Genomic DNA, 144179 nt, shown 5'->3' on the forward strand with positions numbered 1-144179 from the left:
TCCATGATTGCAAAGGTGTGCGGGCTACCGCGTCACTCACGCAGGGGGACTGCTTGCAAGGCAAAGAACAGCTGGTCTTCTCACAGATGTGGGCCAGAGACCCAGGAGAATTTGGTAACCCATATTGTCATATGTGCAACACAGGAAGTGAAAGAGGGACAAATGATTTATAATAACCACAGCTGGAAGATCACACAAGCCAATGGGAGGGTGGGATGGAGAGAGAGTAGATTTTGTCAGTTCTCTGAGCGGCAGGAAACAGATGCCTCATCCATGAGGCTGCCCTGGATGAAGAGGGGTGAAGCCATCAATAGAGTCTTTGTCAACAGCCCCTTCACTCAAAGAGACGCACTGATTTGTGAGCCTGTCCATAGGCCAGAGTCCTGAAGCAAACTCCAGCCGCTCTCTCCTGGTGCCTTCCTGGACCCAGGACCAGGACCAGGACCAGCCTGTGCCCTGTGTCTCAGCAGGAAACCTGCATATGCCCTGATAGCATTCGCGTGTGACCAGTTGTTACGTTTTCTATTTATATTTTCTGGGCTTTTTCCTTCCTGACATGCACTGCTCAGTTCCTTCCTATCTTCTGTTTGAAGTCATACATCCTCTTCCTATTCTACTGAAACTTTAAATTTAGTTAAACAGTATTTTTCTCAACAATATAATTGCACAATACAACCTCCTTCCTCTGAATCAAAGAAAGTAACACATTAGTGGCCTGTTAATGGCCCCTTGCTTTGGAGATTCATTAAAATGATAATCATTACTGTCCAGTTTGTTTTCTTTTTTAAATCACATAGGATTTTTTCTTTAAATGGGCCCTATTTTTTTTTTTACAGAAATATAGAATCATGGCAAGAATGAGCATACTTCACAGATCTCCTTATGCCTCCAGGCCCTCCGCCGCACAGCATTCCCAACGTCAACATCCCTGCAGTTACTGTAATCAATCAATCTATATTAGCACATCTGCTATTCTCACCCAAAGTCCATACTCTTTTATTATTTTTGATTTTTAGAGAAAAAGCCATGATATGTAGCTATCTTCCATCACCTTCCTCATTGCTATGCCAAAAAAAAAAAAAAAAAACCCTACAAGAGCAGATTGGGCTGAGGGACACACTTTGGCTCACCATTTGAGGGTACCATCATGGCAGTGAGGATGAGGCAGTGGAGGGAAGGTGGCTGCTTGTGCTGCGTCCTCAGTCAGGAAACAGAAGGAGATGGATTCTAGAGCTCTATTTGCTGTCCTCTTTTTATTCAGTCTAGGGTTCCAATGGCTGGGATGGTGCTACCCACCTCCAGGATGGGTCTTCCCTCTTGGTTAAGCCTCTCTGGAAATGCCTTTACAGATACAAAGATCTGTCTTTTAGGTGATTCCAAACCCAATCAATGACCAGCTTGACCTTTTCTTCAAACAGATCATCATGTAGCCCAGGCTGTCATTAAACTTCCGACCTCTTGCCATCACCTCTCCAATGCTGGGATGTGCATGTTCATGCCTGACTCGTGTGCACTCAAGCACTTTACCTTCTACAGGTTTAGACAAGTGAGTGTATCCATCACTATACAACGTACAGAAAAGCTTCGGTTCCTCAAAATCCTCTGAGCCCTTCCTGTCCATTCCAGACAAACATGGGATTGTTTGTTTTAATCAAATTCTGTTAGCATCAAGCGTGAATGAGCCAGAAGACTCCGCCATGGATGGCATTCTATAGAAGTCAAGACGATGGAGGAAGGAGAAGAAAGGAGAGGAGAGGAAAGGGAAAGAGACGGGATGGGAGAAGGGCAGGAGGAAAGAGGGAGATATTAGGAAAGCGAAAATGAAGAAGAAAAGGTAAAGATATGGGAGAAGGAAAAAAGAGGGGAAAGGGGGGCAGGGAACAAAAGGGAAGAAAAGGAGAAAGGACAGGATGAAGTCTCATGTGTAAAAGGAAGTTTGCTTGCTGATACAATCAGGCACTTCCCTGATGGCTATTGTGGAGGAGCAAAGGTGTGACTTCTAGACATTTGAACATCTCCAAAGCCAAGGAAGCTCTCCAGGAACACAGGAAGAGCTAAACCTCCACAGGAGAAAACTCCCAGGCCCAACCTGTGCTTCTAGGCCAGGTATCCCTCTGCTATGTGCAAAGCAGCTCCAGAATCATCCAGCTTAATATCCAGTTAAACAAAGAGGGGAAAGCCTTGTCTCACTGACTGTATCTTCTCTCAACTTCTTGTTCCTACGGCTTAATGTTACAGAGGCCAATGGTAGGGAGATTTGATGGCTGTCCTCTATAGAGAGCTGCCTGTTCTTGTTCATACTCAGAACCCAGGAACCTGCCCTTATGGCCATCATGCAAGACGTCTCTGGCACCAAGAAGATCTAATGCAGGCTCCTGAGGGCTATTGGAATAAAGCACCCATCAAAATTCATCTGTTAACTGCACATTTCATGAAAAGAAAACCCAAGGAGACAAGATATATTGATATATTCTTTCACAATAATAAGGACAATTTCAACTTTTCACTTCAGATACCAACAGCATCTCATATCTTTAGGATCTGAACATCACACACTTATGACTAAGGTTATTCAGTGCTTAAAAACTGTTTTTGCTCCCTTTCAAAATTTGCAGAAGAGTATCTGAATCCATAGCTCCTACTTAAAGCATGGCTGAGATATAGCAGTCATCTGCTGGACACTAGCTTGAACATTCATCACATTCAGCATGACCTGGCAAGCTCAGCATCATGCAGGAACTGAGGCTATAAAGTGCACAAGGCACCAACAGTGTCTTGGGGGAAACAACCAATAAAATCCGTTATCAGAATGAATTTTTATTTGCTTAATATTTTCTTCCTCATGTGGTGCTATTTTCAAATAAATTCACCCTTTCAATTAAATGAATGCTTTTTTAAAAAACTGCTCACGGAGGAAGGTGATGAAATTAAGATATCACTGCATGAGGTTTTCCTCAGTCAGTGACCATTGCATCTCTCTTTCTCATCTCTATTGTGAGCATCTCAAAGAACAAGGGAGATTTCAGCTGTCCCTGGGTACACATCCCAGGGCTTTCTGGGTTCTCAAAGGCAGAAAGATCTTGCAATCATGTAAATCAGACATAAAAGAGGAAATCTTGGGGCTGGAGAGATGGCTCAGAGGTTAAGAGAACTGGCTGTTTTTCCAAAGGTCCTGAGTTCAATTCCCAGCAACCACATGGTGGCTCACAACCATCTATAAAGAGATCTAGTGTCCTCTTCTGGACTGCTGGCTCACATGCAGGCGGAGTACTGTATAATAATAAATCTAAAAAAATAAATAAATAAATAAAAATAAAAAACCAAGAGGCGATCTTGGGGCTAAAGAAATCACAGGAAATAGAACAAGGGTGAACAGGGATATGAAAAGAAAAAAGCAAATATGTAGGCTAGTTGCTATTCTCCCTTTCCCCTATTTGTGTGTATTCAGTGGAGACCTAGTTTCCCAATGAAATATTACATTAGGAGATAGTTTTTGCTCTCAGTCGCGTCCTTGGGGACCAGTGGGAAAAGATGGAGATGAACAGCAGCCTTGGGCTCATGATGCTAAATGGCAATTTACCTACTGCACATTTACTGCTAATTTTGCTAGTCATGGTGACGTAAAAATAAGCAAGGTATAAAGTGAATGTAATCTAAATCCATCTGCGGCAAGATACAGACATCTTAAGTGTCTCCTCCTTTCCCCCTGGGTCAGAATATGCGCATTCACTTTGCTCTGTGGGGGTGATGGTTGGGCCCCACTGGACACATTGCATGACCCTCCATCAGAGCAATGGGAAAGGGTGCTGCCTGCAGTGAATGTGGAGCTCCATCTTTCTAGGCTATTCCATTGAGAATACACCTGGTTAGCTTCCTTCTCACATCCACATATATTAGTGTCTGCTTTCTAGAAGACCAAGATCTGTAACTGAGAACATGAATCATTGGGTTTCGGTGAGAATTCGTCGCTTGAAGATTATAATGTGAAGTCTTTCCTATTGCAGACAAGTGCATGGTTCTTTCTATATTTTAAATAATAAACACAATCTCAGCTGAGAAACATGGCAGGCACTGCAGTCTCTTAGGAGTTTTCTTATCCACCCCCCCCAACCCCCAGTGAATGCTCTGTCCTAACCCTAAGAAGATAACCAACATGGCTGCCTCTCGGTTCAAAACACACCATCCTTTGCCAAATCTAAGGGGTGATTCTTTCATAGATGCATATATATCCTCCTGAAAAAATTGTTTTGTATATAAAATGAAATAGGATCTTATTCTACTCTTCTCACTCGCATAACTATTTAAATGTCATTAAAATGCCAGTTTTTCTTTGCTGACTTGCAATATCACTTATGGTATATATTTAAGCACAACACCTAAGAAATATATTTTTCACAATTTTGTTATATGTGTGAGTGTTGCCCTGCAGAGGCCAGGACAGGACATCAGATCCCATGGAACTCAAATTAAAGACAGTTGTGAGCTGACAGGTGGGTTCTGGGAATAGAACCTGGGTCTTCTAGAACAGCAGATCGTGCTCTTAGCTGCTCAGCTATCTCTCCATCGCCTATAAATGTGGGTTTAGACTCCATTTTGTTCCATTGTTCTAGTCTTAAATTTTCTGCATCCATATTGCACAAACTCAGTTATGGTTTCTATTACATACTAATATCTGGTAGAGCCCACCTTCCCCTTGGCTATCCTTGGCCCTACTGCTTCTGTGCAAATTTAAGCCTTACACAAGCTCACAAATGACACTGAGCTTTCTTTGACTACAATGTCAATTTGGAGAGAATAGCTTCTAGTCCACAATATAGTATATTTATTCACTTATTTGGTATATTTTTATATTTTCAGTAAAATTTTAAAAGCTTAAAAAATTCTAGAAGCTTTATGTCATTCCTTTTCACTTTAAATTTTTCTTTAAATAAATTTTTATAGTAAAATACTTAATAAACATGGAAAAGTGGCAACAGAATGCAGAAATCCTCAAGCACTTAGGAAACCTTTTCCTCTTCATAAGGTGAATTTATTTTTTATTTTTTTTTTAATTAATTTATTCATATTACATCTTGATTGTTAGCCCTTCCCCTGTTTCCTCCCATTCCTCCCTCCCTCCCACTTCCCCCCTTCTCCCCTCCCCTATGTCTGTGATTGAGGGAGACTTCTTCCCCCTATGTATGCTCTAAGATTATTGAGTCTCTTCTTGGTAACTTGCTATCCTTCTTCTGAGTGCCACCATGCCTCCCCATCCAGGGGACATGGTCAGAAAAGGGGCACCAGAGTTCACGTGAGAATCAGATCTCACTCTCCACTCAACAGTGGAGAATATCATGTTCGTCGGCTAGGTCTTGGTAGGGGTTCGAAGTTTACTGCCTATTTCTCCTTGGCTGGTGCCTTAGTTTGAGGAGGACCCCAGGACCCAGATCTGCCTGTCATAAAGTTCTTCTTGTAGGTTTCCAGGACCCTGTGGGTCCTGTTATTTCCCCATTCTTCCATGCTACTCTCGCCTAAAGTCTCAATAGGATGTCCTCTCCTCTGACCCACTTTCTTGGTAAGTAAGGTTTTTCATGGGACGTATCCCTTGGACTAGTGTTTTGATATAAGTGAGTATATACCGTTTGTCTCTTTTTGCTTCTGGGTGAACTCACTCATTATGATAATTTCTAGGTCAATCCATTTGTCCACAAATTTCGGGAATTCCTCGTTTTTAATAGCTGAGTAATACTCCATAGTGTAAATGAACCATAGTTTCTTAGTCCATTCTTCTACTGAGGGACACTTAGGCTGTTTCCATGTTCTGGCTATTGTGCTATGAACATGGTTGAGCATATGTCCCTGTTGTGTGTTCGAGCATTTTCTGGGTATATTCCAAGGAGTGGGATAGCTGGGTCTTGAGGAAGCCCTATTCCCATTTTTCTGAGAAAACGCCAGATAGCTTTCCAAAGTGGTTGTACTAGTTTGCATTCCCACCAGCAGTGAAGGAGTGTTCCTCTCTCTCCACATCCTCGCCAACATGTGGTGTCATTTGAGTTTTTGATCTTAGCCATTCTGATGGGTGTAAGATGGAATCTCAGTGTCGTTTTGATTTGCATTTCTCTGATGCCTAACGAGGATGAGCATTTCTTTAAGTGTTTCTCAGCCATTTGATATTCCTCTGTTGAGAATTCTCTGTTTAGTTCTAAGCCCCATTTTGCAATTGGGTTGTTTGGTTTTGTGGTGTTTAATTTCTTGAGTTCTTTATATATTTTGGATATTAAACCTTTGTCAGATGAAGGGTTGGTGAAGATCTTTTCCCAGTCAGTAGGCTGTCGCTTTGTTCTCTTGACAGTGTCTGCTGCCTTACAGAAGCTTCTCAGCCTCATAAGGTCCCATTTATTAATTGTTGACATTAAGGCCTGGGCTGTGGGTGTACTGTTCAGGAAGTTGTTTCCTGCGCCTATGTGTCCCAGGCTCTTCCCCACTTTTTCCTCTAACTGAGTTAATGTCTCTGGTTTTAAGTTGAGGTCTTTAATCCACTTGGACTTGAGTTTTGTGCATGGTGACAAATAAGGGTCTAATTGCATTTTTCTACATGTAGACATCCAGTTAGACCAGCACCATTTGTTGAAGATGCTATCATTTTTCCATTGAATAGATTTGGCTTCTTTGTCAAAAATCAAGTGAGCAAATGTGTGTGGGTTCATCTCCGGGTCTTCAATTCGATTCCATTGATCCACCAGCCTATTACTTTGCCAGTACCATGCTGTTTTAATTACTGTTGCTCTGTAGTACAGCTTGAGATCAGGTATGGAGATTCCTCCGGAGGATCTTTTATTGTATAGGATTGTTTTTGCTATTCTGGGTTTTTTATTTCTCCATATGAATTTGAGAATTAATCTTTCAATATCTTCAAAATATTTTGTAGGTATTTTGATAGGGATTGCATTGAATTTGTAAATTGCTTTTGGTAAGATGGCCATTTTTACTATGTTAATTCTCCCGATCCATGAACAAGGTAAATCCCTCCATCTTCTGATGTCATTTTCAATCTCTTTCTTCAAAGGTTTGAAGTTTTTTTCAAATAAGTCCTTCACTTGCTTGGTTAAAGTTATTCCTAGATATTTTATATTGTTTGTGGCTATCGTGAAGGGAGTAGTTTTCCTAATTTCTTCCTCTGCCTGTTTGTCATTTGTATACAGAAAGGCTACTGACTTTTTCGAGTTTATTTTGTATCCTGCCAATTTGCTGAAGGTGTTTATCAGCTGCAGGAGTTCTCTGGTGGAATTTTGGGGATCGCTTATGTACACTATCATATCATCTGCAAATAGGGATAATTTGACTTCTTCCTTTCCCATTTGGATCCCCGTGATCTCCTTTTGATGTCTTATTGCTCTGGCTAGAACTTCAAGAACTATATTGAAGAGATATGGGGACAGAGGGCAGCCTTGTCTGGTTCCCGATTTTAGAGGGATTTCCTTGAGTATCTCTCCATTTAATTTAATGTTGGCTGTTGGTTTGCTGTAAATAGCCTTTATTATGTTTAGATAAGTGCCTTGTATTCCCGATCTCTCCAGAACTTTAAACATAAATGGGTGTTGGATTTTGTCAAATGCTTTTTCTGCATCAAGAGAGATGATCATGTGGTTTTTCTCTTTCAGTTTGTTTATATGATGGATTACATTGATGGATTTCCGTATGTTAAACCATCCCTGCATGCCTGGAATGAATCCTACCTGGTCATGGTGGATAATGTCTTTGATATGCTGTTGTAATCGCTTTGCGAGTATTTTGTTGAGTATTTTTGCATCAATGTTCATAAGAGAAATTGGTCTGAAATTCTCTTTTTTTGTTGGGTCTTTGTGAGGTTTAGGTATCAATGTAATTGTGGCCTCATAGAAGGAATTTGGTAATGTTCCGTCCATTTCTATCTTTCGGAATAGCTTGACTAGTATCGGTATTAACTCCTCTTTGAAGGACTGGTAGAATTCTGCGCTGAAGCCATCTGGCCCTGGGCTTTTTTTGGTTGGAAGACTATCAATGGTTGCTTCTATTTCTATAGGCGAAATAGGGCTATTTAATTTGTTTATCTGGTCTTGGTTCAATTTTGGCAAATGGAATCGGTCGAGAAATTTGTCCATTTCCCTTAAATTTTCGAATTTTGTGGCATAAATGCCTTTAAAGTAGGTTCTTACGATTCTTTGTATTTCTTCAGTATCTGTTGTTATGTCTCCCTTTTCATTTCTGATTTTGTTAATTTGGATAGTGTTTCTCTGTCTTTTCGTTAGGTTGGCTAACGGTTTGTCTATCTTGTTAATTTTCTCAAAGAACCAGCTCTTGGTTTTGTTGATTCTTTGGATTGTTCTCTTTGTTTCTAATTTATTGATTTCAGCCCTGAGTTTGATTATTTCTAGGCGTCTACTCCTCTTGGGTGTTTCTGCTTCTTTTTTTTCGAGAGCTTCCAGATGTGTTGTTAAGTTGTTTATGTGGGATGATTCCATTTTCTTTTTAAAGGCACTTAGTGCTATGAATTTTCCTCTTAGCACTGCTTTCAGTGTGTCCCACAAATTTGAATATGTTGTTCCATCATTTTCATTGAGTTTCAGGAAGTCTTTAATTTCTTCCCTTATTTCTTCCATGACCCATGTGTCATTAAGTAGAAAGTTGTTTAGTTTCCACGTGTTAGTATGCTTTTTGTTATTTCTGTTGTTGTTGAAGTCCAGCCTTAGACCATGGTGATCTGATAAGATACAAGGTATTATTTCAATCTTCTTGTATCTGTTGAGGTTTGCTTCGTGACCAACTATGTGATCAATTTTAGAGAATGTTCCATGGGGTGCTGAGAAAAAGGTATACTCCTTTGCGTTTGGGTGGAAAGTTCTGTAGATATCTGTTAGATCCATTTGATTCATGACATTGGTTAATGAGGTTATTTCCTGGCTTAGTTTTTGAATCAAAGACCTATCCTTGAGTGAAAGTGGGGTATTGAAGTCGCCCACTATTAATGTGTGGGTATCAATAAGTGGGGCAAGCTTTGTTAATAACTCTTTTACAAATGTGGGAGCCCTTGTATTTGGAGCATAGATGTTCAAAATCGTGATGTCTTCTTGGTTGACTTTACCTTTGACGAGTACGAAGTGTCCATCCTCATCCCTTTTGATTAATTTTGGTTGAAAGTCTATTTTATTAGATATTAGAATGGCTACCCCAGCTTGTTTCTTGTGACCATTTGCTTGGAATATTTTCCCCCAACCCTTTACTCTGAGGCAATGTCTGTCCTTGTGGTTGAGATGTGTTTCTTGAATGCAGAAGAATGTTGGGTCGTGTTTATGCAACCACTCCATTAGTCTGTGTCTTTTTATTGGAGAATTGAGACCATTGACATTGAGAGATATTAATGACCAGTGATTGGTAAGTCCCTTCATTTTTGGTATTTGTAAGAGTCAAGATTTTGTGAGGTTGTGATTTTGCAATGGTATAGTTACCCATTTCCTATGTAGTTTTGGTTGTAGACCAGTTGGGGTAGAGTTTTCCTTCTAGTAACTTCTGTAAAGTCGGATTTGTGGCTAGGTACTGTTTGAATTTGTTTTTGTCATGGAATATCTTGTTTTCACCATCAATGGTTATTGATAATTTTGCTGGATATAGTAGTCTTGCCTGGTATCTGTGTTCTCTTAGGGTTTGCAGAACCCCTGTCCAGGCCCTTCTGGCTTTCATGGTCTCTGCTGAGAAGTCAGGAGTAATTCTGATAGGTTTGCCTTCATACGTTACTCGGCCTTTTTCTCTTGCCGCTTTTAATATTTTTTCCTTGTTCTGTATATTTTGCGTTGTTATTATTATGTGACGGGAAGATTTTCTTTTCAAGTCTATTCTGTTTGGTGTTCTGTAGGCCTCTTGTATGCTCGTATGCATCTCCTTCTTCAAATTGGGGAAATTTTCTTCTATTATTCGATTAAAGATATTTTCTGGACTGTGGAGTCGGTTGCCTTCTCTTTCCTCTATCCCTATTATTCTCAAGTTTCGTCTTTTCATGTTATCTTTTATTTCATGAATGCTTTGTGTCAGGAGCTTTTCAGATTTAGCATTTTCCTGGATGGTTGATTCCAGTTCTGCGATTGTATCTTCAAGTCCCGATATTCGTTCTTCCATCTCTTGCAATCTGTTAGATAATGCCACCTCTGAGATCTTTGTTTTCTTCTTTGATGCCTCTTGATCACGTTTTTCTTCTGTGTGTTCCTGTATCATAGCTTCCATTTTTATCTTCATGTCTTGGACTGTTTTAATGATTTCCTTCATCTGGTTATTTATATTTTTCTGAAATTCTTCAAATGCCTCTTTATATGATTCTTTTAACTCTTCAGCCCTCTTGTTTGCCTCCTCCTGCAATTGTTTACAGATTTTAATTGATTCTTCCTTTATCATTGTCTTTACTAGGGCTTTGAGGTCCTTTTCTTGACTATCCATTGCTGTTAGGTTCTCCAGGTTGTTTTCATTGGGAATGCTGGGATCTGGAGATGCCAAACTGTTTTGGTTTTTGTTAGCATTCTTTCGTTGTCCTCTTGTCATTTTGATGTCTCTGATGTTGGAAGATATTTTGTAGTGACCTTCGCTGGTTGAGAGTGGTTAATTGATGACTGATTATAGGTCAGGTGCTCTTGCCTGTGGGGATCAAGGAGTATTTCCGTGGAACAGGTAGTTGATCTGGTTTCCCTTCTGGTGATTTTCCTCTGCACCGTGGGCTCCCGGCTGAGTCATCCAAAGTAGATTTCTCTTTGGATTTTACTGCTGTGATTCAGATCAGCAGTTTTGGGACCTAGATTAAGGTCCACACACAGACGTTCTGGTTGTGTAGGTTGATCTCTGCTGCCTGTCCTTCCTGTGGCTTTGTAGTCAAGATCCCAGGTAAATCAGATCTTCTGGAGGTGTAGCTGTCTTTTAGGTCTGTCTCTATACCCTGTAGAGGTGTTCACCTTCTCCCAGAACTCTATGCCTGGAGGGACCAAGGTCGCTCCTGGTCCGCAATTAGATACTGCAAGCAAGACCCACGTTTTTTCTCTTGATATTGTGAGATTGCCTGCCTTGTTTGGGCCAAGAGCCCCTGATAAGCTCTCTATTCCAGGGAGTGCAGGACCAGTGCCTTGTGACTGGGTGGGTAGGCACAATAGCAGGAAAGCTGTGCAGAGCTCTGGAGAAAGCCCGCGGGTCGGAACCAGGTCTTCCCGCCGGGCTCTGATGCTCCACTAATGCTCTGGGTCAGCAATTAGACACTGCAAACACGACCCACCCAAGTCTCGACTCCCGATAATGTGAGAGTGCCTGCCTTGGTCGGGCCAAGGGCCCCGGATCGGCTCTCTAGTTCAGGGAGTGCAGGGCCAGTGCCTTGTTACTGGCTGGGTAGGCACAATCGCGGTGCAGAGCTCTGGAGGAAACCCGCGGGTTGGAACCAGGTCTTCCCGCCGGGCTCTGACGCTCAGCTAACGCTCTAGGCAAGACCCACGTCTCCTGATATGTCTGTGGAAGCAGTTCCAAGCTGACTTCTCACTGAGCTGTTTGCAGGCTCAATCCACTATGATTGGTGTTAGGTTGGGCCCTGGATAGCCAGCGAGCTGCAGTCCCTCCACCTGTTGGGACCCTCCGCCTGCGTTTCCACTCGCCCCAGGCGGGTGATCTCTGCAGTTTGGGGTGGTGTGGAAGGAGGAATCCTAGGGCAGATTTCCCCTCTTCATTGAGACTCCTGGCTAGAGTCTCTGGAAAATCCCTCCCCAAACAGCGAGTCGGTGCTTTCTATGCAGCTGTAGTTTGCATGTGGATTCCGTTCTAGAGTTTGGGGAGTGCGTTTTGCACCTCCGGGATGTTTGTCCCCGGGGAGGGGGGTGGGCCCCCTGTTTGGACTGCAGTCTTTGGGGCCCCACTCACCTACAGTTCTCAAAGTCCAGCAATCTGTTTCTCTATTTATGTCCCTGGTCTTCTCGGAGTAGATCAGATACGCGGCTTATTGGTCGGCGCCATCTTGGAATCCCCTAAGGTGAATTTATATACTTCTCATTGTTTCATATTTAATAATATTCGAACTTATTTACATTGTAAATATTTAATGTATATAGCATGCTGTTTTGACATACAAATGCATAGTAAAATAATTACTGCATTTCAACAAATGAGCATATGTCACCTTCTGTAGTGACATTTTGTATACATAGCAAGAATATCTAAAAATACTGCACAAATTTCTGTATGTGAAGAAGTCTTATTAATTACTGTCTCCACTGTACACATAGATTTTGCTAATTTTACCTAGCTACAGATTTTTATACTTTGATCATTTGTGCCAACTTCCTCCTCCCCACCACATCTAGAAACTACCATTTTACTCACACCACTTATTCAATATTTTACTGCCTTATTTTTCCTTTTCCATTTGCACATATGTGTGTATGGTGTTACATGTACATGTGTGCACGTATGTATATGTATGTATATGCGTGTGTGGGGTTGTGTGCAGACAAGTACATATCAAAGCCTGAGGTTGATGTTGGGCAATCCAGAGCACGCCATTATGGCCAGTGTTGGCAGGTGCCTGGCTGTGGGAATCCCACCTCTGCTCTGCAAAGCTGGAACTGCAGTCAGGACTCACACTCAGCAGGCACTTCAGTGCTTGCAGGGTTTAAACCCCAGCAAGAAGAACTTTAACCCCTGAGACACCGCATTACCCAAAACATCTAGGTGCCTTTTAAGGTGTTTTAACATTCTACTTTTAAGTTGCTTTTTAAAAACATTTTCTACAATGTTTATATTTAGACAATTTTAGGAATACAGCAATATGTATATTTATATTAATTTTATCCTCTAAATTTTTGTTACCAAGACATAAAAAGACAATATACATTGAGTGTTGACAGTAATGCTGATAAACTTATCAAATCTAATAAAATGAATGTGGATTCTTTTACATATACAATCAAATCACTTGTAAATAATGGCAGTTTTGTGTCATCTTTTAGAATTACCAACAAATAAAAGTGATTCCCCACACTTCCAGCAGTCTTGAAGCCAAGCAAAGAGAGCTCTGAGCCTCAGCCTTTACTCTGACTCATAAAACAACAACAACAAAAAGGGAAATGTGCGTGCATGCATGTCTGCATATGTATGGCCATACACATGTGCGGATCTATGTGCAGATGGCGGCCTGAGGTTGCTGTTGAGAATCAACCTCAGTCAAACTCTTTTTTGATTCTGTGATTTTGTAACATTACATTTTTATCCCCTGGCTACAAAGTATTGTCTATAAAGCAACGCTTTTAGCAGCTAAAGAGGCAGCCACAAAGAGGCCCTGAGTTCTCAAGGGCTTATCATCAAGATCTATATTATTTGAAAAGGTCAGAGGAGTGACAAGAAGAAGGATAGCAGGTGGCAGACAGAGAGACAAAGAAGCCTGCCTCAGAGGAAAAGAAAAGCAGCTCTTGATGTCATAGATCGCCTAAATCCCCGTTACTATTAGCTCAGCCAAACCCACAGTTCAGCCAGCCCAGTCAGTAAACTGTTTCCTATTCAAGGACGATGACCTCAGTTTGATGCCTCAAACTCACACTGGCTCGCCACGCCAGCGTTGAGCCTGTGCAGATAGGAGGATCCTGGAGCTCTCGGGCCAGACGTTCTAGCCCATTTGTAAGCTCCAGGCCACTGAGAGACCCAGTCTCAAAGAAAAATGAATGGGGTGCATGTGCACGTGCGCACACACACACACACACACACACACACACACACTCATATACATACACACATACATATATACACACATACATGCACACACAGACACACAGACACACACACACACACACACACACACACACTCATATACATACACACATACATATATACACACATACATGCACACACAGACACACACACACACACACACACACACACACACACACTTCACGCTTCATTTATTTAACTTACCTTCTGAAGAGGCAGACCCATCAGGCTAGGCAGCCGTCTTTCTGAGATTAGCTCTAGATAGCACTGCTCCTTCATGCTACTCTGTATCCATTAGATTTTAAACGGCATGAACAATTTACAATAATTTTTCTGCATGGTGCCCACAATGTCCCAGTGTTTGGAATTTATTGCCGAGAAAGTGATTCCAAAAATCAATTAAGCTACTCCAAAGAGTGAGCTGCAGGGGCTGGAGTGTACAGATCCAAGTCTAAGAACCGGAGGTTTGGGAGGGACCTATCTCAGAAATCACTCTGTGGCTCCTTCATTCTACTGAGAAAGTCAGGGATGTGCACTCAAAGGGAGGCAGAGCCTCATGCAGGATGAGGCATCTGACGGCTTCCACCTCTTGGATATCTTACCGCTCAAATATTTGTTCCTATGTGTTTCATTTACTCAGCCCTGGCAGTTCAAGCAGCTGTGGGTGTTTCCAAGACTCTCCCCATGTGCCAATGAGGTACACATGTACATGAATTATCTCTAGCAGACATGGCGAGGCGTTGCACATGGAAGTGGGTCTTCCTCCCACGGAAGACGGCAAAAAGCATTGTATGCATGTTAGGAGCATCAGTGTCAGTGGGATATTTGAGCTGGATCATGGGCCAGGAAGAAATGGAAAGGCCAGAGCACCAGGTTTACAAAGAGAGAGAGAGACAATCAGGGTACAGATGCAGGAAACAACATGTCAGTTGTGGGGGAGAGGCTAGGAGGATGTGGTCTGCGGTTGGGTGGATCTGGGTCTGAATTCTTTGACCCCTCTCAACCTTACCATGAACAGTTCTCCCATGAGCGTGTGTGCAAGCCTTGGTCCTCAGCTGGGCGTACTCCTTTGGGAGACCATGGAAACTTTGGGAGACCAATCCAAGCCTTTGTAGGTTCTATCTTGGCCCCAGTTCTTTCTCCCCCATCTTGGTTTCTCATCCACCTCTAAGTAAGTAGCACGGGGTAAGTAGCCTCTAGCACAGGATCCTATTGTTGTAATGCTCTCCCTCACCACCAGCCAGGAGCCGACAGAGCCAGGAACCCTGAACTGAGACATCTGAAACTGTGAGCCAAAGCCAAGTTTTTTTCTCCTTGAAGTTGTTCCCTCAGGTTCCCTGGGTTACGTGGTTACTCTATGAACAGGCATGAGGACATGGCTCCTGGACAGCTATGATAATTACCCTAATAACATGTGGTAAAGGTTGTCTACTGCCATCTCAGAAGCCCAGAAGTAGGTGGATGGAACTGACCAGTTTGAATAGGACCAGTGTTTCTGTGACAGGCAGGTTGGTCTTTAGTGTAGTGACAGGGAGAAAGTTTGAAGCGAGGCTATCGTCTGCTCAGATCTGTGTTTCAGGAAATAACTTCCATACAATAAAAGGAGACATGCAGAGGCTGGAGGGGATCTGTCTTCTACTAATCACAGTGAGGTGTGGGTGCGTGGGAGTGCCCCTCCCTTCACAGTCCATTTCCTCCCCAACCTCCTTGACGCTCATTCACTGGATGACCGAATGAGTGATACTCTTTCCTACAGACAGACAGGAGCCTATTTCATAGCCTTTTAGGAAAACGGAGTCAGGAGGGTCCGACGCTGTCCTCTGCCCCTGAGATTCGTACAAGGGACTTTTCTCTTCTGGGTGCAGAAAATGGGTGTCGCACAAACTGGTTTAAATATTTACTACTCATGCCTTAAATTATATCAGCCAGACAGAAACAGAAAATTAGGGGCCCGGGAGCAGGGAGGAGACTAAGACCAATAAGGAAAGCCAACAACAAACTAACACATCTGTTACTAGTCTAGCTAAAACAATAAAAATAAAATAAAATAAAAGTTCCACTGGATCCCAGTAGGTGGCAGCATCTGGCACCATTTTAAGGAAAACAGCTTTAACCACTTTCATGAGGCCAGGTGCTAGGCTAGGAGTGGAACTTACTGCTTTATTTAAGCCTTGGAATCCCATACCCCATACAGTGGGTATGAGCATCCTGGTTTAAAGGATCAGACCCAAAGCTGCTGAATCCCGACGTCACCAGCTGGCACAGGAAGGCTGACTCTGGCTCCCTTGCAAGGTGGCTGAGGGCATTTCTGGGAGAGCCATACTTCCTACAAGCCTCTCTGGGGCTCTTTGTAGGTGAGAGGGTGTCACAGAGGCTGGTTCCTTCTGGGCCCACATCATGTGCTGTCTGCCTTCCTTCCTGGCCTTCAACCTTCAGCTGGACCTGCCCAGTCCTCCCCACCCCCGCAGACTCATGAAAGACAGCGTCCACTCAGCTCCCTGTCCAGTCCAGCACCGGTTGTTCAACAGAAGATGTTTACTGAAGGGATGGAACTGGACCTCAGTCACTGAGTTGTCACCTAGGCTGTGAGAAGTGTAAGTTCAGTCCTCAGTAGCACACACACACACACACAAAAAAAAAAAAAAAAGAAAGAAAGAAAGAAAGAAAGAAAGAAAGAAAAAACCCGTTTATTGAGCACCTAATCACGCCAGGATTTATACCCCGAACACAGCTTCCGGCCCCCACAGGCTTCATACCCAAACATGGTATCCTCTTGTGTTGGCTCCTAGGTGTTCCCAAATGACTTCCTCAAGGCCACCTGCCTTGGCCTAGCCTTGAAGCTTCCTTTCGCACGCCAGCAGGGGTGTCCTGACTGCTCTCACAGCATGAGAAGGTGTCAGCCAGTGTATGCTGAAGCCACAAACCCCGGCTTCAGCATGCTTTTTCCAAGCAAGGGCACGGTAGAGCTCTACCCACGGAAATGGTGCTTGCAATTCTTAAGGTCAACATGGACAGACTTTCAGAAGACGGATCTGGAGGCAGACATCATGGTTTAAGGTCATACCAGTTGGGGGATCTCTTTATCTGTCATTGCCCTGTCATTTGTTGGTGACATGGGCCGTACAGCTCTGTGATCCTGGTGACTGAGCCCTGACTGGCTTGAAGTGCATAAGAACAAAACATAGATAAACATGAGAATCATGTTTACTAATGTTTATTAATAACTAAACATGTAACTCAGCGAGGCATGTATAGCCAGTATGCCCATTGTATAGGTGGGGAAACTGAGGCCCGAGAATTCTCCAGTATCATAAAAGCAAAAAGTGGTGGAACTAATATAATAAAAATCCTCTGATTCCAGAGAGAGCTCTCAAACTTGTGGTACTATCCACTCAATCTCCACCCCCCAATTTTTTTTATTTAATTAATTTATTCAGATTACATCTCAATTGTTATTCCATCCCTTGTATCCTCCCGTTCCTCTCTCCCCTGCCCCACTTCTACCCTATTTCCCTCCCCTATGTCTGTGACTGAGGGGGGCCTCCTCCTCCACTATATTGTTATAGGCTATCAAGTCTCATCTTGGTAGCCTGCTTATTCTTTCTCTGAGTGCCCCAGGCCTCCCCACCACAGGGAAGTGGTCAAATCCACTCCCAAATTCTAACACCCAAAATGAATTCCATCTGACACTGTTTATAGAAATAAGCAGTCTTCTGTTACACACACATCCATACAAGAAATACACCACACAAACATGTGTGTGAATATATATACATGTACGTTCACAAAAACACATGTGTATACACACACACACACATACGTGTGCACACACATGCATGCACGCACGCACACGCACATGCACTACGGGGGCTTTGTACTGGAGGAGAACAATCCCCAGCAGCGAGATCTGCTCCAACATCTGGAGACAGAAGCCAGAAATAAGCTGGACTTGGCTGCTGCCCTTGGCTTACTGTATTTTTCTCTCTCACACAAAATACATGCATGTGTGCGATGAGTTCGCATGCAAACAGAGACAAGACCATGGTACTTTCCTATGACAACTGAGTATGAGCTTTCCTCATGCTGTCACAGGAAACTATAAATTGCCCTTTGAGCCCACCTTTCACCAAGGGTGCCATATTCGGAGGCTCCGTACACGGCAAGGACTCTGGTTCACCTGCACCAGTTCTTCATCCCCAAGACTATGAATCAAGAGAGAATGCCATTAGGTGAGAAGGCATTTATTTGAACCGCAGTGTGAGAGGTTCCACTCCACATGGTAGAGAGAGCACGGCAGACCATGGCACATCAAGGCAGACAGGAAACAGAATGGTACAGTGCAGGGAGGGGTCAAGGAAATACAGAGCCGCCATGTCTCCAACTAAACTCCACGCACCAATGGGTTATACTTAAAATCTGAATCCACCATTGGATGAAACTATTAGCTAGGTCAGAGCCTTTGTGCCTTAACTCTCTCTCTCTCTCTCTCCCTCTCCCTCTCCCTCTCCCTCTCCCTCTCTCTCTCTCTCTCTCTCTCTCTCTCTCTCTCTCTCTCTCTCTCTCTCTCCTGACTAACATGCAGTAAGCACTCAATATATGTCAGTTCACATGAGAGAAGGTATGAACTCTCCCCCAGGACCGAAAAGACAGGTGGGGTCTTTATTCCCAAAGATGTCTGCTCCCCAAACCCCTGTCCCCTCTCTTGGCTCTCCTGAATGTCTACTTCTATGCTGCCTCCCTGCTCTGTCACCTGGAGGGAGACATAGGCATTGTACACCCAAAGCCAAGGCCATCGTGTGCAAAATAAGGTGGTAAGAGGAACACGGCGGTGCAGAGGAGCCAGTGACGCTTGTCAAACAGGCTGTGGCGATCTTAGAAAGCAGCAGGCACTTAGGAGAATGGGCGGAAGAGTTTAATTTGACCAAAGTATGAGGGATTCATGCCCCGTGTCACGGGCTTGGAGAAAAGAACACACTGGAGAATGGCAACATACGATCCTCTTAGCCAGCTTTAGTTTCACTGTGCAAGGAGAGGGGAAGACAGGAGAGAAACTCTTTGAAATGTCATTTTTAAGCCACCCTGCAGAGTATTAGGGACCAATATGACATTCACAAACAGTGCATTAGTGGATTCTGCCCCCCTCATCTCCCCATCACCCTGCCCTGACAACTTGTATTTTTCCCTCTCCAATTTTCCCTCTCCTTCCTACTTTTATATCACATATGTTCTTCTGTCCATTTAACACTCTTCTTGCCTCCTTTTGGTCTCCAAAAATTAAAAAACAGAATTACAATATGACCCAGGTAAAACACTCCTGGCAGATACCAAAGGACTCTGTGTCCTACCTAGCAACACCTGCATACCGCGTTCCTTACTGCTCTTTTCACAACAGGAGGGAAGCAGAAGCAGCCTGGTTGTCCATCATCAGGTGCGGACAGTGAAAATGTGGAATATAACAGAATGGAATTACATTCAGCTGTAAGCAAAAGCTAAATTATGGAACTGGCAGGAAAATCGATAGATCCGGAAAGTATTGTATCAAGTGTGGTGACCAAAACACAGAAAGACAGAAAACAAACAAACAAAAAACCAAAACCAAAACCAAACCAAACCAAAACAACTCATGTTCTCTCTCACATGCAGTTCCTACCTTGTAGTGTGGTGGAAGTGTGTGTGTGTGTGTGTGTGTGTGTGTGTATTACAAGTGCAAGTATGTGGCATGAGTGCAAGTGTGTGTGTGTGTGTAAATGTGGGCAAAACCTAAAAATTTAGGTAGAAGAGACTTCAGTGAATGGTATAAGAATGAGAGGTGTCTTAGCCTAATAATACCCTAATGGACGGAATTAGCCTGCATTTGAGATAATACAAGTCTTTACTGTATATTACACTTCTCTGCTTAAAAACTGAGATAGTGGGTGAGGGCTGAGGATATGGCTCAGTGGATAAGCGGGCTTGCTGAGCAAAAGGACCTGAGTTCAAATCCCCAGCACTCACATAAAAAGTCAGGTGTGGCTGCCAATGCACCTGTAACCCCAGAGTTTCAGGGGTGCAGGAGGTGGGGTATGGAGCACTCCTGGGGTTTGCTGGCTACCAATATATAGCTCTAGGTCCAGTGAGAGATCCTTTCTCAAAGAAACAAAACAGAGAGTAATAGAGCTATCTGATGTCCTCCCTCGGTGTGCATGTGCATGCATACTTACCCTCACATGTGTACATAGAGCACAAACACCTATACCATGCACACAAAAACAAATAAGTAAAATAAAATGTGGACGAGAAAGGGCTGTGAGGTACGTTCAGTTTTATGCTTCTCAGACTTGGCCTTGATATTTCTATTGGCTGGATTCTTTGGCGTGGCTTGTCTCATGGGCTCACCCCTGTTTCCCAGGGTCCAGCTTAGTGGATAAAGGGGCCTAATGACCCCTGAGGTAATGTGGGTGAGTGAGTTTATGTCCACACCAGGGGTCCAGCCTGCACACCACAGGAGCTCCTCTCCCACATCTTAGGCTAGTCCCTCTAAGCATCCAGTAGGAGTCTATTTACAATGCAAAAATGTGTGTTTCCAGAGCCTGCACATTTATTATGAAAGGTCATTATGTGCTCAGAAACATCTCTCTTGCCTGATTTGAATTGTGTGTCCGTAAACATCTGTCATGCCTGATTTGAATTGCTTTGGGCTGACTGGAACAATTCCAGCCCAGCCATTTCTTCCACTGTGGAAAGACTCTCCCTCAGATCCTCCTCATCACAAAACCAAGAATTGGCTTCCAGAATTGACATCCACTTTCCCTGATGGAAACACACAGCTCCTCAAGAGGAAGAAGAAATATTCTTCCAGCAACAACTCAATAATGCAAACCCATGCACTCTATATGTTCTTATTCATTGATCATGGACAATTCATGAAGCTACACACTGAGCTAGCTGGGGTCAGGACAGAACAAAATAAACTCTATTTTTTGTTACATTTATTCAAATAGAAAATAAGTCTCAAAGTAAAAATTGCTCTTGTAAGAATTGATTTTTTTTTATTTTAAAAGCTGTTACATATATTGACCATGTTCAATCACCACCTGCCCCGTTCTTTTCTTGCCTTCCCTTTCTCACCCATCTCATTAATACCCTTTGTTCCCATAGATAATACAAAATTGATCCCTCCCCAAAGCCACATGCTGTAAAGAAAATCATCAAGGCATGTAGATCATCACATATAATAAACATCCCTCAATAGAGCTCAACTGCCTCTTCCAGCATATCTATGGGAAAGAAATGTATTGATCACAGCCTGCATTTATAAGTCACTTAGCAAACAGGTGCCTGATAGGTTATTCACTGAGAGGAAGTAATGCTATTGTCACTGTGACATAGAGCTGTGGACCCTGATCACCCAGAAACCCGCACAACCAGATCATCCAACCAGCTGCCTCCCAGGATTCAGTTTTAATAAAACAAAAATGGGGCTGGAGAGATGGATTCTAGGTTAAGAGCACCAGCTGCTCTTGCAGAGGACCTGGGTTTGGTTCCCCACACCTACACAGTAGCTCACACCCATCAATGACTCTAGTACCAAGGACTGCTCCCCCATGCTCTGACCTCTCTGGGCACAGGCATGCATACAGTACACATACCACGCAGGTAAGACCCTCAGACACATAAATAAAGAGCAAATAAACAATATAGTCTCCCTTTCTTCTAGGTCTGTTTCATTTTGACCTCTTTCAAAGAGGAAGTATAACATCATTATTACCAATGAGCATACAATCATTATCATGCTGAAATCAGAACAAGATTGTAGTTCTAAATGTCCTTCTCTAGGCTCTATGGCATCTGATGTATAGGCCAGGCCGCTACCTGTTTCCTGAGAAAATGCTTCCCGTTTTAGAGACAAGCCGATTGCCCTAAGCAAAAGAAAAGGCATTAAGCTTTAAATAAATATTTTATAAACTCCCATTTTATTTTAGAGTTTACACATAGCACAGGCATCTTGTGCCTGGGCTTTTACATTCGTTGCGGGTGGTTTTGTCTCACCCCTTTTCTCCTTAGGGGATAGATGCTATCTTTTAGTTCTAAATGTCCTTTTCTAGGCTCTGTGGTGCCTGATGTATAGGCCAGGCCTCTGCCTGTTTCCCAAGAAAATGTATCCCGTTTTAGAGACAAGCTGGTTGCCCTGAGCAAAAGAAAAGGTATTAAGCTTACCCTAGGCATCTTTTACCTGGGTTATTATTTTTGTTGCTGGTGGTTTTGTCTCACCCTTTCTCTCCTTAGGGGATGGACACTTCCACCTTTTAAGCATATACAAGTTGTAGCCTTTGAGTTTTGGGGACCTAACTAGGCTGACGTGTACTTTGTTACCTGTAAGTCCTCTGTGTCTTTTTGCATCTGGTGTGACTGCCATGTTTCCCCCGTGAAAGTGACTCACATTTTCAGGGATAAGCTGGCTGCCAGATCAGTGACACCTCAACTCAGCATACAAAGGCTTTTTGGCTTGGGAGGCATGAAGCTTGCATGTCTGTCTCCATGCTAAAACGTGGTCCTTACATTGACCAACAGAACATATCTCTTAGGCCAATTAGCCTTTGGCATCAGTTCTCTGTGCAAGCTCCACTTTTAAGGCCTTTTAGCTGGCCTTTTTAATTTAATTTTATTTTATTTTTGTGTGTTGTTTTTTTTTAAGCTGTCCTTTTAAAGAGTCATTTTACCTTATATAAACATAAGACTGATGTGTATCTACCCTTTAGATCAGGGTAAGGACATATAATCCATTATTAAGAAAAAAGAATACACATAGTAAATTTAAGGAAAAGTTGTCAGTTTAAATCCTAGGCTGTCTCTGCAAGTAACTTATCAGCAGGGTGGCATGCCCTGTGGAGACCAGGTTGGTCTGCTACTCATGAGTTCCTCCTGTCTTTGCCGCCATTGTGCTGGGATTAAAGGTGTGTGCCGCCACTGCCCTGCTCAAATATTTCATCTCAACTCCAGTCAAAATCTTCAGAAATCTCAAGCAAAATTCAAGGAAGGAAACAAGAAAAGTCTTAAGCCTTGGGTTGGTTGTGCCAATTTAGGCTTCAGTTAGTGAAGCCCTGTCTACCATTCCTTCGGAATTTAGTTATTGCTATCTCTTTCTGGTGGATCCTTCCCAGAAAGAGCTGACAAACACCTTGAAGCTATGGGGCTCTGAATTCCAGCCGCTATCAACTCTATGGAGAAGGGTTTAGTTCCTTCTTCCCTTCTTGTGGCCAGTAACTTAGCCTCACATCTCTCGGCTTTCTGCCTTTCTCCCTGAACTTTTTTAGAGAGTATGGTGACGTGTGACTATCACTAAGCCCACTGAAAACAATTTCATAAATGCAAAAGAAAAAAAAAAAGCCAAAAAAGATCCAGGAGCCTTCTGCCATGGTGTGTTGGAAAGGGACCATAGCAGTTTTTATTTTATTATTATTTTTTAAGATGGTTAGCTCCATTTTCCAGGCCAGTTTATAAGACTGCCAGCCTCCTAGTTCTGCCTCTTCAAGTGGCCACGTGTCTGCAGCCATCTCTGCTCTGTATGAGTTGAGCCTGCAGGCAGCCAGGAGCAGCGTCTGTGAAATGGGCTGGCTCATGTGCACTGTCTGGGACCTATACCCTGCCCCCTCACCTATGACAAAATATGATTTTTAAGGGTATGGATACCTGAATTTAGTTGGGCACCAATTTGTTGCAATTTACCAGTATAGCCTAATAATGTTTATTATTAGGCCTATTATTATTATTATTACGGCAGTATTTTCTAACCCAAAAGCAGTCAGTTAAGACACAGAAGCCTGTTATATTTCAAAATAGCCTTAGTTACCCTGAGGCAGGACAGATATTAATACCTTAAACTACTTCCCATAGTGGGGCAGATATGGAATACATGTCCCAATCCCATGCCATCTGGTTCTAGTAATTTCTATCAAGCTACCTCCCATCCATAATCCCCATATACTTGCAAATGTTCTTCATCTGGGCCAAGTGTCCATCCACGCCAGCCATGTGCTTCTTCTCCTCTACCTAACCCATGATGGCACTTGCTCTCCTCCTCTCCTCTGGTCTCTCTTCCTCCCAAGATTCTGTCTTCCCAAGCCTGGGAACCTTAGCCACACCTATCCCATTTTGCCCTGCCCAGGTGTGGTGGTCTTCTATTGGTCAAATAGGTTAGGCTCTTAAGCAAGGTGGGTCAGTAATTAGCATCAAAATACATCAGACCAACCTCCAACAAACATGTCTTTTCTACACATCTAGTACATGGTTGTCATATAGATGGGTCGTGGCCATGAGCAGTCACAAAACTCCCCAACCTCCTGAAGCCAGACTAGGAGATTTCTTCACCTAACCTCACCTGCAGTTCAGCTGTCTTTTCTATTTCATTCCAGTGCTGTGTCATACGTGACAAATGATATGTCCCAGCTGAAACACCTGCCAACATCGCTTCACAAATTACCTTCTGTTCTCCCCACATCCAATAAATGAAAACTCAACCAACCACCATCAAATGCCATCCTTCACTTTCTAATCTTTTTTTTCCCCCTAATTTTCTTGGACCTCGCGATTTTTACTCCAAATGGTTTTAATAGGCCCTTTCACAAGCACGTGTAAGAGCAGGTGGGGAGCTGGAATCACGTGGATCATGAGGAGACACAGATAGGATGCATGCTGAGGAAGAGTTCTGAGTCTGGATTGTGTGCATCTGCAGCATGTTTATGCTCTTACCTCTTCAAGCAACATCACACAGGGCAACAGTGCAGTTATGCATGTACCCTGGAATTAGGCCAAGAGGGTTTAGTGTTGCTCCTGCAGGTACTTACTCCCTCAACTCTTGAAATCTCAGTCACTGATTCAACAGATCTTTGCCGAGTGCTTACCAACTGCCATGTGCTAAAGTGTGAAAATTACAATGACTAAGACAAGCATTAGAGCTTAATTTGTAACCTTTACATGGCCACCCCATTCCAGTGAATGAGGGAAAGACTGGAGAGGACATCTTAACCCCGGAAGCTGCCAGGATGAAGTAGCACAAGTGTGGTGCTATCGGCAAAGACTGGAGAGTGGACAGGGGTGCCAATGGGGAAGGTAGGTCTTGGGCTCAATTATTTAATTTTATTGAAGTACATGTCTCTTTTCTCCATGTGAGCAATGACAGCAGCACCCAGGGGAGAACCACAGGGCCGTTAGATGCCGAATGACACTGCACCAGGTACCTGGCACAGAGAGAATGTAACGGTGGTGGCCACGTGTCCCGATCACCAGCCACATGGGAAGCAGGGGGCAGGGTACCTATTCTCACAGCCCTGGCCGCTGTCTTTGTAGCACCTTCCACTGTTGTCATGGTAATTCATTTATCTGATCCTTTGAATGATTTTCTCCGGGTTTGCTTTGATGTTTCAAAAGGACAGAGACTGACTCTTAATTTTGCTCAGTATCGTATTCTCCATAATAAGTATTGTTGTGAAAGGAACGAAGGGCACGGACACAGCCAGGTGTGGTAGTGCACACCTTTAATCCCAGCACTTGCGAGGCACAATCAGGTCAGAGTTCCAGGCCAGCCTGGTCCTCAAAGTGAGTTCCAGGACAGCCAGGAATGTTACACAGAGAAACCTTGTCTTGGGGGAAAAAAAACGATACTTGCTTCCCAGGGATCTCATTCTTTCCTGTCACCATGTATCCAGGACAGGTGGACAGAGACAGATAGGCTGTCCTTAGGTGGATATTGACTCTGCTGTGACAAACCACACAATTTCACTGCTAGGAAGCAAATCGAAAAAACACTCAGGAAGTTCTTTAGAAATAAATTACAGGTATAACATAGCTACACTTAGGATGCAGTGCATGAGGGGACTATTTGCTCCCCCTTCTTCTGTCTGGTCCTAGTCTTCCAATAGTACTATTCCTGAGAACCTGGGTTTCCAAGCCATGCTTTCTTCTTACCTTCCAGTGTGTGTGTGTATGCATGTATGTGTGTGTGTGAGTGTGTGTGTGTATGTCACTTACATTCAGATGTGTAAGTTCAGGCACACATGTGCCGTCATGCCATGATGTACATCCTTACATCTGACATCCTCACACTTGGCTGTAAAGAGTTTACCCACTCAGAGCTCTCCCCCTCCCCCCCCCCCGCCCTCGACCCAAACTTACTCATTTTTAATTTCTGAAACTAGAGAAGAGAGACAGGGAGATGGAGAGAAACAAAATTCACATTTTGCTTAAATCGCTTGAACTGCTGATGTCCACTGTCTCCCTCAGAGAGCATGGATGTGAGCATCCTTCTGGCAGCAAAACCATGCAACTCAGGGTATATGCTCTTGCTGGATTTTTTTTTCTGTAGTGGCTGTCTGCTGCTTCTGCAGCATTGTATTGACCACTTAGTATTTACTGTGCCATGTGCAGTGCCTTCGGTCTGAACAAGGCTATAAACACTTCAAAAGCTGAAGCCAGCAAGGCATCTTGTAACTGTATTTGTCAAGTTTATGTAGTTAATTGGATGCTTATCTCTGAGAAACAATAAAATCACTGAGGAAGGAAAAGGGAAACGGGAAGAGAGCTCATGCTGGGACACCTCCTTTTTCAGTAATGGCACTAACTCAACAAATTAAAGCTGGAAAATGCCTTGGCCCACTGGAGTTCTACATAGTGATTGTTTTCCACCACGCTATGCTGCTGGTTATCAGTTCCACCTCAGCACCTGTGAACCCAGATTCTGGTTCATGGAGAAAGACATTGCCCTCCTGCGTAGCTGTCGATTTTTTAAAAAATTAATTTACTTATCTTTATATCCCAATCATATGTCCCTCCCTCTTCTCCTCCCAGTCCCTCCCTCCCTCCCTCCCACCTATTCTTCAGAAAAGGGTTGCCTCATACACACCCACACACTACAGCTCATTAACTCTGAGTTTGTCCTCTTCTCTTGTGGCCTGGAGAGGTAGTCCCGCCCACCGCTCCCCTTACTAGGGAAGCCACACGAAGCCTGAGCTGCCCATCTGTTACATCTGTGTAGGGGGCCTAGGTCCAGCCCATGCAAGGTCCTTGATTGGTGCTTCAGTCTCAAGGCCCTCTGGGTCCTGGTTGGTTGGATCTGTTGGTCTTCCTGTGGAGCTTCTGTCACCTCCAGGTCCTTCTAGCCACCTCCTCCCATCCTCTCTACCTCCCCCCCACCCCCCACCCCCACCACTTTTCCACAAGACTCCCTAAGCATCTCCCAATCACATCACTTTCCCTCCTTGCTGACACCTGGCTGACCCAGATGCAACTGTTTGCTGGAATGACAGGGATGAATAAACAGCAAAGGGCAGGTGACGATGGAGATATTGCAGGGAACAGACCTTGGCAGAGCAATCAGAGTGGCGGAGCGCCATCACTTCCCTGCTGCTAACTAGCTAGGCCAGCCTCTGCCACAGCCTCTGAGAGCCTCGGGAAGAGGCAGAAGTCAACCTCCTGACTAGCTCGCTCCCCCAAGCTTAAATCTCAAGCATTTGGCTAGCAGGAGAAACAAATGTACCAAGTAACCTGACAAACGCTCCACCTGGCACTGAAGAAGAAAGTAAATACAAGTTTCCCCATCATCCAAGGCAGGACTTTTGCCAGGAGGACCTTGACTGAGCAACCTTGGGGCTCTGCCAAGGCCCTGACTGTATCTCCTTATGGGGCTTCCATTTCCTCCATGGTCCCAGACACCTTGACCCCAGCCAACATAAACAATAGTAAAAAGAACCAGAGTAGGGGAACCAACTTACCTTAAATTCCAGTAGCAGAGAAAAGACGTAAAGGTCCAAACCGTTTCCATGACGAGACCTACAGCATCTGCAATCCTCTGAGGGAGACTCCAATTTGGGACACACACACACACACACACACACACACACACACACACACACACACACACGGGTTCTCAAGAGCAAATGAGCCAATAGGGTCGGTTGTTGGCTCACAGTAGTGGAGAACAGATAGACACAATATGTAAGCCGGAAAGGCAGGAGACCCCGTAGCTAGCTGCCCAACAGAGACGACCAAGGCTGCAGCCCCATCGAGGCTGAGAGTCTGGAAGCTTTCTGGAAAGTTGCTGCTGTGGGTCTGTGTGCAGAGACTGAGGAATGTGGAATCAGCTGCAGAGGCACAAGGGTGGTAGCTTAAAACACGCCAGCTGGGGATGAATCACCTTGCACATGTGGGCTTCTGCCTTCTTAGGCTCTCTGTTCCAGCCCAGTAAGGCACACAGTCAGAATATTGACCTATGACCTACTGTTTCTGGAAATATCCCACGGACATACCTAGAAATGCACTTTACCAATTCTCTAGGCAAGTCCAGTCAAGCTGACAACCAAGACAAACCATCACAGCGGACAAGAAAGGATAGAAAAGTTCTTTATTCTGAGTGTCTTTCTCTTTACTGTTTCACTTCATTCATGTATTACTATTTATTTATTATGCAGCACAGACTGATGTCTAATTCCCTCCTGACTCTGCCTCTTGTGTACTGAGATGACACATGCACTACTTCCCCTGGCTTCTTTTTATTCATTCGTTACCCTTACCTTGACTATATCAAGTATGTGTGTATATGGTCTTGGATTACTGAAACCATTGTGTTGTAACATATCATACAAGCATGAAATGTGCCAATGACTTCACAATGCATGGTATTTGAATGGTAGCTAATGTTGAGTTAAGAGGTTATTGGATAACTTTTTATTTCTATGTGCTTTTAAACCCTAGTGATTCAACATTTTCTTATTGTATAACATTTTTAAAAATAAGGCTGGGTATAGTGGCTCTGGATGGTGGTGGAGAGATGAGGAAAAGGCTCACTACAAGTTCAAGGTCAGGCTAGCCTATGTGGCAAGCTTTAGGGGAGCCAGGGCTTTACGATGAGACCCTGCCTCAGAAAACAAAGTGGCTATAATACAAAGAAAACCAATGTATTTGAGGGAGTGTTCACATACACAGGTATCTTGCTTCTTCTACGAAGAATATACGTTTTTAGGTATATGGATGTGCTTGTTTTTAGCAAGGTATACAGGAAATAATGCAGGAAACATAAAATGAGTCATTAGAAAAATAGAATACCAAATACAGAGAGAATGCTGTGGATGCTCCCTGACAGCAAATCAAAGTGGACCTATTGGCAAGTCCAAGATAGTACATAGCCAAATATCCCAAGAATTCGCCACATAGATTTGATAACTCTTGTCGACAAATAAATCAACTCAAAATGATCCCACTAAGTTTGCAATCTAGAAGGCATGCATTGCAGTAATGCTAATGGTTAAGATCGATGAATCATAAAGGCAGGATGGGGCCAGCCATGCGATATGAAGGCACACACTGCTCCTGAGGAGGACAGCAAGGTAAGAGTCCAGTGAGGGAAAGGTACTGAGAACCCCATGACAGTGCAAGAAGAATCCATTACAACAAGGGCTCCGCTCCAAGGCCTGTGACTTGGGGCTGCATTTCAATGAACTATCTAAGCAGGCTCTGTGCAAGCAAAAGCCCATCAAAAATGCCTCCCTTTCTTCTTCCGTTAGTCTGAGGGGGCATTTCGCTATGGTAGTCTTGATTGGATAAATTATGCTGAGACTAGAGGAGGATGTCAAAAAATATGGCCATAGAAGTAGGAAAGTAATTTTATAATAGAAATAAGGCTTAATATAGTTTGCAGGCCTATATGTATGCTGCATGTACACATTCTCATGTGGGCGTCACATTCATATGTGGAGGTCAGGGGTTAAGTGTTGTGTATCTTCCTTGGTTGTTCATTACCTACATATTGAGGCAGGGTTGCTCACTTGTAGCCAGACTTTGCCTATGTAGCCAGTCTAGCCAGCCAGCTTGCTGGAGAATCATATCTCTACTCTCAAGTGCTAGGGTTACAGGTGGGCTGCCATGCCTGCATGGCATCTGAGCGGATGTTGGATATTTGAACTAACTTTATTCACTGGGCCATCTCGTTAGCCAAAGGCTCAACTTTGATTTCAAGTTTATGTAAGTTATAGTAGTTCTGGTTGTTTGGGGGCAATTAAGTAATTGTATTTACAATACACATTTGAGCATTTAAAAAAAACAATTCTCAGAGAAATAAAAGGAAAGAGAAAAGACAAGAGACAAGAAAAAATAAAAGCCAGGCTGGTTAGCCCATGCTAACATTTACGAGGCCAGGCTGGTTAGCCCATGCTAACATTTGCAAGGCCAGCTGGTTAGCCCATGCTAACATTTGGGAGGCCAGGCTGGTTAGCCCATGCTAACATTTGGGAGGCCAGGTTGGTTAGCCCATGCTAACATTTACGAGGCCAGGCTGGTTAGCCCATGCTAACATTTGGGAGGCCAGGCTGGTTAGCCCATGCTAACATTTGGGAGGCCAGGCTGGTTAGCCCATGCTAACATTTGGGAGGCCAGGTTGGTTAGCCCATGCTAACATTTGGGAGGCCAGGCTGGTTAGCCCATGCTAACATTTACGAGGCCAGGCTGGTTAGCCCATGCTAACATTTACGAGGCCAGGCTGGTTAGCCCATGCTAACATTTACAAGGCCAGGCTGGTTAGCCCATGCTAACATTTGCAAGGCCAGGCTGGTTAGCCCATGCTAACATTTGGGAGGCCAGGTTGGTTAGCCCATGCTAACATTACGAGGCCAGGCTGGTTAGCCCATGCTAACATTCGGGAGGCAGAAGCAGAGGATGGCAAGTTGAAGACAAGACTGAAATGGAGAGAGAAAGAGGAGGGGGGAGGAGAAAATAAAACAAATTTAGTTGCTTCTTTTCTTTATAATTGACTCGGAAAGCCAGTAAGGAGAGCATGAGTGGGAAAAATGGCTGAGGAAGGGCAGGGAAGGGGCAGGCTCACACGATTGAGGAAATAGGAGGCAGGTAGAGGGGAGCTGGCAGTCAGCCTACTGCTCTGGGGATGGGAAGTACAAATACTCAAAGAACAGAGGTAGAAGAATGTGCTCCCCAGGTTAGAATTGGGAAGTCAGAGTGAATTCACATTCAACAAGTATAAACACAAATACCATCAACACACACACACACACACACACACACACACACACACACACACACACGTACAGCTATAACCCCGTAACAATGAATTCTCTTTCAATAACCAAGCAACCTTTATCCCAGATTCTGATTGGGAATTAGTATGTTGTTAGAAAGTCTAGGAGCCAGTGGGGAGAGATTGAAAACATCCCTAGTTGATAATCGGACATGGTTCTCAAGAGAAAAATCGGGAGAAATTGTGCTTGAGGGGCTACTAGCTCATAAGACCGCTTTATCTTAAAACCTAGGAAATAAAGCACCTTTTGTTACCACACCAGCAAATCCAGACTACAGGTGGCCATTTAAAATTCTATTTTATTTTATTGGAGTTTCATATATCTCTTTCTCCCTTCTCCACCCCAATCCTTCCAACACCAGATAAGAGAGAAAGAAGGTTAGTGGGGAGAGGGGAGTTCTCTTTAGATAATTCTTACTGGTTAGGGTCGTTGGGTTCCTTGGGGCAAGTCCAATCTTCATTTCAGGATATCTCCAATTTCTTCCAGTCAAACTGCATCAACAGCAACCAGGAGTGGTAGTGGGGAAGGAGCATCAGCAGCCTTCTTCTTTCTTGAAGTGCCCCACCCCCGCAACATACACAGCTCTCTCTGGGCTCTGGTATTTATTCCCTTCTTCAGAGTCCTCAAAATTAAACTATTTGCAGCTGGCAAAGAGCCCCTCTCAGAGCCTGCACAAGGCAAATTTGCTGCCATATTTGCTGACGATCTGAATCAGCCCATGTCCCATATCTGGGATTAAAACAAAAACATGTTGACATAACTGTTTTTAAAGGCACCAAAACTTCCACTACAGCATACCGAGTAATATAATTTTAAAACTTCTTTTAGATATACTAAGGTCTAGCTAAAGTCTTAAAACTTCCCAGAACCTCAGTGACCCTGTCTTCTTTCAAGTCTGTTGTCGTCGTAAAAGATGCTCACAGTGATCCAGTTAAATGACCTGACAGCTTCAAAGCTGTCATTCTGGGAAGTGAGTTATCCCAGGGGTGGGGGAAGCTATTGTTTGTGGAATCCACTTTCTGCACTGGTTTTAAGAGTACATAGTGTAACTTTAGAAGGAGTAAATATTTACTCTAAGAGCCTTTAAAGTCCTCCACTCCACCCACTGAGCTAGTAAAGGCAAGTCTAAGTAGAGTCCAAAGACACTATTAGTTGGGTAAATGGTCAAAATTTATAGTTAGAAAGTAAAAGCATGCTGTATAGCTATTTCCTCCAGAACGCCTTCCCTTCCTGGTGGGAGGCATGTTTGTATTGGGGGGAAAAAAGATTTTCATTTATTTGTGTGGATTGAACTCAGGGCCTTAATGCAAGCTACACAGGTGTTTTACCTCTGAATGAGTATAGAGAACCTTTGTAGGTAATCGCTAATACAATGTAAATATTATGCAAATTAATGAAATAAGAGTATTGCTATTGAAAAAGGAAAATGCGCACGTTCCGTTCATACACCATTTCTCCTCCCTGCCTCCCTTTTGCCCTCTACACAAGCCTGTCCCCCAGGAGTCCCCTTGTCCCTTTCATCTCAGGCACCCTGCTGTCTTCCTCACACTGCTGCTTAAAGACACACACACCATGTAAGATGTAGGAAGTAAATGAAACCCCAAGTTTCCTCTCCAAAGTGTAAGTACCAATTGCTGGGGAGAAAAGGTTCTCCCTGCAGCTGATGCAGCTTTTATGAGCCCGTACGTGGGGTGTGCTTCCCAATGATGCTTTCTGTTGGATCACTCATAGTCCTCTAAGGAACCCTGAGAACTCCACAGTCGGCTGAGCCAGACATGGGGGGATTGTTTCTCTAGGATGCCCTCAGAGCCCCATCTGTGAAGAATGGACATTCACTTTCATCTCCCCAGGGAAAGTCACACAATGGGGCATAAGTGTCAGGCAGAGAGATCTGAACTTCCCAACTATTTTAGCCAATAGTATATAATACAGCCACATGTGTAGACAGTCCCCAGCTCACTTGAAGGGTAGTGTTCATGCGACTGAGTAAGCAAAAGCAAAAAAAAAATCTTAATAGTCACCGGCACTGAAAATCTGGTCCTTCCAAAAATGTATCTCCTACTGTCTGGCTGGGCTCCCTAAAACTCTGACGACTGTGACCTGAGGTACGGGCACTTGCAACAATGCCGTACGCTTTCTGCACAGGGCAGCATTTGGAGCCGCTGATGTGCTAGGTTGAAATTATTTGCCATGTAAGTTTTCAGACTCAACAGACACACAGAGAGAAGACATACCTGATTCAGAGCGAACAGTCACCGAGGGGGACTTGGAAGCTACCTTTTAATTGCTGATCTGAGCAGCACTCCCTTCCAGGTTTATGTAACCCTTCAACAGATGAGACAAGTATGGCTGCATGGTCCAAACATTGGTGATTTTTATTAAGAATAACTTTGGTTCTAAGAATTCCACCCTCGATTCTGTAATACTTTCCATTAAAAAAACAATTATACAAGAGCAAATACAAAAAATATTAAATTATGAAAACAAATCCATTAAGGCTCCCTTTATATATATTATGTACACTCAAACAGGTTGAGATTCTTGGAGTAGAAGAATAAAGTCAGCTGTTATAGCTTAGAAAGCAATACTATTTTACTAGCAGGAGACTACAAAACACAGAACTGTTGTAAGAAAACTACAGAGTGGAAAAAATGGAGCCTTTTTCTTTTCCCCTCCCTATAAGTGGCTCAAAGCACAACACTGCTTTCAGATGGTGACACGTCCTAGGGGTTTGGACTAGACAGTGTTAAGTGCAAAGAAAGAGTGGCAGCATTCTAAAATGTAGGCTCCTGAGATGAGCTGAGCTGAGCAGAATCCTAAAAGCCCCACTCCCTGGATGCTCTGAGACCTAGCACAAGCTGTCCGTCACTTTGCGCTATTTACAAGTCTTCTTTTGGCCAGACCCTGTAGCACTAACCACCAAGGAAGACCCCAGGTCTGAGTGCAGTCAGGAAGGAAGTGTGTTTGTAGTTAACGTTTCCCCATGGCGCATGAGTCCCTTAGTCTTAGGAACATATCAGCCCTCCTACAGGAGCCCATGATGGCCCTCCAGGATCCTGTCAAGCGGCAGACATCTTAAGAGCTAACTTCCAGTTAGATAATAATGGACCTGAATCCTCCGTTAACTTACCGCCTGGCATCATTGCTCCATACACCCAGAGAAAGAATAACTTTTCCCTCCAACAATCAGCGAATGAACTTTCTTTTCCCAAATGGAAGGAAAATGACCAAGTAGTCACCATTCATCCCAATCTTCAAAGGCAAACAATTTTATCTTCAGCATCTCATATTTTATTTAGTTAACACTTGCTGATGAGACCAAGAATCCATTTCCGCTGTGATCACCTCTCATGATTTTCTATCTAGCAGTGAATTATCATCCATTTACTTCTTATTCAAACTTGGATGGAACATGGGCCAGTTAACTACCAGATTGAAGTGTTCCCAGAGAAAGCTAGCGTCTAGTGTGCTAATCAAGGACTCCAAAGCGCCACATCCAGCATCCTATGCATCATCAAAGGCAATAGAAGTCTTCAGTGTAGAAATTACTAGTTAAATCATCTCTATGGAGAAATACTAAATACCAAAACACAAAACAACTCCCATGCCTGCAGTATAAAATATATTTTGCATGAGAACTTTCATATTATTTGTAACTTAGATGTCTCTTTGAACAGCATGCTAGCTAGCAAGAGGACACTGAGCAGCCCTCCCCCAGTGCCTCAGCTTTTCCTGAGAGATGCAACATAGTAGTCAAGACCATCCCTACCAACAGCATCATGCTGAGAGAGAGCTCCAAAATAGTCATTCTTCATAAGAAACAAAAGAGCAAAGAAACTCATGACCAGTCACCAAAATCTAAGACACTCAAAATGCAAAAAGTATCAAGTCTTCCGCTAATGTCTCCTAGAAACGATCTCTATTTGCATCCCATCCAGTATCTGAAGGCCTCACCACCCAGTCCTAATGGGCACCTCTACACTGCTCTCAGGAGAACTCAAAAGATCTGGTCACTCCACATGGGCCACAGAAGTTAAGTTACACTCTCTAGTTTCATCTCCCAAAGAACTGAGAAATAACTTCATCTAAAAGAAATAGTTGAGCAAGAAATGACAAACTGAAACTGAACAGAAAGCCTATAATTAACCAAACAATAAAGGAATCGACAGGGTGTACCTTCTTGCAAGTGGAAAGGTGGCATGTAGCATACTGTCACACCAAGAACCTAAAGAGATGACAGTAAGTTCATGATGGCTGTTGACATGTTAAAACTTATCGTATTTCTGAACTTCCATGCCAACCAAGGTAATAGGTAAGACTAAACATAAGTGTTAACATCCTCCATCCTTAATTTGTAAGGTGGGCGGAAACATACATTAAACCAGAAAATCCTGGGTTCTCAAAATGAAATACAAATACTGGAGGTAACAGATGAAATGCATTTTGATGCACTCAAAATGATCTAACAGCTAACCAAAGTAAGGATTCCACACAACTTCTTTAGTTTTTAAAGAAACAAGGCTCTGTGTCCCACTAACCCTGGAATGGAAGAAAAACTGAGTAGTGCAACCCTTAAGCGTTTCCCAGTGCCTACTCCCTAGCTCTTCGCTCGCTCTGCGGTTTTTGTCTAAAGTCTCTACGCGCAGGTCCGTGATAACGTGTGTGCTGGTCGGTGTCGTCTTTCATGTGGTGAACAGGAATTGCAACCACCAGAGATGACTCATCTACCACAATGGCAAATCAAACCCAGTTCTTTTTGATAGTCAGAATTCTCGGCTGTCAGGATTCTCTTCCTCAGGACTTTGGCCCAAGATGAGTGCTGCAGAGGCACCTGGACAGGGCTCCTACAGAGATGGTGGGGACACGCCAGGTCTCGGGCAGCCTGGGCCTAGGACTCCTGGCCCTGGACCACCTCCTGGCCTGTTCTCCTGAGATTGCCTTTCACCTTCACAAATTCTGGCGCATTTTCTTGTTCTTCTTGCAATTTCTGCTTCTCGAGTTCAAGCTAAATGAAACAAGAAACTTATTTATGTACTGGGAGACTTTTCAAAAGAATCTCAACTTTCAAAAAAAGTTTTTTGGTGTGTGTACATGTGTGTGTGTGTGTGTGTGTGTGCATGTGTATTCACATGAGCATGTGTGTACACAACCATGTGAAAGGCTGAGGTCGGCCAGGTCTTCTTCAATCTCTAGCCACCATATTCTTTTGAGGCAGTTCTCTCATTGAACTCTGGGCTGGTCAAGGTGACTAGTTTATCCAGCTTGTTTACTTTAGGATCCCTTGTCTCCTTACAAGTCCTGGAATTCCAGGCTGGCTGCCACCCCACACCCACCCCACATTTACACGGATTCTGGGGTCCTGTTGCTGGCAAATGCTTTCGCCACTGAACGTTCTTCCCAGCCCCTCTGATTTGCTGTGGCCTCTAGTGGAGAGTGTCTGCCTTGAATGGGATTTATGCTTTCCATTGCATTGGCTTCCTGGTTTTTTTTCCCCCTCAGGATACACCCGTGCACATCTGGCCTATTGGAGTTCTGCTTGCCCGGCATCCGGCATCCTCACTTCTCAGAGCTAGGACCACTTTCCCCTACCTGCTCCAACTTCTGCTGTCGCTTTAAAAGTTCTATTTCCAGATCAGATTTCTTCTTCTGGGCTTCCTCCTCCTTCTGCTTCATCACTTGGTCTCGTTTTCTCTTCTCCATCACCTTCTGCAGTTCTGGTTTATTCTGAGGGGCAAGACCCCTGAAGGGGCGGGAGAAGAGATTGGAAAAAAATCGTTAGCTGAATGAAAGTATCTTTCAGGAAAAGAAATGTAACTGAAGGTATCAGCTGCAGAATAGATGCACAAGGAGTTAGCCAGACTGGACTCTACCTAGCACTAAGTCAAGCGGTTCTTCAACAGCACTCAGACACTCACCAGCACGAGCGAGAAGCAGAAGCATCTTCCGAAGAGTTCATAAAGTCCACGAACTCAGTAAAAACCTGTAAGGCCAGGAGCAGTCGAGCGGGCAGCAGCAGCATGCTTACACAGTGTGTGTGGGGTGGGGTAAGCTCATCCTGAAGCACAGAGGCAGTGGCACACACTCCCTCCTGGCTGCCAGCCAGCTATGACAGGGTATCACTGGTATGTGCTTTGTGATATATATAAAAGATCAGACTTCAGGGAATGCTACATTCCTGAAGGAGAAACCAGGTGACCATTTTTTTCAAATGGGGAAAACCAAAGCTCAAACAGGCCCTCCCCTGATGAAATGCTTGGGGCAGTGCAACAGTAAGACACCTATCAACATGCTCTGCGGCACGGATTCTAAATTCCATGCCTGCTCTGATTCACGTTGTCTCTCTTTGTTAGGATGTATCCAGCCCCAGCTTTCTCTAAGACTCTAGATGAGCCTGCCTGCCTCTTCCTTATGCTTTCCTGATTTGCACCACTGACCCATAAACAATCTCTATTTGATATTAAATGCATTAAGTATATTTCAAATAAAAATTAGAGAACAGAGCAGGGAAAAGCACTCCACATCAGAGGCAGAGCAGGTGTGTGCTTAGCTGTATACACACTCATGCTATGCACTCGTGCACGGGCGCGCGCGAACACACACACACACACACCACTGCACACTGATCAGCTCAACCACATGGCACACTCAACCCAAGGTACACAGGGGGCCTCTGCTCTCCCACTGCTGCCAGCCTGGCCTGGCTGCTGCTGTCTGCTGATCTGTCCCTTTTGTTTGATGAACACATTTTAAAGAATGATTTTTAAAAATGTTGCTCTGGTTACAAAATAAAACAAAATATGGAACTCATATAGATTTTAATTATTCTGATTAAAGATTTGATTTCCTTGACACCTTGTGTGCAGTTTTGTACCTGTTTATTCTCCATAATTGTGAAATAAACCCTAACAACATAAAAGTGATCTCCCTTCATTAGAACTTACAGCAATTTTCTTCCAACCAAGTCCTCCTATTAAAGATAGGGAAGAGATATGTGTATTGTTTTAACAGTGTTTCCTTTATTATTAAAGGTGGAATAGACTAAGTCCTCATATTCTAAACACAGCCCCACAAGACACTACGAACCCAAACCAACTCATATTTCACAATTAAACACACACACACACACACACACACACACACACACACACACATACACACACACACTTGATTTTGACACCTCTCCTATCTAGATTTTTTAAAATCACAATGAATTTTTTCTTTCCCTGTTTTCATTAGCAGCAGGCTTGTTAGAAGAAAATTACTGTAAGTTCTAATGAAAGAAAGGAGATTGTTTTTATGAATTTATGGTTTATTTGACAATTATCAAGAATGAACAGATACAAAACTACACAGGGTATCAAGAAAATTAAATCTTTAATCAGCATAATTAAAGCCCATATGAGTTCAAAATATCACTAACCAAGCGGGAGTGAAGGCACACTGTCATCTGAACACTCAGAAGGCCAAGGCAGGAAACTAGCTTGGGCTACATAGTAAAATGCCATCTCAAAATTTCCAAAAGTATCACTAAGGAATAATGAATTAAGACTTTCTCAGTTTTATGAATATTATAAGATCTCAATGTGAAACTACAGACAAAATTAAATTTTAGGATTAAGAATTTAGTTGTATGAATAATTTAAAGTTCAGACATCTTCTCTCTTTATTTCACTGGCAAAATTAACTTCAACTATTAATAAATTTTTCTAGGTTATATCAAAGCTGCCAAGCACACTCTTGATGTATGACTTGCTAAGCTGATATCCACTGCAACACATGGATAGGCTTAACTACGTTAAGTATTCATTTTCTGCCCAAAGATTTTACATAATGGAGATGGTAAGATTAAATATTTAGCAATAGAAAATATTGCTTATTTAAAAATTTACCTCAGTAGATCATTTAACTTTGTGACAATGAGTAAGTAAAGCACATTCTGTATGCTTGCTAACTCCCAGGAGAACGGGCTGCAGACGTGATGTCAAAGACAGAAACGGGTCTCTCTGAAGTTCATAAGTAAGCCCTCATCCCCTGACTGGAACGCTGGGTTCATGAGCTCTGACAACTACATTAGCAAGTATCTCCAACCCCTTGATGGCTGACCAGTGAGCAATCCCAGTGCCTAATAGCAAGCAACTCCCACATGGCCACCTATGACAGTGAGCAGAGCTAATTATGTATAGGGTGTGTGTGTGTGTGTGTGTGTGTGTGTGTGTGTGTAAGGGTATGCACAAGTGTGTGTGTGCATGTCTGTGTCTGCATATGGATATGTGCATGTGAGTTCAGGTGCCCAAGGAGGACGGAGGTGTAAGATCTCCTGGAGCTGGAGTTACAGATGATTGTGAGCTGCCTGTTATGAGAACTGGGATCCAAACTTGGATCCTCTGGAAAGAGCAGCAAGCACTCTTAACGGCCACATCTCCAGCTGAAGTATGGCAAATTTTAAAAATTAGGATTAGTATTTTATGTCAAAAGGTCATGAAATATATCAATACTCATAAAATTAAAAGTTGAATGCACATCCCAAGTTCCCTCCCCTTTAAGCAAACAGCAGAAACACCATGTACACCGTCTTCTTGTGGGAGGTATTGTAGTTTGAATCTGAAATCCCCTGTCCACCCCCAGAATTGCGTTAAATCCTGTGCTTATTTCATTTCTGTTATGATGTTGAGATTAAACATCTTCAAATGTTGATGATGAAGATACTGAGCAAGGTTTGCATCAATGGATGCAAGGAAGATTAAGTGATACACACTTGCAACGTTTTAGCCACCTGCTGAGCCAACTCCCCAGCCCCACAGGTGACTCTTCAGGCAGCGCAAGCTGTACTCAGGCACCACAGTGTGGAAACATGGGCTGTGCCTTTAGAGAGAAATGGTGTGAGTCCTGGTTCACTGCTTAATTTCAACTGCCTTAGAGCTTGGCCAAGCTGCCTCTCTTGGGATTTGTTCCTTCATCTATATAGTGAAGGAAAAGAATGCCTTTCCTATAAAAATTAAATAACAGTATCCATTAAAGTAAGTGCATATGAGTGATAAGATGGGCCCCACCAATCCACATTGCTGATTCCTTGAAAGATTCTGATGAAGGAAGGAAGGAAGGAAGGAAGCAAGGAAGGAAGGAAGGAAGGGGCAGTTTTCAAGCAAAACAAAAACAAACAAAATCATTAATGTATTTCGCTTCTGATGGTTTTGTTGGCTTTTCAATGTAAAAATCCTACATTGTTTGGCAATACATATATATAAGGTGTAAACTTATTTATTACCTTTTATTTATCTTCTATTTTATATATTCTTCAGAGACCATGGATTTTTTTATTTCTAAATTTTAGTGCCAAATAACAAGAAACTTTATATTTGTAACACATATTTTCAGGTCATAGTTAACCAGTTTTGATTACTGGTTCATAATGTAATGGAAGCCTGTTTTGAAAATATTTTACCTTATCTCGTGAATCTAGTCTCTGTGCGTGTTCTTGCAATCACCCCGTGTTAACTAGAGGAACTCTGAATACCTGGCTAAGGGTGAGGGCCTGTCTCAAGATCACAGCAGGTTTTTGGAATAAAAACAGATGAAAATAAAAGATGTACAGCTGTTTATAAAGACAGTATTATAAATTAGAAACAGAAGTGAGCAAATGAGGAGTCAGGTGATGAGCACAAGTCACACAAGGGAGCCATGACCCTTGCACGGCTACAGGTTTTAATCCCCCAAGTGAGCGGTGTTTAATTTGGTCTGAACATCCTGCTTTAGGGTCAGTTGTTGTAGGTCTTTTCATTAAGGCTTAGCAAAGAGTATTGGGGGATGAGCAGCCTACAATTTCTCAAATCTGAAAATAAAAGCAATCCTAAGTAAAGCTTACTAAATCTTATTTTTCCTCAAGACAGGGTTTCTCTGTGTGACAGCCCTGGCTGTCCTGGAACTCATTCAGTAGATCAGGCTGGCCTCACAGAGGTCCACCGGCCTCGGCCTCTGCCTGCACCCCCGACCCCCGCCCAAGTGTGGGATTAAAGGCGTGCACTACCACTGCTGGCAAGCCTACTAAAGCAATCCTGTATCTTTACCTGTCCCAATGTACAGGTCTGTTCTAGCATCACTTAGAAAACAGAGGACCTAGAGAAATGACCTGGGAAGGGAAACTGCTGTGTAGGCATAAGTACTTGAGTATGATTTCCCCAGAACTCACAATTAAAAAACAAACACCGCTAGGCAGCAGTGGTGGCACACACCTTTAATCCCAACCCTTGAAAAGTAGAGGCAGGTTCACATCTGTGGTCTCTTAGAGGCTGCAAAATATCTGTCCAGGCCCTTCCAGCTTTTAGAGTCTCTGTTGAGAAGTCAAGTGTAAGTCTTTGTAAGCTACTTGGCCTTTTTCCCTTGCAGCTTTTAATACATCTTTGTTCTGTAAATTTAGTGTTTTGATTTTTGTGTGGCAGGAACATTTTCTTTTCTGGTCCAACCTAATGAGTGCTCTGCATGCTTCTTGTATAGAGGCTCCTGGGAGTCTATGGGGGGGACCTAGCTGAGACTACTATCAGGGGGGAGTATAGAGCCTGAAGTCAACCCCTCCAGTAGCCAGGTGGGACTTCCAGTGGAGAAAGCGGGACACCGACCCACCCATAAAACGTTTGACCCAAAATTTGTCTGTCTTTTTTTTTAATGTTATTTATTATGTATACAGTATGCATCCGATCACATGATAGATGGCTGTGAGCCACCATGTGGTTGCTGGGAATTGAACTCAGGACCTCTGCAAGATCCGTCAGTGCTCTTAACCCCTGAGCCATCTCTCCAGCCCAAGAAGTGTAGAGATAAAGATGGAGCAGAGATTGAGGGAATGGGGAACCAATGGCTGGCCTAACTGAGACCTACCCCATGGGAGAGAGCCAACCCCTGTCGCTATCAATGATACTCTGCTGTGCTTGCAGACAGGAGCCTACCATAGCTGTCTTCTGAGAGGCTTCATCCAGCGGCTGATGGAAACAGATGCAGTGACCCACAGCCAAACAACAGGCTGAAGTAGGGGAGTTCTATAGAAGAGTGGGAGGAAGGACTGAGGGAACTGGAGGAGTCAAGGACACCACAGGAAGAGCTACAGAGTAAACTAACCTGGGCCCATGAGGCTCACAGAGACTGAGCCAATCAACCAAAAAGCACACACAAGCTATACCTAGAACCCCCATGGCTGTACCTAGAACCCCTATACATATGTAACAGATGTGCAGGTTGGTCATCATGTGGGTCCCCTAACAATGGGAGTAGAGGCTGTTTCTGACTCTGTTACCTGCTTTTGGGTCCCTTTCCCCTAGCTAGGCTGCCTTGTCTGGCCTCAGTGGGAGGGGATGTGTTGCTGTAACTTGAGGTGCCAGGGTGGGGTGGTACCCGTTGGGGGGGTCTCCCCTTCTCAGAGAGGAAAAGAAGGAACAGGGTGGAGAGGGAAGCATGAGGGTGGGACTGGACGGAGAGGAGGGAGGAGGCTGGAATCAGGCTGTAAATATACATATATATATATATATATATATATATATATATATATATATATATAGAGAGAGAGAGAGAGAGAGAGAGAGAGAGAGAGAGAAAAGTAGAGCAGACAGACCTCTCTAAGTTTGAGGCCAGCCTAGTCTACAGAGAGTTCCAGGACAACCAGGGTTTCACATAGAAACCTTGTGTTGAAACAGCACCTCCTCCTTCACCCTGCCAGAAAAAACCCCCTGGTCGCAGCAGCAAACTGCAGTACTGGGAGGTGGAGACAGAGGGATCCTGGAGCTTGTTGGCCACCCAGTCTCGCCAATCAGAAAGCTCCAGATTCAGTGAGACACTCTGTCCAAAATTAAGTAAGGTGGAAAACTGACTGAGGGAAAATGACCTCATCCCTACACCTGTCTCCACACACACACTATTCTTAACTTGCAATGAATAAGTAAGTAAGCAACAAACATCAGCAGGCCCAGCCCCAGAATCCAGAGGAATTTGGGGCAGAGATAGGAACAGACAGACTGCAAAAGAAGAAACAGGGTACTTTGCATCCCTCTAAAAATTCATCTGAAAGAAATTTAAAACACTTAAAAACTACATGAACAATACATAAAAGAAACCTATAAGCCAGGCATGGTGGCGCACACCTTTAATCCCAGCACTCGGGAGGCAGAAGCAGGTGGATCTTGTGAGTTCGAGGCCAGCCTGGTCTACAAAGCAAGTCCAGGACAGCCAAGGCTTCACAGAGAAACCCTGTCCCGAAAAACAAAACAACAACAAAAAAGAAACCAATAAAGACACTAGGAAGAACAGTATTGTCAAGTAAGTCTAATGAAGTTCTAGAAAGTTCTCTTTGCAAGTAGGAAACACTAGCACAGGCAGGACTTAAATCAGATTCCTACACCTCCCAAAATGTCAGAGATTTAAAATCAAGAACTAGTCTTTCTCTTCTGCGCAGGACACTCTCTTCTACCCTTAAACTCAGCCTCTTCCACCCAAGCTGTAAAATATGCATGGACTCAGCAAGTGAAGACACCTGCTGCCAAGCTCTGTGACCTGAGTTCAAGCCCGCATGGCGGAAGGAGAGCGCTAATTCCTCCAAGTTGTCCTCCACACGCATGAGCACAAGCACAGACAAAAACAAATACAAGTGTTCTTTAAAGTATGCATGCATTTGGAAAGGGACAGTGCGAAGCCCTGCCAGTGTCAGCCACATCTGCAGGAGCTTTATGGAGACACGGCCTGGCTCTAGGATGCTTGCTAAAAGGATGCCATCAATATGGCAGACAAGCAAAAATCCCTTGAAGTCTTTGTAAACTCAAAATGAAACCTGGTTACATTAAAAATTCCTGAAGGAAAACGATGCTCAAGAAACTGCATACCTTTTTTGATTCATAAGAAGTTCTCTGTGGAGGTCTTGATGATTTCGGGACGTTTTGACAGGATTAATTAGCTTCTGGGGCCTAATTAGTTCAGGGTTGTCATCTTCTATGTAGTCTGGCTCAGCCATGATGTTTCTTGGAACAAGAAAGGTGTCTTTGGGGTCAGTATCCTCAAGTGGGCCTTCTGAAACACAAAGAGAAGGCACATTTATTTGCAGCCTTTCCTGTCAACGGTTCTTTCACTGATGCTCTGGCCCCAAGAGCTATGCCTGGCCTGTCACACGAAGACATGCTGTCCTCGGGTGTCTACTTCAGGGACATCACTGACTGATCCTCCCAAGGATTAGAAAGCAACGGGGCAAAATACAAGCCGCCCAGCCTGACTGCGGTGGTGCCAATCACACCCTGATTGCCGCCACACAGGATACTTCCTGCGCCACCTCTCAAAGGCAAGCTCATGAGACTCTTGGGTATCAGCCCTTTCCTCAACCTCAGCAAATGAATCCACACTACCAGTGGGAAGCCCCAGGCTGCACGGAGACAAAACTTCTAGCACTCACATGAATAGCAGGTGGCCTGCTTTCCTCCCATCAACTCATCTAGACTCAGGCTAGAATGGAGAGAGGTCGGCGGGGGGGGGGGGGGGGGGGCAGGGGGGGGGGAAGAGGAGGCAGGGGATAGGGAGGGGGTTAGGTGACCTTGCTGCAAGACTCCTTTATTTTTGGTGGTGGAGAATAAAAAAACATATTTCTGGAATATAGCAAAGCAACATGCTGACATACTTGGGCAGAGTCACTTAACCCTTCTGGCCTCAGACTTTCTTCCCCCCCCCCCAACCCCCCCTATTCTTCTATGGATCCAGTGTTTGCACTTTCCTTCCTCCCCTTCTTCTTCTATGGCTCTGGTGTTTGCACCTTCCCCCCCCCCCACACACACACACCCTCTTTTTCTATGGCTCCAGTGTTTGCACCCCACTCCAAGTGCGCGGCATCTATCTCCTTTCTTAGACAGCTGTAACTAACTAGGGTTGTGTGAGACGTGCAGTGGATGCCTGTGACTGCGAGTACCATTGCATGACAGAAGGAAAATCCCACTGGGGCTGGAGCAAGAGGACCAGGACTGACTGCACAGCAGAAGCCAGACAGGGGCCAGTGCCAGTGAGTGACTGCCATGCATGCCAAGATGCATTCCTTGGGGCTGACCCCGTCCCTGCTCCCTGCCCTCAGAACAAGCCAGGTGAATATTTCATAATAATTAACAGGGGATTTGTACTTGCCTGTCCCAGGTTCAGTGATTTTGATTTTCAAACTCAAAATCAGATAAGGGCCTGACTACAGCGGAGCAGTCCAACCCTACCTACCTCTGGTTACTTCCTCACTGACAGATGATAAACTGGGGAATGTGTCAGAGGGAGAGCCACACCTATACCCAGCAGTGTACTGCCACCATGCTGGTGTACACACCACAAGACACATCTGGACACAGGGTAACCATAGGGTTCTGTCCATTCTCTGAAAGGGCGGGGACCACCTCTCCTCCAGTTCTAATCCCCAGCCCCTCCCAGGTACACGGAAGATGTTGAGTTGATGTTGGCGATATGAAATCTGCACTCAGAAAGGCGAGAAGAGCTCCTCCGTGAACAAGCTCTTAGCCCAACACCAGCTTCTACCTTTGCTTCTGTCCATGCAGGCCCCTCAGCACAGGCGGTCATGGGGAAGGGTGGGGCTAAGCAGAGGCGGAGGGACGTGAGAAAGCACACCATCTATCCACAGACTCCAGCCTTAGACTCTGAAGAAGAGCAAACACGTATGCAGTGACAAGCAAAGCAGGAGTGTGAGTTTCAGAGTTGTCAGCGATGTCTCCCTGAACCCCTGAACTGTCACCAACAGTGCTGGACACTAAACATCTGAAAACAAATCTAGGCAAAGTGACAGCCCCAACCACATGTGCCTGAGGAATGGCATGTGCAGACGTAGGGCCACATCTCACTCCACAGCAACCCTGGGAATAAAAGACTCAGAATCTTCAACAATCAGAGAAACAAAATTGAAATACCATTCAGGCGCTTACATTGCTAGTGTCATACAGCTAAAGACAAATTGCAGGTGCACTAGTCTCAAAAGCTAGGTCTGCCAAACTCCAAAGCCTAACTTTTTTTTTTTTTTACAGCAAGTACTGGAAAAACTTTAGCAAATAAACATATGAAACATCCAAAGAATAAGCCAACTAAAATAGGAAAAAAAATAGCTGTACCTGCATCATTTTCAATATCTGAGGTAACATTGCATTTACTACTAAGGCTCAAAGCTACCAAAGGAGGAGAACATTCGGGAGAACCCATGCATTCCCTGCACGCTGGTAATGTTGATATTTTAGCTGAGCACTCCTGCAACCTTAACAAAAAAGTACAAACCTTGCACATAGTGTGTGAGGGAGCCCATCACAGCCAGCCTGATGCGCACCGCTGCTCCTGGCCAAACGTGCCCTTTGCTAGAAGTCTCAAATGCACAAGGCACCGCTCTTCAGGGCTGACTAAGTGAGCCAGAGCAGATGCCTTCTAGTTAATCAGTAGACAAAGCAGGTCGTCTGCTTCCATAAAAGGACCTCTTCTCTATCCCCAGCCATGACACCCAGTCAACGCAGGAGTGACTCCAAAGGTCAAAGTTACACAGGGAGGAAGGCTGGGAGCAGACTAGGGGCAAGAGGAAAGAATGGGATAGCTGTCCGCCCCAGGTAAGAGGAGACTCGGGCCAGTGAGTCTCGGGTGCACAAGTGAGTGCGCAGCATAAGTGTTTGGGACTTCTCTTTAAGATTCTAGTTCTTGGAAGCCCCTCCTCCCACACAGTAACAGTGGGGTGAAATGTACCTAAGTGGGGGTCTCCTACTAGACAGGCAAGACCCTGGGGCCGTGGGGGTGGAGCCCCGTGAGTTCTGACCTAACCACAGAGTATACGTTATCTTTCATTTTCTCTGTTTTGGAGTAGGGAAGTGGGTTCAGGAGCCCCACAATCCCATGCACAGACTCAGAGCCTTCTGTGGCCCACTCTTTAGCCACCTTGGATTTTGTCCTATGAGGATTTCTTAAAAGAAGTAACCAGGTCAGGGGTTAGCTACCAGTAGAGGGAGCCCCTGAGCTATGTGACTTCCTTGGCCTTTTGGGGCAGGTGGGGTTGGTTCTTCACTGAGCATCAAGCAAGCAAGAAGGCTGGGGGTAAAGATGTGATAGAAAGGTCCAGACATAAAGGGGTTATTCTCCTTGCATGAAGTATCTCTCCTTGAAATTTACACATGATATTCTCATCATTTAGATGCTAGTGACCAAGCAATAGGACCATAAAGTAAGTTGTTGCTGCTGCTGTTTTGTTTTTTTATCAAATACCAAGTTAAGGGAAGGAAAAATCAATGCTGGCTCAATTAAGGAGAAATACAGCTGGGTTGAGGTCTTACACGAGGCTTAATTTTCTTGACTTCGGTTCTCCTGTGGGTGCTGGGGATCACACTCAGGACCACTTGCTTGACAATAAGCATTTTTAACTATTGAGCGCTTTCCCCAGCCCAGGGTTCCATAGCTCTAAGAACACCATGCTACACACACAAGACCCTTATGGCAAGTGTTAAAGTGCTGCCTATCACACTATCGAGGTAATACACTGCATTCTGCTGGCTCCAGACAGATTCGTTCTCAGTTAAATAACAATTCCCACTAAGAACTTTCTCCATTGAGAGCAAATGCTTACTGTGGCTGAGCTTGAAGCTCTTGCCATTTGGGTTTCAACTTTGCACAGATAAAATAGAAAGACAAACCCTCTAAGGTTGAAAAATTAGAATGCAGAAGTTATGCCAATTTTCATCAGCCTAAATAAAAATCCAATTCTCTCTGGAAGCATTAAGACTTGAATCCTATTTTGAAGTGTTACCTGCTTTGTGGCAACGCATGTACCAGATGCATGAACACACAGCAGGGTATGCCAGGTCCAATCAATGCCAAACAACTGAACTTTTGTACTGCAACAACTACTCTCAGAAAGCTAAAAGTATGGTAAGGCATTCTTTGCGAGAATCTATTCCCCAAACTGCTCTAGAAGACTCTGGCAAGTGCTAGCAACTCTGAGAAACCCAAGATGCTTAAGACTGTAGAGTGGCCAGCCTGAAAACCAGAAGGTGCCTCTTGGATCCAAGCAGTCTCCTCCCTCTGCTCCCAGATTCCCAAACAGACAGGAAAATGAGTTAGCGTAAGACTCGCTCCCCAGTGGCACTGGCCCCATCTGCCAATATCTTGAACAGCCTGACCTTGAGGTGAACCTAAAAACTTAGCCTTGAACCAGGAGCCATCATCTGATACCCAAAGGCACTTGACAAATACGTGGAGGATCCTCTGTGGACACAAACCTGGTATGAGAAAGCTTGGGAAGGGTGCTCCTCAGAGATTATCTGTGTAAACAACAGCAGTGTTACTTTTTCATATTCTGCCAAGCTCTACAAGTGTTCGAGGAGACCCTAGCATTCCCAAGTGGCCCACTGTAAATGATGATGAAATCTTGACCAATTTGCTCCCAGTATGTTGCTGTCTAAAGGCCACACAATGACGTTCTTGGGAAAATGTCCAAACTCGTTTTCTCATCGGTTTTTTTTTTCATTCCCCACCCCACCCCCACCCCACCCCACTCCACACCAAGTGTATTTTTAAACAAGGCACATACTTTATATTTAGAAGACGGGAAAAGAGGAAAGCACAATGAAGGAAAGAAAGAAACACCCAGATCAGAGTGCAGACCAATAGCCCGATGACCTGGACCAGCGACAGAGCCAACCAGGTACTGATGGTACCAAAACACCTGAGCATACAGCTCTATGCATACAGCAAACAACTCGTTGTTTGATATCAGGATGATGTTATCTTAGGAGTGGGTGGTGAAGAGAAGACATGAAGCAGGGAAGGGGGATTCTGAGCTATGATGGACCATGTGCTAACTGGCTACACAAGGTATTCCCTCTGAAGGCTCATCAAATGGCACTTTCTGGTGCATGCCCTTCTCTGTGGGCATAATAAACATGCCTCAATAAATACAGCTTATATAACACTACTGTTGAGACTATCAACTAAAAATCACTTTGTTGTTACAATGCTGTTATAATTTGGCCTTCATCTCACTAGACATGTAGGCATAGTAATCCTATATCTAACCTTAAAAGCATAACATGGAGGCATGTTAAGACCACAGTGTACCTTGGGATGCTTTTATTCTGCCTCCAGCCCAACGCCTGTCTAACCACTTTCCATAAGGTTCCATTGAATGTTACACAAAACATGCAAAATAAGTCCATCCATGTACACAAACAGTGGTAAAGAACTGGCTTGAGGGCCAGTGAGTCCTGGACATGCCCTTGCTTAGGTCACTCAGCAGTTATACGATTCTGTTTAAACGGCTTGCCCTGCATCTCAACTTACTTAACTGGAAAACAGAGCTAACAATCCACAGCTGTGGACTCTTCTAAGCATGAGATACTGTGGAACCCCTCTACTATCCAACAGTGCCCACCCATGCCTCAACACACCAGTTCAACAATCCACCTCTCCATTAATGAGGGTGCTAGCAAAACAGATGATGACCATATCCTAGAAGTTTGATGTAGAAACAGAAAGTTAATATGGATGAGCCCAATCTGTTCATTATTCCAATCTTGACACAGAAGGGCGAAAGAGAGGGGACAGAAAGGTAGAAAGAAGAGAAAGAAAATCCCTGATAGGCCAGGCACTGGGTGGATCCCAAGGCCTGGAAAACCCTGAGAACCCTTCCATCTCCTTGCTTCTGCCTGGTCTCTAACACTAAGTGGCCTTCTCTCTCAGGCTTTTTGGTAACCCACTGAGCATGAATACATGTCCTGAGCATAAGCCAGTGACAGAAATATAAAAGGTCTTACTTTTAGAAAAACAAGGATAGTATGCCCAGTCTAGTTTGCAATTTATCTAATCTCCCACATATCTTGTGGAATACAAATTAACTGCCAGTTGGTGGGACTCCAAAGAGAAACAAGTGGAGATCCTCACAGAGCATTGTTTGTGTAATGCTCAATGCAACCCTACACAAAGGGCATAAGCAGATAGGCAATGAGCTGTCAGCAACTGTAATAGTCTACATGCCTACATTCCATGCGGCTGACATCACACAGAAAGTTTACTAGGCCTGTGTGTTTAAGATTGAGTTTTGGTGTTATTGTGGATTTATACTACCATTTAACCACAAGCCATTCAAGTATATACAGTGGCTTCACGAAGGAAAAGGGTGGAAGCAGAGACTCAGAACAGCAGTGGGTCAGTGTGGTGTCCCAAATCCCACTGCGGCTTCATCAGAAGAAAGTGATGCTGCCAGTTAGTAAGTGAAAGTTTGCTTTCCATGAACACTAGCAGGGAACACAACTGGATCCCCTCTGCCACTCAACACCCATCATTGCCAAAAGCAGGCTCCGTCTTAAGTTGGCCAACTATATGCGCAAAGCCAACGTAAAAGATAGCAATTACTGAGCAAGCCAGTTTAGAGAGGAAGTTGGACACTCAGACAACTTTAGAAAAGTCTGAAGACAAAATATAAAGAGACAAGGAAAATAAAAAGATACCAGCGTTTGGCTGGGGTGTGACTCAGAGGTAGGGAGAAGCCTTTGGTACAATGGGCAAGATCACAAGAAAATAAATACATAAAAACTACCCACATGCCAGGCTATGAGAGAATCTTTAGGATGTGACTCAGATGTTTCAATTGCAGAGCTTAGAGTGCACTGATAAGACTGTAATATACTCTAACTCTTTGCAGTGCACATGACAGTGGAGAATGGTGTTTTTGCCCTGGCGAACAGTAGCACACAGCACAGTGTGATGAAGACAAGAAGCCAGAGCCATATACCCACAGCCTTCCTAGTGGCATCTAAGGCTCAAAAGCACAGACAGGGTTATCAACCATAGAAATTCATCAGGGATTAGGCCAGCACATGGCTGAGTTTGAGGACTCAGAGAATTATCACCCAGGGAAGAGCCTTAGCAAGCATCCTGTACTGGCTGGTATTGTGTCAACTTGACACAAGCTAGAGTCATCAGAGAGGAAACAGCCTCAACTGAGGAAGTGCTTCCATGAGATTCAGCTGTGAGGCAATTTCTCAACTTGTGATCTATGGGAGAGGGTTCAGCCCACTGTGGGTGGTGCCATCCCTAAGCTTGTGGTTCCGGGTTCTATATGAAAGCAGGCTGAGGAAGCCATGAGAAGCAAGCCAGTAAGCAAGAGCACCCCTCCATGGCCTCTGCATTGGCTCCTGCCTCCAGGGTCCTGCCTCGTTTGAGTTCCTGTCCTGACTTCCTTCAATAATGTATAGACCCTTTCCTCTCCAACTTGCTTTGGGTCATGGTGTTTTGTCATAGCAATAGAAACCCTGACGAAAGCACATCCTCCTTCCCAATTGTCCTCTGGGGGCTGGTTGTGCCCCTTGGCCAATGAAAGATCCTATGTTCATAGCCCTTAAGGTCCATCCATGAGGAGTATGATCCATGAAGCAGCCAAAAAAAAAAAAACCCATCTAAGACAACAAATGTGGTTCTTCCACCGCTCAGTAACATTGCACAAGTTCCAGCTCCTTCCTGTCATATCAAGAAACATTCTCAGAGAAACATCCTCAGAATTCACTGGCCTCTGCCTTCCCTTGGAGGGAGCGTCTTCTCAGCCCGCGCTCCATTTGAAGCTATAGACCATCTGCTGCACTTGGAAGCTAGTCTACTTGGGGTCTACACCAAAGCTTTTTCTTGCTTCATGGCCCTCAATGACAATGGTGTCCAAGAACAGGTCCAGAGCCTTACACCCTACCCCCGACAATTGCATCTGAGGACACTGCAAACCTTCCCTTCACTCTGCAATATGAGCCACTTCTAAAGGACTAGAGGACCACTGCCATCTTTCCCAGCTTGACTCTAAAATTCCAACTGTGGGCTTCAGCACCCACCTCAGGCCCAACTGTGCAGCCTCATTTCGCTCTTTATTTACAGCCGTACTGGACGCTGCCTAGATTCAGGAGTGCCAGGCCAGCCCAGACCTCAACCTACGAGCTCTCACTGCTGCAGCAATCATGCAGGCAAACCCAGGCTAAAGCTGCTGTCCACTGTACAACGTCCACAGCAGCCTCCCACTGGTTGAAGCCACCCTGTGTTTGTCTAACTTCCTTACTGCACACTTGTCTTGGACAGGGTCCGCTCAGAGCCTCCATGGAGAGCCAATCCATCCTGGATACTTTTCCATCAATGTATTTGAAACCATCCTCTTACCGCCAGAAGCCTGGCTCCCTCTTCATCTCTCATCCCAAATCTTGCAATCAGCTCTTCTCTGGGCTCCATCTCTCCTGACCACACTTCCTCCCAATATGCCAACTAAATTACTCAGATCAAAAAGTCCACAAGCAAAGAATGCATCACTGTCACCTCAGGAGAAAGTGCACAGCTGCCTGGTGTAGGCATAGGTTATTGTGTAATTCAAATGCAGATTTCTATATCCCCCATAGCTGGTTGTAAGCCTTGTAAGAATCTCCTGTCTCAGTGTTGTATAAACTCTTTTACTTCCCAATTGTCCTCCTATATGCCAATAAAGCAGCTTACAGCCAATGGCTGAGCAAGGGAGACCATAGGGCTGGACTTCCTGCCAGGTAGGGGAGGAGGAGTAAGAAAAGGAAGTAGGGGACTCATCCATGGGGCAGAGGTCCAGGAAACACCAGGAAAGATCGGCTGGACCAAAGAAAGAAGTAAAGTGAAAGTAACTTGTTTTCTTCCCACATATAATTCCACCCTTCAGTACAATGAAAACTGCATACATACCGCAAAGACCTAGCTCAGAGCTTTCCTCCTCTCCATAAATGACATAGGGGATATCCTACGGGATTCCTCCCTCTCATCTGAACTGCTGTGGAAGGTTTAAGCTGGTGCTCCCTTGCTTCCAGGGATCTAACACTTAGACATTCCTTTGGCCTGGAGGCTAGTTTCCCACACCATCTCTCGCACATGCCGGCAAGGACAGACTCTAATACCCCAGCAGGAAGAGACCTGGGCACTTCCATCATCACTCCTGCCCACTTTAAGCACAATGTCTCTTGCCTAAGCCACACAAAGCATAAGCAGCCACACTGTGACACTGTCTATTAGACATCTGGGGCTAACAACTACTTGTGTCCTTGGTTGAGTCCTAGTAGGCCTGCTACACCTCTGGTCTTACTCCACGTGGCTTTCCACAGGCCCACACAGCACCCCAAGGGCCATTATAACAATGTGCTGACTGGATGAGGCACACACTGAGGGGCCAGAATATGCGATGGCGTCACTAACCTCACTCGGTTTCATCTTCAATAGTTCTTCTGGTGTCTCTTCTTTATGTGCCCTTAGGACATTGCAAATACTTCTCTTAGGATCCTACAATTATTCTGAACTTTTCTTATCCTTCCTATTAATCCAGAAAAGGAGAGGCCTGACTCTTCCACATCCCTTGTCCTCAGAAATATCAGTCGCACGTTGTTCAACTCAATGTGACCAGGTACCATTCATGCTAGGCCTAGGAGGTGGGCCTTGGGTTAACAAAAGAAGCTGAGAACCAAGGAGGCCAGGTAAACACAAGCTTTGAGCAAATCCCTTCTCTAATTGAGCTCATGTGCGTAGCACATGTTCTAGAAGAATTCTATTTGCTGTACATCTCTACAGGGAAGCCAATCTTCATTCTCCCAAGTAATAGCTTCTGCTTTGTCTTAAGACAGCTCAATAACGTCCTCGCTAAAGGTCCATGGATAGCACTGGGCTGAAGAACAGATCAGCAGAAAAGGCACATGCTACCAAGCCTGAGGATCTCAGTTCAGTCCCCGAGAGCCATATGAGGGAAGGACAGAACCAGCCTCCTCACCCCGTCTTCTGAAAGCTTAAGGTGTGCTGAAACATCCATCAGCGTGTGCAAGCCACCAACAAGGTTCTGTCCATCAAAAGGGAAATCAGATTTGTGTCAGGTGCGAAATAAATATTAAAACATCAGTTCATATAAATGTTCCCCTGAAATAACTAGTTTTAATATGCAGCACATTAAACAAACCTCCGAGCCTTTCAGTTGCTAGTTAATGATCTAGTTAATAATTGATTACCCTATACTCACTGGCCTTAAAAATTGCTTCAGACTGATAAATTAGACCCATCACATCCCATCTGAGAGATGGCCAGCGTGCACTTTAGACTGAAGAAGTTTCCTTTTCTCCTGCATAAAGAACTTTGAAGAAGTCTGAAGTTCAAGGGCCCTCAATTCCACTGGTCTAATAGCGTCACCCAGTGGTAAAGGCACTGGGTGCATCCAGAGCAGCTGGCACTTTCCGAAAGAAAGCACCCACACCTACTCCATTACTACACGGAAAAGAAATTGTTTTCATTTTGAATTGCAATAAGGAAGCTGGCAAGTAAATTCTAAAACATAAATAGAAAAGAGCCATTCTTTGTCCAAGGTTACTCAGAAGCATTAGTGAACCACCCAGGAGGAAGGGTACCTCTGAGCTTGCCCTCTCTGGGAGAGGCTCAGCCATGAGGCCCTGTGAGCAGGAGCACTGCAGGCAGACCTGAGACTAGCCCATAACCCCAGGCCCAGAGAAGTGAACACAGCCATGCTGGATCTCATGATGCATTACGGGGAGAAAGCATGATTCTAGCACGCCCTTTGTCCTGAGTGCATTTGTGTGCAGGCAAGCTTAGCATGGACCTGCAGTGTCTGAACCCCAGAGCAACAGCTGCAGTAGCACAGGAGACCAGATGTGCCAGCAATCTGCATTTCCATCAAATGTGCTGTGTGCCTCCCAACCTTTGAGGGATCGTAAATGGAATTCTTATACAGATGGGGAAACTGAGGCAGCTTGGGGGAATCGCCTACCAAGTTAGCGAGACACAGCTCACTGCACTAACAGCCCTCTCTCTCTGTAACTAGGGCTTGGAAGCCTGCTCTGTGCTCTGCTGTAAATGAGGAGGGCAAGGCATCTCGGGAATCAGGTCATCTCCCAGTTTGCTAGCTCTCAGTTGTGAAGTTACTGATGTCCACTAGTGCTGGCATCCCCACTGGTGCAGGTGCAGGTGAGTGCTCCCAGCAGCACCTTTGAGGACTACACAGAGAGATTTACACCTAAGTGCACATTATTAAATCCCAGTCCACGCCATCAGCAATTTCCCTACCAAATGCACAGATAAGGTAACACTGCTGCCTGCTATGGTGGGTGCAGTGACCACGGGGCCAGCCCAGAAGCACTGTCCACAAGCCTCAAGGTCTACTGCATTTAAAGTTATGCAAATTGTAACCAATTTATTTTGATTCTTCTGGTTTCTGCATTATTCTCTCATCTGAACATTAATGTGATGCTTAAATATTTATACCACGCCGCTCTGTATTCACAGAAGTCAAGCTGGGAGGAAAAGGGAATCACAATTCATCCCGATTGAAGGGGCTTTCCCTGGCACTTCTGCCACACACCCCAGTCATTCCCTTCAGGAAGCTCCACAGGGAATGGACCGAGAAGGGGGCAGACTGGGGCCTGGTCATTCCTGAGCAGAAGGAAGCTACACAGACCAGAAGAAACTTCCTGCTGGGCCTGATTTCAAAGCATCAAACACGCCTGTTTTTAAAAGCTTAATATTAATGCAGAGCATTCATGACTGGCCTCAGCCCACCAAAGGGATTCAAACAAGAGGCTTGACCTTCAAATGACCTAATGGCTAAACCTCTGCAGTTTCTGTTCTGCTTCCCTGTCCTGCCCTTACAGAAGAAACAGAGGCCCAAGGAGCTAAAGCCCAAGGCCAGCCTTGAGCTCACACTTCAGTTTATTGTGGTACCTCACTCACTTCCAATTGCTGTCTCAAATTTTCCAAAGCTAATCTCCTGATTTGAAGTTATTTTAATGCCGTAACTAATACCACCATTATCATGATCGATAATCAGATGGCATGTTTGAAAATCTATTTAAATTAGAAATACACTTTAATAATAGCATGACAGTTTTATATACTTCTAGAAGCCTGTCCAATTTTTTTTAAAGATTTATTTATTTATTATGCATACAATGCTCTGCCTGCATGTATGCTAACCCGCCAGAAGAGGACATAAGATCTCATTACAGATGGTTGTGAGCCACCATGTAGGTGCTAAGAATTGAACTCAGGACTTTTGGAAAAGCAGCCAGTGCTTTTAACCTCTGAGCCATCTCTCCAGCCCATGCCTGCTCAATTTTAAGACTGTACAAAGTCAGTAGAATCTCCCCATCTTTTTTCCCCTTGAGGTAAAGCAACTACAGTGTTCAAAATCAGTCATCTCTCAGACCCCATCACTTGAGAAACCCACCTCTGCCTTATATCTGGTCCTACTGAAACCTGGTTTTTCCAAAGCCTCAGCATTCAGGATAAAATGTACATAATACACTCTGAAAGGAAGAAAAAAGACAGTCAGCCCACTGACACCCAGAGAAGGAAGAGCGAGCTTCAGAGACACCAGACACCATCAGAACATGGGGAAGGTGCAAAACGGGATGCCAGCCACGCTTGCATCTCCTCACTGACACCGGTGGCTGCTGAGTAAACTCTCAGCCTCTGCTTCCTCCCTAAACAACATGAAGATGCTCTTGTCCATCAGATCCAGCCCAAATGGAGCCCCGATCCCAAGTGGCTCCAGCAGATCCTGCATCCCAGCAGGAGGCCAGCCCTGCCCTTCCAAAGCAAGCTAGGCTCTTCTGGCCTGATGACAACTCAATGAGGCCACTCCTCCAGAAGTCCATATGTGTTGCTGGGGGCTTTGGCTAACAGTGTTCCACACGCTTTCAGTTCAGTAAGCTATGGGTAAGATGGATGAAAGGTCCAGAACCTTATCTCAAGCTTGCTACCTTTGTCCTTCCTCATAAAACAACAGTCTTTTATTCTACTGTGTTCAACTTTTCATTTCGAAAGTCTGCATTTCAACCACGCTGTGAACTTACAGAAGAATGCCTTCTACCTTCAAACCACTCAACATTCAAAGGCTCATTTTTCACAATTATCAAGAACAAACTTGCATGCCAGCGACAATAGTTGCAATTATGTGTTTTTCTGGATGTCTTAAAGTGTTTCACAGTCATGAAAATATACAGCAACTGTACCTGATTTCTGTTTCCACAGTGAGAAATTAGTGTGGAGAGGGACACATCTTCGCCTACATCTTTAGAAGATGCTTGTCTCTAACTAAGCCCCTAGGAAGAGCTATTTGCACAGCTCAGATACATCTAATTAAAGTCTGTTTTCCCACTTACCTCTCCTCGGGCTGCCTCATGGGGTTTTCTGTGAACAATAAATTGCCACTTTGTTATGGAGGACACTAAAAGAAAGGTAGGAAGACTAAACCAGAGCCAGCAGTGAGGCCACAACTAGAGAGCTTGCCCAACCACTTATTACCGTGTTCCTCTCCTGAGCATGCGCCATACACTAGAAGTAGGCCCTAAAGACCTGGAAGTGAACAAGACATGGTTCCCGGTGTATAGTAGCTCAGATAGACACACATAAGAAATCTGACATGAAACACCAATGTGAGCCCCATGGGTGGGAAATATAGGGAGGCTTAGAGACAAGATCTTAAAACAATGGCTCCTATCAGCTCCAGAAGATTTCCCTTGTAGACTCTACCAGTGAGATGCCCTGGGGTGCCAATAATATGCCTACAGGGAGCTGAGGCCAATGAGCTTCTTTTTAGCCCACACTAAACTGCTAGCCATAAGTCAAAGCTCCTACAGAGTTCGTAGGTGTCCTGGGTTCTCCTCGATGTCCAACCCTGCCTCTACCGCCCTCTATAGAAACAGAAGGAAGGGAGGAAATGCAGCGAAAGCCACATGCACTGGCTCTTCACCTGCAGGGAAGCGTTCCCAGAAGACCCTGAGTTTTCTTTTTCTTGGTGTCTAGAACAGTGTTCTAGGACCAACTTAACTACAGAGGAAGCCAGGGGACATGCGAAGCCAGCACACCAGCTGTGGAAAGGAGATAGCAGTAGCTGTCAGGTAGAGAATTAGCCCAGCCTCACCCACATACAGTTATGGATTGTGTTCCCCCCAAATTAGGAATAGCTAGGTCTACAATCTACCTGTCAGTGACCACGCCTGAAGTTGAGTTCTTTGGAAGGTAAGGCGTAAAGGAAGTCATGAGCCATATAACAGGATTAGCATCCTTATAAGGAATGAAGAGGGTTGTGATGGCTCAGTGGTTAAGAGCACGTATGAACTGTTCTTGCCAAGGATCTGATTCACTTCTCACCACACAGGCAGGTCATTCATGACCACTCATAACACCAGCCCAAAGGGGATAGGATTCCTCTGGCTTAGGTGGACACTTGTACTCTCATATAGACCCTCACACAGACACATAAAAAAATAATAATTCTTCTAAAAAGAGAGATCAGAGCTTATCCTAGGTTCCTGTCCACTCAAATCACAACCCAACATGACAGGACATAGAAGGAAGGTGAAGTCACAGAGATAGCCCTCACCAAGAGCCCACACAACATGAGTCTTAATCTTAGCCTTCCAGAACTGAAGACTACAACCACCTGCTAGGCCAGCCACCCAGCCTGTGATGTTTCATGTCGGTGGCTGGACAAACTAACATACACTTAACTCACCTGTCTTCATGGGCGTGACAGTGTCCTGGCAAAGAAGTCCCCTGGGCCTCCTCAACCACCTCTCCCTCCCTCCCCTTAGCTCTGGACCCCAGCTCTAAAGCTGAGAGGGAACCAGGAGCAATAGATGCCTTCTGAGTATGTAGAGCCCACGGCACCCGTGCCAAAAGCTGGAATAGGTCAGAAGGAAAGGAAGGTTCGAACGGAAACTCTTGGGCCTCAGCCTCACCGGTTGTGGAAACGCCCCTTGGTACAGGAAGGAGGTTTGGCAGGCGCGCAAATGTAAACACATTAGTAGTCAGTGTGGGCACGGAACACAACAGGGGTGTAAATGCCTCCAACTCTAACGCCTCAGCATGAACCCTGCACACTATTCACCTCCCTCTGGAGGCTTGGCTTTCTAAGACCCCAGGACTTTCCATTTTCCCACAGGCTGCATTGAGGAGCCACAGGGAAAGCCAAAACAAGAGCCCCTTGGCTCCCAGAGAAAACCGCTATCCTGTAAGCACTGCCCGCAGCCACCAGCCCCACACACCCCAGTCCAGAAGCTGGTTCACACTTAGAGGGGCCACACTTAGGCCGTGGGCTGTCTGTCCACAGGTTAACACGGAGAGCTTTTTTAATCAGACTGAGGAAAATGGCAGCTGCCTTCCTGGCAAGCAAGGAGCGGAGAACAGTGAGAGCCTAGAAACAAGTGGCCCGCATTTAAATGGCCAGACCTCAGGTGCCATCGTGTCTGCAAAGCATGAAGACCTTTACACTTTGGGAATCAGAAGGATGCTCTCTGTTCTAGAAAACTCTCCAAAACTGGGGCATTCTGACTCAATAGTAGAATCTTGCCTAGAAAACTTAAGGACCCAAAATTCAGATTGGGAGATGGCTTAGTGAGTGAAAATGCTTGCCACGTAAGCCTAAGGACCTGAGTTCAGATCTGCAGAACCTCCGACAAGGTCACACCTACTCTTTGGGGCTTCAAAAGCTCAAGCCAGACCCAGGGTTTCCCTGTCTCTCTCTCCTCTCTCTCTCTCTCTCTCTCTCTCTCTCTCTCTCTCTCTCTCTCTCTCTCTCTCTCTCTCTCTCTTTGCTCTCCCTCCTCTCCCTCTCCCCCACCCTGTCTGCCTACAGATCAAGATGCAGCCCTCTGGTCTGCTGGCCTGCTCCTCTCCATGAGGATAACAGGCTGACCTCCAAAGCTGTAAGCAAGCCCACAGTTAAATCTGTTCTTTCCTAAGAGTTGCCTCGGTCTTGGCGTCCTTTCTCAGCAGTAGAACAGTGGCTCAGTCACTCCCCTGCTCCACCTCACACACAAGTATGTGAGAACACCGACCATCCTCCCACCACTGAGAATGTAGCCCACATTGATCACAGTTTTAGGACTCTGGCCCCAGGAACCAACACATCCCTATCGGCTTGGTCACTCCGGCAACTCATGGCACAGCAAGCAATCTGTGATGGTCTAACAATAGTGCAGCCCATTTCAACTGAGTCCAAACGTGTCATCCTTAAACAGGCCTTTTGTTTGCTTTGGTTTTGCTTTTGGTTTTTCCGAGACAGGGTTTCTCTGTGTAATAATAGCCCTGGCTGTCCTGGAGCTCGCTCTGTAGACCAGGCTGGCCTCGCGCTCACGGCGATCTACCTGCGTCTGCCTCCGGAGTGCTGGGATTAAAGGCGTGCACCGCTGGACTCTTAAAGAAACCTTTTAAACAGCCACAGTGATGAGTGGAAGAGCGGCTAGCATTTCATCTGAGGCTGCGCCTCATGCCCTCCCTCGTGAAATGGAAAATCCACGGGCCTTCCGGCAGCCGCCCAAGTTGCATATGTTTCCATTTCTTTTGTTGCCACAGGATTCATTACCCAATAACTCAGCCTGCAGAAACTTCCCCTCACCTCTGACTTCTCTCACAGTTCCTGTCGCAAGAGGCAGAGCTTACTTTTAACGGAACCTACAGTTTTTTAAATCTGTACACACAGGGACTACTGGTGACTACACAGATAAGGATATGGACACGTTAGTGCAGTCACAACACAAACTTGTCCTTTACTACTGGCTGGGCTGGCTATAAAGGAACTCATGAATTGCTTCCGGACGAACAATTATAAAATAATTCTCTGACAAAGAAGACATGTATCATGACAGCTAGCTACTTCCCTTGTGGGAAAAAGAAAAGAAAATGATTCTACCTTCTTAAAGAGATCAAGTGCTAAAAGTAAAATATAGCAAAAAAAAAAAAAAAGTCAGGAAAAAAAATGAGACAATTCTTTTGTCAAGGCAAAACCTAGAAATAAATTCTCCACTCTGGTTTACAATCTTATAAATATCATACTGAATAAGATTCCAAGTATTTGAGAAAACAGCATTAAAACTCAGTTTATAGTTAGAAAATACATAAAGACAAGGATGCACACGTGTGTTAACAAAGTCGGCCAGGGACTGGTGGACCACTTGCCTAGCTGCGTATGGCCAGAGGTTCTAGCCTCAGCACCACAGAGGAAAAAGGGAGGAATGAGGCGAGGAGGGAACCATAAACAGAAGGCCAGCCTAGGCTATACAGCAAGACCCTGTGTTAGGAACAAACACACAAACAAGTGAGCATACTTGACTTTCCCCATTTCTGTCATTTATTTATTTCTTATTTGTATTCATGAGCACTTTGTCTTCACGAACACCAGAAGAGGGTGTCAGATCACACTGCAGATGGTTGTGAGTCACCATGTGGGTGCTGGGAACTGAACTTAGGACGTCTGGAAAAGCAGTCAGTGCTCTTAACCTCCGAGCCATCTCTCCAGCCCCTGATGTTCCTAATTTCATCCATGAATGCTCAGTACTGAAATAATAACCTTATTATTAATTACAAACTCTGTTGGTTCTGAAGGAGGATGGACCTATTGCCACTATAAGAAACTGTTGTGTTTGATAGGGATATACTGTCACAAATGGTTTCTTTTTTTAAAAAATCTATGTCATTTGCCAGTTTAGCTCTCTCACTTGTCAGTTCTGATGGCAGCTCTCATTCCTACCTGTCCATTGCTTTACCACAATCTCTTCTTTGATCCCTGTAGAATTAATCTGCCTTCCCTTCCTGTCCACTTCTGTGTGCATGTGCACACACATGTGCAAACACACACACACACACACACACACACACACACACACACACGCACACACGCACACACGCATCCCTTCTAAGATACCTGCCTTTTGGGACACACACCTTGGCTCTGTCATGAAGGATTTGGAACCCGCATGTTTAGTGTAGAGAAAGAAAAATGACACCCTTAGGAGAAAAGAAAATATACTTCAATTTGAAAATTACAACGTGAGTGGTCATTTCCTGCATGTGTCATGCTGCGTGTGACAATGAGCTCAGCTGAATGTGGCTTGTGATGCCTTGAAAGACCTCAGTGGGAAAGAGAGAAGGGAGGAGGGCACTATAAAACAATGCCATTGTAACCACCAAATCCTTACATTCTCAAGAAGCAGCATTCATGCTGAGCCCCTAGTTAGCAACGGAGAAGAGCTAAGAATACATAGCGATTAGCACCTCCCCCTGAGCATAATTAGACAAACCCTGAAGTACTTGGTAAACCTATAATATCCCAGACCAGTGGCTTTCAAAGTGTCTGTGTAAACCACTCTACACAGTGACACATTATACAAGGGACACAGGCAGACCCCACAATTAGATGACGTCAAGGTTCCAGAAGCCTCTTTCTCATGCTTCTAATACCCACTGTGTATTCTGACATGTCCATCACTTCACCTTTTCTAATGCTCACCTACTAAACTGATTCCATGAAGCCACCTGAAGCTCAGAAAATCATGTCCCACTTCACTTAGCTAAACGCGAGGGGTAGAGCCAGGCTTGGAGGCAAATGGCTGTACTCCCAGCACTTAGGAAGTAGAAGCAGAAGGATCCAGAATTTAAGGTGTGACTTCATCACATACACATACACATTCACATGCACACGTACACGCACGCACACACACACACACACACACACACACACACACACACTCAAGCAAACTAAAAATTATTTTTTTCCCCTTGGTTTTTCAAGACAGGGATTCTCTGTATAGCCTTGGCTGTTCTGGACTCTCTTTGTAGACCAGGCTGGCCTCGAACTCACAACACTCCACCCACCTCTGCCTCTGGAGTGTTGGGATTACAGATAAACGTTTTTTAAAAGAAATTTACATTATTAGTTGAGTCACCCTATATTTTAAAAATATTTAAAAGTTAATTTTGAACATTTGGTTCATTGCATCTTCTTTTATTTCTAAATAAACTTCTGACACTACTTTTGGAAAAATTCTTAAGAAATGGAACCAAAACAACCACCACCACAACAAAACTTTCTCAGCCAATCTGCTCTCCACCTCCCATCATGGCGGGCAGAGGCTGATATCACCATGAACAAATATAATCCGAGATAATCTTTCTGACCCCCTTCCCTTACACACACACAGATAAAGGGGTCTGTGGTTCTTCTGTTAGAGTGGGGATTGTTGAAGGTTACACAGTGGAGCTGGTGGCACCTGGGTCAGAAACACCACAGCCAAACATGAGCTGCTCTGAAGAGATGACCTTCAGCAAGCAGCAGCTCAACTGGAAGTTTCCATGGCCTTCCGCAATCCGAAGACCTGCCAAACCCCCCGGAGCAGCACTTCTCTTGTTTTGTGTCTGATCTCATGCAGCCTAGACAGGCCCTCCAACTCACTCTGTAATCCAGGCTGCCCTGGAACTCTAGGTGATCTTGTCCCAGCTTCCCCAGTGCTTGAATGACTGCTGAGGGCCACTGTGCCCAGTACTAATATCTGCTTAATGCCAGAACAATAATTGTATATGTGTAACGCTGTGATCCAAGGAGCTGAGTATGTTAGGCAAAAGCCTTACCTGGGCAACATTTCCAGCGCATTTATGTAACCTCAAAAACAAAAACAAAAAACCCCCACAAAATTCCATTAAGACAATAGTCAGCAAGGGGCAAAAAAGTTCCCTAGGATCAGGGTATCAAAAACCACACGTGAGGCCACAGGTTCCTGCCCTGTGACGCGGGCATAGAGACAGACGGATGGAGGAAAGGAGACGCGGGTCTGCTTCCTCGCTGACAAAAAGAAATGGAGCCAAGGTAACGGGCAAGAGAGAGCTTAATGAACGGACTGGGTGCACTTCAGGGCTGTGGCTCTTGCCTACCATGCACAAGGCCCTGGATTTGGTCCCTAAGGCCACACAGCAAAACTAGCTTAAGAAGCTTTAGGATCTGAAAAAATAAGCTAAAGCTGCACCGTGGATCAGCCAGCTGCCCAGCTAAACGGTGAGTAGGCACTGCTGTGCTCAGTGCATGTGACCCACCTTGGGTGGCATTGAGGCTGAGATTGTCCCTAAGAGGCAGAACCTTCAACCCCAAGTCCCCGTGGTGGACAAAAGGAGAGCCAGCACTCCAGCCCAGACTCCTTTCCAAACCCTCATGGTGTCCCACTGCCCTCGGAGATTTCCTTACCTCTCAGCCTTGTTGCGCGGACCGCCATCTCTGGCCTGTTCTCTAAGCTTTGTCCCCACACACACACAGGCTGATCATGTCGACCCAGGGAAGCCGGCTCTGCCTGTTCTGGAATCAGCAGTTGGCTTCCTCTCTATCTTTTCTCCTCCTAACCCTCCCACTGCCCCACCCCTCAGGCATCCCTCCCCCGTGAATTCCTTCCACCGGCCTTGGAAAACAGGGCCTATATCATCAGGTGCAAGTAATATAATCCTCACCATTGGTGTATTTACTAAAGGAAGGGAGGTGGGTTATCTCACATTTGTCAAACAGGCAAAGTTGTCAGGCTGAACTCAAAGCCAAGATAATAGCAGCCGAAAGCCATAAAGTCTGGGACACCAACCAGGTAGCAGTGCCCTGGGACAGCGGCTGGCCTTAAGCGGACTTACACAACAATGCCTTTGGCACAGTCAGCAAGAGGGCAGGGAGATGAAGGCGAATTGTGCTGGTGTGAAACAGACTGGGCCGGTTGTGGCTTGGGGAATCTGGCAGAAATTAATAGGGGCAAGGCCTCAAATATGCCAGGAATTCTGCCCAGGGCGGTAAACAACCTCAGCGTGGCGCAGGACTGACTGACTGACTGACTGAGCTTGGGCTTTGGAAAAAAAGGAAAAGCCAGGAGAGTAGCTAATAAGGCCTGACTGGGCTTTTCCAGTCGGGGTTACATTCTCTCCTGTCTACACACTTAGCCAGCAGTCTGCACTCCTTTACCAAGAAAGCAGATGAAGAGGGAGACTTGACTGCTAGTGGAAGCAGGCTACATGCATACATCAGCGTTAACTGGTGGATGAGCGGCACCTTCCTATGGAAAACAACTCTAAATATTAGACTTAAAGAATTCCGCTGTTGGTTGCGGGACGACGCAGAAGAATCAGTCTTGAACTGACCAGGAAACGCTCCCTGGGGGCCAGCTCGCACAGTGCTGCTCAGGGCTGTACAGGCTGCAGGGGCAGAAGGCATCAAAGGTCTTACCTGGTGCTGGACCCTACAGGATACAGTATCAACCCTCCCAGCAAGGAGTGCCCACCGGTCAACCGTGGCAAGGCTCTCTAGGGCGATATAAACTGCTCTCTTGACTGGATTTGAGGCCTGTACCACAGGAGGAAATTCATGCCTGGTACAGTAACTGTGGTCAAAACCCATAGCTAGGGAAGTCCCAGGCCAAGGGGAGAATCTACTGACTTTGTTTTGCAAAATGGTCATGTTGTCCGACTGCCTTGTGAATATTGATGTTTATGCCCACAGATGTGTGGTGCTCTCAGCCTCGGTCAGAGAAACTTCTTACAGTGAGTGGACAATCATTCATGTAAGTAAGTAAATAATAAAAATTAAATTGAAATGTTGCCATAGCAAGAGTGCACAAACTTGCACAGATCAGCATCAAGCCATAAAGCTCCTTGCTTTATATTCTGCATACACCATTAACTAGTTTTTAAAAATCCATCCCCCCAAGAACTAAGAACTCTCTTTCTCAAAACAGGGAGGATTATAACCCAGAGTAAAAAATCTTCATTTGGAAAAGTGTACCCACAACACAGACTGAATTTCTAAACATTCAGAAGATACAGCATTGTTATTATAAATCTATTAATAATTTGAAGAAATGTTTGTTTTTACCTTAAAGAAAAATGTTATTGTGAAACAAGACAAGATCATGTTAAGCAATAAAATCTAACAAAAGTAGATTTACTGATGCATCTGTTACTTTAATTAAATACTGATGACATTGTGAACTTGGACTTATACTCCCACAGACATCAGAATTTCATTATAAATTATAAAATAAGCAGAGTACCCAAGACTAGCATTTTTAATATAAAATTTAAGCATTTTAATCTTTGTTTTTGTGAAACTAACATTTTTACTTCTATCTTTAATTTGGCTTTGTTTTACCTCATTCTTAGCTTTTAATATAAATTATATTTCTATCCTATTAGGAAGAATTGAATTTTGTTTTACTGCTAAAATGGCCACTGCAAAGATAAAAGCCTCAGTTCACTGACTGGAGAAGTCAGACATGTGTCACTTCATTACATCTGCTACCAAACCATTTTCTTACATTTAGCTTCACAACCTTATCCAACAACATAAGTTCCAGTGTCAGAAACATCACACCAGATGTACCCCTCAGACCCTGTGCCCCGAGAAAGTGATGTACCCTTACACAGAGAGAGAGACAGACAGACAGACAGATAGACGAACACAAGCAGTATACACACGTACATACAAGTACACATTTGCATTGCTACACCAGGCAATCCAATTAGACTATATGTGACAGCTTTCAGAGTCGCAGACTTTCCTTCTCCAGAAAAGGGAAAGAAGACAAGTCTCGTTTTCATCCATCCATAACACAAAGATGCCTATTATCCACAGCAACCCACAGAAAAGCTTATGCCTGCCATGTAGCCCCACACCATAACTGGGGCTCTCAGAACATATAGGGACCAGGAACATATAGAAGGCATAGAATATTTCTCTGTGACATTGAGTATTTCATTCCTTTCTCAAAATTGTTACACACAGACACACACACACACACACACACACACACACACACACCACTTTAACTAATAATGCTTAACTTAAGTGTATATCGTGAGCTCTTCTGTTAGAACTAACCACTTTGATGGCCTCTCATTTGATAACAGAAATTTACAACTGATAAGGGTGCCCAAGTGACTCCTTCCCAATGCACAAAAGACCTAGAAGTGCTGATTACTGATTTCCAGTATTTGTCCAGGCTTGGCAGGGTGGAAATGGAATTATACCAGTCAGCACACCGCCTGCCAGAAGCAGCTCAGGGCTCACTATGCAATTCTGCCATAGCCCTGAGCCAGCGAGGGCCCTGCTCCGACACCACATCTACTTTCAGTCCACAGCTGAATGAAACCTCTGACCTGCTCCCTGCTGCTGCTGGGGGGAACCATGGGGCCATCCTGGCTTCACAGTACAGTCTTCAGTGGAACTGCAGAGTAAGAACACATCCATCTCTGCACTGCTACCTCCCAAAGACACCCTAGTACCGACAGCTCTGTGCAAACAGCCAACAACACAAGGAAGCATTCGCACCTCCCTGTAGCAAGAATTGGCTTTCTTCCAATAGTTTATCAGGGCTCTCCCCACTAGGTCCTCCAAGTAGAAACTACCACGCCCTGCCCTACCTGACCATCCTGCTACCTCACTCTTCATGGCTTTGTGCCTTGCCCTTCACCCACTTAAGAACTCCACCAAACTCCTCCTGTACACCCAACACCCCTGACCTGGAATGTGGCCTCCCAGACCTCCCCCCCCCCATCCCAAGCCTCCTCCATCAAGGCTCATCCTCACCCTTTAATTTCTACACAGCACCACCTTCCCTACTCCCCAGTCATGGATCCCTCCACTGTCAATCTCTTCCTACCCTCCTCTCTGTGACTGTTCTAACTGCTGGACACCTGTTACCTGACAGTAACACGAGAACACAGGCCACCTCTAACTCTCATACACTGATGTATCTCCAAAGCAGAGACTAAATGTCTAATTATCATTTGTTTTTGGGGTGGGTGTGTGTGTGTGTGTGTGTGTGTGTGTGTGTGTGTGTGTGTATACGCACATGCTATGTTCAGGGTGGAAAGACCCTCATGTGCTGGTCCTAGCTTGCCTTTTGCCTTGTTTGAGGCAGGGTCTCACTAGCTAGGCTGGCAGTTTATGTCTCCCATCTCCTTGTGAGAACACTGAGATCACAGACAGACATATTCTACAGTGTCCAGCATTTACATGGGTTCTGGGGATTCAAACTCAGGTCCTCATGCTTGTGTGCCTAGTGCTTTAATCACTGAGCCATCTCCCCAGCCCTCAACTGTCACTTGCTAATGTGATGAAGCATCTCAATAAAGTTGTTATAGAAAAAAAGTGCAGTCAGTGAGCACTCTCATTAATCCTGTATAGGCTGGCAGAGGTACAGAAACAATTTTCATGGGTCTCGGAAGGCATTCCTTTCTGGTCTATTTATTCCTACTAAATAGCAACCCTGGCTGGGTTCACTACTGTAAAGCCTTGCTTACAATGTGTTATCAGTTCTTTGACACTTGTAACAGTAGTTACATTAGCAATGACTGCTGGTCTGAGTGGCCACTGAAATACTACTCTTATTATGGGGAACTTTTGAGTGCTTACAGCATTCCAGGCATTGTTTGAAACACTCGTATTTCATCTCCTTTAAGCTCCCTGATAGTTCTACGCAGGAAGTATTTGTGCCCTTACTGCTGAGGAATAGCTGAGCTCAGGAGATTAGCAACTTACCCAAAGTCATAAAGCCTGGAATTCTGAAAGGGCAAAGTTCATGTTTTACCCCTGCCTCTCCAGCCCACTCCCTTCCCAGTTCCTGAGCTTTCCCTCCTTGGTCTGCAGTGTCCCCTCATATGCCTGAAAGCCCTGAGCTGTGCACCTCTGTGCTTAAAATTCACAGCAAAGCCCACAGTTGCTCACCTCCCCCAGCTAAACACAGACAGTTACCCCTCCAAAACACCAACACCTCTCTCTAGTTCTAACCTAATTTAAATGTTTCGCCGGGAGATATAGAAGGGAAACAATGTCCTGGCCTGTTTACAGATGACAAAAGATTGGTTGCTCATAACCTATAATTTAAATTTCTCAAAAGCTAGAAATTGACCAAAGTTGGATGGGAATTTCCAGAAGCTAAACAGGAAGGACAGCCCAAATTAGTTCATGAGAAAGCGAGAGGAAAAAGGCCAACTTCTCAGTAGTAAAGATTCAACTGAAGAGTAACAGAGCTGCACACATCTTAAAGGCCATGCTGATTTTGCTTATGTCCATGTGAACCAGCTGGCATAAGGACATTAAGAGAGAATCAGCCACCATGGCCACCACTACAGCAGGGTCTGCTGCGCAACACCACCATGCGAACGGTGCAGGCTCATAGAGCTACAAGAACCACAGCTTGTCAGGCCCGGTGGTGCAGGTCTCTAATCCCAGCTACTTAGGAGGCTGAGCCAAGAGGATCACAAAGTCACAGCTTACCTGGGTATTTAGTGAGTTGAGGAGAGCACGGGTAATGTAATAAGCCTTAGTCCCAAAAGGAAAACACCAGGGTAGGGTGGGGTTGAGTAAAACACAATTTCCAGATTACTAAATCCATAGTTGGTACCTGCCCAAACTCATTTCAACAGGCAGGCAGCTTCATTTCATCTATAGGATGTTCTCAGTGGCCTCAAATGCCCCACACCCTCTGTCTGGGTGATCAGACAGCTCAATTCCTAATGTTTGCCCCATCAACATGTTTACTTTTGTTCTCCCAGCCAGACTTCTCCATGGGGAGCACAGGCCCTTCCCAGGGCTAGAGGCGCTAAGCTGAATGATGTGCGCGAGTCCACATTAACAGTTCTTGCTCTTTTACAAAAATGAAGCCAAGTGAATATGACACTAATTAAGAACCAAACTGTGTGGGGCAATGGGGAAAACATACTAGTCAGAGTGAAAGTTCTGGGTGAACAGGCTGTGTCCAGCCCCAGCAGGAGAGTTTACAGAGGGCACATCTGGTTAAGTGACAGGAAATATGACTGAGAAAGTAGAGAAGGCATCTACACAGGTTCTAGAGTCCTACAGGGCGCACCTATGATGTGGTCAGTGAAGGACAAGGCATGCTGAGGACTGTTCTAGGCCTGTAGATAAAATAGCTATCTTCAGCTCCCCTGATTTGGCCTGAGGCATGTAGGAAAGGTGACCAGGAACTGGGTTAGGGGAGGGGCTTCCATGTTCTCAGGATCACAGGCAGGCGAGGGGCAAGGTGGGATCTGCTGTGGTTATGGTAATACAATAATAACCCTCCTTCCGGTCCTCCAAGTCTGAAGACGCTTTCAAGCCAGTTCTAATTCATAAAGACAGCTATAAGCCCAAGAAGGAACTAAAAGTAGCTTCAACTTCTTAAGAGAAACCACTGCGCATTCATGAAGTACATTTTCTAGTCTTCAACATGTGCTAAAATTGGATGGATGGTAAAGAAGCCTGTTTCCAAGTGGAATGTGCATTTATGATTGTTTTAAGTAGTAGTCTGAAGGGTCTCTTCATAGACTGTTATTAGAATATACAATTATGTAGTATAATTTTCCAGCACTGAACCATGCCTTCCATACTGGCCAGAGAGCCCCCAGCACATCTTGAAAGTCATTCACGTTAGCAAAGCCATGGCAGAGCACAAGCGTGGAGCTGTCCATGTGATGATGCTCTTGTCTTTAACATGACAGGTGTCAGATGCAAAGCTGCTCTGTTCTTGTTCTGTGGATGCTGTGTGGAGTCTTCCAGCATCTTAGTAATCACTACTTCCAGCATAAAGGATGCAAATCAAAGAAATGAGAACATGATAAGCAGCTCTACTTTCAGGAAAGTGAGCACCATCGCATCTGGATTCCTGCCCGCAAAGGACAAACGCCTGAGAGCAGCAATCCTTTAGGACAATGCTGCCTCAGCCACACAACAGCTGCCAAATGTCCCTTCAAAGCCCAGAAGTAAGCAGAGTCCTCACATTTCTGAAACTATTTCAATTTCCAGCCATAAAACTGTAAAGGGACACTCACATCACCAGCAAATGACCCAGACACTAACCCACAGAGTGGCTGCCAGCTTGTCAGGTCATCTCTCAGCCAGGAAGGAACATCCTCACTCCAGGACAGACATCCTTTGCTGTGCAAACTGTTGCCGTGGGGGAGGCAGCAGTTCCACCCAGGCCAGAACAGAAACGAGAAAAAGGCAAATGCTGACCCTGAGTGCAAAACCTCAGTTCACATGAGTTCTTACATCTGAAAGGCTCCCCACTGGCTATCAAAATAAAAGGAAAAGCTCGAATCTCAGGGCAGTCATGGAAAGGCCACATTGATCTGCTCAGTAAAAAACTTGAGGGGAAAAAACTATTTCAGCTCCAACTGGAAAGAGTGGTTTTCTTATAATGCAGTCTATAAATAAGAGAAAAATAGGCTTATTGGGCACACATGTCACACACACATACACACACACACACACACACACACACACACACACACACACTCCAAGAATATTAATTGTGCTCTGACTTTAAGAGAAATGATAAATCATACAAAACTGGAAAACACAGAAAAGTAGAAAAGACAGACATCCGCATGTTACTAAACACATTCATATTTTGACAAACGAGGATACTAAAATAGGCTAATGGGGCTGACTTGTAGGAAGTGAGAGGGATTCTTCCATGATGAACAGAAAATATGCAAATTGAGGGTGGGGTCCAGGACCAGGCAGAGGTGTCAAAGGTCAACAGGAAGAACTGGCAATATTGGCCTTTCTCTGTCTGACCTGTCTGTGGTGGAAAGATTACTAACTAGAGAGAGTAAGATGGGAAAGAGGAGTAACAGCGAAACTCCAGAATTAAGAAGCATAAAGTGAAAACGTGGGGCAGGGCAAGACCAACTCCCGGGAGAGAGCAGGAGGAACGGGCAGCAGGGAGGCTTGTGAGGGAGTCCGCACTCCCCAGAATCACCGTCATAAGCGAAGCACTGAAGGTTCCATGCAGCCGGGGAGATCTCGGACCTTTGGATCAGAAGCAGTTGTTGCTACTAACAAGATCCAGAACAGTGACTCTTTGGTTTGGGTGGCTACTGGTCCCAGTTTGAGTACTGGAAGTCCTGTGTCCTATGTTAAGTCTTCAATCCACAGACTGTGCCCAATCCACCCCAGTTGCAGGCAAACTGGAGTAAGCTGGAGTTTCCGGTTCCCAGTTCATGTTGCCACTGGAATCATGTAGTAGAGTTAACACACATAGATGTGAGCAGAACGCTGCAGCTCAGCACCCAAGTGACTAGTAAAACATACGGCTGCGATGAGCCTCAAGGGAGGGACAATGCCAGGGACAGGGTCTCATCTCCTGCTTCCAGACCTCAATGTCCCAAAGCGTGAGAGACGTGGCAAGATTCTCACCAGCTGCAGGCTGACCGCAGGACCAGTGGACATGGAGCAAGAACTGAGAAAGCATGAACACGGGACAGGAGAAGAACACAGAGGACAAGTCAAGATAGAGTGTCACGGACAGGCACTCGAGGACTGGCCTCCCTGCAGGAGCCTCTGCTACAGAAAGCCAACCATCTGACTGCAAAGGGACAAGTGTAGACCTCAGCAGACAGGAACTCTGCAACTTAGGGGCCTCATACAACAAAAGACCAGGACAAATGATGCAAAACAAACTGTCCCCAAAGCATGACCAGCTACTGGACTGCCCTTCCAGACCCAGCACGCAGCACCCCCAACACTACAGGGAAATTTCAGCTGTGCATGAGAGCCTCATCTCTACTGGAAAGCAAACACCCTCTGTGCCAGATAACTGACATTTACAAGGTTCATCCCTGGTGAAGTAGTTCCCTCACTCTGTGACAATACGCCTGACAGCTGATGAGTCAGGCCTACTCTGCAGCCCACATGGATGCCACCCTCAGCCTAGCATTCACACCACTGCACTATCTGACACACACTGACTCACTGCTAACTACTTAGAAACACTATCCCAAACTGCAGACGGCTGTTCTAACCTGCCTTATAATGTCACCTCGAGACCTAGAGTACACAGGCTCTGGGGCATATCAGAAACAAACACCTCAGGGAGTGCTCACAACATCCCAGCTCACTTATAAAATGTGGACTTTCCAGTGGAATGCAATCTCAAGGGGAAGACTGGCCTGTGTTATAGACCCAGTTCTAAATATTATGTGCGCACTGGGCTGAAGGCTCCTCATCTCTGAACAGGATCGATAACCTATTAGAAAACATCAAATCTACATCAAAGCAAAGAATGTATAATTACAACTGCAGAGTCCTACACAGAAGTTGCTCTTAGCCGAAGACAAGGATGCTCTATGCTCTATCTCCTTCCCACCCCGCACTAGGGCACAGTAACCAGGCATGCGCAAGGCTCCCTGTGCACTGTAGGGTTGAGAGGCTCCATGAGAGACCCTGAAAAATGCAAACAATGCCACCTGGCCCATGTCTGGTTCTCTCACATTCCTCCCAAGTCTATCACCGGACATGTGGGATTTTAAAAACCAATTACGCTAGTGAGTTTTATCTGTTCTTCCTGCCTCCCCTCTCATACTTTAGCCCTCTCCCACACAGAAAACACTGCACAGCTACCAATGTGAAAAAAAGGTGTCCCAAGACCTGTAAGACTTTGGTGGCATAGTTCAGTGCTGGTGTGCTCGTAGTAGTAACAGTAGTAGTAGTAATAATAATAATGCATAAAACAAGTATAATTTAAAAACCCAATTCACTAAGAACAGGATTTAGTCACATACACTCAAAACACACACACACACACACACACACACACACACACACACACACACACACACTCACTCACAATTGAATATATAACCCTTCTCCAAAAATCTTTTATCTAGTATGTAACAAATGGATAACTGGGTAAAATTACCTTAGGTGTCCTAATGTAAGTACTCCCAAGTGAGTCTGTATGAGCCATTTGTTATAAACACATAGTAGATATAATTTACTCAGTAACCCAAAGGCAAGCTATGGTTTCTAAGGACAACCCAGACTGGTAGAAATGTGACTGGTGACAATGGCATTTGGGACACTCTATTTACACCTGCACATGCTGAGTTCTGCTCTGAGCTGCTGCAGATCAAAGCCACCACAGTCCTGGAGATTTCAGTGGTTGGAGATGTCTGCCCAGGCCTTGCTCTTTGCAGTAAATCAAGCCAGGAGCCTGTAGTACAGTGATTCAAAACTGGCCAGCACAGGAGACAGAGGGAAAGCACAGGGACCACACATAAATCATGCAGTAAGGAAAAGCAGCAGGTAGCTGCATCCGTAAGTTTACATGGAACAAAGAAAAGAAGATTATGTGGTGTTTTAGCATTATTACATCATACATCTCCCCAACGTGTCTCCACTCTTAACACAAGTCACCACAGACCTTTAAATTCTGCACAAAGTTAAGAAGTTACTTTCTAATTTGTGCATAGTTGGTCACAACTCCCAGTAGCAGGAAGTGTGAGTCCAGATCCCTTTTATCCCAGAGATCAGAATCGTCTACACTACCCTGCGCCGCATCTGTGCACAGCAGGAGAGGAAATATGACATTCTACACTCACAGTGCAGCTTCGTGGTGGCCTTCCATGAAAGCAGACCTTGCTGGCCTTTGTCATAAGGTGCTCATAAGGGTAAATTATCCACAGGAATCAACAGAGAACAGTAAACGGACACAGCTTCTTGCATGGAACAAAGTAGGAGCCAGAGCTTCCAAATTGTCTATAGTAAGTGTTGATCCCACTCTGTGCTGGGCCTCACCTACGAGGTGGAGAGACATGAAAACTCAGCAAAGAGAATGTGCTGTGTGGCAGCCTAGACACCAAGCAAACAGCCACGAGGAGGGGTTACACATGGGCACACTTCCCAGTCAGACCCTAATGGTAAGCAAGCATTTTTGCACCATGACTCCAGCCATGAGTGGTGGCGTGCACCTTTGATCCCAGTGCACGGGAGGCAAAGGCAGGGTACCCAGCCTGGGCACAACAGTTCAGCTGGGGCTACACAGTGACATCCTTTCTCAACCCTCCTTCAAAAAAACAGACCCTGGCACAGACCCCCCCACATCTGTGCTTCATAATACGATGGTGATTATGTCACAGAGACACACATTTTGCTACTGTGTTTTATGGTTGAAAGTGCATTTCTAACACACCTAACAAAAATAATGAGATCCAGTAATAGATAAGTGAACAAACAAAATGTGCTTTCTGCATACAATGGACTACTATTCAGCCAGAAAAAGAGAATGTCTGACCCATGCTATGACCTTGATGAAACTTGGGGACAGCAAGCTTAGTGAGATAAGTTAGTCACAGAAAGACAAATAAGGTATCACTGCAGTCGTGCGGAGCCCTTTAAGTAGCCACAGAGGAGCAGTAGCCAGGGACGGAGGAGGAGAAGGGGACCCACGTTCTCTTCCCAGCACCCATATCGGGGGTGGCAGGAGGCTCACAAACCATCTGTAACTCTGGGGATACGGCATTCTCTTCTGCTTCGATAGGCAACAGCACACATGTGACATACACTCACACAGAAACACGTGAATTAAAAAAATAAAATGTTTTAAAGTAATTAAGTGACGTTTTAAAAGCATTTTCTTTCCAAAGGTATGCTGTTTATTCTGTGCCCTGCAGCTTGCAGTGTGGCAGCTGCTTGAATCCTGCTTGACCCCAGGTGCAGAGCCCGTTAAACTCAGCCTGCGCTTGTCACAGCGCACATCCACACTGGCCCTAAGAAGGAAAAAAAAATCTTTCCTGGTAACCCACAGCTTTCCCTTCACGTGAGGCTCCAGAAGTAAATGGACCACTTTTCCTCCTAAATATCACTGGACAGTTAATATTTCTGTGACTACGCAAGTCAGGACGACGCACATTTAGTTAAAGCTAGTTTTTTTGTTTTGTTTTGTTTTGTTTTGTTTTGTTTTGTTTTGTTTTGTTTTAAGGTACACTCGTTTTAACAAAATTCTTCCCAACTGGGTAGTCCTACGCTGACATCCATGATAACATTTAATAAAACGAGGACCAGTCAAAAGGTAAAACGATGAAGTCTGCATTTCTAAAGTGTAAAGCTGTTGTTAATTTGAAATCTCAGCCGGCTTCCCTTGAGACACTGACCTCAAGCTCCGAGAGGGCAAACGGCTCATCGTGTATCTTGCAGAGGATGCCTGCTGTATTTAGGAGCTTAATGCATTCCACAAACACGGTCTCATCTTACTCATCTGTCTTCACTTTGCCAAAGCTTTTTCAGCAATTTCCTCAATGTTAAAAATACAGTGAAGGAAACTGAAAAATAAACAAAGCTCCTTCCCTCTCGTGGATGCGTGTTTCCTTTGATGATTCTGAAATAATAATGGTTTGTAAACATGACAAGTCTTCACTGGAGGGGAAACCCATCTCAGAGTTGCTGAGAGATGGGAGTTTGCCAAACTGTTCACTTTCTAGTCCTGTTGATGAGTAAATCCCAGCGGCCCTCAGGACTTTTTTCCCAGCCAGGAGGTCATTCAGAAGGCAAGAAAACTAAAAACTATACTTTCATCTACAAGAGAAAAGTCATTTTGGAGATTCTTGTTAAAACACTTTAACTATTGGGGTTGGAGAGACAGCTTATCAGTAAAGAGTGCTTGCTGCTCTTCCAGAGGACCAAGGTCCAGCTCCCAGCGCCCACATGGTGGGGAAGGCTCATAGATGCCTGCAAGTGCAGCTCCAGGGGCTATGGTACCCTCTTCTAGCCCCTGCAGGCACCTGCACTCACGTGCTCACACACACACACACAGAGAGAGAGGGGGGGGCTTTCAGTAAAGAAAATTACAACTATTATAAAAGAAATTGAAATGAGGGGGAATGGGGCAGAAGGGAAACGTGAGCATCCTGCCTGATAAATCACTGCTGAGGGCTGAGTGTTAGCTGGACCTACATTCTACCCAGAGTGCACTTGGTGAGCTCATCTGCAGTTCATCACTTCTTCAAGTAATGATCTCTCACCCAGACTCCCCAAAAAGGACAAAACATTTTCATTTAAACTCAAGCAAGAAATAAGAACTCTGATCACATGTTTGGTCTTCAGGCTGCTACGGTTTGAAACCAAAGTGTCCCCCACAGGCTAATATGCTTGGACATTTGGTCCCCAGACAGAGGGGACTATCTGGACATGTTGTGGAACCTTTACAATGTAAGGCTTCACTGTGGGACGGAGGTCAATAACACAGACCAACTCCCAACGTAAACGCACCCTCACACTCTCGCCTCCCAGAGCAAAGGCACTCTACCACCATGTCTTTCCCACCAGAGTAAGCTGCAAGCCCTCTGAAACTGTGAGCCAAAACAAACTGTTCCTCTCTTAAGTGGTTTCTGTCAGGTAGTCTATCTCAGCAACAAGAAAAGTAACTCAATCAAAGACAGTGTCAGAATTATAACAAAAAAAATGAAGTTATTTTCTATTAATTCCCAATTCCCATGGCTTCTCCTAAAAATGCACCCCCAACACAAGCAGCTGGGAAACGCCTACAGTGTAGTAAGCATTAAGCTCAAAGGAGCAAATAAACTCATTTTTAAAAATCACTTCCTTAATTTTCAGCTAAAATAGTTATCAAGTGACACAACAACTTTAAAAATGAATTTATTAAAGTGTAGCTCTCTCCCAAGTGGTTTGTGAAGATTAAGAGCCATTTGTAAATGGCCACACAATTGCTGAGCTTCCAGAAACTGCAAAAGGTATGACATTACCAAGGAGAAAACCTCAAGTCCTTTAGAAACATCAAAATCTGGGAATCACATTACTATTCAGAAGCCAGGTTTTTGACTGCCCTGAAAATATTAAATATTTACCTTCAAATGGGAAAGTAACTAAAAAAAAAAAAAAAAAAAAAAAAAAAAAAAAAAAAAACCTCACAACTGGAATAAATCAAGTAGAATCCATGAGAGCCAAATGGCACTCTGATTATTGACCAGCATCCTCCTCCACACTGAGCCTGTGACAAACCTAAAACTGCTACCTGAGCACAAGGCATTCCTTCATCTCAGACCCACTCTCTGATGTGAAAAACACAACAGCAACAGAATTTCACATTTAAGCTGGGCTAGGCTTATGTCTAATCTAAGATCCTGGGAGACTGAGGCAGGAGGATCACACATTTGAGGCTAACATGCACTAGACTTTGTCTCAAAACATTAAGGGGCAGGGATGTAACACAGCAGTAGACTGCTTGCTCAACATTGGCAAGGCAAGGCCCTGGATTCAAGGGTCTTATTGCAGGGCTTGAGAGATGGCTCAGCTGAGTCTGAGTCTGAGTCCCCAGCATCCATCTAAAGCTGAGGCTAAGAGGTCATTAGGAGTGAGGCCTGAGGGTTCCGCCCACCTGTCATTCTGTCTTATTCTGTGTCTGATCCCACATGGGGAAAATCCTTTGAAAACAGTACCAGCTAGCCAGGAAGACAGCCTGTCTTGATCAAGGTGAAGACGGACACCTGAAGTTGTCCCCTGACCTCTACATGGACACTACATGTATGGACACATACACACATGTACATACACACAGACATGCATACATCAAATATACTATGTACACCAAAAAAGAATCTACTCAGTACCCCATATTAGAGCATAAAATTATTTTAAACATTTTGTCAGCCCCTAAACTCTTTTTGAGGAAGACCAATGGCACTATAAATATTGAGCTATGCATTCAGTCAGATATGCTAGTACATAAATAAGGTAGAATTAGAAAGCCGAAACATCCAATACACAGAGCACCCAAAGTGCCACTCCATCAGTCTAATGGCATTCCCAGGCCTGAGAGTCAACTGCAGCACCTGCTTCCTGGTGTCCAGGATCAAAAAGTCACAAATTCTTCATTCTTAAGGCGAAAAAAAAATAGCATGCAACTTTCTCAAGGAAAAAGAAAAACACCATAGTATGCTGGTCTAGAAGACATTTCCCACATGCCTTAGCTAAGGAGCAAAGAGCAGCAATGCAGAAACTATCCTCCATTCATGCACGCACAAATACAAGCGCAATGAGCACACGGCTGTTTTCTTGGTTTCTATTTTTAAAAAGGCTGTTAAAGGCCAAAGGCTCAGGTTATGCCTGGCCTTCATTCTCCCAGGATCCTAACTTCATACCAAGATGGCTCTCAGATAATGTATTCTGCAGAATGTCCCCAAATACCTTGCCCACAGGCACACTTAGGAGATGGAGAAGGAGTCAGCTGTCCTCAGGGGTGAAGCTCTAGAGAACCCATGTCCTGCTGCTTTGGGGAGTGTAAGAGGGGCCCTCTGAGGCTGAAAGATGCCTGAGGCTCCAGGTCACTAAGGAAGAATAGCCGTATGCCTGCGCCTGGACCGGGCAAGCGTGTAGCCTCCCGGACGGGGAGGGCTACGGTATTAAGCGGTGCGCCTGGTGAGGTCTGAGCACAGAAAGCAAAGCCGGGGAAGACGGACTGTGGCCTCTGCATGGCTTTCCAGAGAAGGTCCTAGGAAACCGGAAAGGCCAAGGCAAGGCCAAGACATTAGTGGAAACCAGCCAGGGAGGGAGCAGAGGCGACACCAGACTCGAACTCTCTAGGCTCAGACCACTAGAACCCAACTCTTCTAGAAAGTGCCCAAAGCCATCCCGTGTGATGTAGCCTTATCCAGACCTAGATGTTCATGGTGTTATCTACCTCTGATGTCACTGCAGGTGACCACACCAGCCAGGGGCTTCAAACTTGATGTCCATTTGGTATAAGACATAGCACGTAAGGTTCCACACTGTTGACAGTTGCGGAGGGTGCCTGTCAGGTTGGCACTTCAGTTCTAGCATACTGCTGATGGATCCTTTGTGACTCTTCTGGTTGTGGGACACTAGAATTAACCTCTGTCCTCACAATCAAGAACACCATCACTTATCAGTGACACTTGTGTATATCAGATCTGGGTTTGGAGCGCGGGGACGATGGAACAAACCCCCCCCCTCCTTCAAAATACCTGTGACTTGCTGTCCTCATAAATGCATGGAAGGTTCCCAAAAAACTCACTCTTGGATTAGAAGACAGAGCAGGTGCCCAGGAGAGCCTATGCTCACAAACAGAGCTTTGCAGGCCATGCTTCCAACAAGCACACGCAGAGTGCTTACCCTATGCAGGAACACTGTGCTACCACCAAACTCACAGAAGGGGGCGCCATTGCTAGTTTACTAGCTAGGAAACAAACTCAGGCAGGTCCTTGAGGCCTGGTGAACTGCAGAGCCAGAAGGTGGGCCCAAGCAGTGGAACTCCAGACCCCATTCCTCTCACACTGGGTCTCAGTTTAAAGACCTGGAAAGAGAAAACTGGTTCACAAGGTAGAGATGTTCCCCAGGAAAAGAAATGAGGCTAGATCCTTCCCTTGGCTAACAAGCGGGGGTCTCACTTAAGATCCAGATATGTGCAATCCAGAACTGAATATTCTTCAGAGCATCTACCTGCTGCTAAGAAGTGACAAGTGACATGAAATGCAGAACCACAGGACAGACCACAGAACTCTGAAAACAGGATATGGGCGCACCTTCCTGAGCATGTGCCACCCACTCCCTTGTAGACTCTAGCGTGTTTTGATCTCTGCTATCACCAGCTTGCTGCATGACCCTCTGTCCATCTGTCTTTGTTTTTAGGGTTTTTTGGTTTGTTTGTTTTTTTTTTTTTTTTTTTAGAAAAGACTCAAGGAACTTGTGGCCGGATACATCACTCCACCCAAGTCATAAAATAGGGTAGGTGGAGCCGGAAGGCACACTTGCAGATACCAGCAGCCAGGGAGAAAAGGGAAAAGTTCATGCTAGAAGCAACCTACAGGGGGGAAAGGAAGGAAATCCAAGCCCATCTGCTTGCTAGAAGGATCTCCTGAATTTCAGCCTTGCAAGACACACCCTGCCATCACAAAGTCACTTCTTAGGAGCCATAAGTAGAGACGCCATTCAAAGAGCAGGCTGAGGCTTTCTCCCTAAGAGGCCCATTGTTGTCACTGTCCTTAGGGAGAGGGTACTGGATATGTGGACCAGAAATGACAGAAGCACAGAGAAAACGCCACCTTATAAAGGGAATCCCAGCTCCTCCTGTAGATCATAGCTTCCGACAAGCACAGACAAAGGCCAGCTGAGAGGAGCAAGGGAGACAGGACTTTCTGAAGCTCACTCAGGCCCCATGGTGATAAGCGGTGAGCCCCACAACTGAGAACAATCAGCTTAGTGTCAGAAGCCCAACGTCAGGATGCAGGAAAGCCCTACAAGGTACCAAGATCAGAACAACAGGGTCCTGTTTCCAGCCAGACATGGGAAATCTCAGTGCGCAACCAAGTGAACACAGGAGCGACCGAAAGGCGGGAGAGTAAGCGCACACCCCATGGGACTGCTTTCTCATCCTGCGGCATTCACCATGAACAGAGGTGTCGCAGCATGGTAATTGTCTGCATACAGTGGCCTCCAAATAAAATGGCCTGAATAAAAACCTCACTCTTGATTCCCAAAAGGAACCCAAGCGTGGGGTGCCCTCTGCATGAAGAGCCGTGACCCTGAGGACCCTGGATCCACCCCCCCCCCCATTGCCCTGACTCCCTCATGCCCATCTTCCCAGCAGCCCCAAACCAGTTCTCATCAGGCTGGAAAGTAAAAAGGCCTCAGCGTCCCCTCCTTCCTCTTCCTCGCTCCCCTGCTTTTCTTTTTTTTTAAATATTTTATTAATTTATTCATATTACATCTCAATTGTTATCCCATCTCTTGTATCCTCCCATTCCTCCCTCCCTCCTGCTTTCCCCCTACTCCCCTCTCCTATAACTGTGACTGAGGGGGACCTCTTCCCATTGTATATGCTCATAGGGTATCAAGTCTCTTCATGGTAGCCTGCTATCCTCCCTCTGAGTACCACCAGGCCTCTCCATCTAGGGGACGTGGTCAAATATGGGGCACCAGAGTTTGTGTGAAAGTCAGTCCCCACTCTCCACTCAACAGTAGAGAATGTCCTGTCCATTGGCTAGATCTGGGTAGGGGTTCAAAGCTTACTGCACGTATTGTCCTTGGCTGGTGCCATAGTTTGAGCAGAACCCCTGGGCCCAGATCCGCCCATCATAATGTTATTCTGGTAGGTTTCTAGGACCCTCTGGATCCTTCTATAGCCATGTTCATAGTGGCCTTATTCATAATAGCCAGAACATGGAAACAGCCTAAGTGTCCCTCAGTAGAAGAATGGATAAAGAAACTGTGGTACATTTACACTATGGAATACTACTCAGCTATTAAAAACAAGGAATTCCCAAAATTTGTAGACAAATGGATTGAACTAGAAATGATCATAATGAGTGAGTTCACCCAGAAGCAGAAAGAATCAAATGGTATAAACTCACTTACATCTAGACACTAACCCAAGGGGCATGTCCTGCTTCCTTTTCTAAACAGTCTTCATCAGCCACATCTTATGGGGCCTACTGTGCTCCTATGAGCTGCAGGGAAAGAAGCCACTGTCTTCTAAGAGACTCAGAATAGGTGTGGTGACAGGTGCTGTGGCATGTGACGTACTCACATTTCCAATATTAGCTGAGCAAACAGTCAGTCACCTACAACAAACCCAGAGAAGAAGGCATGGTGTCTTGTAGAATTCCAAGAGTAAACATGCAGAGAGAATAGCCAGGTGTCTCCAGTGACACGGGCAAACTGTTGAGTCACCATGGAAGCCACCTGGGGGACAAGTCTTCATCCATACATGCATCCATGTGCATGTAGGCTGGGCAATCATACTATCAACCATGGCCACATCACATTTTAGAGTAGATAGAGAGCCTCTGTTAGCAACCCTACCCAGACTAGCCAGCCAGTCAAGCCAGGAGAAACTGACCCTGTGCAGAAGGCTCCTTCCCTGCTCTCCTCCTGCCACTAATAGGTGACCCTGAGTCCCGCTTGCTTGAGCATAGTGCTACTCACAACCAGCAAGCACTCCTTGAATGCCAGGCCTCCATGGAACAGCAAATACACTGGGCACGACCACCTGCTCAGCATTACTGCTCCCTTGGGTTTGGGTAACCTGCTCTGGCTTTCAGGCCTGACGCCAACACTGTCAGGTCTGCACTTGCAACCCTTTACCCCCACATCCATCCTGGATCCCTGAACACCTGCAGAGTGCCTCTAAGAAGCAACCTTGCCATCTTCCCACGGAGTCTAGATCACCGATCGCCTTGACTCCACCACAGAGCAGATGTTGGAGCACTCCTAAAATCCATGCTCTGGAACCCTACCCCAAATGCAATGGTGACTGGAAATGGAACATTGAGGAGGTAGTAACCAGAGTCGAGCCCTTGGGGAGCACGAAGGGAAGCCACTTTTCCTCTCTGCCACATCAGGACACAGCAAGAGCTTATCTATAAACCTGAGTGCAGGCCCATCCTAACTCCAAGCCTGCCAGACAACACTCTCATCTCCTAACTAAGAAGTGAACGCTGATCACGTACGCCATTCAACATCTGGAAGTCCAAATCAACAGCCACCTACGCTTTCATGCCCAGGGGTGTCCCCTCCATTCTCCAATTAGATTCTGTTCTGGATAACTTTATGTCAAACGGACACAAGCTAAAGTCATCTAAGAGGAAGGAGCCTCAATTAAGAAGATGCCACCATGGGATCAGGTTGTGGGCAGGCCTGTTGGGGGAGGCCCAGCCCACTGTGGGGGCTCCTGGGGTGGAGGTGAGGAACTGAGCAGGCCATGGAGCAAACCAGCAAGCAGTGGCACTCGGTGGCCTCTGCATCAGCTCCTGCCTCCAGGTTTCTGTCCTGATTTCCTTTGATGAGGAACAGTAAACTGGAAGCATAAGCCCAATAAACTCTTTCCTCTTCAACTTGTCTTCCGACATGGTGGTTCATGACAACGATAGTAGACAGATGTCAACGCTCCGGCCTGAATCCTCTGTCTACTATTATCTCACTTCTATGTCCTACCACTGATTAAAGCTAGCCCAGCACTTCAGGCCCAAGCCTGCGAAAATTCTCTCCAGTTCTAATGGGACCAAAAGTCTCTGCCATTGGGTAGCCTTGTCAGCAGTCACGTATCAAGACACCACCCTGGAGAAGCACACACGAGGAGTATTGTTGATACCTGCACACAGGCGTGGTTCCTACACTTTACCTGCTGGCTCACTCTAGGGTTAGAAAGCAAAGATGACAACATCGTTTGAGTTCATGAGGGAAAAGAACATCCTCACACGTCAGTTCCAGCCAACATCAAGTTATTACTCTCTCTGCGCTCTGTTAGAACCAATAAATAATGCCCCGTGCCTGCAAAAGACCAAGGCCATGGCGATGCTTGAGATGTCCCATTCAACAACCACGAGAAGAACTTCTTGTTTTATTCCCATGTGTTTATTCACAAAATACAATCTTACATTTATAGAAAGAACTTATAAATATATTCAACCACAGGAAATCGCTCACCCTAGAAGTCAAAATGGAGAGACAGCAAAGAAAGTTCTCTTGCATGTAAACAAATACCTAGGCCTCTGTATGAGAAACTATTTTTAACACCTAATATGTTTTAAATTTTCTACTTGATAAATAAGAACTTGTCTCTTCCATACAGAATTTCAAACCTCATCACTTTTTCTCCATCTCAGGAACTAGTGACTTTTGTTTCCTGTTCCTGTTTGTATTCTTTGTGGTGGCAAACAATGGGCCAGGTATGATAAGGCTAGACCCTGACAGTCAGCAACACTGTTCTAAGGTTGAGGTCAAGGGAAAAGAGTCCCAGTTGCAGATACATTCAAAGTAGCTTTAGGTCCTGTGTGACCAGAAGCTTCAGCTGCTTATAAAATAAAAAGGCTGGGAGAGGTACTTGCTCAGAAAGAATGAAGACATGAGTCAAATTCCCAAGACATTAAAAGGCAGGTGTGGCCATATATATACCTGTAGCCCAAGCACTGTGGTGGTGTGGCAGGAGGAGAAGCAAGTGTGTTACTGGGCTTAGTGGCTACCAGGCTAGCTCCAGGTTCAGTAAGGGACTCTAGCTCAAGGGCATATGGTGAGAAATGATAGAGTGGGACTTCTGATAATAACCTCCTCCAGCCCCAACACCCAAATACACTCCACCACCCCCCTCTCCCTCTCCCTCTCCCCCTCTTTCTCTCACTCTCTCACTCTCTTCTCTCCCTCCCTCCTCCCCTCTCCCTTCCTTTTACACACACACACACACACACACACACACACACACACCAGTTCTGAGTTCTCTAAAGCACGATCCCACATTGAATACAATGCTAATTGTTGGAACCTCCTTGCTGAGCTATTAACTGCAGGGACACACTTCAGAGACAGAGTTGGGATACGAATTGATAGAGGACTACCAAATGAGTCGCCCCCACACATAAAAAACAATTTATTTCCATTTAAAAGGCCATGTTGATCCACATGATGTTAGCAAGAGTGCACAGACCAAGTGTCTGACAGTTATTCTGAAGGGCTATAAATAGGCTGTTTTTGAAATTAGTCAGCTATGCACTCTGTTCTCCTCAAAGCACATGCATGCATCATGTTCCAGACAGTAGACAGGCTGCCTGGTTTCTAGCAGAAATGGACTAGAGGGAAAAACAGTCATGGATCTCATCCATTAAGTGTGAATCAGGAAGAGCACAAAGGATTGTAGTTTAGGGACACTGAGTCAAACATGCACTCCTTGGGCACATGTGAGGAGAGCCTCAAAGCCAAGTACATTTTTATTTTACTACAAACTGTATGAGCTGCTTATGGGTCAGAGAACAAGCCACATCCAAGAGGACACTGGTCTCCATTCCCCTTACCCTCGAGTGCTCCTGTAACATGGCAACTAGTCTAGTGAACAGCTCTCAGCACATACACTGTGTTTCCTGTGCTGCAGAGGGCAGGGATGCCTGTAGCTTTAAGGAACCAAGGCTAACCTGGGCCGTGGGGGTGGGGAGTGGGGAAGAACAGGCATTGCACCTTCTTCCTCCTCCTTTCACCAGAGGGGTGATTTAGGGCCTGAATCCCACCCACCCCCACCGACACATCTCCCTAGGGGTACCAGCAGGAAGCCTTAGGTCCAAAACTGCCCAGCATGTACAGTGAAGACAAGAAGGGACAAGCAGTTCCCAGGTGACCCCTGTGACAAATCCCTGGTGATGTTTTCAAGTATTTAAAAAATAAGTGGTGATTTTGTAAAATAAAAATGATCAGAAGGATGGTTTGCTTTTTTTGCTTTATGTGAGTTGGTCTAAGGCACTTATAAAAATGTACTATCAGTCCCAACCTACTTAGACATCTAGAATCTTGAAACATCTAGTACCTCAAAGCCTTTTTAATGCCTTTTTAAAAAGCCAAGGCGAAATCATCATTTAAATAATACTCTAGGTAGCACGTCAATTTCCACTGACCAAACTTAAAGCTGGCGATCTTTTTTTTTAAAAAAAATCATGCACACCAGACAGTGGTGGTGCACACCTTTGATCCAAGCACTCGGGAGGCAGAGGCAAGCAGATTTCTGAGTTTGAGGCTAGCCTGGTCTACACAGCAAGTTCCAGAACAGCCAGGACTACAAAGAGAAACCCTGCCTTGAAAAACAAACAAACAAACAAAAATATCATATAGATCTTCAGGGTACATGGAAGACCCTGGAAAGAATATTTATGGGCAATAAGAATATGGTATTCCTTTAACAAAAAAAAGGGGGGAGGTGTGGTAGTTCACCAGACGATCTGCTAGCCTGCCTCTAGATTGCTTAGCAACCTCTGATATTACCTGCTATGGCGACTGCCACCAAGAACCCAAGGCAAACATGACAAACCCTGCACTTTGTCTCTCTCACCTCTCTACCGTCTCTCCCTCTCTCCCTTGTCCTTCTCACAATAATCACAAAAACCCTCATACCACAACTGTTGCGTGTTGTATAATTTATATATCATAAGGCAGAGGGCATTAAAATAGTTAAGAGGGATGGAGGCAGAAAGGCAGGAGGTCTGGCAGGACCACAGGATGAATACCAGCACACTTTCTGTAGTTAGTATAAGCAAGGTCCATGTGACACTGGAGATTATGGAATGTCTCTGCTTTGGTAGAATAGAGTCAGTTACAGTCCTATATCATGGTTGTAAGGAGACTAAAAACTGATGTATAGGGAGCATTTAGCATGCACATAAACACCCAAGTATTAGGGAACATTTTATAGTGTGAGTCTAGGCTGCAAACTACTGTCATCAACTGTGTCTTGGGAAGGCCGCTGAAACATCTAAGGATTACTTTATTCACCACTGTCCCCATCCCCTAAAAAACAGAGACTGATTCCTGTGGCTTTTGTTAGTATCATTTTACAATGTCAAATTCTTTTATCATTCCAGATTTCATCTTTTTTTTTCAACACTTTATGGTCAGAGGCAAGAGTTACTTGATACCAATTGTCTAGTCAAAAGCATGAACTTTAACTAAGACACTGTCTGTGGGAGGGATGCCCAGCTCTTAGCACCATCATGGTGATGATCCTTGTTGCAGTGTGGTTTCCAGAAGCACACTATGGTACCAAGAGAAGGGCATGCACACAGGAGGAACCAATCCGTTCCCATATCCTTGCAATGCTGGCAGTATCCCCAGACCTGACCGTAGTGTCAGGCTGCAGCTTGCTGGTGAAGTAAGCCAACGTCATTTGCTTTGGCATGGCCCTTTAAAAGGAGCGCACTCTACACTTCCTACTGGCAGTAACCCATCTTTCCCAACCACTCTTTAGACTCAAGTTGAAAACTTCAACTTCTCCTGTGTTTTGGAAGAACTAAAACAAAACTACCTCAGCATTTTCATTCTCCCCTTCTGCGTGTGTGTCGCCTCAGTATATGGGAAGGCCTGAGGTTGATGTCAGGTGTCTTTCATAATCATTATCTAGTTCTATTTAGAGACAAAGTCAGTTGCTCATCAGATCAGCTAGACTGGCTGGCCAGTGAGCACCCATGATCCTCCTTTCCCTGTCTCCCCAGTACAGCTTTTGAACAATTCTGGGTATCACATTCAGGTCCACAGGCTTATACAACCAGTACTTTACCAACTCAGCTGTCTTTCCAGCCCATCATTTTCATTTTCCTCTTCTTAAAAGAAGTGAATTTAGGTGTGTGGGTATGTGCATGTACATGCGCATGTGTGCACATGTGCTGTGGATACATGTTTATATGCCATGTGTATGCTGGTGCCCATGGAAGCTGAAAGAAGGCATTAGATCCTCTGGAGCTGTAGTTAAGATGGGTGTGACCCACCCAACATAGGGTCTGGAAACTAAACTTGAGTCCTTTGAAGGTCAGTAAGCAGCCATAGCCACTGAACTATCTCTCTAACACCCTCACCCCCACCCCTTTTTAAAGTAGATTAATGACTTACATTTTTCTAAGAAAAGTCTGGTCATACACATCCTTACACATCAGAAAGTCTCAACTGGTTACTGAAGAAGATAAAAAGCGATGGTCTGTGACACCACAGGGGACTGTACCTTATAATCCTATGCTATAAGCGCCTAACAGCATAAACACACAGGAGTTAATACGACTATAAAACTTGACTTAGAATAAGACTAACCTGACACAAAAATATTTATAAAAGACAGTGCAAATGGCAATTATTAATGGTAGGAAGTACATTACATTCAATGACTAAAAGAGCCCAGGCATTCTGTTTTCTCTATTAAGTCTCTAACATCCTTCAGCTGCTACAACATGGAGTTTGCCAGACCCTTTGGCCAAGGTGGGTCTCATCTCACACTCACTAACCTGCTCATCAAACAATCTCTAATGAACTACTTAATTCAAGCAACCACCATCAATAGATGCTAACGACATTAGGAGAACGGTCGATGGATGGGGGAAATTCACAATGATGGATCAAGCTGCCAACACAGAAACCGGTTGGTCAATGTCCATATCGCTGTGAGTGACAGCCACACACTGGGATGATGCAACACAAAGCAGATGTTACTACCAACAAATTAGCCCTTCCCAAAGAGCTGACCGTGAACCCAGTGGAGAGGTGTGCTGAGTTCCAGTGTGCAGACCGACAAGAACTCGTGGAACAAGTTTTCAAGGCAGACTAGTCAATCCAGGAAGTGGGCCATTTACTACACAACTGACCAGGTTTCCTCAACAAACCAACAGCACCAGGAAGAAGGTTCTGAGGAAGAACAGCTGCGGTGGAACCAGCACATGTGTCTTGTGCACATTTTAAAGATTTGGCTTCAAAGAAACCAAGCATAATAAAGCTACTGCTGTACTATTAAGAAATGAGGCCAATGTTAAGATGAAGACAAATTCAACAGCTCTCTGGGCTTCCTGCACACCTGGCCAGGTTTTCAGTTGACAGTACCTTTAGTCACCCCTTGGGCAAAGGGCAGGGCCTAGCTCCAGAAATAAGCAAGGACGGTGTGCTCTCCCCAGCTGAGAAAGGGAAGCCTCTGAGGTCACAAGAACACGGGACAGTCCTGGGGATACCCCAAAAGGAAACTTCAGATCTTCCCACCCAGAAACTTTTGCAAATAAGTTTGTAGCAGTCCAGGGTTTTATCTGAAACTTATTCTTGTAGAAAGAGGAAAGTCAGTGCTTCAGGTAGAGAGGTCAGATCTGAAGTGAGCAAGATGCTGGGGGTTGAAAGAAAAGCACTTAGATTTTGCATCACATCCTAAACAAGGCCTACTCTAGTGTCTCTACTTCCAGGTTGGGGGGTGGGGGAAAGGATTTGATTTGTTTTTCCACCAACTTCAGAGTCTAGCATCATTCCTACTAATTTCTTGGGGTGGGGGGGTGGGGAAGCAGACTCCTGCAGTTTAAACAAGTCAACGGAAATCTTTTTAAATTAAAATTGTTACTTTTTTCTTTTCTTAAAACCAGACTTTCTTAAAAAGAAATCCAGGGTTTTGGTTGAGACTCTGAACCAGCAACTTTCATTACACGTCAAGATCCTAAAAGATGGGAGGCACACTGCCTTTGAGAAGCTAGTGCAACAATGCTACAATTCCACTTTAGGAATTTAGAAAGATGTGGAAGTAGCAAGGAACCAGGGGTGAAATCTGGCTATACAGTGTGTCCTTATTCCAAACAGCTCCCTGCTGTAAACAAGTCTGGCTCATCAGAGCTTACCCCAGATAAACAAACGTGACCAGCTCTTATTGATCTATTGGTGTGAATGAGTTGTTGAAAACATTTTCCCCAGCTTCAGAATACTTGTAATACATAAGGAATCCTTTTGTGAGAAGGATATGAATTCTTCTAATAGGAAGGAATGTTACATAGATAGAAAAAATGTTCAAATTATGCAGTTGGCACAAAGAGGAGAAAATACATTAATATCTAATGCAGTTATATAATCATCATTCAAAATGACGATGCCAAATTAAATTCTATCCAGTAATAGTAAAGTCATAAATAGCCTCAGAGTACTTCATACAGAAAAGTATTTCTGGTAAACACCATATTTAAAACATAACTCAGGCACGCATGCTCTCCCTAATGGCATAATTATGTGCTTTTAATCTGGTGCCACTCTGGTGTTACGCCTAAGAAAATTACCCCACAAAGGGATCACTTTAAGACACCATAATCTCCATATGGTAAAGCCAAACTAAAAATCTGGGACAAACATTTTTCTTAAAGCTACAACTCCAGACTTATCTGCAAGCCTGTTTTCCCGACTGGAAGTCTTGGCTCTCTTGGAAGCCATGCAGGCTTTATTTTTTTTTTCCTTTTTTTATTAATTTATTCTTGTTACATTTCAATGGTTATCCCATCCCTTGTATCCTCCCATTCTTCCCTCCCTCCCATTTTCCCCTTATTCCCCTCCCCTATGACTGTTCCTGAGGGGGATTACCTCCCCCTGTATATGCTCATAGGGTATCAAATCTCTTCTTGGTAACCTGCTGTCCTTCCTCTGAGTGCCACCAGGTCTCCCCCTCCAGGGGACATGGTCAAAGGTGAGGCACCAGAGTACGTGAGAAAGTCATATCCCACTCTCCACTCTACTGTGGAGAATGTTCTGACCATTGGCTAGATCTGGGTAGGGGTTTAAAGTTTACCGCCTGTATTGTCCTTGGCTGGTGCCTTAGTCCGTGCAGGCTTTAAATCAGGAGTCAGAAGAGCCCAGCGGGGTGATGAAGAGACAGTCCTATACAGACAAAGCCTTGCTCCCCCGGGCAAGCTTTTTAGTCTCTCAGCACTTTAGACTCCTCCTTGCTCGAGCACTAACCAGAGAGCCACCCTCGTGGACGCAGCAGATCACAGAAGATAACCAAGTTCACAGAGCCATGCATTGGTGAGCACTAACTTCTGTTGTTATTAATGTCGTCTTAAGGTTCTTCCTAATGATGTTTTCCCATCAGCACACGGTAAACCCAAGAATGCCCCTTAAAAGCATATGAATTATGAAACAATGAATGAAACTCCAAACATTATGCAGCTGAACGAAGTCAACTCTATACTGTGTATTCCATTTTTCCAAAATTTCTGAAATGGCAAAACTCTGTAGAGGCCGAAAGCGAGCTGTGGTTGCTTAAGGCTGAGGATGAGAATAGGAACTGACTGCAGAATCTAAAACTGAGCTGAGCTGAAGCTGCCAAGCCTACAAGTTATGAAAAATATGAACTAATACATTGATAATGGGTGAATTCAATGAAATATACATTATACATCGACAAAGGTGTACTGTAAAAAAAAAAAACAAACAAAAAACCAGATGTTTCCAAAGTGTTCAGAAGAAACTTCAGATCCACCTGCCATCCTCATTCAGATATAGGCAGTGGGAAAAACGAGATGAAAAGGCAGCTGCTCCAATAAATCCTAATCCCAATCCCAGCCTCTTCCAGGACAGCCTCTATTCCTTGGCTTCCTGGTCTGTGACACAAGAACAAGGTGATACTCATTTCCAAGGCTACAGTGTAGCATGAAGATAATGCTCAGCCAGTGTTCCTCTTCTCGTGGTTCACCTGGTGGCAGGGTCCCATGTAGGTGTCGCTCATGAGTCTACTGCTGCCAATATCAATTCCAAGTCATTAGCAAGTCATTGTGTCCTATCTTCAAATTACATCACCCAGCTACTTCTTGCCAGCTCCATACAGTAAGTCGCCAGAGCATCTCTAGGGATACAGCTGAGCATCTGCTTCTACTGACCTTCCTGCGTCTATGCTGGATCCTCAGGAACCACAGATACTCTCCACACCAGGAGAGACAGGCATAAAACGCAAAGCCATCTCTTCCGCCAGGACTCTCCAATGACTTGTGTATCAGCCAGTTTCCGCACCATGGGACCTCATCTCGAAGCCTTCTTCCTGCCTGCCCACCTGGCTCCATCCGTATTAGCCTTCCAGTGGTTCCTTCTATAGCCAGCACCCACGGACCTCAGGCCCTTTACTCTACCCAGACTGGAGTGGGCTACATGGGCTTGTTCCCTTTGTTCAAACTCAAAGTAGGGCCTTCCCCCTATTAAAAGCATCACTCCCTCTCCGGCAGGTTGCAGCTCAGCCAGACTTGTTTCCTCAGCAGCACAGCTGTAAGAACTACCTCATCTGTGTATTTATTCACTGCCTATCAGCCACTAGCACACTAATTCCATACATGTGAGACTCTGGTCTGTCCTGTGCCCAGATCCTAGAGTCTGCAATACAGATTGGCACATCCCAGCATTCCCTAATGCTGAATGAACAAGCCTCATAAAGCATTTTGCATTAGGTCTACTAGACAGGACACTTCCAATAACTGTGAGGTAGGGGTAACTACACTTCCTGTATGTGCATATGTTGCTCTCACTGATTTCACAGATAAGAACAGAGGATCCCTAACAGGCCACTGTCAGACTTTACTCTGTTTCCAGGTCCATGAGCACAGAGCAACCGACCTGGGCCCAGCACAGCAGGACCTGTAGGAACTGCAGTGCATTTTCCTCACCATTCCACTCACCCTGCCTCCTTACACCATCTCCTAAGGGGTGACCCACGTTCTGAGCCCCCACCCCACCCCGAGGGAGCATGCTCTACAGCAGCAGCTGCAGCTGACAGTCAAGGGTACATCATCAGGTATAAAAGCCACGACGGTAACAGTGAGAGGTAGGGATGTGGAATGACCTCAGCTTACAGAGGAGAAAGCTGTAAGCCTATCTCAAACCATACACGAACTCCCTGCGAGCCTGGCTGTAGTCTAGACATCTCTCTTTCAAGCATACTGTAGTACTCAGTGCAACCACAGAAGAAAGGAAGAAAGAGCAAGTGAGCAAGGAAGGAAGGGAGAGACTGAGGAGGAAGTTTTGTGACACTTGTGCCCACAGTTGTACTGATTTCAAATGACATCAGTTTTTTAGGGGAAGAACACTATACATCTATATAAAGATGTCCACAATGATTTTCATAACCTTGTCAGGACATAGGAATTTTCCTATCTCTTCTTGGATACTCATAAACAACCTGTGTTCACTTAGCGGCTGTAGGGTCCTGAGTATGAGAGGTAAAAACTCATTAGCGGGCGCTAGAGGTGACAGAGGCAGCAGCTGGGCTCCTGGCTTGAGGACAGGGTCAAGTCAGTGAGTTCTTGCAAGTTGGAATTGCAGGCTCTAAAAATGGCGGATGATTTGGACATGATGCAGGGGTTTCAGCCAGCTTCCCAACGCAGTGCTCAGCAAGAATGTTTTGTGGTACTCCAAGGTGGGCCATGTAAGCTCATCGAGATGTCTACTTCGAAAACTGGCAAGGACGGCCATGCCACAGTCCATCTGGTTGGTATTGACATTTCTACTGTGAAGAAATGTGAAGACACCTGCCCATTGACTCATAGTATGGATGCTCTCAACATCAAAAGGAATAACTTCTAGCTGATTGGCATCCAGGGTAGGTGTACCAGGACAGTGGGGAGATACGAGAGGACCTTCGTATGCCTGAGGGAGACGTCGGCCACGAGGCTGAGCAGAGGTATGACTGTGGAGGAGAGATCCTGATCACGGAGACAGCTGTTGCAATCAAGGCCTTGACAAAATTAGTGGCTCCTAGTGTGGCGGTGGTGGCACAGTGATCCTTGAGCCTACAGAGGCCCCTCCCCAAGCCAGGTCCTGCTCTGGCTGGACCCTTGGCTGAACTCCTATACAACTTACTTGATGTTTTATTTTGGTTTCCTCACCCCTCCATACTGTCGGGGAGATCCTGCCCTTCACTTCGGCAGGAATGAGGGAGCCATGGCTTTGGTGAAGTTACCCATCTCTTCCCATGCAACCCTGCTTGTAGCTTAGGTTCGTCTCCCAACCCCCCTCTTTTTCTTTTTAATTCAATTTGGAAATCAGAAGGCTGTGGATTCTGGCAACTAGTCTTGTGCCCTTTATCCCACTTATCCCTGGTCTGGTCCCCTGTTTTCACCTCCAAGTACCACTTATACAGACTGGAGACCAGGCCCCTTCCCTGCCTGTGTCTCTTCCCAAACCCCTTTAGGGGTTGTGAGAAGAGGTGGGGGGAGGGGACATGATCCATGCCCCCATGGGCTTTACCCATCCTGCAAGCACTCGGCTCTCTCTCTCTCTCTCTCTCTCTCTCTCTCTCTCTCTCTCTCTCTCTCTCTCTCTCTCTCTCTCTTTCTGACACATTTGTTAAAAATCAAACCTGAATAAAACTACAAGTTTAATACAAAAAACAAACTCATTAGCATCCCTCAGGCTCAGGCACCTTAAGAGCCTTCCACTCTCAGGGAATACACACTCATGAACGTTGGTGTCAGGCTTCCACGGCCCTCGTCTCTTACACGCCTGGTTATGACGCTTCAGGAAGAATGCCAAAACCTAAGTCCAAGAACAGAACACAACGTGGAAGTTCTAATACCACAACCGGGTTATGGTTGGAACTCTCCAGGTACATGACAAGAGGAGAAGCCAGATGAAGAAAGGGACAGAGTCCCGCCTCTCCGAGCATCCCTGTGGCAGCGCATGACACGCTGCCTTACTACAACCCTGTTACAAGGCAGGAGTGAAATGCCTACTCCAGTGCCTAGCCCATTTCAATTGGGTTTTTCACTCCTGAGGTTCTTGACAGATTTGGAACTGAGCCCTCTTTAGCTAAACGGCTGGCAAGTCATCACTAATTCTGCAGGCTGCCCTTTTACCCTGCTCTCAGCTATCTGCACTGCAGCTGGTGTTTTGATGGGGTTCCATTTACTTCAGGGTCTTCTTCGGGTTTGTTTTGGTTTTTTGTGTTTTTTTTTTTCCTGTGTTCTGTCTGTCACATCCATGAAATCACTGCTAAGGCCTGTTTTCTTCTAGAAGTTGTGTGCAAACACCTAAATACTAACAGACTATGGATTTTGGACAAATGTGGTATACACTTACAATGGAATACAATTCAGCCTACAGGATACTGCAACCTTGGTGAACCTTGAAGGGGTCACGCTGAGTGAGGAAAGCCACAGCCTCATTTCTGTGACGTATCTTAGAGTTTACAGACTCAAAGGGAGCGTGATGGTTGAAAGCGGCTGAGGAGAGAGGGAAATGGGACTGGCCAGTCAATCCGCCATCTCAAGAGGGCAGCTGTTCAGGGCCATGCTTGTGATCAAGCAAGAACGTGCACACCAGTTCTCCTGCCTCTGCCTCCCTGGACCTAAATTACAGGCGTACACTGGCCAGAGGTTTTTCCCTGGGTGCTTGGGATCTGAACTCAGCTTCTTGTGTTTGTGCATGGAGCACTTTTTTTTTTTAACCAGCTGAGCCATCTCTGAGTGACCTATATTGAAAAACCTTTCAGTGCGTTTTTAAAAAGCCACAGACGCCAACAGGAAAGCATAAACACCTGCCATCTGGTCCCAGGGACCATGCCTTGGGAATACCTTTGCCTCGTGGCTGTCTCTGCAGGGCCATAGGCGGTCGGAATTACCCAAGTCAAGTTAGTCCTCACACATGAGAGAACTTCGGAGTGTTACGTGACTTGCTAGAGGTCACTAAACTGTAAGCTGTATTCCATCCTGTTATAGGGAAATCTTAATAATTCATTCTTAGGAAGCTTACAGAGCCCCAGCAAATTCCCTAACTAAAGCTTTCTGTGTCTCATGACCGGCAAAGGGCTTAATCAACAGCAGCCCAAGGCAGGTGGACTAAGGAGGGCCTCCTTAATCCCTGCAGCGCAGTGCACTCTACCACTACTCCATGACTGCACCATGGAGGCCTATGAAAGCCTGTCACCAACGCCAATGCACATCTCCCTCATGGCCTCACACACGTGTGTCTTGCTCACGCAGGCACGCACGCACCACTGCAGAGGGCAGACAACCACAGGCCCAGCTATATGCCTGCCCTTTGCCTGATACGCCCTTTAAGTGACGTCTTTAGTAGAATTGCTCTGACGTAAACACACTCCTCATGAACCTGTCCCCTCCTCCTTCCTGTACAGCAACTGAGCTTAGGAATACTCTGAAGCCAGTTCTCTCTATTTCCCCACAAGCTTCTCCAGCTACCTCTTCATCTGTAATTGAGCCTCCAGATGTGGGGGGAAACACAGCTGTTGTCGGCTGATCTCTATGTAATTCCTGTATTCATTTCTCAGAATCTCTGTTAAGTCTGCACACCATGTCACTACAACAGTTGACTTCCGGGGCTGCTGGCCCTGAGGTTTGCCTTCAGTGGGGACAATGAGACGGACTGTGACATCTCTCAGTCATCCCTTGAAACTGTCCCTACAGCCCAGTCAAATTCTAGACAAAACACAGCAATCCACCTCATCACTTAGCTCAGCAAGCAGGCTTGGGCAACTTGTGCTCTCAGCCCCAGCATCAGCCTTCACAGGTTCAAAACAATGCCCCACCTTTCCCTGTAGTTTCTCTCATTCTTTCTAAGACAGCTTGAATCAAAACATGCTAACTTCTATTCACAGCTCTGAAAGTAGCGGCTAGTAAACATGTGGGGTCACCTTGTACAATTCTTAAAATAGCACCTTTATCTATCCTGCAACAAGGGCCTAGTTCATCTTGTTAATAAACTCAGTCAGTGCCTGGCCCCTAAGCAGCTATACAGAGCCTCCCCAGAAACCTCAGAAAGGGCCCCCATCGATTTACCATGCCTAAAGGTAACACAAGCCAGCTTCCCAAATAAGTGTATTTCTTTCACGGACAAGGCACAGAACCCATGGATACTAGACCGATAAAAGCACCCATTCCTTTAAGTGGACTCCCACAAGTACTCGGGGTGAGGAAACATTCAGATGGAAAAGGCCAGCATTTCTCCACAGGAAGGAAAAGAGAAAATAATAGATTGCTTCAAGCAGGAAAACCAAGAACAGGCCAAGATTAGACAGGGGAAGACATGAGGAAATGAGAAGTTCCCCATGGGACCATGTCGAGACTAGGTATAGCTGTGGAAGCCCACACAGAACCCCATTCCACAGCAACTTTCCCAGCCCAGTAAGGAGCCAGTGAAGCCAGTTTCTCCCCAGCGCCTCTTCTAGACTCACTGGGGCATATCTGGACTTCCACAACCATCTGAAAATCCGGATCTCACCGAACCAAACTCCCAGGTCCACTCTCTCCAAAGACTGCTGCACACTGAATTCTGGGAGGCAGGGGCTATCAGACATGAATGACACTAACCAAGCCACAGCACTCACCTGTGCCCCCTTTCAGTGACGCAGAAAATCTTCTACCTCTCCATCATCACAGAGAAAATCAGCGAAAACCCTTCCTACCTTTACTTCGGGCGTTTTAAAGAAAATCAGAGCTGTGAGTGGGTGAGCAGCAGCACCTGTCTTCCTACAGGTGGGCAACGCCTGTTAACTGTGTTAGAAACGGACACTCTGGCAGCTGGCTCTTGTCCTACATGGCAACAGCACCCAAGGGGGAGACTCCTAAACTCTGACCCCGAGGTCCAAGTTGGCTGTGCTGCTCACAGTGTCCAAAGATCCACAGCAGGGGTGAAAAACAAGAGCTGGGCACACTGCTGTTTCCTCCTGCACTTTCTTCCAACTCTATCACGTGGTGATGTGGCATGCCGAAAGTAACACAGAGAGCTACAGCGCGCTAAATATTCTGCCCTCCACCTAGGGGTCAGTACAACCCTGCAACTATTCCAATAGTGCACTCACATTAGGGAACCCTAAAGTACAGATGGAAAACTCCAAGTGGGAGGAAGAGCTACAAAACCATGTACCTGATAGCATACAACCACAAGTTCCTCCTCGTGATGTCTCCTGGCTTCAGAAACTATTGCATCATCCCCTCAACACCCTGCTTCTCAAGGGCTGTCTCAAGGGCTTCTTTCTACTTTGCATATTAAAGAATTCAAAGATCAAAATTGTTACAAGAGAGAAAATAAAAGTTATGACAAGCACTCCCACTGGCCAAGTCTGTAGCTGAACGGCCTTTTACACACTCAAAACTCCTCACTGCAATGGAAACTTACTTTACTTTCTCGGCCCAAACTCTGTCTGAAGCATGCGTGCTGCAGATGGAAAACCACTGCTATTCTTTCTACAAAGCAGCTCTTTCCAGCATGTATTTCTCATGAACCTCAGGATGTTTTTAAAGTAAGAAGACTTATTTGCTTTTTAAGCAGTCAGTCCCAAGCTACTCCTGAAATCCGAAGAAAATAGATTTATGTACACACATATATATGTGCATATATACACATATATATCCCATAAAGCCTTTTCTGAGCTCTCTCCAGTCAACTGTAGAGCACATTCTTCATCTTCCCTCTCCTGTCTGAAGAAGTAGTTACTGGCAAGGCTCGGAGAAAATAATATTCCAAAACAAGTTGTTGCTCTAATCCTCTATGAAAGTGGCAAAGGGATATTTCAAAGTTGTCACTATTAAATGCCATAGTTTAGACAAGTGTAAAGGTTAAGAATTAATAATGTGTTCATTTAATCTCTTGCTCTCTCTCATTCTCTCTCTCTCTCTCTCTCTCTCTCTCTCTCTCTCTCTCTCCACCCACACACACACACACACACACACACACACACACACACACACTTACTTCCCTATCACGAATGAAGCAAGCATGCCTTCATCCTCAGGTGTGTTTGGGTGATGGCTACACAAGTGACCTTTTTTCTGTTTTTTGAAATTTTCACGAATATATATGATTATATAATTGGAAGTGTAAATCCTGTAACTACAAATACTAAGAACCCGTCCGTAGACGGGCACCTCTGACAGGATTTTTTTAAAAGCAACTTTAACAGTTAACATGTCCAAACCCTAGAAGGGTGGCATGCCTAAGAGGAAGGCGCTGGCCTACCTGTTGGCAAAGAGGCGCAAACACACAAAGTCAAGTCTAACCTGCCTCCTTCTGTTCCTGTGTTGGCCTCTTCAGTATTCTAAGTAACTTCGCTTAGCAGTACTGGAGGAAAATCCTTCTGAGAAGGACTGCTATGGTTGGTGTTTGCACTTCATCCTCTCAACAAGAACCCTCCACATTTCAAAGCGAGCTGGGACGCTTCACTTCCCGCACACATGTCAAAACTTGGCTCTAACGCATCAGATTACCTCCCAGTCATGCAGAAATGTTTCAGGAGGCAATCACGGAGCCCAAGGAACCTCCTGCCTTTACTGGACTCAAAGAGGCACAGCAGAGTCTAACATAGAAAAGTTACTTGCAGAAAGGAAACTGTCACCACCACCTTTCAAAGCGGTGCGACCCCGCCTTTGTCTGCCAGGCAGGGGCTGGCGTCGGGACGCTGATCCCATCCTGCCGCCGGGGCAGGCAAGGCGGGCTTCTGGCCATGGGCAGCGCTGTCGCTGCAGCCTGGGTCTCGGGGTCTGGGTCTGCAGAGCCAAGGATGCAACAATGAGCCCAGCAGTAGCCTGGGTTCCCTCCTCTCCAGGGGCCCCTCCGCCCCAGCGCCCCTCGATCGGGGCCGCCGCCCTGGCCCTGCACCCGCGACCTCCCCAGGCAGCGCAGGGCCACCAGGCTCCCCGCCACTCGCTTGCGCCCGAGGGACTGCGTACCCACCCCGCGCTGCAGGCCGACGGCAGGATCCCCCGGGCCAGGGTCAGGCCGGCGTCGCTATCTCCCGGCGGGCGGCCGCCTCGCAAGCCCCTCGTCTTTGTGTAAGAAGTAAGTGTGGGGCCAGCCTACCTCGCACAAAGGCGCGCTGCTGCCCGCACGCTCAGCCGCTGGCGGTGGTACCCGGCGCCCGGGTCGCCGAGGCGGAGAGAGGGCGGTTCCGACGGCGGTTGCAAACGCCGGACTCCGAAGCCCGTCCGGCTCTGGGCGGCTCTCACACCCCGCGGCCCCGCGCGTCAGAATTAAGTGATGGGGCGGGCCGGGGGCGGGGCCGCTGAGTCATAACCAAGCCACGCCCCAAGTCCGAAGTCACGCCCCGAATATCCGACCACGCCCCCTCCCAGTCTTCAGCTTTAGTTGGCCCTGGTGGATGTAGGTGGGTGCTCTGGATCATGGGTCAGGTGGTAGAGGCCTCTGTTGTGTTGCTTTACTTCGGCTAGCTTGGGGACCCAGGAAAGAAGATCAGGAAGAAAAAACTGTCATCTGTCCAATGGAACGAGACAGATTCAAGTTCACTGGGCCCACAATGTGAAATTGACTACGTGCCTGTTTATGTATGCTCTCATCTTTCTGTGTCTGTCTTTGTATATGTGGGTCTCTATGTCTGTGTCTCTTTCTTGATCTGTCTCTGTTTCTCCCTCTTTCTGTCTCTCTCTGTCTCTTATGTCTCTCTGTGTGTCCTGTGGCTCTCTTGCTGTGTGTTTGTGTCTCTGTGTTCTCTTTCTCAGTCTCTCTCTCTCTCTCTCTCTCTCTCTCTCTCTCTCTCTCTCTCTCTCTCCCTCTCCCTCTCCCTCTCCCTCTCCTCTTCCTCTCCCTCTCCCTCTCCCTCCCCCTCCCTCTCTCTCTCCTGCCCCCCTTTCTCTTTTTCTCTCCAGTCCGTTGAAATTCTGCCAAATATTTTTTGCCAAGTCAAATGAAGTCTCAGAACCATTTTCCTCCCCACCCTCATCAAAGGGCAGTTGGAGATTTAAATCAAGGAAGGATTTTCCCTGATCTTTTTTAAAAATTCTCTAATTTTTGTTCTCTGTCTCTCTTACATCGAGTTGTTTGCCTGGCCAACCCAAAGATTCTAAGATTACTATCTATCTGAATCACAGTAACTACAAAAGCAGGACCTGGCTACAGTGAAAATCCAGCCAGCAGGTTGATGGGGTCTATACCAAAAGCTCTTTAATTTTCTTGGCAACAGATGACTAAGGATTCATTTATTAGGAAACTTTTCTGACTCAAAAGTGCTTAGGTCATATTTGCAGGCTCTCAGTGGATTTCAGTGATCAAATTACTTATTCCAGAGGTATCTGCCCTACACGGTGCCCTCAGCCAGCTCCTGGGCACCCTCCCAACCCACAAGTACCAGAGTCACTCACCCAGGACTTACATTACTTCACATTAGTCTAAAATACGGCATGTAATAATGATAACTTTGCAATGTCCGCTGCAAATTTCACATAGAATTAAGCCAACGGCTTGTTTTGGAATATGTTTTCTCAGTGCCTTCCCAGCCCATGCAGCTTTTGCCCATAGGTTCCGACCATTCCCCCCCCCCCCCGCCCCCGCCCCTGCTTTGCATGGTGTGTCTTCTCTCCAGGCACCAATCAGAATGCAGATCTAGTCTCAATTCCTACACCTCGCCACACTGGTGTCAATTCAAGTTACAAATATGGTGGCCAGCTATCGCCTCCCTCATCTCCTATAGTAAAACACTTGCCTCTGGTCTCTGCTGCCACAGTATGGAAGGGGTCTCCCACCCGGTCCTAGCCACCATCGTCACATGTCCCGGCTGCCTTCTGGGTGAACTTTTCAATACAAAATGCTCGGCTCCTGCTGCTGCTAAAATCTCTATGGTTTTAGCTACTTTTCTTGCCACTTTGACAAAACCTCACTAGAAACGAGGGAGGGGATTTCCTTTGACTCACAGTTTCACAAGTTTGTGTCCTTCCCGGTGGCTGGTGTATCTGACAGTAGGTAACTCCTCGTAGCATGTGACCAGGTGCAGAAAAGACTGAGAGGAGACCCAGGTGCCAGTAATCATTTTCAAGAGCCCACCACTAGTACCCTACCCCCTGAAGCTTCCATAGCCCCAAAGCACCACCACTGACCTGTGGCTGCACGTTGAAAACATGAAGCTGTAAGGATTGTTATAGATTCCATGTCTAACGTGTAATAGGCTCCCAATTCCCGCTACAAGGTGAAACTCAAGCAGCAAGCTGCAGTACTCCGAAGGAAAGCCCCCTTCCAGAAAACCACCTTGGCTGGGGCCCCATGCTTATCCTACAGTCCCTAAGCACCTAGGACTGTGCTTAGCCACGGTGCCACACTTGCTGCACGGCCCTGCTCTGTGACTATTGATGCCAGACCACAGGGTGAGCCGCTCACCCGATAGGTTCTCACACATGCTTCTGGCTCTGTCGGGGATACCTCTACCCACTCCCAGCATCCAAAAGCCTCTCTGAGTCGAAGGCTCCTCTGAAAAGCCTTCCCTGACCTGCTCCAACTGATCGGGTAGGTTCTTTCCATCTGTACTGAGCACAGCTCTGTCATTACCACACTGCATTGCTAATGTGTGTTCCCCGAGTGCATAGTGCATTCAGCATATATACTTAACTATACATCCTCTGGCTTAATTTAGCACGTGCCATATAAGAAGTGCTAGGGTCTAGATTGACTAGTCTACCTAACACACAAATTGAAATCCTAACCACCCCCATCCTGGTAGAGCTGTGCTTGTCGATAAGCCCTGTTTAGAGGTAGTTAAGTTAAATGGGATATACACTATGGGTTATACACTACCTACTTGTCTGTTGCTAAAACAAAAATACCAGAAGGAAGCAATGCTTAGGAAGAATGCATTGATTTTTGACACCTAGTTCAGGGAGATATAAAATGTCACTACAGGAAAGCACACGACAGGAGTGTGAGTTGCTCACGCTGTGCCACCCATCAGGAAGCAGAGAGAGATGAATGCTGGTACTCAACTCTCTTCCTCCTTTTTATGTAGTCCCAGACCACAGCCTATGGAATAGTGCCGCACACATTTGTGGGGGGGGGGGGAGGTTCCCACATCAATCAACCTAATCTTTATAATATCCTCACAGATATACCCAGAGGCGTGTCTCTGGTGATTCTAAACTCCATTGAGATGACAATCGATATTAACCATCACAATCATCATATAGGAAGGAAGGTGTGCACACACATGTGCACACACATACACACACACACACACACACACACATACACACATATACACAAGAACACGAAGAGAAGTCCAGAAACCAGAACAAGAGGCCTTACTGGCATCTTAATCCTTACATTCTAGCCTCTAAACCTGCATCAAAATAAGATACATGGTCTTATTTATACCTCGCAGTCCATGGTATCCTTTTGTGGATGCCTGATCAGATGACATAAGAAACATGATTTTGGGCTCTCACTTTGGGAAGACACTTCCCTGCCAGTGTGCCTGACTTTTCCCACCAAAACAGACTGCACAAACTTCCATGATGCCAAACCATAGTCTTCCCTGCCCTCTCAGAGAAATGCAAATATGGTTTGTTCTGCCATCTGAGATTAAAACAAAAACAAAACAAAACAAAACAAAACAAAAAAACAGAAAACCACCTTCAGAGCCTAGCTTGCCATATCAGGTACCACATTTCTTTTAACCCAAAACCAAATTGGAGTGAGAGCAAATATTTACTTTGATTTTTTTTTTTAAGTTCAATTGACAGTAGACAATACACTTGCATGAAATCCACTTTTGGTAGCTAAATGTCCAACAACCCTGGGGAACCAGATGATTCTGATCTAGGTAAGTTCAACTCAGCCCGTTCGATCTGGTTATCCCTGGAGCCACCGTGGTTAGACCCTGGAAATAAGAGCGTTAGCGCTGGAAGCACTGGTGCTTACACTCTTAAAATACCCCTCACCAGGGCCTACATCACAGCTGGTGTGGGATTGGCACCTGTTGAACAGATGAACCTGCAACTTCTGAGAACAGCTAGATACCCAGAGTGCCCACAGGTGATTCCACACTCCATGGTGAACCCAAACCAAGACAGGGCTCTGGGAATGTCAGAAAACCCAAGGACACAGGAGCGTACTGAGCTGCACTTGGACTTTCATTTCTGGCTGGCTCAGTTGGGGTGTTTGTTTTGGTTTGGTTTTTGGTTTTTGGTTTTTCTTTAATTGGGACATGGAAGGCCTTGGTACTGGTCGTTAGCCTTGTGCTTTTACTGTGATGGGAAGAGGAGACTTTTAAATTCATTCCTAAAGGAAACCGAGGAAAGAAGAAGTGAACATTTGGGTGCATAAAGTAAGGCAAAAATCAATTTGGATTAAGACATGCTGTTTTTGTCCTCTTCTTTGGCCATTTCCTTATGCACCGTCTTGGCAACCCTTACTTTGCATCCTAACCATCATCCAAGGGGGCTCTGAGGAGATAAGGTGAGCAGAACGGTGCCCTAAAAGAAAGAGACTAATCCGTGCATATGTACTCTTTGTTACCTTACATCTTCCCTATGTCTCATACGTGTGAGTCAATAATTCATTCAAAAAACAAATAAAAATTTCACCTTGAGATATTACATTGAGGCCATGACTTTTATCCACATGATGTTCAAATGTCTACATCAATTACCTAATTGTAACAATTATGTCAAAACTTAGTGTCTGAAAATAAAGACGGGTTCGAGGTGCTGTGTCAGTAGAGATAAGGCACAGCTGAGATCTATCAATTCTGTTCTAAGCAGCAGTCCAAATCCAGCTAGGTTGTCTGCTAAAGAGCCCAAGATGTTGACAGGGTCTATGGCTCACCCTCCCACACCGTGCCAGTCAGGAAGCTTAAGGCACCCTTCAAAGCTCCTCTGATTCCATAGCAGAATCCCATGCCTGTGGTTACAGCACCAACGTTTTTGGGTTTTGTTTCTTTGTTTTGGTTTTGGGTTCTTGGGTTTTGGTTTTGGTTTTGCCTGATGTCATATGGGAGCCCTTCAAAGCTCCTCCTATCTGCCGCCATGTCTCAATGGATGGTCTTCTCCTCCACTAAACTCACAATTCTTCTAACCAGCAACTTCCATCTCAGCCTCCAGTGAAAGGTCAGACCATCTCTCTGTCTTACAGGCAACTGATATGAGACCTTCCCTGAATCTTCGCAAGCCCATCACAACGTGGTATGGTTTGGAAATGGTTTGAGTTGTGTCTTCGCAGAAAGCTTGTGTTCTGGAGGTGTGTGTAGTAACGGTGTTTGCTGCCAAGCTTGACAACCTGGATTTGACCCTTCTCCCCCTGCCCCACCCCACCCCCCACCCCCCACCCCCGAACCTACACAGTGGAAGGAAAGGATCGACTCCTACAAGTTGTCTCCTGACCTTTGACCTCCACCCTGGCATGCATGCACATAAATTAAATAAATAATGTAAACTGTTTTCCTTTAAGTAAATGACTGGGGGTGAGCAGAAGTAGGGAGCCTTGGGAAGTGTCCTGCACAGAGTTCAGTTACTCAGGTGAGCCAGAGAGCCCAGCGCTGACAGTGCTTGTGCCGGTGATAACTAGTTGGATATAGTTCTATCCTGTCTCTCAGACTCCACAGTTCAATACACAGTAGTGTTCATTAAGCCCTGGTGACCTGAATACTGAAAAATGGGAAAAGAAAAACAAAGTTAAGAATATTTCACCCTGATTTTATAGCTTAAATAGCACAGTGATGTGAATACACTATGTTCCGCTTATTTCTATCGCCTGTTTGACACAGTTATTACATAACCGTAACCTCATATCCTATCACCCTGAGACCTCGTTCATTTATAGAATCACTCATGGAATATTTTGTGGAAAAGTTCTGTGGCTCATTATGCAAAGGCAGTGCACACACGCCTCCTAAAATGAATAGCACTTGAAAGACCCAGTGACTAGTCTTAATTGTCAACCTGACTGGTGTCTACAGAAACAAATCTCTGGGCATGTTTGTGAGGGATGTCCCAGATTAGGTTAATTCAGGCGGGTGGTACCATTCTAAGGCCTGGGGCCCTGGACTGACTAAAAAGAAGAACACGAGGGGCTGGAGAGATGGCTCAGCGGTTAAGAGCACTGACTGCTCTTCCAGAGGTCATGAGTTCAATTCCCAGCAACCACATGGTACCTCACAACCTTCTATAATGAAATCTGGTGCCCTCTTCTGGCAGAGCTCTATATACATAATAAATAAATAAATAAATAAATAAATAAATAAATAAATAAATATTAGAAGAAGAAGAAGAAGAAGAAGAAGAAGAAGAAGAAGAAGAAGAAGAAGACGACAAGCTGACCAGAGACACTGATCACTCTCGTTCCTAACTGTGGATGCAGGAGTTGCCCCAGGTGCCTACTGCATGCCTTCCTCAGCTCCATGGACTGTAAGCTCGGACTATGAGCCAGTCTATGACTTACGTTGCTTTTGCCGGGTGTGTCACACCACAACGAGAAGACATGTAACTAATTCAGAAGGGATGAAATGGCATACGTGAATTGGCTTATGCCCTATAAACCAGCTATATTAACCTGCTACATTAAACAACCTTGTTCGTGAGCACCGGTAAGCAAAGGAATAGAATCATTTTCACTTCATGAAATGTGCGAGGAATATATGGTAATGGCTAATAGCATAATAACAAAAATAAATATTCTCCCAGACTACAGAGCATTGCACAGACTCCCTGCCTGAGATATATCTTATAAGCTGACTGAACACTTCTTTGTTTCTAGAGAGCTGAAGAACTAATTTCAAAAAATTTACTCTACACATTTCTTCTTTTTTGTTGGTTTGGTTTGGTTTGGTTTGGTTTTGGTTTTTGGTTTTTGATTTTTGGTTTTTGGAGACAGAGTTTCTCTGTGTAGCTTTGGCTGTCCCGGACTCACTTTGTAGACTAGGTTGGCCTCAAACTGACAGAGACCTACCTGCCTCTGCCTCCCTGAGCACTAGGATTACGTTACAGGCATGTGCCACCATACCCGGTTTACGTATTTCTTAAAACGTTTAATTTCCTTTTTAGTGTTCTATATTGTTTGGAGTTTTAAAATCAAAGGGGCTCTGTGAAAGTCTGATGTGAAGCTCTCACAAAGAATCAATAGAAACAGCTGTTAGCCGCACAAACAACTACCAAATGGTGCAAAGATCTGAGTTTCACGTCGTTTTCTTTACATGAATCTAAATCCAGAAAAGAAGGATTTCCTGAGGTCTTCCTGTGTGTTTAAAATAAAAAAATCTGTTGGAAAAAAGAAAAAACTAAAGGTGGGGGTGGTGCTGAACTGCTCATCCTGTCAAAAAAAAAAAAACATTAAGGGAGCTAACAGTGAGGTTAACAGATAGCACACACCTCTCTAATTCTTACTTTAAATGACTGGTGTGTAAGACGTACATATCACGGCCTACTGAGGAGCTTGTCCTGAGTGTAGTCTGTTCCCATTTATTTTTTCCTCCTCTTGACATTCGCTGTAAAGCGATTTCCATGAGCAGGAATGCCCTGAGAATGTGTGGATAGGTAATAACTAGCAGCCGGTCATCTGTCTTTATTCATTTGCCTTGGATTCGCTGTAAAAAAGCAAGTCCGTGGAGTGACGAAATGGCCGCAGTTCAGGCTGGAGCGCTGAGCTCCGCAGCTCCGGCTGCTTGCTCAGTCCCCAGCACTCACACTGAGAGGCTCACGACTACTGCCCATAACTCTAGCTCCGGGGCACCCAACACCCTCTTCTAGTAGCATCTGCACACACATGGTGCACACCCGAACAAGAGACACATACACATACACATACACATACACATAAATATAAATATGAATAAATAAATAATAAACAAACGTACAGAGATCTGGAGTTTGTTTGGTTTTGTTTGCTTGTTTGGTTAGTTGGCTTTTAGGTTTTTTGTTTTGTTTTTCGTGGGTTTTTTTTTCATTTTGTTTTGTTTTAGTTTGGTTGTTTTTTGTTTTTGTTTTTGTTTTTTGGTTTTCGTGTTCTTGTTTCAGCTCTGCCTGCAAGTGACTTTGGACAAGGCATTTAACTCACTGTGTCTTTCTCCCCCCCCCACCCCCGACTCAATAAATGGCTCCTCATGTGTACAAAAAGTCCACGGTCGTCGTGTCGCTGCCAGACTTGATTGCAGAGCACAGCTGTTTGGTCTACCTGAAGTCTACTAGGAGAGGGCAGAGTGCAGTGAATGTGAAATCTGGCCAGAGGAGGTTTCCTTATTAGCTCTGCTTAGAGAAGCCTGTCTCCCACATCTGAACGGCTAATCATTGCTAGGTTTTTAAAGTCCTTTCCCACTGTTACCAAGTCTTCTATCTGCTCCAACCAGCTCTCACTGGATCTTGTTAAGAGAGGCACCATTAGAAGAATAAAGAGGCAAGAAAGAATGATAAAGGTCTGTCTCGTCCAGGCTCAGCATCCAGCAGTTTGCCCTCAGTGCCAGTGCTCGGACGCTGCCCTGTCCTCTTCAGCTAGCAGCCTGCCCCATGACCTCCCTCTTCTAAATAAACAAACAGCTGAAAACCATTGGAGGCGGGCGTAGGGAAGCACACCTGCTTTCCTCAGCTCGGTTTTCTTCTTCGCAACAACTGTTTAAGCCGCTTGGCATCATCAGCACCATTCATGTACAAGTTCGTGTAAGGAGAGAAAGGAATGTTAAGCTATCATAGGCACTGTCTTCTTCTGCGGGAGACCAAGAAAGTTGATAAGTTTTGGTCCAAAATAATGAGAGACAGAGAGGTAGAGACAAAAATCCACAGAGAGGAGACAAATTAAAAAAAAAAAAGGAATGAGAATGAAAAAACCAGCTACCAGCTACAAATACTCAAAGCGAAGAAAGCAAATACAGAAACACTACAACTCACTCGGTCTGGAAACTGAGGTGAATTAGAAAACTACAAGTTGGCTGTGCATGCCCACTGTGAAGCGAGAAGCCTGGAGGCTTCTATAAACTTCCAATAAAGGAGTCAGCAACTACAGTTCACTCACAGAACCAGAAGAACTTAGCACTGTGAAACCCGATTTTTAGATCTGTTTGTTCTCAATCTGCTGAGAGATCCTCTAAGAGATGGCTTAGCGTGTGACTTCCCTTCTTGCCCTGGAGCCCGCTTATCAAGTGTACAGCAGATGGTCTTTTTGCCACACAGACTTCAAGACAAAACTTTCCTATCATGTGCCCAGCATTTACTTAAGCAACCACACCAAGCTACTATCTTCCCTACACAGGTCTCATAGTTTCCCCTCTCCCTCTCTCTCTCCCTCTCCCTCCCTCCCCCCCCCCCCCCCGCCCCGCCTCTTTCTCTGACCCTCTTCCTGGATGACAACAGGTGCATCCTTCATGGAGGGAATATCCACTCTACCCGCCTTCCTGATGGTTGCTTCTGGAATATGTACTGTAAAGTATACACAATTCCTGGAGCCATCTTGCAAGGCAGCCACATGAGCTAGCCTAATCAAGGAAAGCAAACCCCAACCCCCCAATTCCTCTGAGCCAGACCACTGGATGTTCCTTTTTTCCATTAAAATCTAAGTTGCATACCAGGAAGGAAATGGCTCAGTGTGTAAAAGCTCTTGTCTTTTTAGCCTGGCAACCTGAGTTGCAGCCCCCAAACCCACATTGTAAGCCGGATACAGCAGTGCACTCCTGCAGAGATGTGATGGGTCATGTGACAGGAGACTTGGCTGGGTATGCTGGTCAGCTAAACTGGAGTATCTGCACCGGCCCCAAGGACCCAGCCTCAAAACACAAAAAGAGAAAACCAACTCCAAAAATTTTGTCCTCTGACCTCATACACACACACACACACACACACACACACACAGAGAGAGAGAGAGAGAGAGAGAGAGAGAGAGAGAGAGAGAGGGAGGGAGGCACGCATAAACATGTACACATGACCAATCAACAATTAATGTTTAATGATTTCAAAGTTCCTTCTTTAAGAAAGGAGTCTTTTGCCGGAAATGAAGGGCTCATTGCTAGACAGCATGACCTGTACATGAGTCCCTGGGGTTGATGCCCAGCACTGCCAAAAATGAATGGAGCTGTTTTCTCCATTAACCATTGTCCTAAGGAGTCTGTGTTAATGGTTCCTTACTGGCTTCTTAAGTGTCTCTGTGAGGAAAGGAGTAAATTGAATCAGGGAAGAGAATTAAGTCAATTAAAATGTACAGTAATAGGTTGTCAAGGTAGCTCAGCAAGAAAGGGCACTTGTCACACAATCTGGCCACCCAAGCTCTACACACAGAACCTATACAGAGGTGGAAGGAGAGAGCCAAGTCAACAAAGTTGTCCTCTGATCTCCCCACATGTGTCCTGTGGCATGTATTTCCTCCCACACAAATCATACATGGACATACATACACAATAATAACAAAAATAATGAAAAGTTCAGTATCTGCACTCATGAAGCTAATAAATTTAGCATATGTCCTATATTATAATTTTTATACTCATGAATTTTACCTTAATTAGCTTGCAAATTTTGAAAGTAGCTGAGACTTAATGTTTCAATTTCCTCTCTGGTTGGTTTAAGACAACCATAGTAGATGCTAGGTAAATATTTATTGAATAGTATTAACAATCCATAGATGGAGTTTGGGGATGTAGTGATTGAGGTGTGTGTGTTTAGGATGTGGGAAGTGCTGGGTTCAGTCCTCAGCACCAAAAATAAGATGAAAAGTCAATATGATGGAAGAATTTAAGATATCACTGGGTCCTGTGCGGCAGTTTAGTGGTAAAGAAAACCTACAGCTTTTGCAGAAGAACCAAGTTCAGTTCCCAGCACCCATGTCAGGTGGCTCAGAAGCATCTGGAACTCCATGGGCACATGGTACCTCTGGCCTTTGTGGGAACTTGTACTCACATGAATGTATCCACACAGAGACACACACAAATACTCATAATTTAAAAATATAAATAAATATATTTTTAAAAATATACTATTATAAGTTGGACAGAGTGACTCACCCCTATAATCCCAGCACTTGGAAGGTGTAGAGTTTAAGGTCATCCTGGCATTTATAGCAAGTTCAAGGCCAGCTTAGACCAAAAACTAACAAAACTTAGCTTAATAGTTTATTCTTTCAAACTGTTATAAACATTTAATACTTCCTAAAATAGGTTAGGTATTTTCCTGCTGCAATGAATAAGGGTAGTGAAAATATTATTTTACACTGCTTCTTAAATTTTATGTATTTTTACTTTTAGGCCTCCATAGATCTTAGAGTTTTCACGACTACATTTATTTCATTTATTTATTTATTTGCAGGGGCAAGCATATGTGCCATGACACATATGTAAAGGTCAGAGACATCCCGTGGGAACGAGTTCTGGGCATGGGACTCAGGTCATCAGACCTGGCAGCAGTCAACTCTATCTGCTGAGCCATCTTGTCAGCCTGTATAAATTTTATACTTTGGTTATGATCCTCTGTGAATGGTGGGACTGGGCATTTCATTGGAGACTTGATAAGCTGAACTTGGCAATCATGACACGTTTACCAGCCCTGCTGTTCTTGGGTTCAGTTTTGTAAATTGAAAAAAAAAACCTGATCCATTCCATTGAGCTGCTGGAAACGCCTGTGTCAAAACCACTAACAGCAAGCGAACAGAGAAAGCCTGTTGTCTTAACTGAGTTTTCTACTGTTCTCAGTATTTTCCCCATGACATGCAATAAGCCCAGGGGACTATTAATGAGGCAGTAAATTAATATGTATGAGCTGGGATCCCACCAAGAAGCTGATCAAAGGTATTGTCCCATTGCCTAGGTTGGACTGGTAATACAAAGTGGAGAGACCCAGTTGGCATATTGATGTCAAGTTCCACGCCGACTTTCATCTTGGCTTACTGGAAAACACAAACTTTCGTTGAATAAGAGATGTAATGAACGATGCACTTAGGTCCTTTTTTAAAAATCAGTAAAAAAAAAAAAAAAAAGAAAGAAAGAAAATAGTGGGTGAGTAAAAGTTTAAAAATAAAGTAGCAGATCAGTGGATAAGGCAGGGAGAGGAAAAGAGGTGAAACAGGACAATAAGAGAAAAGGGAGAGAGAAGAAAAATGGGCAGGAAGTGGTAACCACAGGCGTGTTTGGAGAAAGAGGGGAGAGAAGGAAGTAAGGAGGCAGAAAAGGAAAAGGAAATGGGCAGGAGGAAAGGCAGGGTATTTTAAGGCTGTGTGTGTGTGTGTGTGTGTGTGTGTGTGTGTGTGTGTGTGTGTGTGTGACGGCCTCAATAAACCATGGATTAAAGACTAAGGAAGCAAACTTTCCGCTGACAGGTTCTTGCTCTGGCCCTCTTGGCCATTGTTACACACTAAGATAACAGTATTTGCAGACTTCAGTTGTTGTGTACCCAAAGCTGGGCCCATATTGGTTTAGGTACTTGGGGAGAAAACGGGAAATGACAAATATGGGAAAGTCCTGTCCTTGTGTGTGAGAAACCAAGCCATGGGGGAGACCACGTGTAAGGAGACAAAAGTCAAAGCTCAATGCTATTCCTAGATATCCACAGATGCATAAAATCATCCATATTCAGATACCATGAGAGCAGAAGCAAAAGCTGTCCAGGAAAACAAAGGGGGAGGGGGAGGGGGAGGGGAGAAGTGGAGGGCAGCAAGGTTTAAGGCAGAATATCGTCTATAATTATATGAAAGGTCATGCAACCTTGTTTCGTGCATAATACAAAAAAAGGGGGGGGGAGTGAAATAAATTAGATGATTGTCTTGCTTTATTTTCATTTTTGTTGCTGAGACAAATACCTTGGCCAGAAGCAACTCTGGGAGAGAAAGGAACTTTTTGGCTTACGATTCCAAGTCACGGTCCATGACCGAGGGAAGTTGAAGCAGGTATGTGCAGGCAGGCGTGTTTGCTACACCACGCACATATTACCTCCAACCTAGGAACTCACCTCATAGCCAAAGCAGTCAGCAGCAACCATGGAGCACACTGCTTCCTACCTATCAGGGAGACTTATGCTCAGCGAGCTTTCTTACACAGTTCAGGCCTAGGGAATTGTGCCACCCATAGTGGGCTGAGCCCCTTTACATCATTTATCAATCAAGTCAATCCCCACAGACAGGCCAACAAGCCAATCAGAAGTAGTCAACCCCTCAGTTGAAATCCTCACCCTATATAACTCTGGTTGACAGTTAAAGCTAAGGTAGACAGATAGCAACTGAAATATGATAACATAAACTTGTTCATCTTTTTTTTTTATTCAAAAGGTAAATGCATCAGATTTCCACAACTGATGGCTTCTTACAACTGAAGGAACATGGGAGTAATGATGTATATTTGAACATAAAAGTAAAACTGTGAGCCGAGAGCCAAACTGAAGAAAGCCAAATGCAAGCTGTGACACTGCCTGTCCTGGAAAGGGCTACCGGAAGAAGAGAACCAAACAGGGGTGGAGCAGGTAGGGAGCACGGTGATCCCTGCCTGGACAGACACAGCCAGGACCTGGGAGCCTCGCTGCTGTTTGGATTTGAGATGTCCTGCAAGGCCCAGATTGTCTTACAGGCTGCACCTTGGAAAGACCACAGCCTGTCACTAGAAGTGCACGTCCAGGCTTGCTGGGGTTTTTAAAATTTTGCTTTTGTTTTTCACTAGATGTCCTAATACACCCAACAGTCTCCACACAAACTTTAAACCCTCCCCGCCCCAGATTAGAAGGGTTTATAACAATGACTTTGGGGATCCACTCATCCAGTGAACTGTGAAGAATCCTGGGTCCTATATTTTAAAGTTTTCCTGGTGTTCAACTTATCATATGAGAATAAGAGTTTCCTTTCTACGTGTTTTGATAATTTCACACATGTGTAAAGTGTATTGTGATAATATTCATCCTTAATACCCTCTCCCTTCCTCCCCCCACTTCGTCTAGACCCCCTTTTTTTCTCAACAAATTTCTCACTCATAAGGTTATACTTTAAGCATCTATATTCCACCAAACTGCAAAATCTAAAAGAAATCAATGCATTTCTACATCTATAGAACTACTAATGTTAAGTTGAGAAGAATGATTTTTAAAGACCCACAACAGCTAGTGAAATAGAAGCAGTAAGTAAAAATCCTGCCCCCCTCCCCAAAAAAGCTCCCAAATAAAATAAACCAGGCCTAGTTGAATATGGTACAAATCTCTATCAGATCACTAATACTCCTCAAATTATTCCATAGAATGGAAACTGAAGGAATACTTACAAATTCTTTTTATAAAACCAGTATTACCCTGATACCCAAACCATACAAAGACCAAACCAGAAAAAAATTATGAAGCAATATCCATTATGAACATAGATGCAAAAATTCCCAATAAAATATTTGAGAATTGAATTAAAAAAGATTACCCACCATGATCAGGTTGACTTCATCTCAGAGATGCAGAGGTGGTTCAATATATAAATCAATAAATATAATCCACCACACTCATAGACTAAAGGGCAGAAACCACATGATCATCTCAGTAGATGTAGAAAAGGCATGTGACAAAAACTCGCTTTTCATGTCTTTGTTTCTAACCCACTGGGGTTAGTCAATGTTGCCTGCTGAGCATGTGTCTAAGGCTACTTACTGAGCATGTGGGCAACCTAACTATTGGCTACCCCACTGAAGAAAATGGCTCCCCTTTTCTCAAGCCTCCATTAATCGCCAATAGCTAACTCAATACATTTTAAAAATATAATCTTACACAGTAAAATTTGTTGAATGAACTCTTCTTGAACGTTGACAAATGCAGACAGTTGTGTAACAAGAAGACAATGATGGTAGACAATATTTCATCACTTTAGAAGGCTGACTTGTGCCTCTTTGTGGTAAGTCCTCTTCTACCATCCCCTTCACCCCAAAAATATCTACAACTACTCCTCTGAGTCTTGCGCTACAGTTTTTTATTTTTCCAAAATGTTAGACTAATTGTATTTTGTAGTGAGCTTTTTTCATTTAACATAATGCTCTTGAGATTCATTCATGTTCTTTGGTGAACCTGTAGTTCATTCCTCTTATTGCCAAGTGTTATTCCAGTGAATAGGCGTACCACAATTTATCCATTTATGGTTGATGCTTCACGACTTGTTTCGAGGTTGAGGTGCTATAAATATCTCATATATGTCATTTGTACCTGTGTGTACATGTGTGTGCCCATGAGAGTCTGTGTTGTATATGCATGGTATATGTGCTTTGTAATACAGTTATGTGCATGTGTGAGTGCACTTCTCAGTGTAGGTGTGTTCCCATGTGCGCACATGCACGTGGAAGTCAGAGGTAGACATGGGGTATCCTTCTTTGATTGCCCTGTCTTTACTTTTTGAGACAAGACCTCTCACTGAACTTCATTGGTTTGGCTAAGCAAACTGGCCAATAAGATTCAGGAATCTACTGGTCTCCACCTCATTCCCTAAGTGCTGGGACTACAGGCATGCACCCCCATATAACTTTTTCTCTGGGGATAGAAGCTCAGGTCCTCATGTTTGCATGGCAGGCACTTTACCACCTGGGCCATTGCCTCAGCCCTCATATAGGTGTTTTCAAAACACTGAGGAGGAATCAGTGCGTTGCTCTCCCAAATGATGTGTTGAGTGGTAACTCCCTGCACCTGAGAATGTGACCTTATTTGAAAACACAGCCATTGTAGATTCCTTAAGTAAGATACGGTTATTCAGAAACAGGGCAGGACTTAATTTAATATGATTGGTGGTGCTGGCGGGGGGTGATAGGGATGTTTGTGTGTGCACACATGCAAGGGCATATGTGTGTGTGGCGTGCACATGGAGATCACAAAATAGCCTCAGGATCTGTCCACCTTATTTTTTGTGTAAGAGTCTCTCACTGGGGCTCTCATTACAGCTATTCATTCTCCTGTCTTCCAAGAAGACCCAGGGATCTTCCTGTCTCTGCCTCCCCAGTGTGGGAATGACTAAAGTACACCACCGTGTCGCGCTTTTCACATAGGGGCTGAGGATCACATACCTCATACCTCATACCTCATACCTCATACCTGCACGGTAGGTACTGAACTATTTCCCTGGCCCGCATTAGAGAAGAAAAGCACAGAGACTCCCACATAAAGAGAATATGCCATGTGACAGTGGGTACAGACCTGGAATGATCTATCTACAGAACAAGCAATGCCAAGACTTGCCAGCAAATGCCAGAAGCTACAAGAGTGGAAAGGATAATTGTAAGTTTTGGAGGTTGCAGTGTGTATGGCAATAGTATATATTATATTTTGCTTGACAAAAAAACATCAAGTTTTTTTTTTCAAAAGTACCTTTGTGTAGATTCCTGCCAGCAGGGCATAAGGGATCTGGATTGCAGACAGCTGTTACCAGGGTTTTTGAAGTTTGTGGTACTTTTCATTTTCGTTCCCTGTAAAAGGAACTTTTATTCTCCGGATTCACTTGTCATCTTAGAGGCAGCCTCCATCTGCTAACCTAGGCCTAGTTCTAGAAGCATCTACCCTCTGTACAATCTAATCTAGGCCTAGAATGTTTCCAGCCTCTGAGACTCAACAGCTGAATAAACTCAATCCTTTTAGCTCTTTCTCAACTCTGGCTGGCAGATTCAACTCAGCTGTTCTGGCTAAAAACTCCTCTCTGACTGACTGGATTTCAACTGGCTTCTCTCAGTTTCTCACTGACTTGCTCTGCTTGGCCTCAAACTAACTCTAGTGAGCTCTTCTAATCTTCTGGCTCCTTCTCATTCTTTGGCCCGGTCTGCTTTTGCCAGTCTCTAGCTTGTTGTCTCTCCAACCTGTCTCTGTAAAACTTTCCCGGTAAAACTGAACTGGCACAAACTCAACTTCACTGCACTGCCTCTCAACCCATTCTCTCTCAGCCAAACTGCCTGCACAGAACTCAAGAGATCTGCGTACCTCTGTCTCCTAGGTGCTAGGATGAAAGGCACGCACCACCGCGCCTGGACCTAACCTTTCTTTACCTGAAACTTGCTCTCTATCAGGCTAGCCTTGAACTCAGAGATCTGTTTGCCTCTGTTTGCATGTCTGTATTCCAGCCAGATCACACAGACTAGAAGGTCGTTAGATGTGATCTCTTGAGAGAACAGCCATGTTCTAAATTAAAATTCCTCTACAATACTCCTAATAGATTGTGTCGTTGAACATATTTTTGTGTACTCACTTGCCATCTCTAAACCAACCCATTGTGTCTGCAACATTCTTTTAACCAATGTTTTTGGTTGTGTGTGTTTGGGGGGGGGGGTCGTTATTGATGATGGTGTTGTTTGGTTTTGGTTTCAAGACAGGGTTTCTCTGTATAGCCTTGGCTGTCCTGGAACTCACTCAGTAGACCAGGTTGGCCTCAAACTCACAGAGATCCGCCTACCTCTGCCTCCCAAATGCTGGGATTAAAAGGTATGCCGCCGCCACCACTGGGTGGTTGTGTGTTTTCTAAATGAGTTGTAACAGGTGTTTTTTGTTTGTTTCCTCTTCTCTTCCTTTTCTTCTATTTCCTTTGGTTTTCTTTGAGACAGCGTCCCACTATGTTGCCTAGACCAGCTTTTCAATCTTCCTGCCTCAATCTGCCCAGTGCTGGGATTTGATGCATATGTAACTACATTTTGTTTGTTTGTTAAGATTGCTTTTTGTTTTCTTTTGTTATTTAAGATGGGGTTTCTCTGTTTAGCCCTGGGTGTCCTGGAACTCTGTAGACCAGGCTGCCCTTGAACTCAGAGATCTGCGTGAGTCACCACAGCCAGGCTGTTTAAGATTGTTAAAGAGTGTTTGTTGGTTTTTTGTTTTTACCTCCTTGGTGGATCTATCTATCTATCTATCTATCTATCTATCTATCTATCTATCTATCTGAGACAGTTTTACTCTGTATCTCATGCTGGTTAAGTTCATGACAATCTTCCTGCCTCAGCTACCCAAGTACTAAGATTACAGGTGTGAGCATCAGAAGCCACTCCATGCATGTTTGAAAAGTATTTTCTGCTCATCTGTGAATTTTTAAAAATTATTTTCCTTTTGAAGGAAAATAAACCCTTTATGTTTTATGAAGTGGCATAAACTCTTTTTTAAGGTTACTGTTTTTGTGTCCTCTCTGAAAGCAACTCAGGCCAAATCAATGTCCCAGATACTTTCTCTTGTGTTTTCTCCTAGAAGTTTGAATATTTTAATATTTTCATATGTCACTAGACACAGGGTTGGTCCCTTTTTAATTGTTCCTTTCTTTTGTCATATAGTCACTCAGTTGGCATGGCTCCATTTATTAAATGTATTGTGCACATTGATTATCTTAGTAGCTTTGATACACATCTATTGATTATGAAAGTGTGAGTGTGTTTGGGTCAGCTTCCTGGCCTTCCTGTTCTGTTGTTTCTGTCTATATATAGCTGTCCTTTCACTGATGCTACAGTGCTCTTTGCCTTGCTTTGTCGAACGCCCTGAAATCAACTCATGTGGATTATCCACCTCTGTTGTTCAGAAGTGATTTTTGTTACCCGAGTTCCTTTGTCTTTCATACACATCTTAGAATTGCATGTTTATTTTTTTTCCAAGTATTTGCTAGATTGTTTATTTGAAACAAATTCTCTCTATGTAGCTCTAACTGCCCCTGAGATCACGGTGCCAACCAGGCTGGCCTAGAATCAGACATCCAGCTGCCTCAGCCTCCAAATGCTGAGATTAAAGGCTTACACCACAATGCTCAGTTCTATTTGCTAGATTTTAGCTGATAAGTTTTAATTAAACTTGTGCATCAAATTGGGGAAACTGACATCAAACTAGCATCATGCAATACTTTCTCATATGGAAACATGGTATATCCTTATTTTATAGTTTTTTTTTTCCTTCTCTCTGAGACAACGCTGAATCCTAGGCTGGCTTTAAACTCACTATATAATTAAAGATGACCTTGAACTCCTGATATTTCTTCCTCCGTCTCCTAAGAGCTGATTTGTGAAGCATGCACCACCATGCTCAGATTATGTGTACTGGGAATCGAACCCAGGGCTTCCTACAGTGTAAAGCAAGCTCTCCACCAACTGAACTACGTCTCCCAGTTCCTGTGTCTTTCCATCTAGTAGGATCGTTTTGGGCATATCAACCTCACACACACTTTGTTAGCTTTTTTCCTGAGCATTTCTTAGGTTCAACACTATTACAAATAACACACTTTCAGATTTTCAATTTCCACTTTTTTTTGTACTAGTATATAAAAATACAAAGCTAGAATAGTAGTACACTCTCCTAATCCCAGCACTAAAGATACTGAGGCAAGTGGACTGAGTTCCAGGCCAGCCTGGGCTACAGAGCAAGTTCAAATCCATCTTGGGTCGCATGCAGACCTGTATTTCTTTCCATAGAGTGTGCCTCTCTCTTACAAACCTGACACGCTCACACTGCTAGTTCTAGCAGCTTTTGAGATAAGCATTTGGGAAGTGTTTGTGTAGACAGGCATGCCATTTGTAAGAAAGGTTCCTTAGCTTTCTATTTTGTGCTTGGTATTCTGTTCGCAGGACTCAAGGGGACACGGCCAGTAAGAACGGCGGCACTCAGCTCTCTACAGATTCTTTTTAAGCGCACATTAAGTTACTGCACATGTGGCGTGGATTCCACTGATGACTCTGTGGAGCTACGCTCTTACTCTACTGCAGCCTCAGATCTGGAATGCACAGGCTCGTGTGTTCCTATGGAATGAAACACTTCCTCCTGTGGTCTGCTTTCTTAAACTGATGTAAAATGAAGCATTCTGTGGGCCAGACGAAACCAAACGCCAGAGGGAAAAGGGCAATTAAAGCAAAGCATTTGATTAAAGAGTTAAGACCAAAGACTTGAAGAATATAAAAGACACAAAACGGGGCTGATGCTTACCTTAGCTGGGCCATGAGTCTATTATAGGAAATGGGAGACTTGGCCGTAAGAACTCCCGGAATCCTCAAACTAGAAGCATCTGTTGCTTTGAGGTTGGGAAGGAAAGGCACATAAACCCAGACTGATTATTCGAGGCTTCCCCAGCCCATCTGGGGAGGGACCTGCCCTGTTCCACAAGGCTTAGCCCCTGGAAACAGAAGACAGCACACACATAGGAAGACATAGGAAAAAATGGTCTTCAGGGTGGAAAAGACCCCAAGGATCATCTTGCAATCAGAGATGTGCTACGAGGAATACTTGACTAAATCAATCCAAATGCACCATGAGTCCAAGGTCTTGGCTCCTCAGCTAATCCCAGGCTGTGGGTCATAGACAGAAAAGCCTTTCTCTCATCTCCCCGTAAGACAACGCTCCTGGCTCCTCAGTGTGGTTTTTTTCCACCACCGTGTTCAGTAAAGTCTATCTTTCTTCACCCACCCAATACACATCTGCATGTTCACATTGGGACCAAGCAAGATTTCATGAGTTAATACAGAGACTTAAATGGGGTCACTGTCCTCCGGTGGCTCAGAGCCCTCTGGAAGAGACAGACAATGGAGCAAGCCGTTATGACGTCATCAAACGCTGCGGTACTGATAAACAGCAGGGGTTTCATAAGACAAATAGCAGAGGGCAGTCAGAGAAAGCTTCTTCTCAGTGAAGGTTCTATGTAAGAAGCATGCCAAACACAGACGCGCACTCTGGGACAGGAACATCCCTTATGCTGGCTATGTTGGCACAGGTCAGTGGATCAGAGATGAAAACTTTATAAGCATAATAAAAGCCTTAAACAATTTAACTTAAACTTGTATTGGGTGTCTGTTTCCCAGCTCATTTGGCTGCCATCTCAAGGTTTTCCTTTAGGCACTTTCTTTCACCTTCTTGAAAAGATATCAGTGGGGTGGGGGAGTGGAAAAGACGCCCCCACCGCCATCTTACAATTAGAGGCGTGCCATGAGGAATACTTGACTAAATCAATCCAAATACTGAAATATCACCCCAAATCCATCAACTACTGTGTTTCTTTAGGAAGAGAACAAGAAGGTGGCTAGAGGGGCTGGGGTGATGGGTCAGTGGGGAAAGTGCTTGCCGGGTCTGCATGAAGGCATGAGTTCAAGTCCCCAGAACCCACACAAAAGCCTGATGTAGTTGTGTGTGCATCTGTAATCACAGCGCTCTCTCTGTCTCTCTCTGTCTCTGTCTCCGTCTCTGTCTCCGTCTCTCTCTCTCTCTCTCTCTCTCTCTCTCTCTCTCTCTCTCTCTCTCTCTCTGCAGTGGAAGACAGGAGAATTCCCAAAGGCTGGGAAGCCGGCTAGCTTGGCATACAGGGAGCCTGTCTCAAACAGAAACAGGGTGGATGATGGATGATGAGGACTCAAACCAGAGGTTGCTCTCCACCCTCCACACTCACGCTGTTGTGAGTACAAGCCCCACCACCACCACCACCACCACCGTCTCCACACACATAGAAAAATAAAAATGGCAGAGAAAGACACACAGAGAGAAACAACGTGGAGAGAGCAGGAAAGCCATCGAGCAAAGTAACTGAAACCTTTTTGGACCCCACTTCTTTATCATCTAATAAAATTTCTCTTGCCCGTCCTTGATTTGACAGTAGTCTGCCTTAAGCAGCTCATCTTCACCCTGTTCGCTGGGCAGCTAAGAAAGGCCCTGTAATTCTAGCTCCTGGGGCTCTGATGCAATCTTCTGGCCTCCACGGGTGCCTGCGCCCACCTGCACATACCTCCCTCACCAACATACACATGCGCGTAACTAAATTTTAAAAAATCATTGTGTAAACATAGAGACCCACAGCCAGACAAATATGCAGAGACTGAGAGACCTCTGTATCCTCGGGCCTAAACGCGGTATCTCCACACACCCCTCCCCTCAGGCCTCAGAGAACCCGGCAGAAAAGGAGGCAGAAAGAATGTAAGAGCCAGAGGGATGGAGGACACCAAGGAAGCAAGGCCCTCTAAGCCAGCAGGCTCTACCCACACATGAGCCCAGAGACTGAGGCAGCATGCATGCATGCACAGGGCCTGTGTGGGACTGCACCAGATGGGGCCCTAGAGCTGAAAGAAGTGGACACAGGTCCCCATCCTAACCCAGAAGCTATCTCTAATTGAGAAGTGAAAATTTAGTTTTCCCTACGTGAGGCTCACTGGGGAAACAAACTACTCTTAAGAGTGTAGGCTGCAGGCCCAGCAGTAGGCAGCCAACAGAAAAAGAACTCAACAGCATCATAGAAGGCTCCTTGTCTCAAAATGTCATTTAGGACTCTTTCTTTCTTTCTTTCTTTCTTTCTTTCTTTCTTTCTCCTTCCCTTCCTTCCTTCCTTTCTTTTGAGTTCATCTTTTTTTTTTTTTTTTTTTTTTTTTTTTTTTTTTTTTTACTGTTTTTACCCTGCAGGTTCTTTACATATACATGGCTTCCAGTTTTGTGCCTTTATGGGATTCCTGAATGAACGAGTGGGTCTATGTGTCTGTATCTGTACCTTTTCTTGAGCCCTTTTCCTCCTGTCTATTGGTTGGTTCTGTTCTGTTCCAATTTGTTTGCTCTTGTCATGTCATTATATTTTATCTTATTTTTTTATTATCCCATAGGTGCCTATTTGTTTTCTAAGGAGAGAGAGAAAGAGAGAGAAAGAGTGTGGATCCGGATGGGAGGGGAGGTGGGGAGGAACTTGGAGGAGTAGCAAGAGGGGAAACGTAATCAGGATATACTGTATGAAAAAAATACCTATTTTCCATTTTTAAAAATCATTAGAAAAGACACAAACACCTAAAGGTGAATGAGCACTGCAGACAAGGAAACAGTCACAAAGAAACACAAGGAAACAAAGAACAAGCAGTGCCTTGGAGGTCCCACGGATCTGTGTCTTACATCAAAAGCATTTTGAAGAAACAGAAGCGACCCGGGGACTCCCTCTTTGTTAGCTTCCAGAAGCCTCAGGGTCTTTCCAGTCGCAGCCTCTTCTCCGCTGCCCTCAGCTCCTAGGACCAGCCAGCACCGTCTCTTTGCTATTAGCTCCATACTGCAGATCAGCCACGACCTCCCAGATTCGTCAGAATTATTCCACCAAAGTGGAAGTTGCTGTCAAAGGACAACTTACAGGAATTAGTTCTCTCCTTTCCCTATGTAGCTTCTGGGATTCGAACTTGGGTTTTCAGGCTTCACTGCAAGTGCCTTTACCTACTGAAGTATCTAATTGGCCTTTACCTTCTTTGGGAGACAGGATCTCTCCCGACCAGGAGTTCGCTGGCTCGGCTAGATTGGCTAGCAGCAAACTCTGGGGATCCTCTTATGTTTATCTCCCCAGATTAGTGATAACTGGCACACCCCCCAACCTGGCTTTTTATATAGCTGCCAGGGTCCTTGATGAGCATTTTACCAACTGAGCCATCTTCCCAGCTTGTATTTTCTGTTCTTAAACATTGGTCAGTATAACTAAGCTTTCTTTATTTATTTGCATGTATGCTTTTTGTTGCTCTGATCTCTGTATTATTTGGTCAATAGTTACACCCACCTCTTTCTTTTGGTGGACACTCATATAATTTTACCACGTTTGTCTTAAGCACAACTTACTATACCAAAATACGGAATGCTATTTTGGTGCGTTCATACTCTGTGGGAGGACACTGTGAAGTTCTTTTGACTTGGAGCTATAACAGGGCAACCCCAACCCCAGCCCAGTGAACTGGCTCTCTTTGTCCTGGCTTGTGCTTTCAACCAGCTTTGCAGCAGCTTTTTTACACTTCTTCTATTATCTGGTAGGTTTCCTGGATTTATTATTTATTCTTGTGGCCACCCCTCTGTTCTCATTATTAACAGACTGCTTTTGGCACTCCAGCGGCTTTTGAATGGTCCTCCATGAGTTTTGTAAACGAGTCTCCCGCTTCCCACACCTGCCACTGTTTTGTCCGTCTTATGTTCACTGGGAGCTGTCTGAGGGTAAGTACTGTACTGAAGCTATTGACACAAGCAACTGGTAAGTTATAATGCTCCATTGCCTTGAAGAAAGCTGTGTCACTGCGGCTGGTAACATCACTGAAAAGAGCAATGCCTTCAGTGACGTCTAGTGTTTGTGTTGAGAAAGATGATTTGGACATTTGCTTGAGAATTAGGGAAACTAAGGAAAATAGGCTGTCACGTGTGAATTCGGAAAGTAGAGCCTGTGAGACCCTCAGCTCAAAGCCTGAGCTCTGTGCCCTTGTCTTTTTTTTTTTTTTTTTTTTCCTGTTTCAAAACGCTTTATTTTTACTTGGTCCAAGACTTGGGAGGGGCTCCAGGGAGGTTACAACGCTGCCTAATGGCTTGAGAGGTTGATTCAGGTGGGGGTCCTGAGGCTGGCTGGTGCGGAGCTGAGGAGGGAGCCCTTGGAAGGCGAGGAGGCCTCCTAATCGTGCTTGAGAGTGAGTGGCTCAAAGAGATACTCGCCCAAAGATCATGTGGATGTTGGTCAGGTGGTTGCCCATCTTCTTGACGGGCACCAGAGGAGTGTCACCTCCTCATCCTTTTCACATGTATTTATTTATTTAGTGTTTGTGCTTGTACATGCATGGGCTCATGTGCCACGGTGCCCATGTGGAAGTGAAGAAGATGCTTGACAGCCACCTCTAGCTCCGCACATATATGCATATGCACACACATATCCATACTACCATATAGATGCACACACATACACACCCACACACCCACACCCACACATACCCACACACAGAATAAGAAACACTTGTATTTCTTTTGATATGTTGACTTATATGCATGACAATAATTCTTTTAATCACTCTGTATGTGTGTGTGTATGTGTGTGTGTATGTGTGTGTGTGTGTATGTGTGTGTGTGTGTGTGTATGTGTGTGTGTGTGTTTGCGCACGCATCCGTTGAGCCCTTCTAATTTTCCAAACTGACACTCAATCAATGCCCTATCTATCTCTGGGCCATCTTTAATTTTTTTCTCTGACCCTGAGATGAAACGTCATCTAGTCCCAGGCACTTTCCCGGGGGCTGGCAGAAACCTCACTTGGCCCAGCTCAGTAATGACTTATTTCAGAGCCATTCTGGCCACCAGGGCCTGCCAGTCAGGAATATGAGTCTTCTGGCAGCCTCAGCAGGGAGCTTGTAAGAACAGAGCAAAGCAGCTGTGACATGATGGGCCAAAACAAGCATTAATGTCGCGTGTGAGAGTAACAGGCGGAAGAGACAAGGAGGATTTGTCTCTTATTAGAGCTGAGCTGAGCTACATTTTACAAGTCAGGTCAGATTTCTTGATCTCTTTCATGGGGGAAATTCTAGTGGTTACAGAATCTGGTGCCACGGCTTAGAAGGGGGGAGGATGCCACCGAGGAATAATTGAATTAAATAAATATTCAAAAGCGCTTCTTCCCAGACTCACTCGGTCCGACCTCACCAGCCCAGCCACACAACACTGCATGCAGCTGCTCCCAGATAAATGGACAGCTAATTCCAACAGGGCTGCGGAATAATTGAAGACTTAGAAGGCAGAATCTGAACAGAATCTGATGCCTTGACTTGGTCATTAGAAAACATACAGCTGTACATCAAAGCCAGGTGTCTTCCTCCCTCATTAGAGTTAAGGGAGCTTCGGGACACTGGGTCCCTTCAAGGTACAACTGGGCCTCTCTTAAGGCAGTGATTGTTCGGAAGCTGGCAAGGCCTTGAGGAGAGGAGAGAAGCCACCTGTCCTGTTGATGATGTGGATGGCTGGTCACTGCTGGTCACTGCTGGCCACGGCCAGCCCCTGGGTGGCCTTGGATTTACACAGGGACTCTTCTTCATAGAGGGTGAATGGAGCTAAGACTCTTCCCCCTCCTGTTTTCAATATACAATTCATTACAGAGACAAGCAAAACAATGCTGTTTTGTACTTGAACAGCAATGGGGAGTTTTCCATTGTGTTGTGCAATTGTCTAGGCCGGGAGCTTGGAATCTCGGGGTGTAGCTGCCAAAGGCTGCATTTCCCGGCATCTTCATTATGTCCCAATCTGTAACCTCAGTTATCACAAAATCTGAGTTTGCAGTGTTAGAGATGGGTCATTTTGTAGCTTTAAGTGTCTTGTAAGAGGCTCTGCATCTCAGCAAAGGTCTTCAGGCCCTGTGTTGAAAAGATGAAGGGGCAGGTAGCCTCAGAGTTCATTCTAACCTGTGCCTATGCGATCTGTTTATACCACATTCCACCTCTGCCATCTGTCAAACTTTGTGTGGGGTGGATATTTATGAGTATGGGCACGCATGTGCCACAAGACTCATGTGGAGATCGGTAGAGAGAATTCTAGAATTTTGGTTTCTTTGAAACATATAGAAATATTATAAGAATATGTTTTTGTTTTAATCTGAGGTGTGGGATATGGAGTTGCTTCAGACTGTCCACAGCAGTTGACTGTGATTTGCCTCATGCTCTAGCAGAGGCGTGGTTTCGTCAGCTACAGATAGTTTCCACGATTGTGTGATAGTGTGACATTTGGAATTCTGGGAATTTTTCAGAGCGTATATAAATTCTAGGGCCGTAAGAGGCAGAGTGAGTAGTTGTTGGTCATTCAGAGGAGTTAGTTGTGGCTTGTTAGTAGTTGTACTCAAGAAGAAGCAAGAAGAAATTAAGTTCAAGGATCCCCCTGAGGCACCACCCTCTATCCTTTGTATCCATCTTTCTCTTCTATCTAGTGATTGAGTGTGAAAGTGTGAAAGCAGGGGGATAAAGGGTAGGAAAAGAAGGAACCCACAAAGTGGCTGTCAGAGGACAGCTTTAGAGTCCGTTCTGGCCTTCCACCTTGTTGAGGCAGGGTTTCTTTGGCTGTTTTTGCTCCCACAACCTCTCTCTCTATAGCCAACTTTATGGTAATGTTTCTGTTTCTGTTTCTTATCTCACCATCTGGAATGCTTGGATTCCAGATGTATGGCACTGCATCTGGCCTTTCAGGTCAGTTCCAGGGAATCAAACACAGGCCACGCTGTCGGTGTGCCTAGAGCTTTTACCCATAAGTCATCTCCTATCAACTCTCATTTTAAAGTCCTGATTTTCTTCGGAACCCGTTGGCCATGGTCCCTGTTTTCATCAACCCCTCTCCCTTGGCAGAATGCTCCTAATTAGATCCAAGGATGGCCTGAAAGTGAGCCAAGACATTTACGAGGCCGACACTGGTGGGCCTGGCTTCTGCCAGGTACCAATTGCCACACAGGCAATTTAGGTAAAATTGTCATGACTTGAACCGCAGAGTGTAAATTATGGTGAATGATTAAAAAGGAAACTTTTCCTAAATGAATGTTATTAATTCTTAAAGCACTGCCATCCCATCCTACCAAAACATCCCTTAATCATTGTCTTGCTTAGCCCCATCTCCCAGTCTGCTTAATGTCAGACGGTGATCGGCAGAATGATTTCCGACACTTGATCTACAGAGAAAAGCAGTCGAGAGGAGGCATGCGCAGGACAACAGATGTCATGCAAACAGCAATTAAAATAGTAGCTCGTGTCTCCACAGAAAGACTGCAGAAAGAATTCAAGATGGAAGTTAAGATTAAGTAGCTTGAATCCATTTAGAGAGTCGGGCTGAGAAGGAAGGCCATGTAATATCAGCAGAAGACACACTGACAGCCACTACAAAGAGCAGAACTAGCGGGGGTGGGGGGTGGGGGGTGGGCGGAAGGGCAGAGCTGCGGGGGGGGGGGGGGGGAGGGTGGCGCCAGAGAGATGTTTCAGTGGTTAAGAGCAATTTGCCATTCTTGCAGAGGATCTGAGTTTGGGTCCTAGCAACCACAAGGCAGCTCACAACCATCTTTAAGTCCAGTTTTAGGGGATCTCATGGCATCTTCCGACCTTCATAGGTATCAGGGATGCATACAATGTGCATACATATATGCAGGCAAACACTCCTATACATAAAATAAAAATAAAGTTTAAAATAAAACAAAGGGAGATAGTAAAATCAGAAAATCTGAGACATCAATCTGTAGTCTGGATCAACTTGACATAAGCCGTTGTGACTGAAAGGGCCAACAGAGCAGTCTCCTGGTGAGATGCTGCTGGTAGACAATAGCTCGTCGTTTCCCACTCAAATCTGCCTCCTCAGTGTCTGCGCAACTTGGCCTCTGGAAAGGTCTTAAAGTACATGGGATAGGACTCTCATATTTCCTGGAAAAGGACCTCCAAATTTCTTGGGAAATAAATGAATGAAGGTGGGATTCTAAAATTGCTTTCTTTTATATATATAGTTTTGTTACTAGTACATATTATAAAAATAATGGATCCTATTATATTTTCACAACGCATATAATGTACTCTGAGCACATTCATTGTTCTATTTGAAAGGTCATTTCTTAGTGATGGAGTTAATTCACCCAGAGGACATAAAGATCCACTGGGTTTGTATATCAAGCTGCCAAATATATGAAGTAAACCCTGGACAGAGCTGTGAACAAACCTACAAGCCCAGTTAATATATCTGACTTTTGCTTGTTTGTTTGTTTGTTTGTTTGTTTGAGACAGGGTTTCTCTGTGTACCTTTGGCTATCTTGGACTCTCTATGTAGAACAGGCTAGCCTTGAACACACAGAGATCTGCCTGCCTCTGCTTCCCAGAATGATGGTATTATAGGCGTGAGCCACCACATGTGGCTATATTTGCCATTTTTATTTTTTAATTTCTCCTTAAAAATAAAATTTCCTTCCCCTTGCATATGTATTTTATCTCAAAAAATTTAGAATTAGGTGTAAATATGATTCAGTAAATAAAAATCATACTATTAATATTTTACAAGTTAACATATGGGATACTTTGTATATTATATTTTAATATTTATATCATCCTAAGTAATTTGCCATGAGTAATGGATTTATATTCATGTTTCTAAGCTGACATAATAAAGCTGATTTTCAAAAGGTAACGAAAAGCTCAGGGGAATCTAAGATTTTGTACATTAATATGTATGACTATATTATCTATGTTAGCTTTACATTATAAGCCTCAAGAGGGTTTCCTGTCTTAAAAAGCTAAAGACTAAGAAAACTATAAAATTTTATGATTATAAATATAATCTACAATATTTTAAAGAGCTTAAATCTGTAACTGGGACCAGGTATCAATGAAGAGGATAAAAGTCAGTTTTGAATGTGTTAACATGATTTGTAACACAATATTAGATAATTTTTAAACAGTTATGGGCTTTAAATTTATTCTATAATATCAGCACAAATATTAGAAAACACACAAGTCACCATGGTGTAATCTTTGTTTGCACCAGAAACACAAACTGTGTCTTCTTTGTGATTACATACTAAATGAAATGTTTTTACCATGGTAAAACACTTTAATGGAGTTCAATCTCCTTCCACTAAGCAGAAAGAGTTTTCTTGGCTGAATTTTTTTCTGTTCTGAATGTTGAATCATGGGGCAGTAATCAAGGCTTTTAAGAGAATATACTTTAACACTGTGCTTCACAGTTATTTCTCTGGCATCCCATCTGCAATGCTAAAATGTGTCCAGAGCGCTTCCTATGCCTCCCTTCTTGCCATTCAGAAAGTAAACAGCAGAGACAGAATTATAGGGGGGGACAAACAGCCGATTGCAATAATTACCACAGTAACCATTAGCAAAACTGGAGATTGCCCATGAATACCCACTACTATCAAAGGTCCCAGCATGTAAGAATTAAATAGTACACTGAGGAAGATTTATTGAGCTTACATTTTCAAAACCATGCTTTGAAAATAATTCTCCTCAAGAGCAGTGGAATGCTCACATACATACTGAAAAGGGGCTCCAGAAAAGAGCCTTCAGCTGCTATTGTTTGGCTTCTGTGATTTACAACAGGATCTGGTCTGTTTGGGATGCTCAAACTACTGTCATTTTCATGACTATTTTACATTTATTTGGAGCCAACAAAATCATGAACATAAAGCCGGCAGAAAGGCTTACAATCAGCATTGCCACCCTGCCCCTCTTTCTATTGTTTTTGTTCCTTTCTGGAGCAACAGGCGTGACTCTAAGTTCTCCTTGCTTCCTTCTCATGCATGAATCTCAGTGACTTCCTCATGGGCACCACATGAGCACCTCTTCAGCAGGCCTACACTACAGTCCTTGTTGAGGTTTACCAGAACTCCTTTCCTGAACCACCACCATAATACCTCTTTTTGGCTCATGTCCGTGACAAGGACTTCTTGCCATGTTTACAAATCTTCCTGAGATAAAGATGTCTATCTTTCTATATCAGATAACCTGATTAAATATAAGAGACAACTCAACGTGTTCCTATGGTACAACTGTTAGAACCCACCTGGTTTTAGAGACAGATTCCTTTCCCAGAATTCTGCAGGGCATCCTCAAGGGTATATTAGTCTTGATTGTGATTATTTAATATTTTCCTAATTGGATACAAAAGAAGGCTGACCGTATCATTATCACAAATCCTTTTCTTTTCCTCTGTAGTGGATTGCACGTCTCTTAGTCCTGCGAGCAGTCCTTCTTACCGCAGGGCTAGCTAAATAGGTTGCGGCATCCAGTGTCAAAATGATTAACCATTTCAACAAGGAGGCTGCAGAAGCCAAACGTGGCTCTCTCTAGGGACAAGTCAGTATACTACTGTGCCAGTCGTAACTAGTGATTGGTTCCTGAGCCTTAGGAATCACCAGACTCTTGTGATGGGATTCAGGATTCTGTATGAAAATTATTTCACCCAGGAATTGCAAAAGCAACTTTTCTCAGGGACAAGGTGGATATAAAAAGTAAGGCCAAAACGGGGGGGGGGGGGGGGGGGGAGGGGGAGAGGAGGAATGTAAGGCGTGAGGAAGGGATGAGGAAGGAAAAGAACAAGACACAGCACAAGGACTGCAAACTAGGATAGCAGAAGACGAAGCAAGTAGTGTTAGATTATGTATCAGGTCAAAAGCATCTCACTGAGGGCCTAGGGAGATGGCTCACGTCATGCAAGTGTGAGGACATGAGTTCAAGCCCCTCCCCGCCACCAAATCCACATTATAAAATCCACTGCAAGTCCCTACAGTCCCAGTACTGAGGAGGCAGAGACAAGAGGATACCTGGGAATTGCTGCCCAGCTGGTCTAACCAAATTGGTGAGCTGTAGGGTCAATGAGAGACCCTGCGTGAAAAAAAAAAAGTAGAAAGTGATGGAGGAAAACACCCAACATTGACTTCTAGCCTTGACGTACAGATGCACATATATGTACGCACATCCAAGCAAAATATATAATTGGGTGAAGGATTTTTTCAGGGACTCATGTGTAATTCACACATAAGTCTTTATTTGTGAAACTAACCAGTAAAAACAAATTTACAACATTCCTTAAGAGAATAACTAGATATACTACACATGGACTTCTGGTTTTCAAATAATTCAGGAAGATATCATTGCTGGAAAATTTCCTTAGAGCAAAACTCAACTAAGTTAATGCTAAAGAGATGTCCCAGGATTGTGAAGTGCCCTGAAATAATCATGAGAAATTTAATAACCAATTAAATTATCTCATTGAGCTATCCATAAATTAACTCAATTTGTGAGCTAAATTGGTTTATTGATGAATGAGTATATGAACACGACAGTTAATCCTAATGTACAGAATACTAAATTAGCTTTCCATTAACCAAACTAAATTTAATAATCTATAATAGGTGATCTAACAAATATGTATTGAGCAAACGAACAAATGGGAAAAGGCAAGTGAAATTTTTATTAACCCTCAGACTTCAGGAAGGCAAGACATAGAACATGGCAGAAGGAGTGCAAGGCTGGATCAACAGAGGACAGAGCCAAGGAGCTATACTTTTCCAACCTGAAACTTAATTTTTCTCCAAGAAAAATTGCCAAGAAAATACCAATTCACTAGGGTTGCAGGATGAAGCTCATATCTCTCCTATTTCCAATCTATCAAGAGATTTAAAGCGTTTCTACTCAGCAGTCACTGCATCTTGGACACACAAGTTTGAGATGACACTACTTGTAACACACATCAGCCATGTAAGGATGATTTGACTTCATGTATGTATGTGAGCGATGACTTGCCTGGTGACCTAGGAGGTCAGCAGGAACTAGCTATGGATGGTTGTGGGGCCACCTTGTAGGTTGGTGGTGCTAAACACTGAACCAGGGACTTATACAAAGGCACCAGGTCACTCCAGCCCAAGTACTATTGATTATTTTTTTAAGTGATGTAAAAAATAGCCTTTACAATTTCAAAACAGGATTGGCAAGATGGATCAGAGAGCAAAGCTGCTTGTCCCCAAAACCGACAGCCTGAGTTTGGTACTCAGAACCCACGTGGTGGAACGAGTGAACTGGTTCCAACAAACTGTCCTTTTCTGACCTCCACATGTGTACAAGGCACGCGCGCGCGCGCGCGTGCGCGCGCGCGCACACACACACACACACACACACACATTAATTTTTCCCAAGATTTCAAAACATTTACTTATTGATCTTGACTGTCCAGTCCATGAGATTCAGAATCACCGTGGAAATAGTTCCCTGGGCATGCTTGTATGGGAGTTGAGCTGTGAAGATGACAGCGTTTTTCCACATGGGCCTATCCTGGACTGAATAAGGAGGAGGAAGTGAGCTAAGCACTAACGTTTATCTCTGTCTACTTCCTGACTATGGACACAGTGTGACCAGCTGCATCTTGTTCCTGCCACCAGCTGCCCTCTTCCAACAGGAACAGAAACCAATAATGCTCCCATCCTGATTTGGGAAAACAGGCAGGTGGACCTGGGGTTATACACACGGAAGTGGCAGCTGAAGAAACGGATGAGAATGGATGTAGTCGGGTGACAAGTGCGTACTTGCACCCAGCCGGTTCTCCCGTGGAATACAGCTGTAAACTTTCAATTAACACAACTACTCCAAGTGACGAAAGCTGGGAGAAACTTCAGAAGACCCAGCTGAGCACATGCTTCTTGACCCAGTAAGCGTGTGAGATAGAATATGCATTTACTTTCTGAGGCACTGTCTTCTTGGTAATTTTTTCCACAGCCACAGATAACTAATAGAATCCTCCATTCAGATAAGCATCAGTCCCAAGACTGGAGACTGGTCAAAAGAGAACAAAACAAAACAAAACCAGACAGGCCTGGGGCAGTGACAGCCTCGGGCTACAGAGTGACATTTAATTGGGGCTGACTTACCGTTTCAGAGGCCCAGACGACAAACTCTTCCTGCTGCCTGTGGGTCAAGATGTGGAACTTCCGTCCCTTCTCCAGCACCGTGTCTGTCTGTGTATCACCATGCTTCCTGCCATGACCATAAAGGGCTAAACCTCTGAACCCTAAGCCAGCCCCAACTAAAAGTTGTCCTTTATAAGAGCTGCCATGGCCATGGTGCCTGTCTCTTCACAGCAAAAGAAACCCTAACTTAGACACCATCCAAGGCTCAGGGATCAGAGAGAGAGAGAGAGAGAGAGAGAGAGAGAGAGAGAGAGAGAGAAGAGAAGAGAGAAGAGAGAGAGAGAGAAGAGAGAGAGAGAGAGAGAGAGAGAGAGAGAGAGAGAGAGAGAGAAGAGAGAGAGAGAGAGAGAGAGAGAGAGAGAGAGAGAGAGAGAGAGAGAGAGAGAGAGAAAGAACATAGGAAGATTGTAAGAGCCAGAGGTAGTGGGTGACAGAGAGGAAATAGCACTTCCCAGACACAGCAGAACACATACACAAATGACCTCAATGGTGAAACACATACAAACCCTACACAAGCACAAGCCAGTCAGAATCCCAGCACAGATGGGGAAGGCAGATGAGTTATTGCCATTTAATAGCTGCTGGGAGTAGGAGGAGTTTTCTTTAAGGATGTGGCTCTTGATAGGTCGGCCACACACTGGGGCAGGACCCTCTCCCAAGATGAGCTGAACAATATAGGCCAGGTGTGGTACCACTCAACTTTTGTTCCAGCAAAGGCAGGGAGATCTCTGCGTTTAAGGCAAGCCTAAACTATGTAGCAAATTCCAGGCTACCCAAAGATAAATAAATTATTATTATTATTATTATTATTATTATTATTATTATTATTATTATTATTATATATTTATTGTTGTTGTTGTCATTATTATACTAAACCTAGTTGGGCAATACAGACTGTATTTGATGATGAAAAGCAGAAGAAAACTCAAATTTCAATGAAAAAGGAATGATGGGAAGGTAGCCATGGTAACTATGGAAGGAACAGGTCAGGAAGTGAAAATGTCCCAAACACATTGTATGAAATTCTCCAAGAATTGATAGGTACATTGTTAACATTGTATTTTTAATGTGTTTATTAGTGCTATTATAATTTATTTTGTGGTGGGGTGCCGCATATACCTTGGGCTAGCCTGTAACTTGCTATATAGCCCAGGTCTATAACAATCATGATCTTCTTGCCTCAGCCTCCCAAAAGTTGAATTTACATGTGTGTGTCACTACACAAGGCTCGGTGGTCTTGATTTTAAGTGTGTGGTGCTTTCCCCATTCCCCAAATTCTACTACCTAGTTTTTCAGTGCGTAGATGCATGGTTCTGCAGTTTATAAGATTTTTATATTTTATGTCTTTGAGACTGTCTGGCGTGTGTGTGTGTGTGTGTGTGTGTGTGTGTGTGTGTGTGTGTGTGTGTGTGTCAGTGCCCATAGAGGTCAGAAAAGACTGGCAGGTCCACTGGAGCTGTAGTTTTTGGTGGTTCTGAGCTGTCTCATAAGGGTGTCACAAGCTAAACACGGTCCTCTAGAAGAGCAGCAAGTGCTCTTAAGTACTGAGCCATTTTTCTGCCTTAGATACATGTTTTTCTGATCGTCTTCCAGGTTTCTCTTCACTCATCCTTTGCCCAAGAGGTGCTAATACCTTTTTTGTTCTTCCAGCTCTCACAGCAGCTTCTTCCTCATGGCTGCCCGTTGCTGACATCCTGGTCTCAGCAGTGGAGACGTCATGTCCAGACAGCCACCACGCGATTTTATTTTTGGCATCCTTTCTTTTTGCCTCTGGGCATTTGAACATCTAGACCAAACACAGCTTCCTCTGAGTATCTATGACTTTATAATACTAAAGACATCGCATTACCTTTTGAACCTGAACCGTGTGGTGACCTCTGTTAAGGCTCTATCGCCCTCTGCTTACTTCGTGTCTTTGTTTGGTGCAGGGATTCCTTTGTAGTGAATGCTCAATATTAGATCATTTTAGAAACTGAGATTTGAAAGGCTACCTGCTCTTTCATTCAGGAAATGTAAGGCTGCACTCAGGGAATATAGCCCAAGAAAGTAATACAGAAATATGCAAAAATTATCAAGATTTGTTTTCTCCCTAAGACTAAAAATCTACCGGTTCCTAGATACAAGTCTAACCTCACTCCTTGATGCCTTTATTTCAGTTCCAGCCTTGCTACAAACCTGGGGACTGCCAGATTATGCCTGGTGGTGACACCTTTAAACTTTTTTCCAACCTAAGTGTCCGTGGAATATGGAGTGTCCCTGTCTTAGTTAGGGTTTTATTGCTGTGAAGAAGCAGCAAGGAGAAGAATGGATTCCACACCCCCACAGTGACGCACTACCTCCAACAAGGCCACACCTATTCCAATAAGACCACACCTCCTATGGGCCAAGCATCCAAATACATCAGTTTATGGGAGATAAACCTATTCAAACCACCACATTCCATTCCCTGGCACCACAGGCATATAGCCATAACATAAGGCAAAGTGCATGTAGTCCAACTTCAAAAGTCCCCATCCTAAAAGTCCAAGGTTCAAAATTTCTTCTGAGATTCATACAATCTCTTAGCTGTAATCCCCCTAGAAAAATAAAAATAAAAAAGCAGATCACATACTTCCAATATATCATGACACAGGATATATATTACCATTCGAAAACATAGGGAAGGGAGCTTAATGAGGACATACTAGACCAAAGCAAGACTGAAAACCAGCTAGGCAAACTCCAAACTCTGTATCTCCATGTCTGGTGTCAAAACGCTCTTCAGATCTCCAACTGCCTTCAGCTTTGTTGACTGCAGCACACTTCTCTCTCCTGGGCTGGTTCCACTCTGAGTTAGCAGCTCTCCCCAGTTCTGGCATCTCTGACATCTCCAGGTCTCCAGGGCAATCCAGGCTTCACCTTCACAGCTTCATGCAATGGCCTCTCTGGACCTCCAGGCAGGGACACTCCTGTCACGCATCTTGCCTCAGCAACTTCCTTTTCAGTAGCAGAGGGAGATTCCATATGCTCCTCTTCTATTATCGACTCTAAAGCTAGAGTCATGTAGCCAAAGGTGCCAAGTGCTGCTGCTTGCTAGGGCCAGAGCATGCTCCTCCCCACCCCACCCCACCCCCTCACCCCCCCCCCCCCCGGGTTCTATTACCTCTTCACCAGCTTTCTGTTTTCAGTTATTTCCTTCACCGCCTAAGCATGGCTGTCCTAGAACTTGCTCTGTAAACTACACCCTTGGCTCTGACCACACATCCTGTGTGCCTTCCACTGTGCGGGTTGCCACACCATACAGCAACAAGCAACACTAGCTGAAATGCCTCGGCAGAGATTTGACAGTACTGCCTAGTATGAACTCCAGGGTTTCGACTGTACACTCTTACAGAAATGTAATGATTTAAATACAGAAAACAAAACTGATAATAGTTTCCTATCCTCACTCCACCTTTGGACTGGGATGTGTTCAGCAAATGAACATATTCACCTCATTAATATGCAGGTTTGCATTCATCCTTATTGGTAAAATTATATATATATATATATATATATGAACTGTTTTAAAATGAATTTGTGCTTTATTATGCATGTTTTTTGGTTGGTTGGTTTTGGTTTTTTGAGACAGGGTTTCTCTGTGTAGCCTTGGCTGTCCTGGACTCACTTTGTAGACCAGGCTGGCCTCAAATTTACAGAGACCCACCAGCCTCTGCCTTCCGAGTGCTGGAATTAAAGGTGTGCACCACTATGCCCTGCTTACATAAATGTTATATTTGAATGATTATTTCAGATACCTTTTTTTAAACCAAGGGTACATGGAAATATCTCAGGTGGAAGGGGTCATGAGCACAAAATGGGCGGAAGTAATCAGCCATTCTTTTCCAAGTGACTTCACTGTTCACAGACTACATACACTCTTGCTATCTATACCTCTCAGAGAAGATGCTTGGATGCGGATGCTTTAATTACCTTAGATAAAAAGCAGAAGAGTGGCCAGCCTTGTACTAAGGCAGTACCACGAGCTCCCTGTACTGCACAATCAAGAAGTGCTTTCTTCCAAGCAAAATAAAACCAGAGTTTTCTTTTTCCCCTGCTGGAGTTATTACAGTAGTACCTTGCAGAAGTCCTAGCAAGGAATCCCAGCATCAGGGAATTGCAGAATGAGATGGACTCTAGGCCACACACTCCACCTTCCTACTTTAAAGACAAGGCAGCTGAGGCTCACAGCAGTGACGGAGTAAATCGGTCTCCTGGTCATACAGCTATTTAGTAATTCTCAGACCAGAATACAAATGAAGGAAAAGAATCCAGAACCTATTGCTATATCCTTTTGGTCCAATGGAAATGCTCAGTTCTGACACACACACACACACACACACACACACACACACACACACACACCTGCCTTCTTTAGAAAATAAAAATAAATAGCTTGCTTTTAAGGAGTATTAGTCCAGACTTACTTATCCTTGACCTCCCAGAATTACCCGTGACTTCTACCCCCAAGTCAGCTTAGCATCATGGGATCGTGGTGGCTCCCTACCACCTTATTAGATGAATGTTCTTCTGTCTCACAAAGAAAGAATTACTTGGCTTTCCCAACCTACAGCTTTAGCAGAAGGGGGAATGTGCTTCAGCCACAGTCCTGAAGTAATAACTAACCATCAGCCAAGCCCACCAGACTCTAGGTTCTTCTTAGATAAATAAAATACACAGGTTGTTACTCTTCATCCTAATGTGTCCAATTACCAAGCTGTATGGAAATCTTTTTTCTTTTGCTTCCCCCCCCCCCCCACCTTTTTTGAGACAGAGTTTCTCTGTGTAGCTCTGGCTGTCCTGGAGCAGCCTGGTCTGTAGGCCAGTCTGGCCCCAAACTAACAGAGATCCTCTTTCCTCTGCCTTCCAAGTGTTGGGATTAAGAGTAGTGGCAAATACCAATTTTTCCAAATAAAGACATAAAACATATTTTAGGAATTTGGAGCCTCCCAGACTATGAGATTTCTGTGTAATAATATTGGTTTGGGAAAATACAAGTTGGTACAGTGAGCATTATATGTGGGTTAAAGATAGATATGACGCCAAGTTGGGCTAATTTTGAATGACTGGCTGTCTTAGCTCACTCGGGCTTCCACTTGAAATGCATAGTCCAGGTGGATCAAGCAGACACTTGCTTTCTCACATCAAATGCCATGGAGCCAGACTTAGAGAAGATTGTGAACAGCCCAATGTGGGTGCTGGGAACTGAACCCAGGCTCTCTGGTAAAGCATCAAGCATCCTTAAGGCCTGGGCCATCTCTTCAGCTTCAGCACCCTATTCTTTTCAGGGGAGGGGGGAAAGGGGGGAGGCGTCAAGTCAAGGTTTCTCTGGGTAACAGCCCTGGCTGTCCTAGAACTCGCTTTGTAGACCAGGCTGGCCTAGAACTCACAGAGATCTGCCTACCTCTGCCTCCCAAGTGCTGGGCTTAAAGGCGTGCGCCACCACACTGAGCTGGCACTCGATTCTTAAGAGAATCCAGAGGATTCCCATGCAAGTATACACTCACCAAGGAAAAAATCCACTAGATTGTAAGGCTTGGGCTCAATGTCCCTCCATCCAGGTTTAGTGCAGTTGCAACAACCCCCAAAGCTCTAGCCCTCGGTGCCTTTTCTATGGCATAGGTCCTGTCAGGAGATCTTGCCACCCCCACTGCTCTCCTGGTTGCCCACTTCCAAACTGCCTGGTACAGACTATAGGGTCTGCTGAAATGAAGGCAGTAGCCATCAAGTGTCAAATTTTCTTATTTGGTATAGTGACTAGCTTGTAGACAAATAGCTCTAATGTCCCATCTTGTCGAACCTAAGAAGTCCAAAGTCACCCTTCATGTTGTTATAAGAGGACCTTTTATTTGCTTATTTCAGTTGTTGACTTGGAAGCTTACTGCCTCTGTCTGCTAATCTAGGCCTTAGAAGCTTCTAGACTCCATACAATCTAACCTAGGCCTAGAATGTCTTCAGTCTCTGAGACTTACTGCCTAATAAGCTCGCCCTTTCTCATTCTTACTGAGCTCTGGGCTGGCTGGTTTAACTCAGCTGTTCTGGCTCAAACTCCTCTCCCAGCTGACTTATTCAATCTGGTTTCTCTTTCAGTCTCCAAATTCCTCTGCTTGACCTCAAACTAACTCCAGCAGTCTTTTCTTTTTTTTTTTTTTTTTTTTTTTTTTTTTTTTTTTTTTTTGGTTTTTTGAGACAGGGTCTCTCTGTGTTAGCCATGGCTGTCCTGGACTCACTTTATAGACCAGGCTGGCCTCGAACTCACAGCGATCCGCCTGCCTCTGCCTCCCAAGTGCTGGGATTAAAGGCGTGCGCCACCACGCCCGGCCCAGCAGTCTTTTCTAATCTGGCTCCTTCTCATTCTCTGGTTCGTTCTGTTTTCACCTGTGTCTAGACTGTTCTCTCATTCAACCTCTCTGTAAAACTCCCAGTAAAACTGTCTCCTCTGTCCTCATTCTCTGTGTTGCTGCCGTAAGTAGCTTCCCTTTCCTCTCTGTTCCCGTGAAAGTTGGGAATATCCTGTATTTTTAAATCTCTCTCTGATTCATCACTTTTTCTGCCTCTTAATTCAAGATCACTTTGAAACATGGGTGCTTCCTTCTACAAACTAACTTTTACCTTCGTTGTTTGGGCGTGTACCACCACACCTGGACCTAAGATTTCTTCACCTGAAACTTGCTCTATACCAGGCTGGCCTTGAACTCAGAGATCTGTGTGCCTCTGTCTCCTGGATTAAAGGGATATTTGTATTGCAGTCTGATTACACAGACATAGAAGGTCTTTGGATGTGATCTCTTGCCAGAGCAGCCATTTTCTGAATTAAAATTCCTCCACATTTTGTCCCACCTCCAAACCTCAGTCTAAACTGGCTACTCACAGAATTCTCTGGCTAAGTTAAACCATTAGTGAACATTCTCCTTGGAACCCATCGTCTTTAGGAAGGGTAGACTGGATATTCCATGTCTTCAAGTTCTGCTTGCAGTACTTTCCTCAGAGACCTCTGCATTTTATGACATTGCTCAAAGTTTGTAGTTTCCAGAAAATCCTACACCACAGCTCAGCCAAATTCTGAGTCACTTTTTCATGAGCATCATCTTTCCTCTGGTTTCCAATAATACAATCCCTACTCTTGTTTGAGATATCGGCAGAATGTCCCTTGTATCTGTACTTAGAATAGGTGTCTCATAAATCCCCAGGTCTATTAATTAACTAATTCCATATTTTAAAAGTTTTTGTTAGAATAGCCCCCTTGGTATGGTACCAGAGATTGTGTTGGTCAAGTTTTGGGGGAGAAATGGGGAGTGGGGAGATATGTGAGTGAATAGATCGATAGATGGAAAGATGGGTGAAAAGTACATAGATGATAGATAGATAGATAGATAGATAGATAGATAGATAGAGAATAGATAAATAGATGATAAATGATAGATTTGTTGTAAGGAATCCACTCATGTAATTGCAGGAGAAATGTCAAGGTCTATGGTCATCATACTGGAACCGAAAGTACAGCTCAAATCTGAAAGCTGACAGACTTCAAACTAAATAAGAGCCAGGGTATCAATCAAAGTCTGAAGGTGGAAAAAAGTCAGTTTCCTAACTCAAGCAATAATGACTCAGCAGGAATTCTTTCTTACTTTTTTTTTTTTAATTTACTCAGTTGATTGGTTGAGTAGAGAGGTCAATACATTTTATTCAGTCTACTTATTTAAGCATTATTCCCACTCAGAGACATCTTCACCAGCACACACACACACACACACACACACACACACACACACACACACTTACATATCAAACCCACCAACCCAGAGCCCTGTGTGTGTCAGGCTAGTGCTCTATCACTGAGCTACATCAACAGCCCAGAACCATATTTCACCAAGTGTCTCTCAATAACCTCTGGCCCAGTAAGGTTAATAAATATTGACCCTTGGGACATGACCTCTGTATTCAGTAGCATCCGCAGGCTCCCAGAAATAATTCTAGAGAACCATTTAAGCAGCTTCAGATTGGGCAAAGGCATAAGAAAACAGCCGATTGACTTAAAATTGCAAACACTGATTCCTATTATTCATTTACAAACTAACAGGACTAGTGGTAAGGGAGATGGATGAAGTATGAGGAGGAAAGTCGTGCCCTCTCCCTGTTTATATTCTTCTTCCCCTTGTTTACTTCATTTCAGGGTTGCAGTAATATAGCAGAGCTTTGTGAGCGGAGTCCGACTGTGAGACGGTACACTGATGTAGCAGTAACAACATGTATTAGATTCCTACTGTCTTCCAGACACGCCTCTCGTTTTTAGGTCTCCATTTATCCTTTCCGGTGCCTGATGCTGCACATTCCAGGAGCCTGTTGCGTTAGCCTCGCCCTTAGCTGATCAGGTAGGTCCTGTTATCTTATTTTATAGAATCAGAAAGGTCCCAGTGAAACTACTAAGACTTGAAAGGGGCGCTGGATCGGGGGATGTTGTCTGTCTTGGGAAAACATGCCCTTCCTCTTGCACGTTGCTTCTCACTACTGGTACTCATCAGTGCGGTGCACATTAGCAACAATACATACTACAGCAGATGGCATTTTATTCTACATTGGAAACCTGAAAATGGGCATGTGTTAGCCTGGTCTTGCTTTCCCACTTGCTTTCTGACCTTAGCTACATCACTTCATTTCACTACTCACTTCATTTCTTACTCTGTAAAGTAAAAGTTCTATCTGCCCCACCCTGCGCTGAGGGGTTTTAATGACAGGCTCAAGTAAAATGATTATGAAGGCATTTGGAAGATGCAGGTGTAGGCTCAGGGACGATGATGCTTTTTGTAAAATACAGAAACCACCTTCTTTTCTGTGTGACAGGAGGTTTTCTTTGTGTTTTCACTAGCTCATCATCTCCATGCCCACCTGTTCAAAGCAGTATTAGAAATGACATCTTTTACCTGCAGTGCAAGTAAAAGCCTCACAGCTCTCCTCCTACTTGATGGTTTGTTGGACCACTCTCAAAGAAAGGCGGTTTTATTCTAGATCCCCACCTTCACCTCTGCCATGGAAAGATGCGGTGAAAGAGATGCTTGACACGCAGGACTTACAGATGTGTAGCTTATCTTCTATTTTAAACTGAGATCTCTCTAAGGTTACAAATAAATGAAAACGAGGACAACTTGGCTTCTAGGTTGAAGAGAAGGTTTTTCTTGTACATCTCAGGTAGAGAACAGCCAGAGGCGGTCCTGAGGAGTCCAGAGCAGAGAGAGAAAATAGCAGAATGAACATGGCCAGCAGAGCTGAACCTGGCCACGAGAGGAGAGAGATGGGAGGGGGGGGAGTGGAAGAGAAAGAAGAGAAAGGGGCCGAGGGGCAAAAAAGGAGAGCGATAGAGAAGCCAAGAGAGTGCATGGCCAAATGGCCAGTTTACATTAAGAGTGAGAAGTTGGGGCAGGGGAAGGGGAACCTCTGGGCTGGAGATCTTTAGGGTGGGGGTGGGGGGAGAAGTGCTGAGAGGAACCCAGCACTGAGTGAGCCTAGAGGCCTCTCACGTGCTTTTGATATGATACTAGACACTGCAATGAGCCATTTGTGGGGTTTTATTTATTTGGTTGGTTGGTTTTGGTTTCTCTGTGTAATAGCCCTGGCTGTCCTGGAATTCTCTCTGTAGACCAGGCTGGCCTCTGAAACTTGCAGAGATCTGCCTGCCTCTGCCTCCTGAGTGCTGGGATTAAAGGCCACCTGTGCCTTGCTGGCCGTTTGTGTCTTTGGTCCCTGACAACAAATTGTAACATTTCATGTTTTTCCACCTGACAAACAACAGCTCCTGCTTCCAGAGACACAGTTACTAATGCTTGGTACTTGAGTGAGTGGGTGGACAGGAACACATGGAAAGGCGTTAGCTGACAAGGATTCAAGAGGCCTTCAGTCTCAGTTATAACTAGCTACACACTGTCACTCAAAATGTGGCCTGGATGGGCAGTTCTTCGATTCGGCTGTCACCTGGTAGGCAGATACCTAGCAGTCTCCTGTGAGAGTGTTGTTCTCACGCAGTTGCTGTTTGAAAGTACAGCAACAGAGTTTCCCGACAGCGGGGTGGGGCATGGGCTACAGTTCCGTGCTAATATAGAACGCTGCGGCTGGAGAAAGGACAAAACCAATGCCCTTAGTCAGAACTGTCTCTAAGCCTAAACCAGTACAGTAAACACTTTCTAGGAGAACATGTTGTCCCAAATACCTTGCATATTTAAGTGTATATTAAGGTATCGATATAATTAAAGAATGAAAAATATTTTTTTGGTATCAATAGGACAATAGAATATAAAAAAATAGGGTGAGGAATTGATCTTTGGGGAGAACAAAAAAAAAACAACTAAACATTCTTAATAAATTTAGCACATTTGAAAAATGTACAAAAATATCACAGTGTAGGAAACCTCCGTTCCAATTTTCTTGTCACCTCAGTCTTTTCCATTTTGGGCTCAAAACTTAAAGAAAAGAAGGAAGGAAGGAAGGTCTGAGGTAATTACAGCCTAACTAACCAAGAGCAAAAACGGGCCCCAGATCTCACAAGGAAGCTTGACCCAAAGAGGAAGAAAGCCTTCGTCTTGGTAAAACTGAACCACCAGAGTTGAACTGCCTGGCCCTCCCTCAGAGCAGGTGCAGTCACTCTGGCTGCTGACAGGCAACACGCAGAAGAGGAAACAAAAAGCCAGAGAAGTACTGGGCCCTAAGAGGCTTTCAGAGGCTCCTGTTGCTAGGGAACCACTTCCTCCAAGCAATTCAGGCTAGGCCTTCCCTAAGACTATCTTTCTAAGGCCTCACAAGGGGTGGGAGGGGGAAAGAACCTCTCTTCAAGCTTAGGCTTGACTTTTTCCAGCAGATGCCAAAGAGCTAAGGGTGCTGGGAGGGCGAAGCCAGGGGACTGACCGTTTTCAGCCTTTAGCGATCTGAGTGTGCCAGTTGCAGACCGCGGCACACCCTTACACAATTTTATTATCAATTCCTTGAGATGACCGTGTTTTCTTCATCTTCAGATCCTCACAGCTGCTTCTAAGTAGCTGCCCACGTTCCTTATATTCAAATGTCTCCATCCCATTAAGATATACTAGGACTTGCTCAGTTTTGAATGGGCTGCTGGGTTGGATATAATAAACATGCAAAAATAAGATCTTTCCTTCAAGATGTCTCCGGGTCTGTTGAGAAAAGCTGTCGTCGGAGCATCAAGCTCCTCCCCTCCTTAAGGACCACTGTGACTATACAAAAAGATCCTCAAGGCTGTCGTAGGAAGCTCCTGCATAGAAGGAGAGGATTGGAAGGGTCATTACACCATCCCGTTCGTATCCACTCCTTCCTATACCGCCCTCCCATCCAGCTGCACGTGATAGACTGAATGTGGGGGAGGGGGGAAGACTCCTTCTCTACAACTACGGGGACGTCATCATACATGCTGGGGTGAGACTTTTTGATAACGCAGCTGCTCTGGGGTTACCCATTCTCCTACAAGTAAGCCTAATGAATTCGTGGGTTCACTAGGCAGGACTTCAGTGGGTAGAATTACTACTTTGGTCTGTCCCTGGTACCCTATCTTGGCAGAGCACACATTTGCTCACATATCATCAGGAAGAGTTCACACAGCAAGGCCCTCTATGAGATGTTCAGTTAGAACAGGTTTGGCGGCAAGTAGCAGAGGTGTTAATGAGATGGTAAGTTTCAGTCAGGGGTTCTTCCACATAAGAGAATCCTACAGAAAGACAGACAGACAGCAGTT

At 44.8% G+C, this 144179-nt stretch overlaps 1 protein-coding gene across 5 annotated transcripts; it reads right to left on the minus strand.

Annotated features, from left to right (window-relative positions):
• Positions 1–33148: 33148 nt before the first annotated feature.
• On the minus strand, positions 33149–99612 carry FAM107B (family with sequence similarity 107 member B). 5 transcript variants are annotated; one of them, XM_084781802.1, is made up of 4 exons: positions 99454–99612; positions 43652–43835; positions 36381–36531; positions 33149–35796 (listed from the first exon to the last, which is right to left on the minus strand). In XM_084781802.1, exons 2-4 carry the CDS (start codon positions 43777–43779, stop codon positions 35680–35682), a joined length of 396 nt encoding a protein of 131 aa, XP_084637928.1. In that variant the 5' UTR covers positions 43780–43835; positions 99454–99612; the 3' UTR covers positions 33149–35679. The 5 variants fall into 5 exon arrangements, with proteins under 5 accessions (XP_084637928.1, XP_084637929.1, XP_084637930.1 ...); XM_084781803.1 differs by having other exon boundaries at positions 99328–99460; XM_084781804.1 differs by lacking the exon at positions 99454–99612 and adding an exon at positions 96983–97005.
• Positions 99613–144179: the final 44567 nt, after the last annotated feature.

Source organism: Acomys minous (assembly GCF_964271855.1).
Source record: "Acomys minous genome assembly, chromosome: 5".
Taxonomy (NCBI): Eukaryota; Metazoa; Chordata; class Mammalia; order Rodentia; family Muridae; genus Acomys; species Acomys minous.

Bases quoted from the DNA above. Each gene is read 5' to 3' on its own strand.
- FAM107B (XM_084781800.1), bottom strand. From the start codon at position 63,841: ATGGCGGTCCGCGCAACAAGGCTGAGAG. The intron at 36,532-43,651 runs GTATGCAGTTTC...CCGCCCCTTCAG, and splicing joins CTTCTTATGAATCAAAAAAG to GGGTCTTGCCCCTCAGAATA. The intron at 35,797-36,380 runs GTAGGGGAAAGT...TGTTTCATTTAG, and splicing joins GACAGCAGAAGTTGGAGCAG to CTTGAACTCGAGAAGCAGAA.